At 41.7% G+C, this 144,179-nt stretch overlaps 8 protein-coding genes across 20 annotated transcripts in view; 3 read left to right on the forward strand and 5 right to left on the reverse strand.

The window, feature by feature from the left end:
• Positions 1-15,957: 15,957 nt before the first annotated feature.
• On the reverse strand, positions 15,958-17,830 carry avpr2b.1 (arginine vasopressin receptor 2b, tandem duplicate, 1). Its single transcript, XM_071529400.1, has 2 exons — positions 16,966-17,830; positions 15,958-16,265 (listed from the first exon to the last, which is right to left on the reverse strand). Exons 1-2 carry the CDS (start codon positions 17,828-17,830, stop codon positions 16,057-16,059), a joined length of 1,074 nt encoding a protein of 357 aa, XP_071385501.1. The 3' UTR covers positions 15,958-16,056.
• Positions 17,831-18,253: 423 nt separating this feature from the next.
• Positions 18,254-23,736, reverse strand: trnt1 (tRNA nucleotidyl transferase, CCA-adding, 1). Its single transcript, XM_071529520.1, has 8 exons — positions 23,656-23,736; positions 23,321-23,450; positions 22,962-23,155; positions 22,025-22,163; positions 21,753-21,879; positions 21,192-21,385; positions 19,989-20,242; positions 18,254-19,280 (listed from the first exon to the last, which is right to left on the reverse strand). The coding sequence occupies exons 2-8, from the start codon at positions 23,448-23,450 to the stop codon at positions 19,035-19,037; spliced, it is 1,284 nt and encodes a 427-aa protein (XP_071385621.1). The 5' UTR covers positions 23,656-23,736; the 3' UTR covers positions 18,254-19,034.
• Positions 23,737-23,909: 173 nt separating this feature from the next.
• Positions 23,910-27,299, forward strand: arl6ip5a (ADP-ribosylation factor-like 6 interacting protein 5a). Its single transcript, XM_071529474.1, has 3 exons — positions 23,910-24,113; positions 25,507-25,724; positions 26,164-27,299. The coding sequence occupies exons 1-3, from the start codon at positions 23,935-23,937 to the stop codon at positions 26,337-26,339; spliced, it is 573 nt and encodes a 190-aa protein (XP_071385575.1). The 5' UTR covers positions 23,910-23,934; the 3' UTR covers positions 26,340-27,299.
• A 3,256-nt stretch (positions 27,300-30,555) lies between these two features.
• On the reverse strand, positions 30,556-76,034 carry frmd4ba (FERM domain containing 4Ba). 4 transcript variants are annotated; one of them, XM_071529444.1, is made up of 23 exons: positions 75,850-76,034; positions 56,441-56,506; positions 55,617-55,711; positions 55,277-55,369; positions 54,830-54,914; positions 53,329-53,385; positions 52,953-52,975; positions 48,239-48,322; positions 47,329-47,394; positions 46,752-46,809; positions 46,020-46,106; positions 39,965-40,041; positions 39,267-39,402; positions 37,857-37,998; positions 37,610-37,743; positions 37,197-37,313; positions 36,400-36,628; positions 36,123-36,179; positions 35,874-36,009; positions 35,032-35,196; positions 33,792-34,552; positions 33,460-33,589; positions 30,556-31,735 (listed from the first exon to the last, which is right to left on the reverse strand). In XM_071529444.1, the coding sequence occupies exons 1-23, from the start codon at positions 75,964-75,966 to the stop codon at positions 31,618-31,620; spliced, it is 3,033 nt and encodes a 1,010-aa protein (XP_071385545.1). In that variant the 5' UTR covers positions 75,967-76,034; the 3' UTR covers positions 30,556-31,617. The 4 variants fall into 4 exon arrangements, with proteins under 4 accessions (XP_071385545.1, XP_071385560.1, XP_071385551.1 ...); XM_071529459.1 differs by lacking the exon at positions 75,850-76,034 and adding an exon at positions 68,963-69,028; XM_071529450.1 differs by lacking the exon at positions 75,850-76,034 and adding an exon at positions 60,083-60,244 and having other exon boundaries at positions 35,032-35,157.
• Positions 76,035-89,023: 12,989 nt separating this feature from the next.
• On the forward strand, positions 89,024-107,068 carry mitfa (melanocyte inducing transcription factor a). Of its 10 annotated transcripts, none has more exons than XM_071529309.1 (9): positions 101,080-101,112; positions 102,282-102,512; positions 102,640-102,735; positions 102,956-103,073; positions 103,402-103,485; positions 103,827-103,883; positions 104,415-104,490; positions 104,781-104,928; positions 106,673-107,068. In XM_071529309.1, the coding sequence occupies exons 1-9, from the start codon at positions 101,080-101,082 to the stop codon at positions 107,066-107,068; spliced, it is 1,239 nt and encodes a 412-aa protein (XP_071385410.1). The 10 variants fall into 10 exon arrangements, with proteins under 10 accessions (XP_071385462.1, XP_071385466.1, XP_071385410.1 ...); XM_071529316.1 differs by having other exon boundaries at positions 102,282-102,494; positions 103,393-103,485; XM_071529323.1 differs by having other exon boundaries at positions 102,282-102,494.
• A 3,884-nt stretch (positions 107,069-110,952) lies between these two features.
• eevs (2-epi-5-epi-valiolone synthase) lies at positions 110,953-114,573 on the reverse strand. Its single transcript, XM_071529377.1, has 5 exons — positions 114,431-114,573; positions 112,843-113,476; positions 112,495-112,731; positions 112,061-112,313; positions 110,953-111,050 (listed from the first exon to the last, which is right to left on the reverse strand). Exons 1-5 carry the CDS (start codon positions 114,571-114,573, stop codon positions 110,953-110,955), a joined length of 1,365 nt encoding a protein of 454 aa, XP_071385478.1.
• Positions 114,574-118,372: 3,799 nt separating this feature from the next.
• Positions 118,373-128,143, forward strand: LOC139652272 (uncharacterized). The gene is made up of 11 exons (XM_071529290.1): positions 118,373-118,499; positions 118,742-118,931; positions 119,045-119,136; positions 119,269-119,501; positions 119,805-120,041; positions 120,124-120,198; positions 120,387-120,603; positions 122,186-122,394; positions 123,755-123,827; positions 126,279-126,396; positions 127,948-128,143. Exons 1-11 carry the CDS (start codon positions 118,484-118,486, stop codon positions 128,141-128,143), a joined length of 1,656 nt encoding a protein of 551 aa, XP_071385391.1. The 5' UTR covers positions 118,373-118,483.
• Positions 128,144-143,638: 15,495 nt separating this feature from the next.
• Positions 143,639-144,179, reverse strand: part of mdfic2 (MyoD family inhibitor domain containing 2) — a 1,772-nt gene continuing 1,231 nt past the window's right edge. Inside the window, exon 2 of the mRNA XM_071529388.1 lies at positions 143,639-143,895. Within this exon, the coding sequence (XP_071385489.1) occupies positions 143,639-143,895 (257 nt within the window). The remainder of the gene's footprint in view (positions 143,896-144,179) is intronic.

Here is a 144,179-nt window from a genome sequence, read left to right on the forward strand (position 1 = left end):
CAACGCATTCTGGTTTTCTCTGGGCTGAGAGCGGGATAGTGGTGTTTTCTTCCTCAATCCTCATAATGAGCCGCCTTCCTTCATTGTGTCTCCTGTTGACTTCCAGAAGCTACTCACCAGCACAAGATTGCTGGCTTGAACGCAATCAGCCAGGGGAAAGCTGTTTGTCCATTGATTTCCCCAGCTGAGTTGGCCATGGTCCCATGCTTCCACAGTCTATCTGGACCAGGCAGACACGGGAGCCGATGACAGGCTCATTAGTCATGCTGATCCCCATTCAAATTAATCTGTGGCTATGCATATCGTCTGGATGAATTATTAATGCACTGGGCTACTTACGGTTGTTGTGTTGAAAAATTAGGAATAGCAAATAGCTTGAAGAATCTGATGGTGCTGCAAGCTCATTCACACTGATGTTCAGTAACGCTCAGAAGATAATTACTGTAGGCAACATGGTAAATGTCTTGCTTGTGTTTCATCAGAAAGATTTCATAAGAGTCAGATTGGGTTTTGCCAATTTGTTTAATGTTGGCTAACCTCTGAGTCACTAGAGGTTAACCAATACCTTCTTCCATCAACATGAGCTTTCCAGAGATTGTTTTGATTGAGGGCGACAGGTTTCTCTCCATGTGAGATTAACACAGGCTGCTGTAAGTGGCAGATGCTGTTACTGGTCAAGCATGAACAGCCTAAAGGTTATACCTTTTTATTAGATTCTAGCTCACTGATTTCTTTTGTGTTATCCTGCAGGTCAATACCTCCCATGATGCCTCCTGTCATTGCTATAGCAACAGCGTGCCAAGACATTAGGACTGTATGTCAGCTTAAATTCAGGTGTGTCTATCACTTATATGGTAAGACGAGCGTAAGATAAGCGCATCCAATCCATCTGCAGTCTACACAAACACAAGCTACAGCATCCACTCTGAATCTGATTTGAAGTACCAAATTGCTGGTTCGTACTTATATGCAATCATTCTGCAATTTGCTGAAATCAAGTGGCCCAGAAACGTTGCTTTATGGGAAACAAACCACTTTGCACCACAGCACATAAAACATATTCCTCTTCAGATACTAATTTCAATGACAGAATAATCAGAAGGAGACTGATAAGGAAATAGTTGACTATTCTGCCTTGACAGAATCAGCCATCTTGCGTATATTACGTCTTATAATGCTTTTGAACCAGAACCAGATGAACCAGGTTTGTAAATCAGGCAACATAAACATGGGGTTCAGAGTTGGTCATCTTTGGGAAAAGAAAATCATGTTGCTCTCACTTTACTAGCAATCATTCTTTGATAAAGATACGCTGAAGGCTTAGTGGGCTCACACTGTTAGGTAATTAAAGATGATGGCTGTGGTTAAGCTAATTTCTTACCCTGGTAAATAACCACAGCAGAAATGCCCTCAGCACAATCAATGTAGTTTGCATCAGATAATTATTAACATCTATTAAAAGAAACCTGTCCAGAAGTGTAAATCACTTGTTTGAAAGGTCTGACCTCTGTACTGGGTAGATGGAAATATGATTATTTTAAATGAGAAAATTGAATTGCTTTTGCTCATTTCCTGCCTAAGGTTATAAATCTGTGAGCGGGGGGTAAACAGGTTACAGAGCATCAACTAGAGGCCGGGTGTCTGACCCCGGACTGAGCAATATTATCACTGTTTGGTAAGTTGCCCCCTAAGCAATATGGACATTCAGTGATACAACCGGCTCAAAGTTAACTTTGGATGAACAGATATGATAAAACACACAGGATCAGTAATCATCGTCTAACCATACACTCTGGACAGAGCCATATTGGATTTTCAATAGAAATAAATTTGCCTTGGGCTGATGGTAGGTTGAAAAACCCATAGTTAATATAATTATACACTGCAAGCCTCTTTCAATTCCCTTTAACCGTGAGCTTTCAGCCATAGGCAACTTTTGTGAGAACTATGGAAAATGGAGGGTGAAAAAAGAAGTAGAAATTAAACTTTGATCTCCCAATTTGTGACAGTTTATGACAGTGAAATGCAATTCTCTGTGTATGATCTGCTCAGCAGCAGTTATAAAGGCTTTTGAACAGATTTGTTGAATTGATTTGGATCCTGTATTAGCTACTGGCAATTTCCTTCCCGCACTCAACTCAAAGAAATTAAATAGCAAGTGGGAAATGAGAGTTGTCATAAAAAACGCTCTAAAGCAACTTCAAGATGATCATTAGTAACAATATACCATACCTCTTATTCTTATCTCTTACTTGACTCTGAAAGCAAAGTGTCAGTAAAGTAAGGGGCTTTCAGCCGAACCTTAAGGGAAAAAAAATTGTTCAAGTAAGACAGAAAACTCAAAAACCCCTGATATGAGCCTGCATGTGTCTAACTGCTAAGGGTAAGAGGTGAGGGAGAAGAGGATAAACAATAAAATCAAAAGGTCTGAGACAGTTCCTACTAGAGCGTTATGGTGCGACTGGCTTCAAAGCTTATTGATCCATTCTGCAGTTTGAGCTGCGTTCCACTGTCAAAACTGGGTGCTGAAAACCAAGAGTGGAAGTATTTACATTTAGGCTATAGTTACTGGAATTGAGCTGCTTTTTTATGTACTTCTACTTTTTTGAGTATTTTTTAAAGTCAGTAATTTCACTTTTAATTAAGTATGTTTTTTCTGAGGTATGGTACTTCGCTACATTTTAAATCACACTCATGATGATGAGTACAGATGTTGTGGCTCATAAGCATCAGAAAATGGACAGCGAACATCAGCAGTCAGCAAAGAAGAGACTTTACTTTGTGCACTTTATTTTGAAATTTCCAAATTCTCCAATTAAAAGGATCTAGTTTGAACTCTGTCATCTCGTTCTTTTGGAATTACATGGGAAAGATAACAACTAACAATGTTCTCTTTTCTAAAAAGTAACTCAGTAACTTGTACTACTCTCTTACTTACCTCCACCTTGATTGATACAAACCCCACAGAGGAGCTGATCACAATACCTACCTTGTTGACAGTAACGTTACAGTCTCCTGTTCTACAAATTGTCCTGCTGTAGTGTGTCAGAATCGACTTATACAGAATAGACTATGATTCTGCTAGACTGTTAACCTCCTTCTGACAGACTGAGGAGGAAGAAGAGACACATATGCCTACACATCATCCGCCTAAACGCTCCCACCTGCCTCTTCTAGCTGTTTCTGTCTCAGTGGTTCGAAGGAGTTTTGACTCAGTTTCACCGTGTGTGTGTGTGTGTGTGTGTGTGTGTGTGTGTGTGTGTGGACGACACGTGACGATGCGCTGAATCCGGCACTTCTTTATATCCAGGACCACTTGGCCACAGCCAAGTCCATCTCTTTTTACCGTTTAGGCTTTCCTCTCTCTCTGTCTCTTGGTCTGGTCATGCACCATCACATCCATATTAATGAGCATGGCAGAATAGAGAGCAGAGTCCCTGTCAGTGTGGAAATCAGTGAGGAAAGTAGCACTAATGAAGCTCAGTTTCAGACATCGGCAAGTCATGAGAGAGTTTTGTTTCTCTCTGTCTCTTGTGTACACTCACACACACACACACACACACACACCTACACACACACACACACACACACACACACACACACACACAGAGACACATTAACACTGACACCTGATAATACTGTGCAATTATAATTTACTCTCATAGTCACATGTTTTTTTTTACCATCATTCAGTGGCATTTATAAAGGTATTGGATGTGTTAGCATTTTTTTTTTTTTTTTTTTTTTACAAAAAGACAAAATCAAGTCACAATCAGTAGCCTTAAATATAACAAAAGTCTCTATATACTGTATATCTATATATCTATATGAGTTCTGAGTTTAATGAGACAGTTGAAATCTGTCACTGAAAATACTGCTTCAGGCTATAGTATTTGAAAAAAACTGACAATCCTCTAAGTTAGGCGAAGCAATTCATGTGAACAGTGCAGTCTATTCCTGATCCGCAGCTTTATGAATTCATCACAAGGCTTCAAGTCAGACCAGAGCCTTTACACTGATGGTGAATGCAATGCTTTATTCATACACATGGCCTCATGCTGTTCCCTTTGATTGGCATCCTTGGTACCTGTGACAATGTTGTTGGAACACATCAAAGTATTGCCACATGTGTATCCTTTTTTTCCATGTCCAGTGTTTCCACTATCAGCCAGGCTTTCCAGCTCTCTTAAATCCTCATCCACCAGGTGCGAGTCAAGAGCTGAATCACTGATTGCTCGAGTTTTTTTTAAATTTTCTACGTTAGTTTCCTGTTCTGGGACCAGCTAGATCTACTGATGCCATGAGATCATGAGGTCAAATATGCTATAAGTACACCCATACTATTAAAAATATGAAGCAATCTTGTGCTGGTGAGTACCTCAACGTACTGGATACCAATCGAGAAATAATTTAATATTATGCAAATCAATACACTGCTGTTCTCCCAACCAGGTAGTTAGTGAAACAATGACACTACTACTGTGAAAGCCAGAAGATATTTTTTTTAGGGCTTGGCATGGTGAATTTATTTACATAGCCATTATCACATCTTTCTCAAGCTGGCATTCACATAAAACAGGCCCCCTTCCATTATATAGTGAGTTTGGTATGAATTTAAAGTGAACGTCACCCCATGAAGCTCTGCAGAAATCACAGCTTTCATGCATAAACTTGCAGGGCGCTGCTTACATCCCGGCTTGAACAGAAAAGGCCACCAGAGTTCCACTGATGGTGTCCCCTGCAGAACCATTTCTTCTCTGTCTCCTGTGTGACTGCCAGCGTTTTCCGAATAAACTCCTGTGGGAGAATGGATTTTATTCAGTAGCCATGCCAACCCTATACTTCTCCATAGGAAGGCGCTTTTGAATGCGAATGAACTAGAATAGCTGCGAAACCCCAAGAGATGGGTAATGATGTCTTGTTATCTGGCACACAACCACTCAAACACGCATTAAATATAATGCACGTGTGTGTGTGTGTGTTACAATACTTTGGCGACATAATTATAGTTTTCTGAGCTTTGATGTTTTCTGTAGTTGAGGATTCAAGCCCAGTGAAAATGGCGCCATAGAAATTTAGACACCGCTAATTTTGCTACATCTGTGGATGAAGGGAAAGCTGCTTTGACTAACTAAACCCTGTCCATGATCTTCTGTAGCCCAGTCAAACCAAACCAAAGTCCCTCAATCCTGTCAGTGTTGCCTCAGCATCTAAACAGCAGCGTGTCACACAGGGACGCTCAAACATGAACCTTGTTAGCCGAGATACGGAGACCCAATGCCGTCCTTGTTTTTAGCTTCTCATCATCACGTTATGGAAACCAGAGGTAATGAGCCCGAAAGCACCACTTCTAGGCATGAGGGGGACTTGTTCCTGAAGCTGAGGGAGGAGATTCAAGTCATGTCGTCCTATGTGAGGTCCCCAGAGGGCCGACAACAAAGTGCAAGATGTAGACAACAGGCATATTGGCCTCCCATTACTGTTGAGGGACTATTCATTAAAATGAAAAAGACTGTAAGCTTTGTGGCCTGGTAAATATTGTTTGCTACCCTGAGAGAGAAGATACTGCAATGCTTTGGCAGTTCGAACATTTTTGGGTAACGCTTTATTTTACAGCCCGCTAATTACGGTCTAACTAGTTTGTAATTATGGGGTACTAATAAAATAACAATGCTGTAGTTACAGGGTAACAAAACAAGAAGTCCAGCAATTAAGGGGTAACAATTTTGTATTAATGAGAGATTTATAAGGTAGTTATGGTGTAACTATTTTTGTAATTGCTGTATACTTAAAAATAATTACAGGGTACAGGACTTGGAGAAGGAGGCCCATGCTATGGGGAGCAGCCCACTACAAATCTAGAGAGATGTGATGAAGCATAGAGGAGCTCCTCACCAAATCAAAGTGGGATTTGACCAGTGGCTCCAACTCATCTAGGCAGCCCAGAGTAGATCCACAGGGTGAGAAGCAGTCAGACATAAATTCAGATGTGTCACAACATGGGGGGGCATAGAGATATCTCTTTCCAACTGCCTCCGGGTGGTAGTCATCGTCAAAACCATTGGAGGAGTGTTGAAGCAGCCTCAATCTGTCAATGATTTTGATGTCATCAGTCATTGGAGCCTCATGGGATGGAGCCTCAACAAGGCGGAGCAGGTTGGATTGAGCCTCAACATGCTGAGCTGGGTGGATGGATGCTCCAGCATTACCTAACACTGTCTTCAGTCATGAGAGGAGACTCTTTCTCTGTGGGAGGAAGATCTCCTTTGTCCACATGCAAGAGAAGTTTGTATGCTGATGAAGCTGTGCTGACTATTGGTTCCCATATATTGAGGCTCTAAAATCCACAAGCATCCACAAGTTTGGAGCCGAGACCAACAGCAGACTGAGGTGAAAGGTCACAGTTGAGCTCAGCAGTCACTCCAGAGAAACTAGAGGCTTCAGCATAAAGGTACTGATCCTTATTCAGGACTTTTGCAAACATGCAGTTGATGTTTCCATGGCGATCGTCATTAAGGGCATTGAGTCGAGCGACCATTTGCATGGATGCTGAAAGAAATGCAATGGCAACATCTTAATAATCAAATAACCATAAGGCCACCTGATGTAGCTTAATTCAAGGTCAACATGCTTCATCATAGCTTCATCTTATGCCTTTATCATAGTTTTGTTTCAACAACAAATCTAACTGTGTTTACAATGTAAACAAAACTAAGGAAGAACTGGACACAAATGTAAATCCTTCAACACAAACAACTAGTCTATCCTGGGCTGTCTCTTGTTTACCTCTTCAGCAAAATCCTCTACTAATCTTTTCCTGTTAAATAATAAAATGATAAATACATGTGGCTTACCAAGATGGAAATCACTCTCCATGTTTTCCTTTCTAAAAGGTAGAAGGTAGTTTCTCCAAATGAATGCAACGTGAGTTTTCTCTCCCAATGTGCAGGTGAACACCGATCAGAGATGAAACTGTGAGTCTGTGTCTGTGTTCAGGTCAGTCTGTCTTTATGACACTGACATTCTAAACTCTCTGAACTCTGCTGCATTGTGTCCAGCTGCATTATGATTCATCAGATGAAGCTCAGGCACAAGTTAACTTTGATGACAGAGATGTCCCATTTCATACATGGTTTATAAAATACATATGCTTAAACACACAATATTGGAATTTGTATTAAGATACTGTATTTTTTTATGCGGAAAACATCTATTTAACTGCTAATTCCTATTGCACTTTCACTGTTTTAAGCCACAAGTTACCTCACTCTAATGTTACTACTACCTACTACTATTACTACTATATATTGCTAATACTTATTACTACTACCTATCATATCAGTACTTACAGTAGATACTTTAGGAAAATAAAAATAAAAGTTATTCATCTTCAATTCAGCTTTTCAGGTATAGAATTACTTTTTTTTCCAGAACAACCTGTGCATCAACCCATGTAGTTAATAGAAACATGGGTAGCACTTTACAATGGCTTTGTTCCAGTGAGAGAGAGAATTTATTATATCAGGATAAACCCCTTGAGATGTATCATCTCGTTTTCAAGGGGGTCCCAAACAAATACTCACAAAACAAATGGAAAACAGAACAGTACAAGACACAATAATATATAACACAACAATGACAAAACAAACAACAAACAACCAAACAAACAAACGACAAACTAAATAACAAAAGAAAGAGAAAAAAAGAGAGTTACAACCTTAGACACAATCTGTAAAAAAGAAAAGGATCAATCTATAAATAAAGGAAATAAAGGAACAGTGATGGCATTACTGAAAACGCAATCTGTTTTAAGATGAGAAAACAAAACATTTTTAAATAAGCAAAATGATGACAGAGAACGGATATTTACAGGTAACTTATTCCAATCAGAAGGAGCCCGAAACATAAAAGCTTTTTTACCAACTTCCTTAGATACAAAGGGGACTATAAAGAGGATCTGATCAGAGTGTGTTAGTGAGTAATTTGACGTATAAGGAACAAAAAATTGTTTTAGACAATAGGGATAGTTAAAGTTAATGCATTTAAGAATAAATTAGTACCAGTGAAATTGATGTCTTATATCAAGAGGGAGCCACCTGAGTGTGTCTAACATTGTGCAATGGTGTGTAAAAAAAGAACAACCTGTAGTGTAAATCTGCAGAGTCTATATATAACATTGAGGGGACAAAGATCAGTATCAAGCATTCTGGTAAACAATGTCAGCGTAGTCCATTATTGGTAGTATAAGTTGTGAAACAAGTCTCTTTCTAACATCAAATGTAAAACAATGTCTGGAAGTCAGTGCATGAACCTTTAAGCACCAATAACATTTGTTAAGTGCCCTCTAATTACGTTATATTACCCGGTAATTATTTTTTAAATATGCAGTGATTATGAAAACAGTTACACCATTACAAAAATTACAATTACAAATTACAAAATTGTTACCCCTTAATTCCCAGACTACTTGTTTTGGTACCCTGTAACTACAGCATTGTAATTTTATTAGTACCCCATAATTACAAATTACTTACACCATAATTAGCAGGCTGTAAAATAAAGCATTACCCATTTTTGCTTTTTCGATACAGTGCAGTGGCAATCCTCTCTCACTTGTTCTAGGCCTACTGCCACACAGGTAAATTCATTTTCCACAGTACTGGAATAGCTTATGTACAATTAACAAAGAGAAAATGGATGGACTGCATATAAGAGAGTGATATGCATTCTTCTGTTTTTCACAAGACAGCGGGGTGCCAATAGAGAGCAATGAGAGATGTAAACTTTACCTTTATCTCAGTGGAAATGATAAATGAAACTGAGGCATGAATATGAATCTCATTTGGCATTCATCACCGCTTCTGTCCCATTGGTATGCCATGCCACAGCTCTGGATCTCTCTAAGTCCACAACGCACAGTATTTTTTGCCCTGCTCTCCTTGTATTGACCATATATTTTCTCTTAGGTTTCGCCAAGGTAAACATCAGTATCTTTGTGCTGTAACACACAGGACAGTTTGAGAAGTCATGCCAAATGGTATATATGAAGAGGCATAGGTGACATTTTAGCCAAAGCTGAGTATTACATATCACATTATGTATTAGGGAGATTTTCATCAAGTACCTACATAGTAATTTTGTGTACTTACAATACGTTTCCACAGGTTAAAACACTGGAATAAGGCCATTCTAAAGACTTTTTTTTTTGATAATAAACAAAATTAAAATAAAGGGGGAAAATTCAAAAGTGTGTGAAAACCCCAGATTAAAAGTGCGTAACTGCACTTAAAGGATACGGCTAGTGTTTTTAAATACATTTCTTATCGTCAACAAATCCTATGAAAATAACAAAATCAACAACGCGTTTGCTCTACTCTCGTTACTTTCCAACTTCCCACGTTCCCTTTTTAGCCTTCAACCCGGAAGTCATTGGCTCCAATTGTAAGCTAAAAAACAAATACAGCTCACAAAGACATAGTTTCAATTTAAAAAAAATCGCTAATCGTTACCATGAAAAGTCAGGCTATTGTGGTTATTACCAAATCAAATGGGAACAAATTCTTCAGTACGCTGTGGACTATTTTCGGTGCTACGGAACTACTTTCCTGAGATGGAAAATGTGTTTACGGTCGGCTTATTAAGCTGTTTGAGGAAAAAGTCGGCCGGCCTGGTGCATCGCAATGATGAAATATGTTGGCCAGAGCAACAGCATGGCTCTGTGACGTGTTTTTAATCGTTTTTTTTAATACAACAGAGTTCTATGGCTACTGAGACATGGCTTTATTGGGCATCGGCTGCATGGGCGAGACTTGTTAGCAATTGCTGATTTTATTATTTTCATAGGATTTGTTGACAGTAAGAAATGCATTAAAAAACACCAGCCTTATCCTTTAATAGCTTTGTATAGTTTATCTTATTTCTCTAATTTCTGAATATTGATCTCTGAAACGAGGAAAATATCACTCATGCCCCCTTCACTGTAAACTCTTGCCATGTGCTGTGTAGAGATGTTTATTTGTTTGTATGCACCAATAAAATAGTGCAGGGTGGACATACTCCCCCCCTCTAATTATTCTCATTCAGAAGGGTGAGTCACACAATATAGCGGTGCCCTTTCTTTATCGGAGACAATTTTCCTTCACAGTAATCGAGTTTCTTTATGTGAGGCTTGAAGCAGAGGGCGCTGAGGTTGTGATAATGGGACTTGTTTTTCATCGCTGACCCTCGTGGCTCTCGTCTGGCCTGCACCTCCGCCTCCTCTCCCCAGAGCTGCGGACACGTTCCATAACGCTCATCGCTGGCTGCAACTCAGTTAGGAAAAGTTTGATGTTGATTTCTAACACTAAAAGCATCACTGTCTTTCAGCTTTTGATGGTTAGATGATACAAAGCTTGTAGGACTGAGTGAGAGCCGAACCTTCCTCTGCAGCCAAGCATTCCTATCTTTGGGGAACAAATATCCAGTGTTGGAACTTCGGCTCCCAGCAACAATGGAGGCACAGAGATTTTGGCTAGTTTGGGAAGTAGCTGGCTGGCTGCTGTCTGACAAACTATTGGGCACCTCATTAAGTATGCATACAGTCGACCAATCGAAGCGTTCATGAAAACCTGGGTGTAGGTGACATCATTTACACCAGGAAGTAGATTGGAATTCTGAATCTGTTAAAGGGGGGGGTTTTCAAGGCGTTAGTCAAATTTCCACATTGCTGACAGTTCTGATAATTTGTGTAACTTTACATTAACAGGTCTTTAGTTCAATTATACCATGAAATTGAGAAATGCAATTCTCATTGCACCGCACCTTTAAGACACACAGCGCAAAGTTAGCCGAAACAACTGTCTGCCCTCCAACAGGTATCGGAGCTGCTGATGCATGTCCCCTGAGGTGTTAAGCTGACTTATGAGGAGTCAGGATATCAGTTTGCACCTCCTGTCCCGTAGCTTTCCCTCAAACCTCCCGATCACAAACCTAGCCGACGCACCGTGACCCTACATCTCAGCATCAGAGCTGTTCTGGGAAACGAACGCTTCCCTCGGGCCCCCGGAGATAATAAGGACTCAGACACTATTCCTGGGAAGAGCAGCCGTCACGGACTGCTTCATTTTAATTAAGCAGAGGTCAGGCGCATGAATTATACAGTGCCTTATTCATCTTGGCGCTCTCTTTAAAACTTTCATGAGATGCCCGCACGTGTAAGATATTTAAATCCCCCCCAGTGAAACATCTGGATCCTGGCAGCTTCATCTTCTCTTCCAATTTCTTGCCGGACATGTATCCTTGCCGTGAGTGATTGAGTAATCCAATATAAAATATGTAAGAAATATATATATATATTCATAGAGAAACGTCATTGAAATATGACATAGTATCTCAACACGCACATTTGCAAGATGCCTTGAGACATTTTTAAGACGGGTTTATACATGCGTCCTGCAATATTTCTGCATAAGACGAGTCTCAAAACGTCTTCACTGATGTATCTTAATCAATGCAATGTTTGTAGTAGATCTGTATGCAGTACATCTGTTCATTAATGACTGATGCAATGGGATAAAAATGCAGAGCAAAACAATAAAAAAAAAACATAGGATTCAGCTTTATGGCAGCCAGGTTAGATACCATGTGTGTATTTTTTTGGCAGCCTCAAAATCCCCAAAACAATGTGATGTTCGCAAGGCAACACACACCCTGAGGACACCCTTAGTTATGGAAATGAATAAATGATGCCTCAAAAATCAAGCCATTGCACGCAAAGAAAATATGTATGAACATGTGGAAGCATTCATGCTGATGACATCAGATCTGTACACTCAGGACCGTGTGTACGGTTGCAGTTTAGTGTGGTGTTTTTTAAAGTTTAACGATATATTTTGTTTCATATATTACATTTAACTTACGTTGTTCTGTCAAAGGTGTTTCCATTAAAGGTGTGATGTCAGGAGGCACAAGGGGATTTTGTGCATCAAGGGAAATGAATAGAGAATAGGAGTCTGTCTACTTTCCTCTGTGAGGTCAAGCAATTGTGTAACCTCCATTAACATACATGATTATTAAAGCAATTCCCATCATTTGTGTGGAAGAAGTGAGAGGATTTTTTTCAAGATTTTCCGAAAAACAAATCAATAAACACTTCCCGCCCTTGACAGCTACATAATAACCATCCCACTTTATATTGTCATATACAGGTCACGTACAGCATTTTATAATTTCCATATGAAATGGAAAAGTGAGGGTCTGTCGCTGTGAGTTGAAAAACTGCATATACAATCGGCTCATGTGGCTTGTTACATAAGAGGCCGTTTCAGACGTGCCAAACATTCCCCTGCACTGAGTCTCTTAATAGTGAGTGGATCCATTTGCACTTTGAACATGCCTCATCAAGTACCACAACAGAGGGAGACAAAGAGATGATGGTGGTGGTGGAGGAAGGGGGGGTTAACATATAAAATTGATCGCCAATTTCCCTCACTGTCTATGACGTCAATGAGACATTCAATTCCTCTTTCTGTGTACCCAAGCAATCAATCACATGATATACACTGAACAAAAATATAAACGCAACACTTGGTTTTGCTCCCATTTTTCATGAGCTGAAATAAAAGATCTAAGACTTTTTCTATGCACACAAAAGGCTTATTTCTCTCAAATTTTGTTCACGAATTTGTTTAAATCCGTCTTAGTGAGCACTTCTCCTTTGGCAAGATAATCCATCCACCTGACAGGTGTGGCATATCAAGATGCTGATTAAACAGCATGATTATTGCACAGGTGTGCCTTGGGCTGGTCACAATAAAAGGCCACTCTAAAATGTGGCCTTTTATTGTTACAGTAAGAATGGAGTGGCAGAAAACTCATTACCTAGTGTTGCCATGGACATGATACAGACAGCATCCGCTGCATTATCTGTAAAAGGCCGCACCAGCATCGTTTTCAGTCATTCCTCAGGTCATCATGCTCACATGGGAGCTTACATGAAAGCCTGGTTCACTACTGCAGAAGTACTACTACTACCTAATGGCTCCTGTTGATGCAACAGTTCAAAAAGGACTTGTCAGTTTACGCTGCAGCTGAACTGCTCCCAATTCTGATTTTTAACCTCTGTGACACAGATCTGCTGTTTTCTAATCAGTCTGAAGAGCAGAAACCTACAATGGCGTCACATTTTTTTCAACTCCGATCTGGACCATATGGATATGTGGTGCAAAATCTGATCCCAAGTCATGCAACCTACATGTGACTTGTATGTGAACGCTCAAACTGGAATTTTTCAGTGTTGCCATGACGATAAGTAGATTTTAAGTCATTCAGCTGACAAAATTGCTATAATATTTGAGCCGGTTTTATAGCATGGAGGATGAGACACAACAATGGAAAGAAAGCAAAATAGCTGAATTGATTGGTATTTGGAGAGACACTTCAATTCAGCCAAAACCTGAAGGCACATACCGAAACCAGAATGTGTTCAAAACAAGCAGGAGAAACACAGGTACAAAAACGGATGTGACGTCTTTTGTATCTGTCGTCTTTTCAGTATCACTGTCAGTTCATACTGGTATCAGATATGGATTACATCCTAAAATCGATGCAGCCATGCAAAAAAAATTGATATGAGCAGCAATTCAGAACTGAGCACTGTGGTGTGAACATAGCCTAAGAGCCTGTCTAGAGGCTTATATCTCTGTGCATGCCTGGGCATTCATTGCAATAATCTTAAAGGATAATTCCTGTTATTTTCATGTGATGTTCAAGTGGTTCTTTATTCTGAGAGTCAACTGTGAGAGGCAGCCATGACATGTTACGCAATTCTTGATCAAGTCACTTTAAACCATTTTAAATCAGCGACAACACATTGTTTTATGTTAGATGATGATAATTTTACCCAAAATTCTGGTAGTGGGAGTGTCTGGGTAGTGTTTACATTACAAAACATAAAAAAAAACATTATGTAAAAAGGAAAGTGGTTTACATTGGGAGGAAGCAGAGTTACCATCAGTTAAGGCAGACTTGGGATTTGGGTATTCAACATCAACAAGTGATGATGGATGGCTGTCACACTGACAGACAATTATATGAAAGCTTAAGCCTCTGGAGCATTTTTAGGTGTATTTTGGAGGCTTTGGTAACTACCAGGCAAGTCGATTTCAGTTAAAATTTTCTGCTGAAGCAATGGATTTCTGCTGATGGAACTATTGTCAGGTGTGGAGAGAAAGTCATTTCCAGCCAGTGGAGATGGGTAAAAAACACTCAATATCACTAACACAGACCTTTTGAAGATGTTTGTCTCAAAACCTCTCCCAGAGCGCTTGCCTATAGTTCTAGAGAGGGATTCATAATGGTTCACAAACCACTTCCTTGTTTAATTTGACTAAGTGCTTTTGAACGATTGATGGACTGCAGGAGTCCATTTAGACTGTTACGGCAAATACTGATGTTTTGTAAATGAATTCATGCACAACTTTCAATTGCAGAATAATTATGTTATTGAGTATGCATAATGTACACATAATGCACAAATCGCATTATTATCAGAAGCATCTGGAGACCTGAGGCCTCTCTCTCTCTCTCTCTCTCTCTCTCTCTCTGTCTGTCTGTCTGTCTGTCTCTGTCTGTCTCTCTCTGCTGGAGTGTTGACTGACAGTCATTCTATTAGTGTTAAAGGTCAAAGTTGAGTCCCAACCAGCTGCCAGCCAGCACTGATGAGGATGACAGCTGAAGCTTCATGTAGAAAGACTTCTGTTGGTTTGTTTTTCCAGACTTCAGAGGTCATCACCTCAATAGATTGCATTGCTAACTATTATAATAATAGTTTTAACCTCTCCTTCTTTGTTGGTGTGCTGCAGGAAAACAGAAGTCTCAAGAGTCCCAATAAATCTGTCATTTGTAAATCAAAAGGCACATGTTGACAATATCCTTGAAACTTCTTTAATTTTTACAATGACAACCATGTGCATACTGCTGGGAAGAAAAAAAAACAGACACATGAAAGATCATGATGGTTTATTTGGCAATACCTCAGTGATCATCACTCTTCGCAGAAAGAAAAAACAATCCTTGAAAAATGTAAACACATGATGAATGAATGCAACAAGTTCACCCCCATCACATGTGATGTAACATTCCTGGTGAGTATCTAGTTGCTGCATGATAACATCTAAATAAGCTTCATATGTGAAATTGAACAATGGACTATTTCAACCTACAACTATTAGATGTCTGTCATAATCATACATTAAACAAACATGGACATTAAAAGGAGGCACAACAGATGTAAAGTCGACTGACATCTACAATCATATTCAGAGAACAAGCACATTATCACATATTTACAGGATATAGCATATTGTGAGTGAATGCCTTTCAAATCACACTTATAATACTTTTTCAAAATATCTTTTATTCTGAGTTATTTTATCATCATTTAGCAACAAGATCAACAGTGACAGAAGCTTCCCTGACAAAAAAAAGCACATGCAATGAAAATATTCCATTGACATTTTTCTCTTTGTGTAGAATCATTTTATGATTCTAGTCTGTATTTACATATTTGTGTGTCTGTCTTTCTGTCGCAGTCAGACAAAGTATCTCCTGTGCAGTGGCTCCAGAAAAAAATAAAGAATACAAATTGTAGTTTAATTCACTGAAACTGACATCAGCTGCCCACTTGTCATAATGCCCTCAATGAAAAATCATTATAATATTCCTGTAATGTTCCCAGAGGGATGAACAGTGTTTCTGCAGTACTCAATAGTGATAATGACTGTGGTCTTTTATATCTCCAATGTTGACACATTGGAGAATAAATAATATTTCACTATGGACTTACAGTGTGTCTGGTACTCAATAATGAGTATATACTGACCTTACTGTACTTAATGGATTTTTTTTCTTATCTTGTATGGTATCATTATACTATTGCTACAGCAACTTTTATGTTTTTCTGTGATGTTTGTGCTGCTGCATCCTTATAAAACATATTTACTATAGTTCGTCAGTGAGGGCTTCTTCACACCGTGTTTCTTTCCTGAGGTGAGAAAAGCATCAGATGTATTTGGGCTTTTATCTGGAATCCGACAGGCTCTTGAGGCTGATGTACAGGGAGCTGACCATGGTGGCCTCCTCCTGGATGGACTCCTTCAGATCCGGCTGGCCGACGCACATCAGAGCCACCAGTCTCTTGGGCAGCTTGCCGCTGAACAGCAGGTAGATGCAGGGGTTGGCACAGCTGTTCAGGCTCGCCAGCAGCATCAGTATGGTAAAGGTGGCAGCTGAAAGTACAGATGAGGGGATGAGAAAACTTTGCAAGTGCACCTGTTTGATTTTGTTTCTGTTTAACTGGAGAGGGAAGCCAGGGAGAAACACCACCTAAACTTAGTTTGCCCACCTTTTCATTTGCAGGAACAGAGTGCAACCACCTTTTTTTAGGGCTGATATAAATCTATATTATTATTATTATATAGTTATATTTCACTGTCTGTTTTGATACACTTGTAGAACCAGACACACACCCAAGAACTTTAGGCGAGGTGCAGACTTTCTGAAAAAGGCGTCATGTCACAACTTTATTAAAATATGGGAAGATAATAGAGTGCAGCTTCTCCGTTTGTTTGTTTTTTGACAATGAGTCTGTCTTTACAAACCCATTTCACAGGAATGTATTATGAAAAAATCGTCCATGTGGTAAAAGATAATTTTGGCCAAATATTCAAAGATATCACGTTTTCCCTAAGACTCCCACTCCTTTTAGCGTTACCAGATGCTTTTAATTTTTCTTTAGAAAATACTTTTTTTTTTCTTAAATTTTAGTGGTTTGCCTCAGATCATACACCATCCTTTTTATTTGCCACATCACAGCTGATAATGAGTAGTGATAACAAAGTTTGTCATGTCACACATTCTTATTTCTAAATCCGTTTTTATTTCTAAAGTTGGGAACTGAAAGCCAGATCCAACCCCCTGCCGTCTTACTCTCAGTGGGCGCCTCGGTGTCCCAGACGGACCACAGCTGCACGGTGAAGAAAGGCGTCCAGCAGACGATGTAGGCGAGCACGATGACCACGGTCATCTTCACCGTCTTCACCCTCGCCTTGGACACCCCGGCCACGCTGCTGGCCCTGGAGGACAGCGGCTTACTGACCTCCCCTCCGACCTGGTGCATCTTCATGTGGAAGTTGACCCGCACCGTGCGGCAGATGCGCACCTGGCACGCGATCACGGTGAGAACGGGCAGGACGAATATCACCAGAGTCGTCCAGGTCACGTAGGCTTTCAGTCCCCACGGCTTGATGAAGTCCGCCCAGCAGTCGTACACGCCGGGCGCGATTTCGACCCGAGAGAAGATGAAGACTTGAGGCAGGCTGCCGACGAGGGAGACGCACCACGCGGCGCACACCGGACCGTTCCAGCGCGCTCTGCGCCTCTGGAAAGTCACCATGGGGTTGCAGATGGCCTGGTAGCGGTCTATGGTCATCACGACTATCATGTAAGTGGAGGCAAACATGCCGACCACCTGCAGGTACTTCACCGCGCGGCACACGATGTCGGGACCGACGAACCTGTCCGTTATGTCCCACATGAGTTGGGGACAAACTTGGAAGAATGTCACCACCAGATCGGCGACGCACAGGTGGAAAACGAACACGCGCATCCTCGACAGCTGCTTCCTGCGCTTCCACAGCACCAGCAGCAGCCCGAAGTTTAGGATCCCTGCAATGATGAATATTATGGACAAAAGAGCTATTTCCACTTGAGCCAAGCGCTCGTCCCGCGGCTGATCCCCAGGTATTCCACTCTCCAAACTGATATTACTGATGTTTACACTGAACCAAGCCATGGTCTGACCCCCAAAAAGACAAGTGAGTGAGTAGTTGAACACCGTTATATACCCATAACAGAGGAGTCCAGCTGAGTTGGAAAACAAAACAAAAAAAATCAAAAAATAAATCACCAAAGCAATTTATGGAGATGGAGCCTTGAACTCTGATCCCACTGATTTGAATGTGAATGTGTGATTCTTCTATGAAATCGTTGTGGGAGTTATTAGGTACATTTCCAATATGCAACAAGTGCTGTGTGGCTCCAGGGAAACTGAAGTACAGGAGTGCAGAAGGCTTTATATCTCCTCATCTCCGCAAGAGGGAGGAGCAACCTGACTCCACCACACACACAAAATGATGTTTGTTCCACACTGCCAAAGATATAGAAGTGTAGTAACATTATTTACTTTACACAAACGAAATAATGACCCTTGGTGGAGCTATAAGCTTTACTCTTGCCACACAGGCAACACAACATCCTTTCATACAAAATAAAAAGATGACACATACAAATAATAAATCACATCAGTTAATGTGGTTATTCTAATTAAACTGAAGAAGACACCTAAACAATCAAAACAAATGCTTTGTGCTAAGTCATCACTTATCTTTTAACAAACAAAATGACCCATTTTCTGGTTGAATGGAGACTGAATTGTGAATAATGAATTCTAATGACACAGCATTTCAAATCACACTCCGTTCATAACCGACTCACAACTCCCACTCCTGTCTTTATTCATCGTTACCAGTCAAACCAGTGTGTACGCGGCAAAATTGAGATTTGGATTGGCCGAGCATCAGCATAATACCAGACTGCAAATTTGAGGCCAGAAATAAACAAATGGCAGAACTGCGTAATAACGCAGATGGTGAAATCAGTTGCATTCCAAACTTTCTCATGCGGTGGCAGCTGTGACGCTGAGAGCATATTGTGCGAGATCTCTTTAAATTTGCATGGCGATGGAGATGAAATTAAAATCGCTCTGGGATCATTTAGGACAAAATTGCATTCATCAGCGCCTGTCTCGGCTCTTGTAGTTTCCTCTCTCGACGACATAACCATCAGTCTGGTTAACAGCTGTGAGTGGTACAACGAGAAGTCTGACTCCGTGATGCAAAGCACTTGTTTCAACTCAAGTCTTTCTGTAGACTCTTCGTCTCACACAAACAAAAAAAAAAAAAACAACCACATTGGCTTCCCCATGTGTTTCTGATCATTCAGGGCTTGACGTGACTGAGGAGTTCCTCTTTGTCCATCTGGTAGCGACTCTTCTTCCAGACGTCGCGGAGCTCCTGCAGGCTGGCGCCGATCTCTTTGCCCGAAGTGATGCCCAGCCTCCTCAGATCGTGGCCGCTGACGGGGAAGCGAGGGATGGACCATCTGCAGAGCTCAGCCAGCAGCTTGTCCTCCCCTTGGTACTTGAGCAGCTCGCACACTTTACTCTGGGAGTCCAATTCCCGACTCTGTAACGAAGATATGGTTTGAATTAAAAAAGGAAATCCACCCTGAGATACTCTTACGCTGTTAAATATCATCAATCTGTGATGTTCAATGCATTCCAGGAGATATTTTGTGATGAAGTGTTGTAATTTTTTTTTTCTGCATTGCATTCTGGTCTATTGAGCCTACTGTTGGTAGAGAAATTGGCATCTCTACTTCTTGTACAATGGATTTCTCTCTGGAAGACTGCTGAACGCAGCAATGTTGATGTTTTAGATAGCTGAAAACTTTCCGCTGTTAAACTCCATTGTAGCTGGGCTGGAAATATCTTGACATGACATCATGTCATCGATGTTTGGCCGGATATCCACAGGAAAAAGAAAAATATACCACCAAACACAGCAAAAGTTATTTCTTTCTTTTTTAACAGTGTAAAGTGTTGAAAGTGGGTTTTTCGTTTAATTCAAAGTAATGAAACCTCATGAAACTACTGCAGACAATGACTGGTTCCACTGGCATATAAAACAATAGATGCTATGAATAATCCTCTCCCACTAGAGCATGGGGGACACAGTGTGTGAATACTAATGCCTAAAAGCAAATAACTGCATTGTTCTGGCCAGCATCCCACTATAAATCTCTTCTGTCATTTTTTTTTTCTGTAAAACACACATTAACAATAGACAGCAGACTCACAAAACACACAGTGGCTGGAGGAGGCTCAGACTTACATCGATGATAAAGTCGGTGAAGGGCTTGAGGCTGTCTGGGTCCTCCTGGCTCTTGCGGAGCTCCCGCCTGTGTTTGACCAGGAACAGAGCCAGAGTCTTCTCCTCCCTGGACACCTTCAGCCTCACGTCCATCTTCTCCACCTCCTCGGGGCAGCGGAGCAGAGCGGCCAGGATGGTCATGGGCTTGGGAGAGTGGTCCTTAGCGCGCCGCCACACGTGCTTCATCGCCTCAACATCGCCATCTGGAGGCAAACCTGAGGAGGAGCAGGAGCAGGGACAGGCGGCATGAGCTGGACTGACATTTACTGTAGGCTACAAAAATGAAAGAAACTGGTGACTAAAAGTGTGTTTGAGAATATGCACTGTTTTTTTTCCAGATGCACAAGACAATCCTATATAATGCAGGGTGATTTGGATGTATTTTTAACAGAACTGTCAGATGAGTTGTTTTAGGTATGTGATCAAATTTGAAAATTACTGTTGGTTAAATAAAGTGCTTTTTTGTACACCTGTTGTACTTGGAAAATTAAACCAATTCTGATTCTGACAAAAGTGTCAATGAAATCAAATTTTTTTTTTTATTATGTAAAACCTGCTTATCTTGTGGGTTTTTTTTTTTCAACAGCTACTGAAAAAACACCTCACAGAATATCAATATTTGTAAAATACTGTAGCTAGTAATGATATTAGATAAATGTATTATGTTATTCTATCAGTAAGAATCACTACACTGATACCGTGATAGGCAAGTGAAAGAATGATTTTTTGGCTTGTTTAAAAGGTAGCCTATTTGCCAGAGCCAAAACAAGAAAATTAAACAAGACAAAAAAAAATAGATCTGGGCATAAAATTGTGTTTACAGGGAAGGTCTGCTGTCTTGCTTCTTGTTGCAATATGGCATTCCTTTGAGATTTAGGCAGGGACAGTTTTTCTTTCCACACACTGAATAAAAGGACAGAGGAAAATATCTTATGACTTGTATGGAGAGAGGCTGATAACTGGTTATGTGTTATATATATATATGTCGTTATTGATTTAGAATTACAATGCATTTGACTGATAGCGTTCACAGTGCCGTAGCTTTGCCTGTCTGACTGCATGTCATGTTGGTAGAGGGAACCCAATAAAGCAGACACTACTGTCCACTCAGTCATACACTCTGTATACCAAGTCAAGAGGCATCGCATCAACTCCCTCCCTCACCGATGTACTGGGCCAGTCCCAGGTTGTACATGAGCTCCAGCAGATGAGCGGCATGGCTGCCGACCACCATCTTCTTCAGTTCAACCCAGATGCGCTCTCCTGATATGGCTGCCAGGCCGCGGCCGTTCTCCCTGATGGCCTCCAGTGTGTCAGGCTCATGGTCGCCAGGCTCCAGCGCCACCCTGCCGTAGAACCTGGGTGAAAACAGAGAAAGCACAGAAAGGCATGTGGGAGATGAAGGATAAAGATGGGAGAGCAAAGAAAATATTGACTTCTGGCATAACTGTTCTTGTACTCAATAGGAGTATGTGCTGGTTGGCATTCCTGAAGTTGCTGAATAGTTAGTCATGGTCAGACTCAAAACACTTTCCATTCAACTAGATAATGAAGATTCTTTTTTTCTTTTCTGTTTTTCCATTCTGAAGGTTCTTACTTCCAGTTTATGAAGAAACTGAGAGCAGAGGCCCTGTCATTAACTGGATTGCTTTTCAGTGTATATTTTGAATTGAGTAAACTGAAAATGAGATGACCCCTACAATCTATAACAACATGTCAGCCTACCTGAAATACCGCAGTATTCTCAAGTAGTCCTCTTGTATCCGTTGCTCGGCGCTGCCAACAAACCGAACTTTACGGTTCTGCAGGTCTTCATATCCTTGGAAATAGTCATATAACATGCCATCAAGCCCTGCGAGGAAAACAAATGCACCAACAAAACATGGTGAGGAATTTTTGGCACAAGCGTGACAAACCAGGGAAATGTGACAGTGATAAATCGATAGGTAGTATCCAATTTCCATTTCATTCAGTGGACAGTAAATGCAGTGAGATACCTAAAAACATAGAGTTGATGGTGAGGTCTCTCCGCTCGGCGTCTTTCTGCCAGTCGGTGGTGAATTCAACCTCGGCGTGTCGTCCATCGGTCTGAACGTCCACTCGCAACGTGGTCACTTCAAAGTTCTCATTGTGTAGCTATGAAAGACAACAAACATATATTGCACATATTGCACTCATGACGTGACAGAAGAGGAAGCTTTCTGCTGTAATAAAATATCTAATATGCAGCCTCACCAGGCATTTATATGCTCATGAGTATACACTTGGTGGGTATTCTGTGCATTATGGCCTTTGCCCTCCTTTCTATCTGAGCCTCTTTCAGGCTGCACTTCTCGATACTGAATAAGACCAATACCAACACATACAGTATATTACCATAGCTATCCAAGATGCTGTAAGAGGCCAATAGATATATAAACAGAACCAAACTGTGAACCAAACCAGCTACCATCTGAATCATGAGCTTATAACAACAGATTATATACAGAACATACATATTGTTTTTTAAGAGGGTCATGTCATTGATTCTCTTTCAACAGTGATACTAAATAATAAAATAATAGAATACGATAGTGATTACTGATTTGTAATATGTTTTTCCTCTCTGCACACTCTTCTCCTCATCACATCATGTCAGCAAAGGAAGGAAAAACAAGTGGAAGTTTTTTAAACTGTAAAGTCAACAACATTTCTTTTAAGTTTACATTCAACAGAAAGTTAACATTCCTTCCACTTTTGTGGCACTTTTGTATTATCTGACCTTCCAAATATAATATTTAAAAAAAATAAATAAAAAAAAAGTAGTTTACTTCAGTTAGCAAAACTAGTCTTGAGGGAAACTTGGCTGTAGTTCATCCATAGTCCAGAAGCAGTGTATGGCTACATCATGCATGCTCAGCCAGGCCAGTATCACACTTGTGGGTAGCCTCTTACTCTAGCTGTAATGGTCCCGTGCTTCTCTCCTTTGTTGTTGATCATCCTGATCCCTGCAGCCTGGAAAATGCTTTTCATCTCCTCTGGTGTGGCGGTGGTGGCAAAGTCCACATCCTCTGGCCTCTTCCCAGACAGGAGGTCCCGCACAGCACCGCCCGCTATCCTCAGCTCATACTGATGCTTCTCAAACAGCTCTGGAAACATCACACACAGATTCAGTGGACTACTTTTGGTTGTTTTTCTCTGAGGATTTGGTAGCATTAGCATTAAGTTTGTATTCACTAAAACGCGAATCTGCGGACATATGACCATGTTGTGAACAAGCCATTAAGGCTAATGACGAATGTGAAAAATCTCACCTGCTAGTCCGTTCAGTCCATCCGTGAACAAGGACTGGAACTCACTGGTCTTCAACTGCATGGTAAAGAGACTTCTCCAAAACAAACCGGGTCTGCCAATCAGCTGAGGCCTCAATATTCTGCCCCACATCTATGCAAATAAAAAGGAAACCTGCTTGTTTATGTGTTTGCGTAGGTCAGTCTTTATCGGGCAAAATGTCACTGTAGTCATGCCTACGTGCCTTAGCAGCCCACATGGACCTGTCACATTGCTCACACACTGCCAGCAGAGAAGCAACATCGACAGAGCATTTCCTATCAACATATACATAACAAATATACTTCTAAGAACTGACCTGCAACAGAGTGCGAAGGTTTTAAGCCGATAAAAAGCAGCAATCACTCCATGATGTCCCTCAGTGAACTGCCATCGAGCATTGCAGGAAGTGCTATCATAACACTCAGTCATTGGCCAATAGGGTATGGATTCGTCATCGGAGGGCGGGGCTTCAGAGAGTAAGCCACTGCCTGAACGCAGTATAGGCCTACTCTATTATCGCGAGATTCCCCTCAGCTCAGTGATCTTCCGCTTTCTCTCTGCTGTCAGAGAGATTAGTAAACTGAACAGGACACAAATGGCTAAAGTAGAGTTGACGCCGCTAAGACCGTGGGACGATTTCTTCCCTGGTTCGGAAAGATTTGCCAAACCAGATTTGAAAGATTTGGCGAAATGGAACAACAGAGTGGTCAGCAACCTGCTTTATTATCAAACTAACTATTTGGCCATGGCCATCGTCGTTTTTCTTGTTGTGGGGTAAGTATGTTAGCCTTATGGTCCCACAGTAAGGCATCATTTTGTGTCCTGTCACCGAATGTTATTTAGTTTCCAAGTCGTTCGTCTGTCTTTTCTAATTTATTCACTTGTAACAGTGGTCCTCTCAGTGCAAATTCAGTATGTGGCTGTATGTATGTACTGTATGTCTGTTAAATGTTTGCATAGGAGGAGTGGCTTGCTATAAGTTACATGTTTGGTAATAAAATCAAGAGGATGTGAACTGCTCTCTATTCATGGGGAGAAGAGCTGTTTCAAGCTGTCTCTTGTCAGCATGCACCTTCATGGCAGATCATGCTAAAATAGAAAGATATTACCCCAGCTGTCACATCTGATGAGCTGTGTTGTGTTTGAGTGTGAACCTGGGAACCAAATTTAAGAAATGTAACCCCTGGGATCCCTGTGTCCCTGGGATCCAAGCAAATATAAACCTATTAGTACATCATGTGGGATGTTGGCAACACAGACTGAACAGCAGAGACAGGCCTGCAACCAATTTTGGGTCCTGACACATAGAGGTCAACATAGGCCTGAATTGATGAACCCCATTTTCAGTTTAAAGAGTTACCCTTTCATTTGGTAACTCTATACTGGGCAGATTATGCTTAGTTTAGGGGGGGAAAGATTAGCTTTCTCCTTTGGGAGGAATTCCTGGTTTAGTTGGCAGCTTTCTAAATCTTGGCCTAGTTTTCTAAAAATAGTAATGGCCAGTCATGGTCTACCACGTAGCTGTGATCACATATTGTTGCTATGGTCATGAAAGCCTCATAAGCCCGTTCTCCAGTCAGCTGCTGCATTGTAGATAGCAGACATATCAGAAAACAGCACCTTAATCAGCTGTCACTGTTCCCCTGACTAGGGGAAAGTCCAGTATAGGATATTTCCTCAAGGAGTCAATAATGACCCTAACAACAGTATTAGACTTTAACCATGGTCAACACATTCAAGGTTTGTCATGTTTCCCTATGTGGATGGACCTGCTGCATAATTACTTGGTTCATGAAAGCCTATAATGTTTCGCATCAGCATTTTCCAATATACCCGTGTCACATAGCTATATGCTAATAATTCCCTGTTGGTATTTTTCCATTGTTTACTCAGTCAAAAGCTGGAAAACAGTGTACTATTCTGGCTTTTTTGTACAGAAATGTTAATTTTGCTTACAGAGTCATTAAAGTTTTCGGACACACCAAACGATACCCATGTGGGAAGCTGCCATTTCTATACATCTGGGTCCAGTCATCTGAACGGGGGTCATGTTGTTGTAGAAACTGCATCTAACCACTAGGTGGAGGCAGTGACTATAGGAAACAAAGGACTTGTCTGGAGCAGCACTGAGCCCTGCTCTCAGCCGTCCTGTGCTGCTGCCCTGCAGGTTCCTGAACCCTCTGGGGATGTTCATGGCGATGGCCGTGGTGTCGAGCGTCTTCCTGGGTTCAGTGTGGGCCGGGGAGAACAAAGCTGCGATCAACAACTTCAAGAGGCAGAACCCCTCGGCGTTTGTGGTCGCTGTCATGGTCGCCAGCTACATGCTGATGTCTCTGCTGGGAGGCGTCATGGTCTTCATGACAGCGATCACTCTCCCTCTGGCCTGTAAGTAAGAAATGGAAATATTGAAAGGTCACATTTATATGGCACTGGGAAGAAGACTTTAATTTCCCAAATGACATATCCATCATTTGAAATGAGTTGATAGCTATTCCTACAGTATATTTCTGGCATAAAAGTCATCATAGAATACAGTTGAAGTTATTATCTGGCTAAAGACCCTTGCTTGCATAATAACATTTTTCAGACTGTAATCATCTGTGCATTTGAAGTATTGTGAAATGTACTTCAGGCAATGTAGTTCTTCCCAAATGAATGAAACATGTTCTGGAACGAAACCCCTTCAGATTCTCAAACAGTGATGTTCTCCTAGTTTGACTCTTGACAAGGCTGTACGGCTTTAATTTTGCACTTTCAGATTGCCAGATGAAGAGATTCAAAACAGCAATAACAATCGCTTCCCCCATCTGTCTCTGCGTTTCAGTGATATCTGCGCACGCTTCGTTCCGCCTCCGCAACATGAAGAACAAACTGGAGAACAAGATGGAGAGCGCCGGGCTGAAGAGGTCACCTATGGGCCTTCTGCTGGAAGCGCTGGGGCAGCAGGAAGAGAACTTGCAAAAGATCCAGAGCTTCCTGGAGGGAAAACTAAAGGAGTGATGGGAAAGACACACACACACAGATGCACCCATGGCCCCATCTTTTGTTTTCTTTTTAGGTGTTACAGACTTCACTTGAATGATGAGGAGCAGTACTTGTAGTTAGTCATTTTAAACCTCTTAAAGTATATTATACATGCAGTGTTTTCACATGTGTGTGTGTGTGAGTGACAAGTGTGTCATCCGAAGGGCTTTATCTTTTCCTCAGGGTATTTGTCACTCCACCCCAGAACCTGTCGGGGCACTTCTGTGAAAACGTGATGAGGACATCTTGCTGCCTCACATCACTGCTATGCAATGTGTCAGTGTCCCTGTGCAACGTAACTGGAGAAACCTTCCCGCATGAAATGACTTACTGACAACATGTTTGTACTTTTTATGACTATTTGTATCGACCTGAAAATATGAAGCGCAGCCACGACTCCAAAGATGAAGGTCACTTGATTTTAAAAGAGCTGCACGACTTAAAGTCAATGCTGCACGGAGGAATGAGCAATTATGCTCTTATTTAAAGAGTACTCAGCTTTAAAATGTTTTGTATGCTTACTCTGGAATGTACAGATGCACACCGACAACATAATGTGAAAATGATGTTTCATTGGGAAAGCAGGGTTACTGTATATTCCGAGCGTCTCATTATAAGGGCAGGCGTGCTGTTTGTGTATTCAAATTAGCTGGGTTCCACAAAACCTAAAGGTGTTTAATCTGCATCTCAGAAACAGTCATCAGTCTTGCCAGTGTTATGCTGAACTGAAGTCGTGAAACCAATGCGAGCTTTGTTTTCGGCAAAGATTAAAAAAGTGCACACTCGACACACATCACTGCCAAGATGCTTTTAAAGGCTCTAAAGTGTTTCAAGTTTGCCCTTTTGGATAATATGTTTCTCCTCGTAAAATGTAACAGTTTGCTTAACTGCGTAATTGAATACAAAGCAGCCAACCTTTTCTAAATGTGAATAAAAAGACCCAAACAAAAGAGAGCGGGCCTTGCTTTGTCCTGATGTATGAAATAAGATGCATGGCTTAACATTCTGAGGCGGACCGCTGTGTAAATGTTTGAAGGGGGACTTCAAAGGAGTGTGAGGTCTTAACCCGTGTCCATCAGTATTCCCCCTGCACCTCTGAGTGTGTTATCTCGACAGTGGCCCCCCTGGGTGATGGATTGGCTAACTTTGCTTCCCTCTCCACTTGTCCCAATGCTAATCAATGGGCTGCAGTAGATTATAGTGGGGGAAAGCTGAGCGCTGCACAGTGACGGAGCGGATTCATCTGCAGTCAGTCACCTCCAAACCCGAGTTAGTCGCTGTGTCAGCTGCCTCTGTTTTTTTTTTTTTTTTTTTATACTGGATTCCATTTGAAATTGACTGCAGATAACGAGAATGCATCTGGAAGATAATACTCTGTTATTCGGCTTTAAGTGGCAGCATGTGGGGAGAGGGGACAAGATGACTTTAAGAATGACGGTCAGTTAAAAGAGCAGCACTCGTAAAATCATTGCTTTAATCAAAATAAACACATTATTCACATTTTAAACCTTTGCTTGCAACATTACAAAAAGCCATCTGTGCTTTTGAAAAATTGCTTTTCAGGTAGCATCTTTTCTGAAAGGCACGCATGGCATTTTGGAATGACCCCCCCCCCCCCCCTTCAAATAGAGTGGTTGTGAGAGAGAGAAAGCAAAGCCACGCTCCCTGATGACCTCTGCATACTCAGGTGTAATAGTATGCCAGGGGCTCTCTCTCTCTCTCTCTCTCTCTCTCTCTCTCTGTTTAAAGTTGGTCTTGAGCTGCAGGGCTTTTCTCTCTGTGCTGCAGAGGTGTGATTTATGCCCTATCCCGCCGTGCCTCCTCCTCACCCACATTGTGCAACCTGCTGGAGCGTACACAACAAGCACTGCTGGTGATAAACTCAAGTAAAGTCACGTCTGCAAGGGCACAGAGGAGGCCCTTGTTCTCGCTCCTCCTCGCAGCTGCTGTGGAAGGATCCTCACCAGCAAAACACGTGTCACCCCAACAGGTGTGCGTGTGTGTGTGTGTGTGTGTGCCTTTGGTGTTTCTCCTTCTCCGCAAACAACACGCATGTAATCCTGCAAGAGGAAACGGTTTTACAGTGTTCAAAACAACACTTATCCTTTTGAGGTGTGCTTTTTTTCTGAGTGAATCATCAATATGCAACGACGCACTTGTAATTTGGGGACGACCATAATTGCTCCAAATCGTAGTGCGCTGTGAGGCAGCAGAAGTGAGCGCAACACAGAAAAACACACTGCTGGTTTTGCGCAAGCCGCTCTCTCTCTGTGTGTGTGCAGGGTTTTGAACTGCAACATCTGCCTCTTGTTTTCATTGTTTCGACAGCACCATCGGCATGAAATGGGGATTAATCTAGCACAGGGCAATATGCAAGTCTGCTCAGTCAGGCACACTTCAACGGCAGGCTGCCTGTGTGTTGATCCATCACCCCCCTCCCTGCCCCACGCTCCTCCTCCTCCTCCCCACTCCCAAGCACTCTTGGCTTGCCTGAGAGGCTTTGGCTGGCTAAGCTGGTTAGCTAGCCTCATCACTCAAACAGTCTGTCATCCAGCAGATCCGGCTGCTTGGACCTACACTACAGCTGATCATGTAACACATTAATGATGACCCACCACGACCTTAGCGGTCTGTTGTAGCCTCATCAGAGCACTTCAACCCTCTCTGCTGGCCGGATGGACCCCTGCATTGCTTTTTTTTTTTTTTTTTGCTCCTTGAGGGAAGGTTATCCATATTATCCCATGAACAAGGCTCAAGTGCATGTGACTGGCCCGCTAATCCCCCCCCTCACAATTTGTCAGAGTCATTACTCCCTGGCTAGAGGTAGAATGTGCTGATCCCAGGGAAGCTATGTGGCCCACTAACATGATTTATTGTTGCTTTAACCTGAGCTAGGTTGAGCTGCGAGGGGGTGGGGTGGGGGGTTAGCTGTTCATGTTTGACACCTATCTGCTCTCGACATCAGGGGGGTTTTGTTTGTGGCGTGTAGACGCAGGGAAAGTACATAGGAGCCCATTGTTTATGTTGCCGAGTGTCAGCTGGAACAGCCTCCCCTGATGTCTGGCTGCAGCTGGTGTAGAGCAAAGAGGCAGGGAGACAGAGGGAGACAGCTGGATACAAAACACTCTCTCTCTCTGTCTCTCTCTCTCTGCCTGGGGTAAACTCAAGGAGCTGGAACCCTGCGAGACCCCCCCTGAGCTCACTCAAGTCAAGAAGCAGAACACGGAGCAGCACTACTAGCCAAGTAAAGCTGGTGAACTGTGGCCTTTATAAGAGGCACCCGGTGCTGGATGAAGTGGTAGGATGCACTTGGGGAGGGAAGGGAAACGAGGTGAAGGGTCGTAGGCTGATCTACAGGGGAGCGGAGGCCCAATACATGTGTGCAACAGACTAACTACATGGACGCCTACGGAGCGGGCTTAGTGCTGTAAACACTGGCTTGTCATTCACGGGGAGGACAGAAGAAGAAGTTATTGCCACTAGTGGGTGTGTCAGGTTTTAAAGACTGGTTGGGTTGGTTTATGGCTTAAGCAGACAGAAAACCAGCCTGACAACACAGCGGTGGGAAAAGAGAGCAACATGACAGAGCTGAGTGTTTCAAGAAGCAGGATTAGACAGAACAATTAAAAACATCATGAACATCTAAGTTTTGGTTCATAAGTAGCTCTCATCATGACTGATTGCCATTCCATAACATAATATTCAAGTTAATTTACAGACTCGAAACAAAATCATCAAAATGTAGCCAATTCTTCAGTTATCTTGCTAACTGTATAATCCTGCTTCCTTGAATGCACCCCAGATAAATTGTTTACAAACCATTTATATTTGGAAAATGCAATTATGCATTTCAGTTGACCAAGACCACCATCCTTAGACAACGTGACAAAGCATTTTCTTCAGAGCCATCAAATTTAAATGGGACTTGAAGCTATTCAAGCATTTTCCTAAGCCCTGTAAGTGGGGAAAATCATTGTACTTTCTTCAAACCCCATTTCACTAATTGAATTGGCTGAGCAGACATTAAATTAATTACCTAATTTAATGGATTTGGGTTTAAATCCTGTTTTTTCCTGAACTCAGTGGGATGGGATTTTTCCCGTAGATTAAATTTCCCTTGGATGCTTCAAAGGCTCTCGTAAAACAAATATAAGCAACAAACCAACAAATTTATTCAAATGCTGATTTTTTTTTAATTCAAACAAATGCAATTATACAAATTACTAAGAACCAGCTTAACAAAAATTGTGTACTATATATTACATGCTTTTTCAAATACATAAAAAGGCTCCAAAAAAAATGACAAAACCAATGTATTTACAATACCAACATGTACATACAGCTTCTCTGGAGAGAAATTGGGAGCACCAGTCCATGGTTTCCAGCATGGATACAATAAGCTTAAAAAAACTGTAATTTCTGTCTTTCTGCAATGACCAATGAGATGTGGCTTTAATGTATTAAAAAAATCTGTAATATCAAAGATGGTGAAATACTCAAATGGTGTCACAAAAGTATTTGGCTGAACTGTATTATAATTACTGAGACTGAGAAAAGTCCAATACTTAATAAATGACTGCTGCAAATTTGAATGACAAACAATAGTACACAAAGCAGTGCATTAGTTACAAGCAATGCTACGACATAATTGGATCTGCCAACTGGAGAACGTTTCAGCAGGTAGCCATCTTTGGACCCATTTTTAATGAGTCCAATCCTTCATTTCAATGACGTCCTATGAATCCTCGACAGATCCTTCATAGTTACAGTGTTCGTACATGTGTATATGTGGCAGAAGAGGATGAGTCATTCTCGTTTGTTCGGCTCAGTATCCTACTTTAGGGACGGTCCTAGTCCTTGGCTTTGCAAAGTCAGTATCTGTACAGAGCAACACTGAGCAAGTTTAGGAGCTGAGAGTCCCCATTCCCTTTGGCTATATCACACAGTCACAGCAGCTCTTCCCTGGAACAAGTTCAGTGCACAACACAAGTGCCATCACCACACACACTCGCAATCTAGCAATCCGGCACGTGTAGATGCCCTGTGGGGTTTCTTTAGGATTCACACGAGGATCCAGGTCAGTTTGGCAGCTGCGTCGAAGAGAACCCAAAATGCAAAGACGGGCTGAATTCCACAGAAGTAGTTCCTTGATTCTTTGGATCCCCCTTTCCAGAAAAACAGGTAAGTGCAGTCTAAGGCACAATGACAACTTCTCAAAGTGAAAATGTCACACGTTATGATGGCAGGTTGGCAGCTAAACTATTGTTCCTGGTTTTGAGTTCTCGTGCCAGTAAATCTGTTCCTCTGGATCCAAGTTACTGTCCGTTGGGCTGCTGATGTGTGAGTCCATTTGGTTGACATCTATGTAGGATCTGTAATGAACACACAGGATTCAAACACATTAGACGGGTGGCAAACAGAATGTAGCTGCTGACTCACTGAACAAGAGGTTAGAATGAATTAACCCTGGGCTGTCAAATACAATGCCTCTTCCATCTTGAGATATTGTGACCCTAGGTCAGGAGCTGAACTCAATAGAGAAAGTAAAAAACATTCATGTACTGCTCCGTGTGTTTCAGGCAGGTTCATGTTAATCACAGTTGTGGTAAAAATGTTAAGGAGCAGTTGACCTCTCTCAGATGAGGGTAGACCCAGGGTCAAAACATTCTCACCTAACAGAACAGAGCAGATGCACACACACACACACGCACACAGCGTTCATATACTAAAATGTTCAGGGGTCACATTTTCCCTCTGCCACAGAAGTGCTCTCCCACCACCACAGGACACCCGGAGAAATTAAGCAAAAATCAGAAAGGAAAGAAAATTGGAAATTAAATGATTTTGAGCTTTCTTTCAACCCCTGCGACATACAAAAGGACACATCACCATCACCATCGTATCCATGTGGGGTAATTTCATGTTTTGGTCTCTCACCCTTTCTTTTGTGCTGTGCCTTTGATTATTGGGGGGGAGGAGGGGGTTAATTGTTCTGGTCAGTAGCATAGGCAACAGCACCACACCTCTCTAATGGCCCTGCAGGGTGCGCCATCCTATCACAGCTCCGCCACTCAAACTCTGGGGGACATCTGTGCATGAGAGGGGCAAAGGTCAAGGGTGAATGGCAGCACATGGGCGGGGTGCCTCTAAAAGGGCCAAGGAAAAAGGCAGGCAGCAAAGGAAAACAAATAATCTCAGTGGTAAAGGCACACTGTAGAGAAATGTGACCGCTGGATGATAATATGGCAGTTGGAAGGAGAAATAGGGCAGCCATGATGTGCAACAGTTGTAACAAGCCATGCAGTTACCTGATCATACATGACGAGGAACGATCAGACAAAGAGCGCAAAGTGCAGAGCTCACTTCAAAACATCAGCAAGCAGGCTATGAAGTCACGCTGCGGACAAACTGGCAAGAGCAAACCCACAGGCTCTGGCCATTGCCGTTTACTTACTATGGCGGGCTACCCTTAGCAAAGGACACCTTACTGAGCCTGTGCCCTCTGGAGGGTTGCGGCTGCCCGGGGCCGGAGGCCACCCGCCTGGCTCGACAGCCAGGGGAGGAGGAAGAGGAGGGAAAGGAGGAGGAGAGCAGGGAGGAGGTGGAGGAGGAAGCGGAGGAGGAAGAACTAGCAGGGAAAAAGGCACAGCGCCTCTGGCCATCAGGGCTGTACCAGGAGCCCTTAAAAAGCTGGGAGGCGCCGTATCTATAAGAGAGCAGGGGCCGGTGGACAGTTAAGGAGGAGAGGAGAACCACACTTAAGCTCTGTGGAAGAACTGAGTGTTGGCTGCACAGATCCTATAATCCCTATGCTGAACCAGGCAGCCATGTTAAGTAGGTGGAGAGCAGACTCAGACTCCACAAACATCCATTTCATAACTTAAAGGGCAAAGCAATAGAAAAGATAACATTGGCTACACATTAGTCCAAAGTATTGCTGTGTGTAGGGATAACACAACCAAAGAGCAGCTTATATTTTCTGCAACCATTCATTCTAGGTAATTAAAAACTAGCGCTTAACTCTGGGGATAAGGAGGATCAGGGAGTGGCTAATTGGATAAGGTGCTGAGTTGAGGCCAAGTTTTTTTTTTCTCACCTGTTGTGGGCAGGGTGGCTGTATTGAGCTGTATTGTAAGAGTAGGACTGCGGCGCATGCATTGGCATGTCGTATTCTACCATACCACCGCCCGTGTGGCCGTGCCAGTTCCCAGTAGAGGCTGAGGATACTGAAAAAAACGAAAAGCAGAAAAAAAAGATTCAGGGCTTAACAATTGACCCACTTGTATGTAAAACTAGCATATTCCATTCTGAACAGATGTAGTACAAAATACCACACTATGGCTTTCAAAGTCAACTGCATGAACTGGAACACCAGCAGTTAGGCATTCAGCAGAGAATTGACTGTAATACACAGTGCAGTAGGCTAACCTGATGAGTAGGAGACGGTCCTGTTGTTGTGGCAGTAGGGCGCAGGCAAGGTCTGATAGCCTAAGCTCTGCTGGGAGCCTCTGTCGTAGTCGTAGTCGTACGCTCCCTGCTTGTGCCCAGTGTTGCGGTGGTACCAGCCTCTCAAGTGTTCGGCCACTAAAGCCTTCTGGATGTTCTTGGTCACCTGCTCGTTGCTTCGGGGCACCGGACGGTTCCTGGGTGGCCGCAGCGTGGCGTACGGGTTCTGCGACATGCTGTCCATCTCGTCATTACCGTAGCGGCCGTACATATCCTGGCTGTGATAGGCCGTCGGTGTCGGGTGGTAGGACGGGTTGACGTTATAGTGTCCCTCCATCTCGTTGTCGTACATGTAGACTCCGTTGGCGTAAGGCTCCGGTTCCGTGTAGCTGGGATAGCCCGTCACATAGTAGGCCGTCGTGGTGGGCCGGGCCCGAGGCTGGTAGGCGTAGCAGCGGGCGTCCGGCTGGGCCAGGTTGGGCATGCTACCCGTGTTGGCGTACATGTCCTTCCTGTGGCGGCCACGGGCTCTGCGTCGGTGGGTGTGGTTACCGGGGGCGCTGTACTCCACGCTGGATTGGCTCGTGTAGGAAGAGCCGTCGTCAAGGACTTCTGTGCTGTTGCTGCGTCGAGCTGGGGAGAGGGGGAAGGCCGGTGCAGGGGGTTCGGTCTCCGTCAGGAACTGAGACTGGGACTCCAGGCTCCCGCTCCGCTGGCGGAAATGTTGTGGGCCATCCTCTGACCTGTAAGTGGAAAACACCATTACTATATCAGTCCGTCACTGCCATCAGTGGCATGTTATATATTAAATAAGAAACTAAATACCAAAATGAAAACACTTATTTATAGAATAGTTGGGTTTTAATTCAGATGTATCAGCAAAACACACACACACACACACACACACATTTGGTGTTAATTTCAACAAATCTGTGTGTAGTAGTGTACTAGTTTGGGACAACACACCTACTTTTCAACAAAACATGTTAATTACATCATGTGTTGCCTCAACATGCTTTGTTATTAACATAGCTTGTGTTGAAAAGTAACAGCAATGTGTGTTTTCCCAAACTAGAGCTTTGTAAGAGAGCACAGTCGAGTTTTGAACAGCACAATGGGTGTTTAATTGGCTCTCAGAGCTGGTGACGAGGCAGATGTTCAAGTGTGTGTGTGTGTGTGTGTGTAAACAAACATGCAGATGGGTCAATCTCTGAGGCTGTACCTGAGCTGGGTGCTGCTGTAGGCGTTGCGGGTGAGGAGGGGGGTGGGGGGCATGCTGCGTGCGTCACGTGGCTGACGGGAGGCCGGTTTGTATGGGCTGCTGTGGCTCGATAAGGCGTTGCGGTGATTGTAGTGGAGCGATTCCTGGACTTGGCCATAATTTAATCTGGAACACAGATAAGAACAATGCTTTCAGAGCGTTCACTTCTTCAGGGTAGAGCCTTTCATCAAGATAAACACCACTCCCCTCTTCCCCTCTCCTCGCCTGCTCTCGCAAATGCAGAAAAGAAAAACATAACAAGCCTCTGTTTTCCTTGCATGCAGCATTCTAGTCATTGCTTACACCTGAATGACTGAATGTCATTTCATAGCTCATTGATCTTTCTCTTCATGCAACAGCAAACAAATATCATTACAGCAACCCTGACTGTTTAAAATGAGTTTAAATCCCTGCATCACAGGGCAACATATCACCCATATAATTTTGTAAACATTCATGCCGTAGTTGCCATTTAAACAAAGTTTCCAGAGCAACTTTCCTGTTTCCCTTTTTCTCCCCCCCTCCTCGGCTTGGGATTGTTGTCTGCTCCTTAACAGGCAGCAACATGCTCGTTCCCATCTATTTTTAAAGCCGGCGCGTTTGGGCTGATAAGAGGGAGATTGTGGGGAGGCAGGAGAAAGAGGGAGGAGGTGACTGGCAGGAATGTAGCCCTGGTTCTCCTCTACAGGTCTGTACTAGTTACTTGCTCTGGGCCTCCCCCAACAAAAAAACAACAGTCAGAATTCACATTGGGAATTAAAAAGTATTGACATGTTCCATGGGTGTCTGAGCCCACTGCCTACCTGCTGTCTGTGTTCTGGTCATTGGCAGAGGCCCGTCTGTCATGATGGTAGTGGATGTCCAGAGTGTCTGCATGGTGGGGTCTGGGGGAGTACTGGACTGACCGCGACCGCTGCCTCTGGGAACTGAGCTCATCGTCTGTGGGAAAAAGCCATGGCTCAGTTAAAACTAATTCTGTAATGCAGATATGGGGAGGAGGGAGTAAACACATGCATGGAGCGTGAGTACTCCTGAGACTCTGCAGCACTCACCATCATCCAGCGTGAGGCTGTCAGACAGAGAGCTGAGCTCTGAAGGGTTGACATCATCTGATAACAGAGGAGAGAAACTGGTGTGACACAAGTGACACTGGCTATTTACTCAATTTACACTTGATAAGAATTCATGTCCTGAGGTTTTCCCTTTGACTTTCAGACCAGCACAGATAAGATGCTGCAGGAATACAGGCATTGATTCCTCTGAAAGCTAAGTGTAGCTCAAATCATGTTTTCTCTGTAGTTGTTTGTGTGCTGAAAAGGCTCCTTGTACCTGCTATGATCAGTGAGGCTCTTTGCGTGGGTTTCTTCCCTGTCTTGATCCTATAGGCGTTGATCTCCTCCTCAATCTCCTGCAGCTTCCTCATTGCATCCAGACAGTTGTTTCTCCTCTTTTTTTTGACCGTCTTACAGAGGTCGCCCTCGCCGGCTAGCTTCATAGCTGCCTCCACGATCTTCTGCTGCAGGGCAAACCTGCTCTCCAGGTTTCTCAGGTGGGGGTCCTGAAGAGAAATGCACAACACATACAGTTAACGGGGGATTTTCCTGAGGCAAGAACTGACCCTGGCAATGGCAGCAAACCATAACAACTTCCAAGTTAAAAAACAGAATCTGGAATTTATTTGACCAACTCAAGAATATGTGAATATATATATCTATATATCTAATAATATATCTTGAAGTAATTGACTTACAGATAGAAAACACAAATTTGAAAACTTTCAGAACCAATCATAACCACAAAAAAATACAATAAAATAAAAAAAAGTCTGTTTTACTCTAATGTATGCAAACATTATGCATTATAAGCAAACTTTTGCCAGCCTCAGAATACATGTAAAACTCAACTGTCACATATTTTAATCCTCATTTGAAAAAGGTAAAAAATGATCTTCAATGCAATAACTCTATGCAAACAAATGCAGTAGTGTGGGAACAGTGTTGCGACATGCTACAATTACATAATTACATATTGGGCCTTTGTTATTGAAAATTATATATCATAGAAATATAGCACAATAAAATAAACAACTAAAATCAGGCCAAGCACCCTGTAACAGCTACACTAACCTTGTCATAAGGGAAAAGGTCGTCCAGCTTGAAGGCTGTTCCCATACGCCGTCGTACATGTGGGGCCTTTTCACCCGTGGCCAAGGGATACTCTTTAGGCAACCTGCCTGTAAGCTCCTGCAAACAAGAACAAATGAAGGGTTTCATTCAAAAATGCTGTATGTCCATTTTGGAAAAGCGTTGCTTCCTGAAATTCATCAAGTAATATTTGATATTTCTGTCCTCAAAAAATTTATACTAAACCATTATGTGCCTAACTTTCATGCCAGCAGCCAATATGGGAGAGTGGGTGTCATTTTTTAAAAATGGTGGCTATCTCATTTTGGAACGAAACTCTTCAAATAGTCAACTGAGATTTTGCACGCCTTCAAATTTCATTTCAAAACAATGGAAAGTCAGTCAGGGGCACTCACGGCTTCTCTCATGCAGATTTTCTTCAGTTCTTCCAGTTTCTGAGTCAGTGTGTCTTGAAGATCCTTCTCTTTCTTTTTCAGCTCAGCAATCTTTTCTTTCTTCTGCTCCTCACTGACTTCGGAGTCAGCAGAACCTGTAATAGCCACACATCTGATTAACTACAAATTACAGCAATAAATCAGCACTCATCAAGACGTAGCACAGAACAGAAGCCATTAGGGGCTGGTTTGTTAACTCTTTGCATACCGGCTGAGATGAGGCTCCCGTTGCTGGCCATGATGAGTTGGTCTTTGCCCTCAATGCTGGACAGTTTACTGATCCGTGGGGCACCGATCTCTGTGAGGTCCATGGCGATGTCTCCTGAACTCCTGGTTGTGGAAATCTTTGACTGAATGGGAGGAGATGGAGGGAAAGGATGAGGAAACAGAGAGGAGGAGGAGGAGGGAAAAAAGGAACGAAGAAGGCAATGTCAGTATTTCATCTTAATGATAGCGCAGTGCGATAGTGGCGGCTCCATTTGCATGCTCGGGACTCCAAGCTCAGTGCTCTCTCATCAATCAGTGCGAGCTCTATTCCTGGATGAACACTGACACACCATCTGCTTCTGAGAGAGACAGAGGCTGAATAACCTCATCTGACTGCAGCCCCACACACACTCATCCATCCCCACCATGAAATGCTCATCACACACCACTCGTACTGTATAATAGCCCTGATGCTCAGCAAATATGTGCCATAAATACAAACACATGAATCAAAAGTGCGTCCCGTACCTTGAAGGCACTGAGGACAAGATTTGACACCCGAATTTCATGATTAAGAAACGAGAAGGACTTGTGGCCCTGATTACATAGGACACTTTTTTGAACGTTCTGCGCCTTTTTATCAATTTGTTTTCAATGGTTGGGTCACAAAAAGCATGTCTCTCGTACAAACTATTCATCTTGCATTTTGGATGTGGCACATTTTGGGGCACTCCCCTGGGCACTCAAAGATGAGCATGTTTCAACTTACACTGCGCATGTCAATTTCAGCGATTATCGCTAACTATCTGTTGTATGTTTTTATTTACAACAACGGTATCCCCTTTGTTACCTCAGGTTAGCTAGCTGACTCTAATTAGATTACAAGTTGTTGTCAAACTTTGTGTTGCATAGGAACAAGAATGATGTAACGCTCCTTACGCCCTTTGAGCTATTCTCTTACTAGCAACGCTCAAAGCTGTGCTTTGCATTTGAGCATTAGAAAAAAGTGTCTTATGTAAGTATAGACAAATGTAAGTATAGACAGAGCAGAGAGACAGTAGTGAGATTGTGTCTGGTGAGCCATCATAAGAAAACTTTGTGTGGGAGAGGACCAGGAAGCCGACAGAACATACAAAGAGACTCCCGCACACTGTCTATACTTGCAATTAAAACATTTTATTGAAAAATAGCGATGTTTCAGTTCTGAGACCTTTGTCAGGCCGTCATTTGCCTGACGAAGGTCTCAGAACTGAAACGATGCTATTTTTCACTAAAATATTTTAATTGCAAGTACAGACAGTGCGCGGGAGTCTCTTTGTATGAGCCTTCATAAGAAACAGTATTAGCCCCAGTTGTTGGGGTTGGGGAGTCAGTGGAGGTGGAGATGAGAGGAGGGTGCAGACACACTCACTTTGCTCTGCTTCCTGTCCAGGTAGAACTGATGTTGACTGATGGCCATCACCCAGATGGTTTTAATCAGAGAGTGGCTGGCATACCATGTGTGGATAACCAGGCCAGTCTGCCCGAAAGTACGCTTGGTCACTGTCCTGCAGAACACAAATAGAGACACACTCATATTATTTGTGCTATTGCAAGGAGCAATTAAGTGGCTGCATACAAAAAATGAAATACCTTGATAACACATCCACAAGGCTATTACTATCACAAGGCTATTACATCAAAGAAGCCATGAGATTAGAAAACAATTCTTATTAAATCCAAATAAACTCTTTGGTGTGACACAACATATTCATGAGGAGCGGAGCAGTGACAGCAGCTCACTTTGGATCAATGGGATTTAATTACAGCTTTGTTGGCTTGTGGTGCCATGTTAAACCTGTGTGAAGAGCAGAGGGAAGTCCTGCAATAACCTTAGAATAATACAGTGGTCCTTTAATAGCAGGAAAGCACTCGTTTGACAGACAGGTAACGGCTATTAACATAGTGCCCTAAATGGGCCAGAGGCTGCAGATGCCCTTCACGTTGTCCGAGGTGTAGGATAAGGACATCTGTAGCAAGAGAGCGGTAGCTAAAATGGGAACACTTGAAGAACAGGAGCAGACCTACTGAGATCAGTTAAGATAAATTAAGTGGTTTGCCTTCTCTGACCTGTGTGGGTCGTTCACTTCGACTGCAAATTTCTTCTCACGGAAATACAAATTCTCCAACTGCTTCCACTGAAACAACTGCAGAGAGAAAGAGAGAGAGAGAGAGAGAGAGAGAGAGAGAGAGAGAGAGAGAGAGAGAGAGAGAGAGAGAGAGAGAGAGAGAGAGAGAGAGAGAGAGAGAGAGAGAGAGAGAGAGAGAGAGAGAGAGAATAGGAACAAGACACACCACTGAGTACACAAGCCAACACAGGACTATTGATTTGAGTGTGGATCTACTGTATATAGAAATGTGGTTTGATAGACATTGCTGTAAAACAAACATTCACATCCATTTACTCAGAAATGCTTGAAGGTTCTTATGCAACAGAGGCGATCCATCTTACCAAAAGACAACGCAACAGGGAGAGGGGCATTAAACACCTAGCTTTGTTCCAGCCACAGCAGCCAGCCTATTGGCACAGCTTTCCAAAACTCTTAGTCAACTTACAACATTAGCAGAAACAACAACATAACAGCTGAAGCTGTGAACGGGGCTCAGTCGGCCAGCCAGTCAAGTGTAAGGTCAGGCTAACAGAGGAGCAATTATAACGCTGCTGCAACTGCAGGGAGCAAAGTCTTGCCGGGCCAGGTTTTTCATTTCATTCTGCCCTGGAGGAAGAGCATTGAAAACAGGGCAGGGAGTTCTCCAAGTCAGGATGAAACATTTGCTTCAGTGACACCGGGCTCACTAAAGAGAGATTTGGAGCCGCTTGCCTGTGACCCTTCCCTGCTCTCATTTTGTGAGAAAGACACTGCACAATAGTGTGGCTGAGATTTATGTAGGAGGAGATTCATAACCACCGTTTACCTGATAGCAGCCCAGAAGGTTGTACTCTAAATTACTCTGAACTACAAAGGGATGTAATACATCTTCCCTTGGGTGAGAAATCACAATAAGCTGACACATCTCTATACATTAGAATGGATTTTTGGCCCTATTCCCCAAACATGATTTTAATTTAACAGACCTACTATACTGCACTACATATCTTCCATTACAAAACTATGGCTCATACAATGACAGAGTGCCTGTGTCTAGACCACACCAAGCAGGCAAAACACCCCACTGAAGAGAGAATCTGGAGAAACACACTGAAGAAAAAAAAAATTAAAACCCACTGACTTTCTTCAAACAATCTGACAGGTAAATAGTGGACAAAATGGAGGGGCTTACCGGGGAGTGTTTCTTTTGCGCTTATCAAATCCCTGGTGAATTCTCTGGGTTTGTATTGAATCCTCTGGCTTTGAGTTTCCCACAGGGCTAGAGCTTCCTCGAACAATACTCTCTCTTGTCTGCTCTCAGGAAGCCAGATAGGTGTTGCAAGAGTTTCAGCTGAGCTGGCCACACCCCTTTAACCCCCCTCCCTCTGACATCACAGACACCTCATGCTGCCTTCACAGCTTTGTACTGCTCTGCACCGCTCTCTCCTCTCCTATCTCATTTATTCTCTTTAACTCTCTCTCTCTCACTCTGTCTCATTTTCTCTCTCTCTTTCTCTCTCTCTCTCTCTCTCTCTCTCTCATTCTCTCTCACACACACCATGCCATGCTCTCTCTGATTCTTTTCCCTCTACCTGACTCACTTCCTTTTCGGTCAAACCAGATGAACAGGTTGCACACACAAGCATATTCTAGGTCCTGTCTTCCCTTGTTGGAAGACACCATTTAACCTCTAGTTTAGTCTGCTTCCCTCAGCAGCAGATCAGCGATTAAAGGTGGCCGTATACTCACTGTGGAAATGAATTTCAGCAGGTTTGTACAAAATAAAAGGCCATGTTTGCGGAAAAACGAAGCGCTGCATGGGCTTCAGACTACGCAGTGTGCGCAGGCTTGCTGGCCAAACTAGTCAAATTTTTCGCACACCAGCCCCCACTGTGTGACCATCTGTGATTGGTCAAAAATATCACGACTGGTTGTGTTGCCTCTTCTGGTTCATTGCTTACATCTTTTTTCAGCACTAGATAGAGTAAAACAGCTTCTAAAACCTCAATTTCCCTCAGCTGTCTCTGTTGTTTTTTCACCGCAGCCATCGTTGCTGTTCTCTAAAGCTATGTTCACACAGACAGTGCAAATCCAATTTTTTGGCATAGAAACTGCCAACCTAAGGCCGGAATCAAAACGGGTGAAAACATGGCTATCTTGCTGCTGCCTGTTGCATTCAGAGGGCGACATTAAAACATATCACTATTCTGCGTAAGTCCGCCTGCATTGTTACAGTGACAACCAACATAGATATGGCTGCAAAGATTTGCGCTGCTAGAACACACAATGTGGACAGTGGGGCTAAAATATCAGATTTGAAAAACAAATCAGAACATAGCTTAAGTTTTGGTCACCGCTTCCTTCTGGGTAATCCTCCTCCACTTTTCGTAGTGTCAATGCCACACAAAGCCATGTTGTTTATTGAGTACAATCCACCCCCCCCGCTCCTCTAAGGCAAACATGTAAGGAATCTGTTACTTTGGTCTAATCATTAATAGCGGGGCCCCTGTGGCAAGGCCCCTCTTCGCCTCCATGTGAAGACAGGCCAGTATCTGTCAGGCCGATGCAGCACAGCCCTACCTGACCAGGAAAAATCTCTCACTGCCCTTCTAAAGGTGGTATTAACACTAACCAACCAGCATGAAACACTAAGGGATAGCTACAACATAAGAGATAACATACTGCGACCTTAGTTTTTGTCAGGAATGAGACCATCTATTTTTTATGGATTCTGGCCATTTGTAATTTGATGAGTGTGATACTTCTGTGAGTCATAGTCATTTTATCCTTTCTGATTCATGAAAACACTGCATAGTAGCATTTTACAAGTCTTGTACTCCCAGTTACGACATACATTTTCCAATAAAGGCTCATGTAATGTAAAACTATGATCAATAATGTATGGTTTCTAGTGAACCTATAAAAACATTTCCTTTGGGATACTGGGCATGGCGGAGCGCTCCACATGCTGTTTCAGATGATACTGCGGTCCTAATCAATTACATAGCCAGTCTGCCAGTGAAACGAAGAGCATGGTAATTAATGAACAATGGGAATCAGCAGGCACTATGATTCCCACAAGCTCATCCCATTGTGGAGGGACAGCCCACTCTAATTCACACCCCTTGGTCACTATCGCTTAGCATCATTTACATTGTAATGACAGATAACGTGTAACGCACACTTTAACTGGGTCATTCACCCTATTACAGAAACTCAACACTTGTGGCCCAACACATGCATGAAACTATTAGTGAACTCTCCTGTGGCTGCTGATGAAGCCACTGCCAAAATATGTCAAGGATGTGACACACCTTAAACTCTTAAAAACTGTTCAACCTTTGCACACAAGCTAACAGCGAGCTAATATACTTTTGATCTATGTGAAAAACTGAGTCATTAAATGATTCCCATGCAGCTAGGGGAAATAAAAGTAACCACGTTCTTCAAATGTGCTCACAAACACAGCTTAACAGTCACACATGTGATTCAAGTAAATGTACAGAATTTCCCTATTTTCAGTATTTACATCTCCCTTGTTTTCACCAGACTTCTCATTAGAGGTGGGTGGAAGTGTGCCAGAAATGCCTGTGGTTTCAGATGGGCTCAGGATGTTCAGATCCAGACCCAACCCATAACCAAAGGACCCCCAGGGCTGAGAGTCTAAGAAAATCATACATAGATAAATATGTGTCAAAGGCCCTGACTCACACGCCTGTACAGGATCAGGTCTGCCCCACCCTCCTCATACCACGTCACAGCTCTGTATATTTCCACACTAAACATGATGCATTGCTGTAAGCCATGTAGACTTGACAACAAACAAGACACAGGAATCTTATCTTGTTTAAACTCATGATAGACTGAGTACACGCAAAATGAAAGCAAGTTAGTGGGGAGTAGATCTGTTGAGTTTTCATTTCAGTGACATTTTGGAATATTTAAGAAGAATCTCACTTCTCCGTGGAGAGAACAGATATTTTATGTCATGACACTATTACCCAAAAGCTGAAAGTATGTCATCCATAGTAAACTGAAGATTTATTTTGGGTCTGCTGGCTCATCATATATGTGGACCAGCATGTGGTCGTAAAGAGTGTCCCGTTACCCGCTGGGAGAGAGTGCAAGGGTGACAGGGAGGAGAGAGAGAGAGACAGAAAAGTCTCATGGTTTAATTCAAGCAAGAATAAAGTCTTGGCATGCCGTCTTAGAAACACACTTCTCTAGTCTAGGTACTGTTGCTGTGGTGCTCTAGTTGTATTCCTCATATTTAACAGTGTGTATTGAACTTCCTAGATAAAACTGTACTTCTTTTGGTATCTCCTCTTTCCTCTCGTTCTCCTCCAAATCTCTGGTATACATCATCTATGCCTTTTACCTATATAGACTGTGCCCACATACATTGCATGGACACATAATGAAAATGACAGGGTATTCAGATTACTAAAAGTGCCACCTTCTCTTAAACACAGCAGGGAGAGCGGGCTTTTGAGTTTCAGCCCATTCATTAAGGAGTGATGAAACTGACATGCATGCAGAGAAAATAATGAGAGGTTAAGCTATTAGAGCTGCTTTCAGTGAATGTCACTGAACTCCAGGACAAGCACATTTTGGAGAAAAATTTGGACAAAAAAAAACTAAAACAAAAACCCTTCTATCCTGATGGGTCAAAATGCATCCCTGCACAACTGCAGACCTCCCTCCAACGCCGCCCCTCAACCCAGCCCCAAAGCCTCTCTCCAGCCCCCCTACCAAGGTGATTGTGTTTTATTGCTTGATCAATTGTGTGCCCTCCAAGAGACACACACACACAATGACAGGCAGCTTCGCATAATGAGTGCTGCATGCTGAGAGAGGGGCTGGATAGGGGGCAAGGGGGGGTGGACTGGGCTGAATACAAAGACTACCAGCCAAGACAGGAAGCACTATCAATATTCGCCAGATGACAGAGGTCCCCCTTCTAGGAACAAGTAAAGGAGTTGTGTACTCTCAAACAGCAAGAGAAACAAAAAAAGCTAATTAAAAAAGCCACCATTTCCCCCCCGGAGGGGAACTGTTGTGGGGTTTTAGCGTGGGTGCCCCCTCCTTGTGTGGAGGAGTTGGAGAAGGCAGAGTGGAGTTTTTGCCTGATGAACCCCCCAACACCCCAACAACCCCTTCCCTGTCCCCCAAATCCAACTACGCACCCGCCCACCCACCCACCCGGCCTAGGCTGGCAGAGTGCCAACCCCAGCCCCAGAGGCCTGCTGCTCCCCACAGAGCACCATAATTACACCTTCCACTGGGAGGCCTGGGGAGAGAGAGAGAGGCACTGTGGCCATGCCTATTAATGCCTCGGTATTCAATGTAACAGCACACCCTGCTAAGTCAACAGGCTTCTACCATATACAACAGCTATGAGGACGGTAATGAAAGAGGCTGGGGAGGAATGTGTGTCTGGGTTGTTACTAAATAATATCTCTCAAACAAAGGGGAGGGTAATCACAGACACAAGTTGTTATTTGTGTATTTCCGCCTCCACACTTTGTCTGACCAGCTGTTTTATAATCCCTATGACAATTCATTCCACTGTTGCTATCCCAGTATTGGTTATAATTTGCTCTTACAACTGTAACCTTGAATGCACACCACCCATACTGATACCCAAACTTTTCTCCCTCTATCTTCCTTTAACTTTCTCCTAACTCTGGCTTGGGAAACACGCTTTTTATTACAACTATTGACAGTTTGGTGGATCATTAACCAGCTAAGAAGAGGTGGGTGATGAATAGAGGGTATGTGACTGGCAAATGAAGGGTCCAATTTCAAAGCATTACATACAGTATATATCCATTTTGTAAAAACAAAACATTCACAAAGCATTATTTTGTAAACAAATGTAATATGACAGCTAATAACGTCCTGCATGTAGAGTTTTAATTAAATCACATAGTAAGAAAATGTGTCTCAAGTGGTGGAAAATTGTGTTTTGTAATAAAACTCTTCTAATAGAAACAAAGTCACAATACAGTAGCTAGAGAACGAGATTGACCTACCTTTCTTGGTTTCAGCTTGTCCTGTAAATCGTACTGGCCAATGCCTTTGTAACTGACTCCCAGCCACCACGGTATTCCCTGCTTGTCCTGCATGAAAGCACACACACCACACCACTCATTAGAGGCAGCTTTATTGGTTAGGAGTTTGAAAAGAAAGGCCTGTTACCAAAGCAATTACCCCATTAGGCTTGCAGCAATAGCAACACAAGAAGAGATCAAATACATTAAGAGAGCCTTAAAAACTCTGCAAGCCTGACTGAGTCATTTTAACACCACTGTTTGATCTCGTCAGACACACTGATTTAATGAGTTTAGGTAGGAAAAGTCAGTACATGTGGCTAAGAGCAAGGAATGGAGGAGGGATCGCTTCAGTTTTGCTAAACTAAACATGTTGTGTTGCACTGCTTAACTGGATTCTTCCCTTGATTCTTGTGTATTCTAATTTAAGGTGAGATTTTGTATTAAGCCCATTTGTGTTTTCTCGTATCTGAACTGAAGTAGCACAGAGTATAAATGTTTCCTGTGGCAGAGATACAGGTGTTCCTGCTTTAGCTGTAGCACAAACTTCAAATAGGAAAAGGCCTCAAGTTTGTTGCATCTGGGAAAATGTTATAAAATGAAGTGAATATAGGTTGAATGAATTAGATTATATGTAGACAAGGAAGTGAAGACAGCATGCTGACAGAAGCATGTTCAAAGGTTAAGCTACTGTATGACGCAGGGCGTTTTTACCTTCACTGGGTAATAATGGACTCCATATGTCGGCAGGGACTCCACTAGGGCCAGATACCTTCAGAGAGAGTGGAACAGGTTAACAGCAACTCAGCCACTTACACTTCATCATTGTCAACTGGTGGTTGTTCTACAGCAGACAGAGTGGGATTTAAGCTATAGTCATTGAGAAGCCACAGTGGCAAGCCGATCGATTTGTTTCAGGGCCGTGACAGAGGGAGGGGGAGTCCATTGATCAACTCAAGGGCACAAATCATCCAAGTGTAAATGACCCAGGGTTTCTCTGAGTTACAGTGCAGAGGAAAACTCAGTGGAGGACTGTCACCCTCCCATGGCTGGCTGGCTGCCTACTCTAAGAGCACCTCCCCTAATTAATGACACATTCTGGCATGGTGACAGCCACCTCCTTAAACAACCACAACAGGGCAGACAGAAGAAGCTGAAGAGGAAGGGCGGTTGTGGGTGTTGGAGAAAGGGAACTGTGGAATTAGAGGGAGTCATGCACTCGGGACGCAGAAGTTCACTTGCCAAACTCAACTCATTTTACCCCAGAAAGGCATTTGATTCCATAACTTACTGCACAATGGCTTGTCCTCTGCTCAGTGCCTTCAGTTTCTTGTAATGCTCGATCACTCTGTCCTCACTGCAATGGAAAGATAAAACATTTAATGAATAATCCATCAAGTGTTACACATCCCAACCACAGAGGGATTGTGAGAGGCCCATTTCTCTGACACACATTCTGCCTGGTCATGCAGAAAATTCAGTCTGGCCTACTGGCCTGCCGATGGCTCTCATCTCCCTCTTCTGCAAATGCATCCAATCAAGCTCCCACTGTAATCATCAGCTTTAACAGGGTGGTGAGATTGCAGACTCACTGTGGCTTAAGAGCCAGAGAGACAGAAAGAGAGACAGAGAGGGGGACAGACACATACATGTGTGCACCCATGCACCAAATGACTGTATTTTTAATTTGGGCATTGATCTGAACCTAACTGCTGATCATTGTGGGCTGCAGCAGCCTCAGACGACCGTTAGACCAGAAGGAGAAGGGCTGGCAGAGGGGCAGAAACAGCAGCGTGAATTGAAGAGACAGACAGCAACGTTTTAGACAGTCGGTGGCTGGCAGAGCCTCTGTCAGCACCTCCCTGTGCTCTCTCAGGGCTAATGGGCAAACGTAATTAATACAACCCAGGCATTAATTAGTCGCCCCATCAGAGACAAAACAGTCTGCCTAGTGCCCAGGCAGGGCTGTGTGCACCTTACCGCCCATCTCATCTGGGGAAATAATTGCTTTGTGCAACCAGGTGTTACTGACCGCTGAGGCCATTTGACGGCTGGAGTATAGGGGTACGTGGTGGAGGAGGGGGTTGTAGTATTGGCTGAACTGTGAGTATCTATGGGGCTGTGTAAACCCCAGGGATTAACCCCCTACGCCCCCATGCATTTTGTGGTTTTCAGAGCCCCTAATAGCTCAGATAGCTTACCAGTAAGCCAGAGATGGGTGCTCCCTCAGGACTCGGGTGGGCAGAACTGGGAGCTGCTTCAGGTCTGATCTGGCAGTCTCAGCACTGGGGGAATAAAAGGAAAATTTCATATAGGAACAAATAATGCATTCACAATAGAGTCCTTTCTACAGCTGTTTTGACTGAGGAAAAGAGGAACTCATCTCTCCTATAGAGCTGGGAGGGACACAGTAAGGCACCAAAATTACACTGTTGATTGATCAAAGACCTGTTATTACTGACTAATTACTAGCTCTCCTATACATGAGAATCTCTGTGTTCATAAATCTCAAGTGTCTTGTTATGACCTTAACACGAGCGCTACAGAGCAGCATGTGGACCGTATGAAAAGTTAAGGTAAATATTTACACAAGAATCTCAACTGAAATGCTAAGATAGCGTGGAGAGCCGCTCTCCATGTGTTTGTGCTTTCACAGTGTGGTTTGAATTTCTATGTCTTAACACATGACAGCGGTAACTCACGCTCACAAACCAAAGGAAAAGGTGCACTGTCAGGATATTTTTTTCATTTCTTATCTATAAGAGCACCGATGCTTGCCAAGACTAGGCTTGATCCTCACTCATGTCTTGCCAGAGTTCATTTATAGAAGCACATGGGGGCCCTTTTAAGTCATAGGGTGCCTTTTAAGGGGATTTGAAAGAAATTTCAAAAGAATGTCAAAACCTTTCATGCAGGTTCTCAGATGTACTTCAATGTTATCTTATAAACCATATTATGTTGATTTACAGACATAGATTTGCCAATGATCATGCCATGATGCAACAGGTAGCTCTCGCCCACGACGACTGATGAGAGTGTTAAGCAGAAGCTGAAAGTGATCTAATAAACACAGCAATTGGCTGTGTTATCTGTGCAGACAAACTGTGGTGTATGTCACTGTCAAGGTCTATGATAGTGAACTATGAGTCACTCCAACATCATGTAGGGGGGAGCACTTGCTCTACAATTACTGCGGGACAAAGAGAGCTACGGCTTGGCGGGCCAGTCCACTGGAGTCCTGAACAAAAGCCATTCACCACCACTTGGCAGACTCTGCCTGTGTTGAAAGGTACTGTATGAGTCCCAGTGCTGTTCCAAAACAGGGTCTGGCCTCTCAGACAGGACTCAAACCTGCAGGACCATAGACCATACGTCATATAAACTATTAGGACGTCCTTGAAACGGTTAGATCCACTTCCATTATACCAGCTGAGCGTATAAAAATAACCTCGACATAAAAATAAAGACATGTGATCTTGTTAGGCCGATAGCCATTTGACCTCAACTTGACTTTTATGAACATCAGCTTTACTCTTCCTCTGAGATCCTGAAAGATTAATGGAATTTAACAACCGCTGACATGGTAGGGCAGAACCATAATGATCCAGTTATGTGAACCAGCTTACTAAACAAAAGCAAAGGTGAACCGCTCCAAAGGCAGCGCTACTTGAATCACCCCTCCCCATAGCTACCTCTCCTAGGTTGACTGGGTTTTGCTGCCATGGCAGTTCACTGGGAGTTTGATGGCATACATTTTATGGGGCGCTGGGGCCTGGCGTTGTCGGGGTGATCTACTCCGCAGCCACACTGCCCTGTCAGCAATCTGGAATTCATTACTATGTCTGTTATCTCCCTGCAGCGTGGGGGCAATTCCTACACCCAGTACGGCCCAGCCCAGCGCAGCCTACCCAGTGTGGGAGAGATAATACTCATGTGTCAGCTATTCCAGTGGGCCAGAGACGTGGTGACTGTTGAGGAAGCACAATGAGAGAGCCTGTTGCTGTGAATGAACCACTAACTACAGGCTACACCTGCAAATAGAACTGAGGGCTAAAACTGTCCGGGGTGTAATACTGGCTCATGTGTGGTACACTTGGAAAACAAAAGACATTGTATTAATCAAAATCAAAGTAATAATCTGCAACATTCATATAAATAAATGCCAATTTTACTACTCTCTGTGGCCGATTGATACCATACAATAGTGATTCAACCTATAGCCAGTTCCTGAAAGCTTTTACATTTGCTGCTCTAAACACCTATGAGGTATCCCATTTGAATTAGCCTGCCCAAGGTTTCTTCCATGTTTTCACTGAGGGTCTAAGGTGGTGGTGCCGGTTAGGCTAGGCAGGTTAGATAGGCTTATTTCCAACATGCTATTTTGTTTCCTGTGCTTTGTTTTGTTTCCTTGTGTTATATTTTGTTGCGTACTGTATTGCATGAAGGGCTACATAAATAAACTTGACTTAGCTTGACTTGACAGGGTCCCTCTTTCCCTGGAAAAATCCTCTGGCGCAGAGGAAGTGGTGTGTTCTACGTTTACGGAAGCCACAACAGTGTTTTGTTTTTTTAATAAATAGAAGAAGAACTGAGCAGCAATAGCATGAGCAGTGATAGCCACTATGGCTGTACAGATAAAAGAAAGAGCACCACCTACACTGGGTAGAGGTTGAATCACTATTGTTTTGTATCAATCGGCAACAGAGAGTAGCAGAACAGACATTTATTTACATGAAAATGCCACAGATTATTACTTTAATGGTGGAACACAACGTATTTTTGTTTTAGCAAAAAGTAATTCTGACATAAGCACAAATTCAATCCCGATGGTGTAGATTAATTCAGTGCTTGGCAGGGGGTTGGCCCAGACCACCGTAATAGCATCACTATGGTGAGGTCTCCAGACGCCAAGTCGTCTACCATTGGGCATCGGATCTGACTCATCCCTCTTAAGGCAGGCTGGTTGTAGGAGGAGAAGGTCTTCCTGACTCCTCCACAACTAATCTCACTGCTCCAGGGCCCTTTGCTGATACTGTCTAGAGGAGACACATTTATATGATATGCTTTACGAGGGGATTTACTGGCCCTCCTCTCTCACAGAGGTGGAAATGAAAGGCATCACAGACAGAAATGAGACATATTACCATAAAACACCTGGGGATGCACCAATACAATAATAGTATCAGATATCGGGCCAATACCATGCTCAAGTACAGTATCGTATTGAAAGAATTCCCAAACACTAGACTCCAATACCAACAGCCAAGTGAAATATGTCAGAAATTAAAGGCAAGCAACTTTATTTTTGTCTCATTTTTGTCCAATGACCCCCAACTGATGGTCTAAGTCTACAGTGTTAAAAAAAATGAACTCGATTGCAACTTCAAATCTAGCTATTTGAATCGGTATGAGCAGGGAAAACAGTGGTATTTGTGCAGAGAAAGAGAAAGTAGGCTTCACTTGGATACATTCCCATCCACACTGATTCTAACAGACTTGTTGGCAGGTTCTCTTTTATTGTGCTTTCACAGTCAGGACAAAGTACAGCCCATCCCCACACCCACATGAGCTGAAAAAGTTGGGACTAACTCAAGCAGACTACACTTCAGGGAGAAGCAGTATTAAATCAAAATCCTCAGGCAGAAATGTGCATTTAACATCAGTGGGCAAATTGTAATACATAATCACCGTAGGCTCAGTCATGCTTGTAAATAATAGGGTGGTTAACGGACACAAATAGATAGAGAGAACAAAGACGGCGGTTTGACAAGGGCTCAAACTGCATTTTCAGCATTATATATATGTCACCATTCAAACCATGCACATACAATTCCTTACGGAGCACAAAGCTTTGTATTCAGATAATGCACAGAGGCCTTTAGGGGCGCCGTGCTGGGACAAACACACAGGTTCTGCTGCTACAACCTGCTCAGCCACTCACTCAGACAGACCAGTGTTTACTGATCGCAGCCAATGCCCTTCATTCCTACAGATGGCAAAAAACAACAAACCTTATCAGCAGGTCGAGCCTCGTGAGAACGAGACCTTCTACACAAACGTTATCTCCACCAGTGAGGTGATTATGGATGTTTTGTGCAGAATCTTCCAACAGTGTAACTGTACACAATGTCCAGGGAATGTGACATTTAGTAAGAGGTGATGCATGTCAGATTGAACAGCCTTTTACAAAGTATCCCCCCATGGTGGAAACTACAGCATTTAAACATTGCATCTGCTTTCACAGGCAACAGTTTGACAGCAAAACACAAGTGTGTTGATTTCCAAGGAAAGGCAATGTTTAGAGTATGTGGATGGCAACAAGCCAGCTTGGGTTCAGTTCAATGTCACAAGAGTAACACCAAGGCAATTATTAACTGAGGGAAGTCCAACATAAAATAAAAATCTGAGCCAGTGAGGTTGAATATTAACTGACTACACAGCCACCATTCACACACTGAGCATTGACCAAATAACTTAGCAAACCAAAGCCTACTTCCTTGTCAGAGTATGGCAACAAACACCTCATAGGCTGCTTATTGTTTGCAATCAACTGCAGATTCTAGGATTATAAAGTTTATCCGTGTCTGTATATACCCAAACTGCAAAAACGTCAACATAGGTTTAGAGATATGTTTCAAAATATCAAAAATTTACTAAAAATTGCATGTGTGCATATGTGAGATTGACATTCATTCTACATTCTCTTCCCATGCATATTCCTGTTGACAACATTTACAAATGAAAGTATAAGGTCGCTCAAAATATATTTCGAATGAATGTCATATTCATGTACAAAAACATTGTGGCCATCTTTGGCATACTTTAAAACATATCTCTGACCATATTATTCACATGTGAGATGCTTTTATTCACATTAAGTTTTAATAGCATTTAACAGTGATAGTAGCTCCTTACCTGGTGTATTCTCCCTTGGCCTCCTTAAAAAAAAAATAGAAAAAAGTGCTACCATGAGAAAAGCAGAATAAGAAAATGGATACTGAAGTTACACAGTGCGCTACCTGCACAATGCACAAACCTGCACAATTAAACATGAATACAGTGGCTGCATCTTACTGTCTTTACCGAGTTAGCATAAAATCTCCCTCATAGCAAAATCTCTTTCTTCTCTTTATAGTAGGAAAGAGTGGCCAATTCCTGAACAATAGCTGCAACTAAACCATCCTCAAGAGACAACTGTTTTCAAATGTTACAGGCACCGACCGTTTTGAATCACATTTCTGGAGTCACAAAATTTCAGTATGAAAAGCTTGCGACAAACTCTTGCTCTTACCTGCAATGCGAATGCGGCTAACTTGAAAACATTTTCACTCTCCACTTCGATGGACTCCTGTTGTAGAAATGGCGAAAATTAATGGGGTTGGAAGAAAAAAATATAAGCAAAGTGCAGCCCGTCCGAAACACTTGACTTGACTTGAGTGCAAATCTTCTCAGTCCCGTACCTCCTCGTCCCACCGTTACCGACTGAACCACTGCCGCAGAGAAAATACGGTGTTTGAAACTGACTGAGAAGTCTTTTTAACACAGTTTCTTAAAAATGCAAAGGCCGCGAGAATTTATGAAAAACAACCAAAAACCACAAGGGTGAGTAAAAAAGCCTGGATACGCGTTTTGTTTCAGGCTACCACCCCTTAGTGCAGTGGTACGGTCCGAAAGCAGGTTCAACAGTCTCCGTCTCCCATGGTGACCGGTCTGCCCTCCCCGCGAAAAAAACACTGCACTGCAACATTGGATCGCATGCTGCCTTCATGTGTTCCTCGTAAGTTCCTGTGTCCGCGATGTCCGTGCACTCGTGAATTCACATGAATGCATAAAACAGATCCTGTAACCAGGGGCGTGAATTTATCAAATTCAAAGATATGGTAAAGTCCCTGCGTCCTTATAATTTGTCATCAAAACTTCACAAACCCGCTTATATCGACTTCTTGCAGTGGCATAATGTGAATGAGAAAATGCACATCAGACATGTAACTTAGGCTAATTTATGTTTCAATTCATGTATTAGCCAAAAGCTGTTGGATGCTAAGCAATAGACTATAATAATAAAATGCATCATCAGTTGTTGACATGGCTTCCATGGTCTCCACCCCCTAAACATCACTTCACAGCACCTCAGATAGGTCGTTCATGAGCGCTCCTACTCGTAAAAACGATATTTCCAATAGCATATGAAGGCAGCAACAGACTACAGGGATCACAGAAGTAATAAAGAGCAGGTTGTAAAGTGCAGTCTTGATAGAAAAAAGATTTCCCTGGCAAGGAGCAATTCTGAATAACTGTGGCTTCTATAAAATGTAACAATCAGTGTAAATCAAAATAATGTTACAAAGTGCAACCTGTGAAGGCAGCATTTCAAGGGCAGATTTGTCTAGTAACTCTTTGTGATGAATGGGCAATGTGTAATAATCGGTAGGTTAATTATAAAAATATTATAGCTACACCTTTGCAAATGTTTCATAAACAACAACATGTCTGCAATATATTGATAAGGTAATATTTTCCCATCAACTCCCTCCTCCCATCTTAGCCTCTCAGCTGGATGAAATCTGTTGCTTATAAATCTATTTGTGGGATTACCCATCAAAAATGATGACAGATCAATAATTGGATTATAGGCTTCATTTTATGAAACCATTGTGTGCAGTGATCTGGATACTGAAGGGCAGGCCAAATTTAGTTACTCATTTTTGAGGTCACATTAATGAAATTACGAGAAGATATTTAACAAAAACAACATTTTCAAAAGAAACTTGCAATAAAGAATATACACTTACATTAAACACTGAAGATTTAGCGTTCAGAAAGAACAGCTCCACTGTTGTGTTCTCTTTCAAGAATGTGATCCTCTCAATGTAAAACCTGCAAAGAGTTGATTCTGGGTCACACAACTGTACTTGAAGTGTCAGTGCAATTTGCCAGTGCTTCAACATGATCATGTCCAATGGTGATATTATTGCAGCGGTCATATAGCAGAACTCCAACTATGTTCAATCAGCACCACCTGCTGGTTATGACCAGCCCTACACTATGTGACTTCTAAGGAGGCCATGGAGCCACTGCACAGCTCTCAATACACTGACCTGAAATGTCAAACTGAGCTTCAAAGTTGGCCTCACATATGTAAAAAATATCATGACAGGCAAGGCTCAATATTGGCTGATGCTCTGGAAAGCATCTTCGTATTCCACTTTTTGGCGAGCTCTTGCACTAAGAACACTCACCTCACCAGGAACCTGAGCTCCAGAGAGCCACTCTTCTTGGAGAAGTCATGATCAAGGACCCTGCGATCCAACTGCAGCCAGTTACTCTGACCGCTGAGGAGGGATGAAAGCATGAATCATATGTATGAATGTGACTTTCATATTTTTTCCCTCCCTATTCCCTTCCCCTTCCCCTTGAAAGGCATTTTGCCTTCTGCCCTCAATAAGAATTTGATCTTAATCAAGCCGCCTCGTTAAATTAAATAAAATGAGTTAAATCCAGAGTAAATAGACAAATGCACACACACACACACACACAAACACACACGCACACTAGGCAGTAGTTTGGGAATGTACTTACGTGTCATCGATGAAGCACAACCCAAAGTACTCTTTCTCCTTCAGGTTAAAATGTGAAGACACCAAATCTAACAGATCACGAGACAGCAGCTTGGGCTGGAAAGAGTAACGGGAAAAATTTGAATGTTCAAATGTAGCATTAAGACAATAATCTGAACAGGTTTAGTTCATTTGCACAGCGATAAAAGACAAAAGTGACATGCTAGGAACAGCGAAAACACAATGATAAAACACAGAAAGAAGAGGAAAAACACGTATTTGTTTGTTTAAGACCCAAGGGGCTTGCAACACATCTGACTGAAAGGCTAACGAATGAAACAAGCAAACAAAAACTCATGGAAAAGCAGTGAAAGAAAAAATTGGACAAGGGAAACTAAAATGACAACAAAAGTTAACAAAGATGAAAACAATACAATAAGAACGAAATGTATAACTGACAGGTAAGGGAGATAAAATAAATGAAAACAATACAGATTTGATTCTGATCTTTTTCTTCTACTGTTTCTATTTGTTGTTGGTATATTTATATACTGTTTTATATATATATACTGGTTTTTTTTGTTTTTGTTTTTTACAGTTTTTATTGGTTTATATTGTGTTTTATTCTTTTACCAAAGTACACAAGCAACCACTAAGCTAAATTCCTTGTATGTGCAAATATACTTGGCCAATAAAAGGATTCCGATTCTGATTCTTCTGACTCTGATGAAGACTCTTTGATTGTAATTACCTACACACAACAACAAATCCTGCAAAAATTCCAGTGCATCACCATCATTCTCAAAAGTGTCCTGACTAAGGGGGTGAGGTGGAAGTGTGCCGTACCTGAACCAGCAGCTCCAGCTTCCGGTCATCCAGCAGGTGAACCTGGCAGAGACGGCCCTCTGTCATCTGGAGGAAGAGAACCGACATGAGACACGAGACGCAAGACAACTCTCTGTTACTTCCCCCACCTTGGCCTCGAATGGCTGCCTCTCTGCTGCGAGCTGAACAGCGGCTCACTGCACCTTTATGTTTGTCCTGGTGGTGGGGGAATAGGTAAGCAGAGCCACTAGGCAATAGTCTGCATGGGGAAGGAGATTAAAGTCGTCACAAGATTGTAATCCTTAGTTTGTTTATTGTGCATACAAAGTGCAGAGTGCGGCGGACATTTTGGCATAGTAAACTTCAAAATAAGGAAGACTTTGATTTTCTTTTGCCATGCAGGTCCCATACAGACTGTTGCCTGTCTTTTGTACCCACATGTCCTTCCTCTGCATCAGCGCAAATCACTCAAATGTCATCATCCAGGCTTCTCCTCTCCTGCAAGGAAACCATCTAAAGACAATGAAGTCGTTGAATAGTTTAATTGCATTCCCCCTCCATTGTTCAAATGAATGTATTTAAGAATTCATTCTGCTGCAGTCAGCAGAACTGTCGTTCAGAGAAGAGAACACATATTCAAAGTATTGTGTGGAGATGGATGATATAATCAAGTGAAATTTCACCGTCCATAGATTCAGTCACCACCAGCATCCGGGCTCTTATTCAGATTTTTTTGGAATATTTTTTTAATTCCTTTGTATATATTTTGATAACATACTGTAAATATAATCTATTTTTTTTGGAATGCATAACTGACGCAGCATTGTGGATCATGATGCTAATAGTTTTCCTGCATTCAGGGTTGTAATTTTCAAGTTTACATGTTTTTTTTTTATAAGGATAGACTCTTTAGGGACAAAAATAAGTTAATCATAAATAAATGAATAATACATTTGTTTTTTTCTGAATGTATAATCACCATTTGTTGATATTGGTGGTTGTGATGCCTTATGATGACCACCAACTGGAGGTCACAGTTCGCCGACCTATTGATTTACCATGACATCACTGGTTATGGTCCAACAATTCACAACACAGACCAGGTCAAAGTCTCTATGAATGATAACCATAGGCCTAGAATCATTCATAATATCAGAGACTAAATCAGCATCGTTAATATGTTAAAAGTATGATTTTTAGACTAGGCTGTAAAAAAATGAGTGCTATTGCTGCTTTAATTCTTATTCCGAGAGAGATTATTTTTTTGTTCGGGATTCATTCATCTTCCCAGTAATATGTGGGAAGAGCCTCCCTGGCCCGTGTGCGTGTTCGCGTTGCCTCTCCAAAAAAGCTGTCTGCAGCCCAGGAATGCGGCCAGGACGACATTTATTTCGGTGACTAAGTGAACAACATGTGGCATCCAACTGCTTGAGCTTGGCCTCTGCGGTGGAAAGTGAGGGTCACGTTGACGTCCAGTATGACCGCGGGGCGGGAAGGCGGCTTCTGGCCCCCGCCGTTAAACCTCCGTCTACCAGGACACATTGTTCCCTCCGCCACAACAGAGCTGTCATTTCACTTTTACACAAGCGACTCTCCGCTTTGTTTTTCCAACGCCCCAAAACCTCACTGAGATTTATTGTTCTGTGGGCAAAGCTGTGCGTCTGAACAAAGTGTTTCCCTTGCAGTCACGCTAGCTCGCGATTAGGCTAACTTTCTCTCTGACATACTGTATTTCAACACCTACTCACTGTGTCCAAGTATGATGTGAGTTGCATGTGAGCTGGAATTTTGTTAAGCCCCATATCTCAGTGATTCAGAAGGATACGGAACCTTCATCACCGATACACAGGTTAAAAATCGATAAAATAACAGTGCTGGAGCGAACCTCATCGAAACAACAGAATTCTATGTGATTTTCCTTGATAGAGAGAATTATTGTGGCTGTTAATTACACAAGCTCCATTGTCTAAGAAGGGATTAGTCACTATAGTAACCCTTTCGAGGATTGGTGTGGCTGTCCAGTGCACAATCCTTATCGGGGTACATCTATCAATGCTGCATTGTGGCAGGCCAGTGACATCAAAACATCGAGAAACGGACAAAGGCCTTCAGTTAACGCTCCCAGCCGGCTACAGCCACCGAATTTCAGATTCACCTTCAAAATCTTGTCCATGACTTATGGTTCAGTGTGATTCCCAATCCCTAAGTCCATTTCAAAAGGATTCATAAAACACTGAGGAAATGCTTAAAAACAGACACCGTAGTTTATCCATTTATGTGGAATATTCACAATCGCATTACTTTCCTCCACAGCAGCACTGGCAAAACTTTTCAAAGACGTTTTTTTTTAAAGGCTGAAAAGGATCAGTGGCCTCAGTCCTGCTGAAGAGAGGAGCAGTGCTTTGGAGGGAGGTTTCCCCGTGATAAAAAAGGAAGGTCAGATGATGTGTCATGACCGTGACAGGGAGGTCATCCCCCTGAAGCCCTGCCATTATGGGCGGGGAGCCCCGATGGTGCTCTCTTCACACGACCCCCAGCCACTGACCTGCCCAGGCTTAGCAGGGCCCACCCTGCAGCTCGGACCAGGTCTGAAAACCTCCACCCTCCCCTCCCACCTCTTTAACCCTTTGGAACCATGAGCACGGAATACTTGTAACTGCGTCACATACTCTAAATACAAAAAAAAAGTAACTATACTTCAATACGTTGCAGAGAAAAATGTATTCTGATTACAGTCACAGTGAAAGCGTGAAACACAGAAGGCCATTTAAACAGTGGCAGGTGTTCAACATCCTTATATAATGTGGTACAGAAAAAAAAATTGTGTTTGTTTGCAAACCTGAAATACATTTCCTGAACTTTGTCATTTTACACTTTTTCCTATGTGTACATTTGTACATACAAATGGAAAAGCAGTCTGAAAGTAACTGAAAGTAATCAGAGCAGTGAGTTTGATGATGAGGTAACAAGGTAACTAGTAACTGTACTGGAATACATTTTTTAAAGTATACCTACCAAACCCTAACCATAAGTGACATCCAATACAAAATCACAAATCGGTAACAAGACATTTTCACATCACAATATTCCGGTTTGATGTGAAAATGGGAAACCTGCACTTTCAAGGAAACCCAGAGTTCACAAACACAAACCAGGCATTAGAGGATGTTTAGTGTGCTGCCCACACAGACGGCATTCAGGTGTTCCAGCAACAATGAGCAGCATTTCAAACACACAACTCTGAAAGTTCTCCGCTTCAGCCAGAGATCAAATGGCTGGTCATGCTGCTTTCTAATGACTGCCATATGTGCTATGAGACAGACCCTTGTTAAAAACAGGCTCTGTGACTCACCGAGCAGCAGCCTGTGTCTCCTCACATCCACACAAACAAACACATATACAAATGAGCCACTAGAGACTCAGCACTGAATCACTTTACCTGGGGTTTGGAGGAAAGTGGAAGGGATATAAAATAACTAGTTAACTATTATAACATAAAGCATAAAAAATGAAACAACCCATCTGGCACTGAGTAATTACCAACATAATGTGTCAATAAAGCAAACAATAAAACCCGCCACTCATTGCCAGTATGTACAACCTCTTCCTCATTTGCACAGAAATCAATTAGTCAGTCAGCTCCAGCTCCAGCAGTTAGCATACCTGGTAGCATTCCCCGATCCTGAGCCAGGTCTGCAGGAAGCGTCGGCACGGCATCAGCCCCTGGTTGTACCACCTCCTCAAGGTCTGGTGTGCCAGGCCCCAGACAAACTGGCTGCCCGACGCCACCAGCTCCTCCACGCCACATACGATGCGCACAGCCATGGCTGGCAGCACTTTCTCCTTGGCGGCCAGTTTAGCCCCTTCTAACTGACAAAGCCTCGCAGGTTTAGAACCAGTAGAAGAGGATCGGCCGCTGTCCCTGCTCTGCTGTCAGAGAGCGACAGTCCTAGAGGAGCATCTACAGCACACACACACACACAAACTCTACTATGTCTTTCAGCTGATGTAATGTCAGTGAGAGTCGGCGCTGTGGAGAGGCTGGAGTGGAGCGGCGTGCCTCAGGCTTGGTCCTGGGCCCCGGTCCAAAACACTGCCTCATAGAGCGCAGGGGAGGGCAGGACAGAGCCGGAGAGCCCCTGCCTTCCCCTCCAGATAAACACACTTGTATACAAACACAGGCTACACTGAAACAAAGTCCGGCCGACCACTCGACCCCCCTGCTCTCTCCTCATAAATACTTTTCTCTGTCACTCACAGTACAATGGTCATCCACCCTTGGATTTTTTTTTTTTCTTATGGCTGTTTACTTTGTTTTGTTTTGTTAGGAGATTTCCTCTTCTGTGAGGTGAAGATCACATGGTAACTTTGTAGAATTCAGGTTCTGTAGCTCTCACACACAATGGAAGTAAGCTGTATCAAAACATGCGCCTTATGCGAATGACATCACCTAATATTTCATTGCTATATCACAGTATGATAATATATTTCAATTTCATTGTCTCCAGATGGGCGTGGGAATGTCAGTCATTTTGCCTGGAAGGTGGGGGCAATTTCCTGAGGACACCAGACATCCCCACCCATCACATTCTGCAGGAAAACTAAAAATAATTGGTGGTATTTAGATCAGCAGGGATGGTAGAACTGAAAACTAAAACTGAGACAGTTTTACTATGGAAAAAAACAAGCGAGGAAGCGAGGAAAAACACTCGTGTGAACAAAGTCACTACCAGGCCTCTACCTCTTCCTGTGTGTAGCTGCAATTAATAAGAAAATATTGCTCACAGCCCAAACACTTGACTTCAAACGCATTATTGAGTCAAATCAACAAATCAACAAAGTGTTACGTGAATACTGAGAAAGGCGAGACAAAGGAACAGAGAAGAGGGGAACAGCTCCCAGGGTCGATGTGCTGCAGTTCATCTGGAAACAATATCCTGCTGTTTGTTTATGTGACCCCAGTTTTCCAAGAATGCTTAAGTGTCCACAGTCAACACATCGAGAACATGGTGCGTTCCCACTGAGCATGACCTGAGAGGCTAGACGAGCTGTAAATACTGCATCTGCAGCAATCTCGCAGGAGAAGTAGCCAGACGAAAGGTTACAGAAGCAGACCTGCGGCTGAGAGTTTGCCAATTCAAATTCCCCCAAAAAACCTGGCAGGGGAAGCGGATGAGTGATGCTCTTCTCTGCCTCATCAGCTATTATTGAAGAGGCCAGTGGAGCTGTGGAGCAGCAGTAGAGGACTGGGGTTGTAATGGTTTGTAATGTAACAGAGCTTTCCTGTAAAAAAAAAAAATAAAAATCAGGCATGCTCACTCAACTGACTGAACTGGATAAACAAACAATAAAAAAAAAAATCCTAACACCTTTCAAGATTAGTCACGCACCTCGTTGCTTTAACGCGCGCAGCAATGCATGTAAGGTGTAAATCCACTCCGAGGCACACATGTTGCTGAATGAACATATCAATTACCGCGCTCGTGCAGGCACTGAACTGGCTGTATTGAACGGTGGCAGCTGTGATGCCGGGGCTATAGGCAATGGGATTATAAGCGAGTCTCAATGAGGAATGTAATCTTACGCATTCATCCATGCGCAGACTAATCTGCACTATTCAACCCGTGGAAAATCAATCCAATGCCCTCTGTGGTCTGCGTTCTGTTTCCTGAGACACAGTTTATTCTTTTATATTATATGCATTTCACTATTTAGCTTCTTGACATATACTGGAGGCTGTATGGAAATGATTAAAATAAACATGAATGACACTGTTACTATACTGAATACCAAGCCACAGGAACTACTTCATTCTTCATTCTAGACATGACAACTGCCATCATTTCCAAACATTCAATTTGTATAATAGCTACATAACACAACGATATGACATAGTATCAATGTTATAAGCATAGCAAGAACTGGATGGATCTATTTCTGGAGGGCAGAATTAATCAGAGAAGTTATTCTTAGAGCGATAGAGGGAATGGAGGGAGTGTATCTAACTAACCATGATAAACACGGACAGGCACATGTGCGAGGCCACAGCTGCCTCCAGCGACAACAGGCGCGTCAGCCACACATGTGGCGGACACAAGCCGCTCTTTATCAAACCAAGCTTGTAAAGGGGAGCAGCGTGCTTGTGTCCACATTGGGTTATACATATTGAAAGTAGTGTTGTCCTCTCCCAGTATTGACACCTCAAGTGGTCAAAATAGAGGCTGCAAAACTGGGTCAGTACACTTCAAAAAAACAGTCATCTTAACAAGTCATTTAGTCTTATATTCAGTTGTTGAAAGCTTATTTTTCTTGAAACAAGTGACAAATTCTGCCAACATGAGTGAGATAATTCCACTTGTTTCCAATGCAGTTTCACTTTCAGGAATTTTCCATAGAATCAAGGACATCTTAAAACAATAAGGCAGATTTTCACTCCACTAGGATCAAGAAAATGTTGCTTTCGTGAAACAATTTGACCCCATTGGCAGATTTTTTTTTCCCACTTGTTTTTAAGAAAAATACAATTTTTAAGACTCCAAAATAGATGAAAAGACTTGTTAAGATGGATATTTTTAAAATGCTTTTTGCAGCGTAGTCAGACGACTCCTTCCAGAGTAAGAAAATACTAAGAGTGTTTTCACAACACTGGAGCATGCAGGCGTCGTCTCCATTGAGAGTTACGCACATGTACACACGTACACACACACACACACACACAGACACAAACACAAAAATGCCCGCAGGCAGCAGATAATCCCAGCTGATATCCATGCTCTATAATAGGGTTTCGGTGAGGTGAAGATGTAGGTGGGGAGAGAGAGACACACAGAGGGAGAGACAGAGAGAGAGACAGAGAGAGACAGAGAGACAGAGAGAGAGAGAGGGCGTCCCGGGGCAAAGTGAGAATTGCCTGTCTGCACTAACTCTTAAAGAAGTAAGCAGTCTATCCATGTCTCAGTAGTCCGACTGAAAAGACACAACTCCAGCTGTCCAGAGCCAGGGTGGAAAATCCCCCACATCAATTCCAATAAATTACTTCATCTTGTTATTATCTTGTTGCCTTTAAAGGTGCATTTCAAAAATACATGTATATAAATCCTCTATATCCTCTATATGAATCAATCTCAAATAACCTCAAAACTGTATTTTTCATACAGTAACCCCCACATTTGTCACATGGACAATTCCACACTCAAAAACTTCCAACTCTCAAGCCAAAAGAGCTGTGTTTTCAATTTTGGGATATATGAATAAAATATGTCAGCTTGTTTTGTGGGGTGAAATGCTCCTTCAGGTGATGTTTTTTGTTTTTTTTCACAGGCATCTTCCATTGGCTGGGTAAGTGTCATATATCAATCCTCCTCTCCCTGTCTCCAGCCTGGCACCACGACCGTAAACAGCATGACCTCACACCGGCAGCCCCCCCCCCCCCCCCCCCCCCCCCCCCGATGTCACTCCAGTAAACATTTCACTACCCGAGTCATATGCTGCGCACAAGACTCTGCTTATTTCAAGGCTCCTTTTTTTCTTCACGACTCCAGCAGCCCACTTGTCAAGGTATTCTTGTGCTTTCTTTCGCTTCAGGCGGAGTACAATCAATTGTCGTGCAAGAGCAACGGTGGCTGACACCGTTTTAGAGTTCACGCTGCAATGCCCCTTTATAGCCAGCAGATGGGGAAATACCAGTCGACCGCCACGCCACCCTTGGGGACCAAAAGAGGAAATACATTTAGTGCTGGAAATTGTGTGGTAAATTATGCCCTAGCCAGAGGGCCTCGCTATTACCTATACGCCAATGCCGTGCCTTTCCTCCTAATGTGAGGCTCTCATTTAACTCGCAATGCTGGGGACTGAAAGTTAAATGAGAATAAGGACTGGCTGCCTGTTACAATTTAGCCCCGTCCTCTGTTCAGTCCCAGAAGTTCAGTATTAATAGGCCTGGCTCTGTTGAGAATACAAGGCGGGGCATGACAGGGGCGGCCGCGCTGCCAAGATCATCACGGCTCCCCGTCCCAGGCTCATTTCAATGGGATGGCAATTACCATGTACAGTAAGTGGTAGATTAATTGTCTAAAAGGGGAAGGCCTCCCACTGAACGTAGCAGAGCCCGAGCAGGGCAGGGAAGCAGCTGTCATCCACACCGGCCTACAGCTGACGAAGCCACATACAGAGACTGCAGCTGACAGGCCGAGCAGAACACATACTGTACAGTACACACACACACACACACACACACACACACGCCGGATGGCCCAGCGCTCACACTCTTCTCCCAGTTCTACTGCCCTTGCCTCACACCTTGCCCTCCCTTATCCAGCTACAGCTCCCTGGCTGTCACCTCTGCTTAGAAGTGGAGCAGGTGGACGAGGCTGTCAGGAATCATGAAACTCAATAGGAGCGTGATTTGTCATCATAAATCATACATGAATGGATTCAAATATCGTCTCATAAAACATGAAAGTGAATCGTCTCCGGTCATGCATAGCGTATGTGTGCTGCCTTCGCGCGGGCTTTGCCGCTGCCTGCCTCATGTGTACGAGTGTCTACAAAAATGAAATATCACGTATTCCCTATGATCTGGCTTTGTTGAGTGTCCCGCTACACAGACTGGTGGCACGTCCTTCACTGCCAGCATTAAATCAACAGAAAAGCAGCTCCGGATTTGAAACCATGTCTATCCTCGAGGCCTACAAATTTAACAACCGTGTCCGTAGCGCGAGAGCTCCCCATTATACATCTCGACTGAAATTGTCGCCGCATCTGTTGAAGACCACCAGACATCTCAACTACACCCAATTAAAAGCCACGTGATAAAGCTCCAGTTGGCGAATGAATGGGGAGAAAGAAAAGGTTTTTTGTGTGTGTTTCGGCGGTACAGTCAGGTCCCGGCTTTGTGTGGCCCGGCGGGAGGGGCGGAGAGAGAGAAAAGGAGCGGAGGAGTGAAGCGACGGCCCCGGGGGCTTCAGTCTGCCACCATCGGCCCGTTGGCTCGTCTTGTTTTTCGGGCCGGGGATTCGGAGCCAGCTCCTCTCGCTGTACGGGACGGCGCTCGGGGGGGGGGGGGGGGGGGGGGTTGCACATGGGAGCCCGCGGGCCGTGACAAAACCATGTGTGTGTATAACCCAGATGCTATGAAGACAAGGAGGTCAGAGGGGGATGTGGAAGGGGGGGTGGGGGGGAGGCATGACGGGGACAGAGGCCGCGGTGTCAGCCAGCAGCCGCACGCTGTCAAAATTTTGCCCCCAGGGGATTATGGGTGCCCGGATTTGGCCGAGGCAATTCTTAGAGGGGAGAGCATAAAGAGCCCAAGTCACTGGTTTTCAATATCATGCTCGAGAAGATGGAGGATATGAATGGCCTCTCTCTTAACATCTCCACAGGCGTCCAGACAGAGACAAAGAGAAGGCAATAGAGATGAAGCAGGGGAGGGGGGAGGGGAGGGGAGGGGACACCAGAGAGGGGCTGTAATGAGCCTCGAGGCGGATGAGGGGATTGAAATTATCACAGGGAGAGAGAGAAAAAAAAAATCAGAGCATGATTTCAACATGTACGGTTTCTGACGATGTGTCTAAGACTTGTCATGTACTGGTTATTTGGCTGAAACAAGTGATAAATGTGTGAAAGAAGTGGGTTGCAGATGTACCAACGAGGAGCCAAGCATCAGATGTTTACAGAGCGTCAGCATGTTTCCCGTTTTCATTCATCTTTTATGAATTCTGTGAATCATCTGGACAACAAACCGTCAAGAGTTCACATGTGCTTCAGAGCACCTTCGCATGCGCTTCCTCTCTTGTGAGCAGAGCCGTGTGGAGAGGCATTAGCACATTCTGTGCCACGCACGTCCCTTGACAAACAAGTGTGTGCCCTTTCCATTCGGAGCGATGTTGGGAAATTACATTGTCCTTGCTCTGTAAATTCAGATGAATTACAACCCTGGACAAACATAAACGAATTACCACCATCATGTGCCCAATTTCCATCTATTATTTGAACGGTGCCCATGGGAGGGTGTGCGGGGAGCCAGAAAAAAAAGGTCACTGTTCATGTCAAACTGCCCAGTACACAAGCTCACATGCCATTTTTTCACTGCGGAAATTGAACCTGATACTAAACTTTAAGCATCAGCCAATATCATAATACCAAACAGCAATCGGCTCCATTACTTTCACGGATCAAAGTAGAATTAGACCACTAGTGTGGGCGCATTGGAAAAAAAACATGATCCATTTTGCTTCACCAGAGAGTTTTAACATCGTATCTGTGAAAAACAGCAGAAATCAATTAACTTTGTTTTGATTTCTCTCCCTCTTGATTTTAGCACTGAGGGAATTCTTTGACACCAATACACTAGTTTAACCTGATTTTATCCAATACCAGTAACTGTGTCTGTACATACATACTGTATGTAGAGTCATGAATACTAAAAACCCCTAGAAGGGTTACAGTTCCCTTCAGTTAAACCGTGTCATTTACTCAGACATGCTGAAGTGTCTGAATCCATTTTGGAGATAAGATCACCAATTAGAGGAATTTTGGTGTTTGATAGCCACTGTTGTATGATGTAATGAGACACTCTGGCTTATCGCTGTCAATCCAATTTACTAAACTACATAATCAGATCAGTTACATGGCTTTATCTGGGCAGACGAAACACACAAGGAATCCCGTCGGATCCAGAAGTATGTTGAAAACTGCACTTTACCAGTCACTCTGCTGCAAAGACACATTGCAGAACCTGTGGCACAAGTAGACAGCACTTGCAGACACAGAGAGCGGTCTCAGAGGATTACTTGCCACTGCCCTGTCAGTATTAAGCCACCAATATGGCAGAAAACCTCTATTTTTGTCCCACTGTAGGAAATACAAAGTCTCTCCCGGCGGGCTGAAAGCTCTCTCAGGTTCCAGCTCTGTCAGAGCAATTTCAAGAGGTGCAATGATCTGAAGGAAGGTGAGTTCACAGGGAGTCAAATGGGGATTTATAACTGTGTATCAGAGAGCAAAGGGACTCAGAGTGCAGCATCTGTTCCTGCTTTACTACAGCTAGAACTTCTAATTCAATACTTTGACTGTTTACACATTTCTGTCCCGCAAGAGTACAGAAATGAAATCTCTCCTCCCTGGTTTGAACCATGCATCTGCTATACAGTGGATGGAAAACATATCTCAAAGTTATTCAGTATTTTATTGCCAAAGGTACCAAATGTGAACAAATAGACACAGATTGGAGTCTTAGTCATGCAAACATTTCAGAGCTGCTCTGCAGGCAGAAATAGTCTCATTGGTTAAATTAAGCCTCAGTGGGCGGAGCCAAAGAACCACAGTTTTACATTTAACTGAAACCCATGGCATGCAGTAAAAAGGCAAGAGGTAAGAGAGGAGGAAACTAATATTATGAAGCCTAGTTAGCTAGTTAGCCTAGCTTACCTTCCAGGTTCAAACTAGCCATGCTAGCCTCATAGGTAAGCTAGTTGGCTATCCTGCTGATCTTCTACGGTCATGAATGAATGAAAAAAATTTGTTCCGATTTTTTAATATATTACATATTATTATATATACAGTATATATATTTATATTTTTTACCAGAGTTTCTTCTTTTTCCATGCAACTCGCAGCACAAACCACAATTGTTGCAAGCATGTATGGGCTCCATGTTTGTTTTGGTACGAACATATTGCAGAAAAATTAATTCTCGTGAGAGAACTGCATCTGCTTATTCTCAGTCTTTTTATATGGTCTATGGTCTTTAGATTTGTGCTCCTCAAAGCCAGCTGTTGTTGTGTGTGTGCATCAAGTAGGCTACCACAGAAGAGACAATCTGCAAATTTCAGTTGTTAAATGTGCGCTGCTCAATCTTTTCATTGTGGCTTGTGGTTCTTTGGCTCTGCCCCTTGAGGTTCAACTCAACCAATACACCAGCCTGGCACATACAGGTATTTTAGACATGCATCACATCCCTGCCTCTTTTGGGGGTAAACAAACGATAAGCACCGTAGATCACAATATTAAATGTTGCCGTCAATACAGCCAGATTAGTCTGCATATTGAAACTTTAGAGTATGGCATGAGGTCATTTAATTTCACAACCCTGCCTGCCATTAAGTGTTTCCATTATTCAAAAGCTCAAATGAATCCATCTCTAAGCATGTCCCTTCAGTCTCCTGCCAGAGAACTGGTGCAGTGACTTTACTAAGCAGCCAGATTTTCTCCCTACACATTTACTCTTGTCAGACTGGATCTCCAACTAGCACTATCAGCTGAATTACCATACCTGACATCTACTGTCAGTGAAATGCTTCACTTCATTTCACAGTGTTGGCTGCTGTCCATTTACCAATGCTGCTTGCTAATGTTGGCACTCTTATAGTAGTTTTACCCTGTCAGTATTCAGAGCATTGTTACCTAAATGGACTGTAAAGCATAAAGCCCAAGGATGTCAGTAATTAGATTTTACCCACGCACACTGGTAATTTCAGTCAGTCAGTCAGATGTTTAAAAAAAATCGTGGGGACTGTGGTAATCCAGTGCCACGCTACACAACCTCACCCACGATACAGCAAAACAGGCAAAACTCTCTTCATGTGGCTCCATATGGTTTTCATTTTCATCCAATACAAATTCACATAGCCACCAAGATGAAAAATGACTGATCTCTGGAATCCCACAAATTCTTCACCAATCTCTTTATGCAAAATGCTGTTGAGTTGAGGCTCTGGTGAGTTGAGGCTAGACAGACTCCAGTCTTAGCGATTTAGCGCCTACGAAGTATAAGGAAATGCATTTGTTTTCCCCCCAGAGCGGGTGTGGAAATGGTCGGCTTCTTTTTATGACGCGTTACACCGGTCTGATGTATGAAATGATTCCTCCAGAGCAGCTCGGGTTTGTAGAACTAAACCTCCAATCTGTCAAATAGACATATCTGAGCAGCATCGGGCTGGAAGTCAAATCCTCAGGTGTTCAAGCAAGTCATTTCTCCAATACTAACAAGGCCATTAATTTTCCTCACGGTAAGCCCCATTTTCTATTGCCTTGCCCTGGGGACAATGAGTATTACCTTCCCACACAGAGTGGCTGACACCTGTTACAACTCTGCTTATACTACACCCACCTTGCTTATAGGAACCCTGCACACACTGCCACCATATCAGCTTTCTCCCCATGTCCAGGTCACATTATCACCGACTGCACTCAACACTGGCCTGACTGACATCATTCATTTGCCCTGCTAGCCGATGCCATTGATTGATTGTGACTAAAGGGTAACATCATACGAGGTAACAGGCTGTGGCGATGGAGCTGTGAGGGACTAATGTTGCTGATGGACACCTTTACTTATTGTCTTTATAAATGCTGACACGAGGGGGCCCCGCTACTGTGAACAGTCCGGCTATTTGAGCCGTGTGTGCCGCTGCTACAATAGAGTATAGTAGGTGAAAGGGTATACCTACAGTCATGCTCATAGGATATCCCTTGTATTAATCCAACAGGAAGAGGCCGAGCCTCTTAACAGCACAATGCAACATAGACAAGACCTCCAGATCAAAAGAAAGCCCTTTTCTATTGAATTAGAGGGTTTTGTCAGACAGAGTTTCCTTCTCATTGTATCACCAAAGCCAGACAGCTTCATTTTTCCTCTGTATCGCTGTGCTCTCTGTTCATTGGTAAGGTGCGGTCTTTTTCGATAGCCCTCTGTCCCTGTGACACATCTCAGATCGGAGCAGCAGGGTGCTTGGTTCTGGTCCACAGGGCAGGTGATAATGACTTCCCTCCTCCTCCTCCTCCACCTCTTCTTCCTCCTCTTAGGCTGCAGTGGTGAAGGTGACTGCAGCTGGATGACTGCTTTCTAAAACTACAGGGGATCTGAGTGGGGTGGTGAGTGGTGTCTGGGTGCCACTCTGTGTGTGTGTGTGTGTGTGTGTGTGTGTCTGTGTCTGTGTCTGTGTGTGTGTCTGTGCATGTGTGCGAGTATCTTTAAGTGTTGGTGGGGGATGGGGGTCTCCAGTATTAACCCAGCAAAAGAAGGGGCTCACATAACACTCCATTAATGATGAATGCTAAGCTCTAATGGGAGAGCACCTATAACCGCGCCACTGTCTGCCACATAACACCCGACTGACACCTGCACAGTAAATCTACCAGCAGCATTAGCGACCAAAATTTGCACTCCAAGGCTCGAAGCGAGAATAATAATCTTGCGCTCCGACTCAATAAAAACAGCCAGGAAATCACTTTAGGCTTGAGATGAGAGATCGGGGGAAGGGGGGGTTTGTTTAGACTCCTGGTATATCACATATTCACATAGAGGTCTCTGGTGCGTCTCTTCACCATGCCTCTGTTCAGCAGCCCTCTGGCACTAAACGTGTGAAGCGCTCACATGGGGTTTTTAACCGCCGAGCAGTATTGATCACTGTGGATGCGAGGCTGCGGGGCTCGTCTGCTCCGGGAGCACGGCTGCTTCCCTCTCCACACTCGACACCATGTACCTCTCTATATTTGCGCCTGGGAGGGAAATAATAGCAGCTCGGGCCCTTTCAGTTCAACCCCCCCCCCGCCCCCACCCTTTCCCCCCCTTGTGTAGGGAGTCTCTTATTGGTCATGATCATTCAGGCTTTCAAACATCCCCTCTAAATAATCACCTCACAGCACTCCTGGTGTGTGTGTGTGTGTGTGTGTGTGTGCCTTTGCGGTGTGTGTTTGACAGGAAAATAGCAAGAAATGGAGGGTGATTACAAGAGAGAGAGAGAGAGATGGATGGATAGAGAGAAGCACACAGGCAGCATAATTACAGGGAGATTCACCGCCCCCCCTTCTTCCCTCCTCAACAACTACAACAGTAGCATCTCCGCAGCCAGCCACATGGAAAAGGTGGTAGGAAGGGCTTTGCTTTGTTGTTATTTTCATTTTCTCAGCCTCACAGCAATTCCACCCCGTGTCTGAGAGACACGGAGGAGGAGTACCAGCGTAAACAAAAGGAAGGGATGCACCGCTCCGGAGTGCAACGCTGCCGCTGCTGTTAGATCTGTATGGGGAATTACGGCCCGTGGTTCACGTCTCCCTCCACAACAACAGCGCTGCCCGCGGTAATGAACCCACCAGGAGGCGGGCTTGGAAGTGCCGTGCCAATCCTGCTGGATGCAGATAGAGCCATCTCCCCCTCCCTGGGCCCCACAAACCAGATCCACTTTTCACCTTCTCACCTGCGCCATAACACACAGCAGCGCCTGAATTAATTTTGGCCGCGATGTTGGGAGTCTTATGAACAGTGTTGTCATGGTAAATAAAAAGGTGGGTAAACTAGGACCTCCAGTCAGCCATTATAAACAAAAATCAGTTTTCATAAATGCATTTATCTGTTTTTTTCCTTAAAAAAAAAACCTATCCTCCTATACTGTAACTTTTAGCCATCAGTTTAACACCACTTACTATGAGGTACACTCTGAATTTATGTCATAAAGATTTATGTCAGTCTAACATCCCTACTTAAGAAGCTCTAACATGAACATATTTGGTACTGCTGGGAAGATAAACATTACTGGTAAGGGGCATCGGTATCAATGACAGAAGGTCGAGGAACTTACCTTCAACTTCCTATCTCATCTATTTTACCTATTGTCATAATCATGTACATTTCTGGGTTTGTTGTAACCAATAGGGAAGTCACAAACAAAAAAGCTTCCAATTGGAAATCCAGCATCCTACCACTACAAAGCATGTGTGTGTGAAGATTTCACTGGTTTTCATTTTCACTGTTGTCAAGATTCTGTCACAAACCATTTATCAATAGTGTCATCATAATTTGCTGAATATTATCCAAGGTCATTTGAAAGAGCGAAGAAGATAATCCTTATGGTTAAAATATTAACAACGTCCAGGTATCATAAAACAGGGATGAAGACTGCTGATCGAGTATGAAACATAAATTACTAAATAATAATTTAATTATTAATTAATTGCTTTCTATCCATCTTTTCCATAAACAGCTGTCTTCACGATGGGTAAATGCTGATGTATTGTCCAGTTTCTGCAGGTTTTTGTACCCTGCACTGTTGGAATTGTGACCAATATTCCCCTAATATTCCCCTGGGAAACAGGGCATTTACTGTGAAGTGCCCCAGTCAATGGCCACTGCTACAGATGGGTAATCTATAAATCCATCCGCGTGTCCATCCTCTAAATAATTCATACGGAAAGGATTGCATTTTGAGGGGAATTTGTCCATAAACTGCCAAGCCTCTCTCCTTAAACAGATTGGAGCTTGTCTTAATGCAGTCTCTTTCATCTAAATGATATGGAAACTGGCTCCCAGAGGAACTGGCAACCAGCTGAGAGTCTCTCTCCGGGCTTGATGCGACTGTTTTCTGCATTATTCTGAAGGGAAACAAACAGGCCAACACTGAGCGGGAGGTATATATGCCGCTAAACGTCATTATTCAAACCAGACCCACATCAAACAAAAAGCACAGCCACTCAGAAAGCAAACAAAAGAAAAAAGTATCTTTGTCTAGTAAAACTCTTTGTATTCGTGTTATTTTTCGTAAAACTCATGCATGGCAATCGTAAATCTTTGAGCATACAGCGACTGTGGGATGTTCCACGTCGCCTGTGTTTTGCATGTGAAAATGGGACCCAGACTGTTTGTTTTACACAGGATGTCCTGTCTGTGGGGACAAAAGCAGACATGAAACAAGGAAAAAGGGCAAAGACATGTATTGCCTGTGCACTTCTGTGTTGGTTCACCGCCAATGAGGAACAGATTCCTGTTGACACGACTGACGGTGTGAACCATGTCTGCAGCGGTTGCGTTACTGGGAACACTGAGGTCATAAATACTGCTGTCTAACAAACAGAACAAATAGGACTAAATCTTATATTCTCTTAAACCTCCACCACAAACACACCGCTGACACATCCATCAAACTGGGCCTCTTCTTAATTCTTTACCACCACTTCTTACCTCAGATGTCCCCTCTGGATGGGGATCTGAATTGATTTCCACTGCTAAGCCTATAGATTACTGTTGACCCACAAACACACATTGACTAGAAACGCTCTGATGCTCGAACCTACAGTACATTAGGTCTCATAGCAATTAACTCGAGCAGCAAGGGTAGCGGGCCTGTTTACATATATTACAGTGGTAATCCGCGATATCTGTGTTTTTCTGGTGACATCTTTGGAGGTTAGGTGTCTCTGCACTGCTCTTCCCAGAGATCACCTGTCAATCAAACAGTGTGACCAGTACTGTGACTTTGCCCTTTTCCTTGGATTTTCTGTTGATGGAGTTTCTGTAGGTGTCGCTCTTTTCTTTGTCTGTTCAGTCATGGTGGCTATCACTGCTCACGCTAACTACCCAGTTCTGCTTCTAATTATGCCAAACAAAACCACTGTTGTTGCTGCAGGAAACATAAAAAGCATCACTTCCTGTGTAGCAGAGGATTTTTCCCGGGAAAAAGCTACCAGGCACCAGGTGTTTAGAACAGTAAATGAATATGAAACTGTTGTGGATTATTACTTTAAAGCAAAACTGCAAGTAAACTGATACTACAACCTGCTACAAAAAGTAGAATGCATTGAATTAACTTACTGGAACTTCCTACAGCAGACACTCTTTTTTTTCTATTTTCTATCATTGCTATTAATTTTCATTTCCATTCTCGCCTGGCAAAAGTATTTGTGTTCAATCAAGAGTTTGATGTATTGTCTGTGGTGAGGAAATCACTTGTCAGAACCTGTTTAGCAGGAAAACTTGTTTCTGGCAGAGGAATTGAACGGTATGAACCTGCGTGACCACAGTATCACATAACTGCCAATCCTCTCGTTCGAACGTACATAAAGAACGTTAACATGAAGACGTGTGGGAAAAACACCAAAACTGCTGATGAACAATTTTAAAGACAAAACAGGGGCTTTGAGGAGAGGTGGGAAAATGCCATTAGCACCGTTCACAGTCCCAGGCTGGCTGGATGTGGCGTCACCTCTGCAAGGCTCCGCAGTTTGCTTTCCTGGACAGAGAGAGTCCTGTGTCTAATCCTGTTTACCCTTTCAGAGACTGCTGCGTATGGACGAGGACGTTAATGTACCCTGATTGGCAAATAACTCCTATCTGCGCTGGCCGAGCCGCAGCGTTGGAATCTTCTGTGACAGTTAATAGCTTTATTGAATTGGAAGCGCTGACCCCATTAAAAGCAACTGAACATCCTAGACCAAAGTCAACACAATGCCGCGCTGCCTTTGCAGTTTGTGTGTCTGTGTACTTTTGGAGGCCACGAGGCTGTACTGTGTGTGTGTGTGTGTGAGTGTGTGTGTGTGTGAGAGAGAGATAGAGAGAGAGATAGAGAGAGAGAGAGAGAGCACATGTTGCTCTCATGAGGCCCAAATTCAATATTGTCCCCTTTACAAACCAGTCCTGTGCTTTTGTTCTATATCAGTGACAAACTTAATGCCACTGGCTTTCCTCAAGCCAGACCCGCTGTGTCATCCACCGGCTGCAAATGAGCCATGACATATGGACCTTATGAGTGGATGACTTGCCACTGAAAAAGGTACAGCAGAAGACTTCTCACTTTGTCAAATCACATTACTGTTATGTGTAATATATGTTTTTTATTTTTCCATCCAGGACTTTGCAACTCCCTCTGAAACTATTCATTGCATTCTGTTTTGTTTCATGCTAGTACCACCTACAATCCAGTTTTAATGGTCGGGGGTGACACAAGACCCATGCAGGATATCACATGCTTGCTCTCTCCCATTGTTTGTGTAGCCCAGGAAACAGGATATTCACACAGAGTAGAGCTGTCTAGCTGACTAAGGCCAGAAAAGAAAGAAAGAGTGATCTTTGAAAAGTAGAGGGTGTCATAAAAACATCCATCACAAGTATATTATTTGAAGTGTTGACATGCTCATTTCATTGCACTTGGACTGTGCAAATAATCATTAACAACTTGAGCACATGTTTCTCACCAGCAACAACATTCATATTGACATGTCAACAATTCAACAACCAGCTGACATCACTCAGCAGTCTCAAGAGAGATTCTAAAAAGCCTATACATGTAGGCTTATGGTAGGCTTGGGAATATGAGAGAGTAATGAGCAATGTCTTGGTTTAATTAGTAGAAATAAAATAAATGATGCTGAATGGCATTCTCATTTTGCAGGTCTGTACAGTACTCTTTATTCACCATTCAAAACACAGTCGTGTTTAAAAGTACCAAATGAGCACAAAGTGTGCCGGTTAAGATAATAGACATAATGCAACAGTTAAATGCAAGATAACAAAGTCCAAAAGGGCAGGGAAAATGCGCCCTATAGCAAAGGGAGCTGGAAATAATACGCTGCAGGTGATTACTAAACCTTATTGTTTTATGTTAAAATACATGTCAAGTGCGTCCATATAGGCTACGTTTGAATGACAATCAAACAATTCTCACCTTAGTCCTTTTGTTGTGATCGGGCTGAACTCCACTTATTGTTTGTGAGCAGAGGGTCTCGGCCGGCACCGGGTTAATCAAATAAATCCACTTCTCTCCTTTAAAGACGAAAGTCATGAAAGAGAGATGTTAGATTGAAGGCTGAGCTCCGGGCTCACAGATCGGGCTGGAAGTCCGGGAAGGGAAGCTGCCGAGGCGGCAGAATAACCTTGTCTCACACCACAGTCCCATCTATTCACACACCCCGCCTCCTCTCTGCTACCTTCCACCAATTCATGGGACAGATGAATTTCCCTCTGCCCCTGCCCGAGCTGAGCACGCAGCAGCTGGCCAATGGAGAGCGCTCTCTGCTGCGTACACACACACACACACACACACACACACACACACACACACACACACACACACACACACACACACACACACTACTGCCGGCAGGGTGTAGTGTTTTGTGCTAAATAAAATAATATCAAATAAGATAAAATATAACAAAACTAACAGAAACAACAACAACAATAACTATATTATTATTATTATTCTTATTCTTCTTCTTCTTATTATTATAGTTATTCTTATTGTTGTTATTATTATTATTATTATTATTATCATCGTCGTCGTTGTTGTTGTTGTTGTTGCTGCTGCTGCTGCTGTTGTTGTTATATTGTTACTATTGTTACTATTGTTGTACTGATGTACTACTATTGATGTACTACTTCAGCTACTACCATTACCACTATTACTACCAGTAATAATAGTACTAATAATTATAATAGTAGTAGTAAAAAGTTAATATTTGTTTTATTTTAATAAGTTTAATTTATTGCAATAATCAATTCATCATTGAATAGTACTACTACTACTATGACTACTACTCATAATAATAATAATAATAATAATAATAATAATAATAATAATAATAATAACAATAATAGTAATCTGTCTTTATTAAAATTCTTCATCCTTGGGGTTATCCACTTACTTTATGGATCAGGCATGGTCACTCAGCCATTTATGAGAAAGTAGTACAGTTGGCCAAGTCTGGATCACCAATAGAACTGACTTGAGGCCCCTAGTGGGAAAATACGGCCATGCAGTTGGTACAGACAAAATACACACCAGCATTTTCTATTTGTTTAATCAGATATCGTCTGTTTTCCCTCTCTGAATTAGCATGCTGTTAATTTCACTGTGTGAGATGGTGTAGGGTGATATAAGGGCACAATATCAGCCACATCCAGACCTCTGATTTCACGGCTGGCTGGGCCTGTGAAAGGAAGCTGAGGCCGCTCTGTGTTACACATTCATCATGAACTCAAAAGGTTCATCAGTTCTCTGGCACCTCTCTGGTGAAAAGTTACACTTTGAACTGAGACTGAAACCGCTTGAGAGAATCAGAGAATATACATTATAGAGATGGGCTTATACAAGTTTGTCAGTAGGGCTACATTTTATGTAACATTTTGGACACACTGCAGATTTTCCAGTGACTACACTGTAAGGGGAAGGAAAGGAGTGCCACATTGTTGTGGAGTCATGGCAAGCTGAACAATGGAAACACCCGCTAATCCATAGAAACTGCAGGCGTGAGGAAATGGGAGGGATAAAACTGTCCAGTTCACTGTGAGCTAGTTGAACCAAGTGGCAGCTAAAAGGTGACAATCCCACAGCTATCTCAGCCTTGCATACGCATGGAGGAGAGGAGAAAGCAGAACACAAAAGATGATCCTTTGTGTCTAGGCAAAGGACTGGTGTGTTACTGGAGCAAAATGCTTTCTTCAAAGCCTAAATGAGTCACCCCAGGGACGGCCCCCATCCCCCATTTGTGAGGATTTCTGCTAGCCCGTGATTAGGCTCACCCCAGTGCCATGTGTGCACCAAGTACCCCCCCCCCCCCCACACACACACACACACACACACTCACACACACCCTCCTCAAATCTCTACTTGGCCTCAGCTCCCATTGAGATTAGCCCACTAGCTATTGTCATCATGACACTTCCTATATACACACATTATGGTAAATATGGTAATACGGAGACAGCATATCCATTCATTCTCCTGTAGGATAAAAACATGTAAGTATTCTTAGGGAATTGTGTTGTATAATGCAAACAAAACATATAGAAGACGGGAGGGAAAAATTGCCTATATTGACGGCAAGAAATATTCCAGGCCTAATGAGGGAAATAATTTTAATGACATCACATGATGCCCCTCCATGTGTTTTTTTCATTTTGTAAATTGATGAATCACAAAAAGACAAAAGGCAGCCAGTGTCTCATTAAGTCAACAACACATAACTGTAGTCAATCTTAAACAAACGAGCAGAGGGTGCAGACAGCCTAAGCGAGGAAGCCGTTGTTTGCACAGAGGGAGAAAACTATGAATTTTAACTACAGGGGGATTAGGTTCTGCTCATGGAACAGCTGTTAACATGGAGAGGTCGAACCTCCTGAGAGCGGCCCCCGACTGACACACTGTCCCCGTCTCATTGGCCCATTGTCAATGTGCATCCTGTCTTCTCAGTCTTAGTTGCATACCCCCCCCCCCCCCCCCCCTCTCTCTCTCCCCCAGGCCAGATTAACTCACCCCCCCCACCATCAGCGTTGACCTTGATTGACTGGTAATGTCATCCTCTTTTATGCGCTGACTGACATTAACTCTTGTTAACTTTCATGCTCGCGAAGTTCCTATTAAAAGCAAACTTCATGCGTTCCTGAATCGCTGCCTTAACAAAGGGGCGGAGGACAATGAAGTTGCACTAAGTGAGCGCCGTGTTCATGGTGTCCTTCATGGGTATTTATTCACTGACCCCCTCCGTCCCAGCTCATCCCTTTGTGGGACCTGGAAGCGGGTCGGCCCTCATGCCACCAGCCCTCATCCTCCTTGATGGCTTGGTCATTTCGGTGATTCTTTAGTATTTTCCAGGTCATGGTGAATGGATTGAGTGGCGGAAGGTCCTTCACAGTGCGTGACCCCCCTCCCCCTCCTCTTGTTGTAACAATTTTTTTTTTTAAAGTGGGGGCTGGAGTAGGGGGATATGTAAAACAATATTCTGATTCCTCCCACCCCTCATGTGCATTAGACATCTACTTAATCAATGTGTAATTGTGTGAATCATCAGTCCAAAATCAGTCCTTTACCTATATTCATGCTTATAATTTTTGTAATCATAATCTGTGTAACACTGTACAAGATAGCAATAAAATATGTTGATTGTATCTATGATTGTATAACCCCACATCATCATATAACCATGACACTGAAACCATTATAGCCTTCAGTAGTCCTGGTCTATTCTGAGATACAGTATATTGTGCCTGACTCCTTTTTACACTGTCAGACAGATTGAAAACAGCCCTTGCCCTGAACTATTTAATAAGGCCCATTGGCAAATACTAATTCTTCTGTGTGTTTTGTAATTTGGCAGGTTGAAAAAATCCTTTATGTAATTTATAACAAGATACTTCTGACGAGAGGGTTTTAAAATTACCAAAATTACTTTTTGGGGTAGATATAAAACGTTATATTAAGAAACAAAAATTTGCAACCTTACATTGAATAAAGCAAACATTAGGAGCCACAAAGTAGAATGACCAGATACCATGTACCCTTTCCTCACATGACCATGTTTTGTACATTAAATGTATTTCCCCATGTAAACCTATATGAAAATGATAGAAAAGAAAAGCATTAAACAATCAGTTGTTCATGGCTCGAAGTAGATGTGTGTCACCTCCTATCTTCCATGCTGTTTTCTTTGTCATTTAGCTGCTGAGAGGACACTGAGTCCCTGTCCTGAAGTGTCTGGGATCCTCATGTTACCTTGGAATAATTACATTATCAAGCAGTGGGACTTGAAGGGCAGCTTGCACCCGGTGTGGGTTATTATTAGGATGTGTACCTTCTAACCGATCCAGTCCCATGACTTTGACTTTCCCTTTGGCTGCATGCCCCAAAACAAAACGTGACCACGCTGTGACAGAATCCAAACCTTTAAAACTAAGTTTTGTGTCAGGACAAAACTGAGGAGATACGACACCAGGAAGCTGAGTAAAGATGTGACTCACACATCCCATACAAACAGATCAACCACATGGACACTAATATACTTGACAAAATACTTGGCATTCTGGACTCATGCCTTTTCAGTTTTATGCACTTATGTTTTTTTAACATTGCATATGACAGCAGGATTTACTCTGTCCATGAACCTCACTGTTTCAAAGAAGTATTTTATTAGGAACATGTATACTGCCACTGGTATAATATAATATAGTATAATATTTTATACAATAATTGACATTTCCATGCAATATATCACAACCTTTGCTGACTTTATTTCACTTACAAGAGCATTAAGGTCACTTGTCACTAGTGAGTGAATCTGCCTTTACAAGATGTTACAGTACCACCATGTGGAGCTGTAGAGTCGTTGTGCAACCATGAGCCACATTATGGAGAGCTTCTGCCAAAATGAGCACAACACCTAACAGCTATTGCCAATAATATTAAAAAACATTTAGCCTGTTGTTATTTTTGGCAGTATTTAATAATATTCTTTTAATTAACAAATACCTAAAGTCTAGGCTTACAGTTTTTGAGTTTAAGTTCTGTAACCCAATAGGAGACAAACAACAGCAATATTTACTTCAAATCATTTCTAATTATGAAAAGCAGAATTGCTGTTTATCTTCTGTGTTATGAAGTCAACTGACACCAAAGAGGCTGAAAGAAAACTCCCACAGAGCTTGACCATCATTTGCTTTCCCACTTGACTTTGGCGCCATCTGGCTAACATTGTCAACTACAGCAACATCCAGTGGAAAAACTCACCTTGGAAAAATCACATGTAGATTGTTGATCATTTTATTGAAGAACATAGTCAGCTGAACACCTGATAAAAGTGAACATGAAACTATTGTGTCATTATGTGATTATTATCAGTATATCCTCACTTAAGCAAACAATCCCTCTCAGCTCCAGGGCTGCTGCTCTGTAGCGCAGTCTGTGCTTTGACTGTGGCAGGGGGGGCAAGAGAAAAGAGAATTTCCCTACGCAGATCAATTAAATATCCCATCCCGGGGTGGCAGGATGGGATGGCCTAGTAGTTAGGGAGGTCGTCCATCAACTGAAGAGCTGGGGTTATCCTTGAGCAAGATGCTTAACCCCTGTGGGCTCCCGAGGCGCCGCAATCTGGCTGACCCCAACCAGAGGAAGAAGACAGAAGATCTGCCTTTGAGGAATGAATAGAGTATGTCAGAAAAAGGAATAGTATTACCCTGGGTCATCTTGGTTATGTTTGTGTGTGAACGCATGTAAATTTATGTTCCTTTCTTCTGCTATCTCTGCTCTCCATCAAGGCTGCAGCTGTTTTAGACCTCGTCAGGCGGAAGCCCTGAAGTGCTGTCCGGCTGTCCAGATCTGTTCTTATCTAGTAGTGTCTGTTTGTCTGTATGTGTGTGTGTGTGTGTGTCTATAGGAGTGGCGACATGTGACAAATGAACCATATAACCCCAGGAATAAAGACTGTGTCAAAATACTACTGCTATGCCATAAACAAGTTCATGCTCATTCAGAAGACAAACAGCACTCCACAACATTTTTTTTCTTCCCTCATAGAAAGTTGTGCAGATTGAGAGGCTACAACATGGAAAACAACGACAAGCAAAAAAACCCTGGCATCTTTGACTTGACGTCACATATTTTTAATTATACTCAAACCTGAGCTTCCTCTGAAGTCATAGAGTCATTAGAAAACGGCTGGGGAGTTTTCAGCCAGTGGCAGTATTGCAGTAAATCTGGTCCCATTGTCATCATATTCATCCATACTAAACAGTGAGGAGAAATCTATAAGGTATCCTCACAGACTCTACTTTGATTCAAGCAATGTTTGTGCTGCACAAATATGGACAATACACTTGTCTGCATCCAGCACATTCTCCCTGGTGGGACAACTTCTACACGGCGTAAGAGAGACTCTGAGTGTCTCCCTCATGGCACTGAAACCAACCTATTTTTAACTCTCGGCGGGTGGTACTGTGCATTCTTTGACCACACATCGCTGGATTAGTTAATTCGGAAAGGGAGGCATTATCTGTACCGTTCTGCATTAGCTCCTATGAATAACTCATTATCCCGGGGAGAGAACACAAGATGTTGCTTTGAATTGTCTCTTTGTGAGCAGAGAACTGGCCTTGTAACAAGTCGCATCCTTGCCCATCATCCAGCCAAATGAATTTGCACACTTGGGGGGGGGGAGGGGGGGGGGGACTGTCTTTCCAGTGAGTCTCACATGAAGCAAAACAGATCTGACAAGCAAACTGTCTTACACCAGACAGTCTGCGCTGCCAAATATGTGCTAAATGGTGATTTTTTTTGTACTGTTGGTGAGAGATTGAGTCTTAGTTCATTACTTGAAATATTGAAGAATGAATCCACAATTGTAACTCCACAGTAAAGAATCAAATCATTCGGATGGTGAACATGACGGAGCTACTGAGACAAGACGAGCCTAACTGTTTACAGGAAGATTAGTTCGTTTAGCAGGAGGTCAGACCTCCCAAACGGCTTGACAAGTTGAAAGATTATGTTCAAAAATAGGTATTCCACCGCGGCGGTGTTGTGAAATGCTTTGTGAAGGTATTCAGCAGTGGTCCTCGATCTCATCTCACGCAATTAGAGGAAGGTGAAGAAACCGTCTGGAATAGAAAGCACCAATTTTAGAGGCAGTTTCAGCATGGAAATGGTTGAATCACAGCCCATGCTTCCTGTTTTTCAGTGGCTGCTCGCCGTGCTACATTTACAGCCGTGGAAACTTTAAGCTTCTAAAGGAAAACTGAGGTTAGATGTTAGTCATATTTATCAATATGTTCCATGTTATTGTACACCTGTATGTACTCTTTTAATGCAGCCAGTGAACTAGCTGGACAGTAACAGCAACAGCATCTCACCCTGACAGAATTTGCTATATATGAATGATATAATAAATAGACACATTTCAGATATGATTACCACATTCTATAAAGTAGGAGCGCTTTTGAGCTTAAAAAGTAGAGGCCACCAAGTTTAAGGAAGTTGAAACATTCCTTGATGAGTACTTTTGAGAGAAAAATACGAACAGTATATTTGAAACATCATGAAGTCTCTGGTTAGTTTTTATTTGTATTTTGTATGTTTGTACATCTCCCAGAGAGGGCACTATTCTATTACAGGATCTTGGATAGTTTTATGATGCTGACTACCCGCTTAATATCTAACATGAAAGAAAAAAAACTATGCTCTTAATGAAAGATTAATTAACTGAAATATATTTATTAAAGCTAAAATTCCAAGTCTAAACTGAATTCACATATGTCATTCTTATAACTCCGATCTCATTCAGTGTACATATATAAACATGAAGTCTTTCTTAAAACTTGAAACAGTGGAGACAAGACTGTCTATTGACAGTGAATAGGAAACTGGCCTTGTGGACACTGTAACATTGCCCAATTAAATTTTGTGGTTTGTTTTGTGGTTGAGAACTGGCATCACCACTATGAAATGAAGCTGTGTGCAAAAGCTCAAAAGACACTCAAATTAATTCATTACATTTATTATGCACACTTTAGCTGTCCAAGATTTTTAGAATAATACATTCTTTTTTAGGGTGGGTTTTAATTTATTTGTATATCAGAGGAAAAAGACACAGAAAGAGATTGAAATTCGTATGTGTTTGATTTGGTTTTCAGATGGTTCAGTAAACATGGACTGGAAAGAGTAAAAAGTGACACTGCAGCAAAGCAAAATCTGAGATCAAACCCCTGCAAGCTCAGAACAGGGAGTGAGTTTGTCTGCTTGCAGCTCCTCATTGAACCCAATGTGCTGTGAAGTCACTTCAATGAGAGAAGATCATCTAAATGGTCTTGATAATAATACAATTCTACTTATTTAAATCATGAATTCTAAATGTGGTTTCAAAAGGAAAAAAAAAACCCAAACAAGCAGCACAACGGTACAGACACACACTCTGAGCCTTAAAAATCTGCTGGAAGAAAATGCAATAAAGAAGAAGAATCCTGGTATTATAAATCACATTTTTAATTCATAAAAACACACCAAGTGAGAAAGATAAGTATGTCAAAACACCAAATGGATTTCAATCATCAAAATTCAAGATTATCAGGCTTGTTTGAGTGAGACTGAGTGGCATTTTAAATCACACCTGCAATTAGGCCTACCTTCATTTCCCATGCAAACACTAATTTTCAACTTGATTGCACTGCTTTTTCCTGTTTGGTGTTTTGAGCCACTCTCCTAAAATGCACCTCAAAGCAACTAATGAATAGAAAGCAGCTTGTCTGTTTTTTTTTTGTGTGGACCAGCTCACACTTTTCCCCAAAACCCAATTGGACACAGCCATGGACATGGAGACAAGGAGATAGTGTCTAGACTTTATTAACATCTCATAGATAAATAATCCACTGTTTCTCTTCAGTTCATGTAGTTCAGCAGGCCCCCGGTGCTAGATAACTGCTCCCACTGCTAAACTGAATGTAAACATAATGCATCCAGGCCTGTCCTTGGCTGACTTTAAAAAACTCCCCACTACAACTACAACCAGATCTTACATGGTGCTGCTGCAAACAGACACTGCAGCATGTTCAGTGCAAACAACTGTAAATGTAAAGCACTCATCTTTAGCAGTGCAGCATTCAAGACATTTCAAGACAGTTTCATCTGGGATTGTGTCAACTGGAAAGTGAGACATTATTGTGTCACACAGGAAGTCCTGCCATCCTAAAGTGCTTTAAAAAGGAGCTAATTCCTCAAACCACAGCAATAGTGAAGTGCACACCCTGGTATCTCTGTCTGACATGAAAATAAAAAGGTAAGAACCCTCTTTATCCTCTGGTAATGTAATGCTTTCTTTTTTGTTTTGTAGAATATGTATGCTTTCTTGAGTGCGATTAAGGCCACTATGCCTTCCCCTTGTTCCCATATGCCTTTTCCCATGTTTAATTGGTGGGTATTTATTAGGGACTTGATAAGTGTGATCTGCTTGAGCTTGTCATTACCGCAACCTAACGATTGCAACACATCAGCTGTGTGTCTGAGCCACACACGTACAGTAATCAATTACGACGGCCTCTGTTAAATGCCGACTGTAGATAATTGGGTTATTGCGGTTTTAACAGAATCAACAGTGAACTCGGTAGAACTGTGCTCGGAGACAGCAAGGTCAAGCTTCCTTCTGCTGGCAAAAGTTATTAGGGCTTATGTTGCTGTAGCAGAGGTTTACACACTGTATGGACTCATTCAGAACACAGCATTTAAACACGCAGCAGCCTTGTAGAGAGGTGAATATGGTAATGTTACTCTTGGGTGACAGTGCTGCTGCTTGGTCAAGGGTTGTCACTCGGATGCGATAAATGCATCCTGCGTGTTCCGAGGAAGCACAAGGAGCATAACAGTCAACTGTCAACAGTCAACTGTGCTTTGCTGAGTCACGGGTTGTGTAGTGCAGTTTGTTAGTCTGCTCATTGGTCATACATTAAAATGACAACATTTAGTCCAGATAGATAATTTCAAGTGACTGATATATTTCATAATGCAGAGAAACAGATGTGAAGACCAAGCTAACTGCTATGGGTATTGATAGAATTTGACTCCTCTGCTGATTTTTGTTTGTTTTCAGCCAATTTGCGTCAAAAATATAGGGTGTTTCAAAAGTAGGTATACATTTTTATGTATATTTTTAAGTCAATGTATTAGTATCTATTTTTCCTGTTGCCAGGTACACCTATTATTTATGGACAATTGTTTACTTATTTTGTTTAAATTACTAAATATGTTACTAAATGACTCAAATTATACAGCTTTGTTTTTCATTAATTAATTTAATTTAATTTAATTCATTTTATAAAATTCATTTAATTCAATTTATATAAAAATGTATACCTACTTTTGATACACTCAGTATTTGATGATCATGCAAATTAAAAAACACATTATGTGAAATAACAAGTAACACTGGAGTCAGTGCATTGCTTTGTATGAATTGGATCATTTCATTCATTTTCATTTTTGAAATTCAGACCCAAACAAAATCCTTTAATTCATTTTTGAAATTCAAGTTGCAGAGTGAAAAGTGAAATGAGCTTTTGCTGATTTACAGTGTCGATGAGATGGTAAGAGTTATTTTTTCTCAATACTTCTGGATATTTTGCATTAACCAATAAATTATCCACACATTCTTTTGAAAGGCATTTGCTCCGGTGTGACCTACTTAGTATGACATGCACTAACTATTAGTACAAGTCTCTGCCTCTGAAATTTAAGGTTTAAAGTTTGGCCTTACTGCCCTCCATGGATCATAGCCTTGACCAATGCTGCACGGTCAGCTGGACATGCCTCACCACTTTTCCTTTTTCTACGTTTTCCTTTAGGCAAATACGACCCAGTTGGAGATTTTACATATATTCATTGTCCAGCAAAAAACATACATGAAAAATAATAAAACAATTGATCAAAATGGATAATTTTCCCATTGATGGAAATAAAAATGTTGACATTTTAAAATACATTCTCAATAATATGGTTTCATCCCAGGTCAGACGTATTTTAAAATCTGGAAATTAAAGCTGGAAATGAATTAATCTAATGCCAATCTGTGATGGTTTACCAATGTACATACTGGAGCCTCTACACTCATGAATGTACGTTGACCCCAATAAAGTCATCCTGGACACTCTCAGTTACATTTTCTCTTGTCATTATCATGTCAGGGCAACTTCCTCTGTCTTGTTCCTGGCTATGGAGACAGTGGCAAATGTCTGCTGACATACCAAAATGTTTTGATGAAAACACATTTCAAAGCTAAAATCAATCACTATTTCCACATGACGCGCAAAACCTAGCACAAGTAATAAACAACCACACACAATTAATAATCATTTTCATATAAATACATTTATGTTCTGCTACTCTATCTCCAATTTCTATAACACAATATGATTCAATGTGATTCAACCTATAGCCAGCTCATGAAAGCTTTTGAATTTGCTGTTCTTTGTCTGGTAGGTCTTTCAAGGCAAATATCATCTGGTGCACAGGAAGTGATGTGCTTTATATTTCCAGTTTGTTTGGAATAAACAGAAGAAGAACTGGGTAGTTAGCATGAGCAGTGATAGCCACCATGGCTGAACAGACAAAGAAAAGAGCGCCACCTACAGAAACTCAAACTGCATCAACAGAAAATCCAAGGAAAAATACGTCATAGTACTGTATGGAAGAGGATTAGGGCCACATGTGAAACATGTATTTGAGTTCTGAATTTGAAGTCAGAATTCTGACTTTAAACTCAGAACTCAAACTCACATGTAGCCCTAATCCTCTTCCATAGTACTGGACACAGTACTGATTGATTGACAGAAGTGCAGTGCAGAAACACCACAGATTTGAATGCTTAGCACTAAAGATGTCACCAAAATAACAAAAAATAAATAAACAAAAGATGGTACATCACCACTTTAAATAACCTAATATCTCTTGCATTTCCTTATTTGTCACTTTGTGTCAATAAAACATACTTTGACCACTGGCTCTGGGAATGTACAGGCTCTAATTTAAAGGGGTTTACTCAGCAACAAGAGATGGAAGAAAGGTTTATGCTGGTTTATGTGAATAATTAGGACAACTAGATATTTTAGGGCGAAGAATAAGATCATGGAGCGTCTCTGCTGGTTCTGAAGCACGGCCACTGGTGATGTTTAAGCGATAGCTGCAGACCAAGGCTGGATTTGACATGTCGGCCTAATTAGTGCGATTATCACACAGCTGTACAGGCTGAGAGGCTTTGAGGTGGTTTTATCAAAAGGATCATTTACCCAGGGAATGCCTCATCCTGACAGTTTATGCACTGCCAGATCCATTTAGGTTTGGGATGGGGAGGCTCTGTCCTCTGAAATATGCCGTAGATTTGACGGGGTCAGTTGAGAGTGGACTGGAGAGTAATGGTAAGGAGAGCAATGAGTTATTGCTCATTGTATTATTGCACATGAGTAAAGCTCTGAGACTTGATTAGGTGCATCGTGTTTTCCAGAGGGCACAGGCCCGCCTCAGACGTCACAACAGACCACTTGTTGGTAATCCACAGCAGCTTACCCCCAAATCATACTCTGAGCTGGCATTACGTGTAGGAGGGCATAATCTAAATTTAGGCCTAAGATTCTTACCAAACTTATTTGGCCACTGATGGTGGGCTAATACAGAATTAGAATTGATTTCATGTCTGAATTCAGCTTGGGATTTCGTGATCTTAGAATTATAAGGGTCTATCTGACTTCAGGATAGTTCTTCTGAGATATTGAGCTTTGAAGTTTTAGCATCCATTGAGTTAAATGGAGATGGGGCCTTTTGTTTTAGAAATGACACACTCAAAAATCATTTTCTTTTAAAACAATAACAGATGTTATATAGGTTTATGTGACTAACTCTGTTTTGACAAAGTCAGATAGAAACTAATAATTCCATGGTCCCGTTCCTTCCCTTCAATAGTGTATGTTAGTTAATGTATGACAGTGAAATCATGACTTAAAGAGACACATTAATGGATTTTTTTTTTATCATGTAAGCTACAAATGGATGTAGAAAGCAATGTTAACACCACTTCCAATGGTCTAAACGTGCAGGAACACATGTATACAAAAGACCTAATGTCTTATAACCTCCCTGAAATATATGTGTATCCCTCACCCTCATCAGAACAGAACAATAACATACTCTCAGTCGAAGAATCTCTGGCTTCCCTCTCACTCAATCATCATATTGTACTCTACTACAATACCTCATATTGCTCATTGACTCAGGATGGCTCAGAAAAATGCCTGTGTGTGTGTCTGCGTGCACACGAGTATGTTATTTAGTCTGGACTGTGTCTGTTCAACTCCTCCCTCTTCTCCTTGCCCTTGGGTGGGCTGGGGTCTTCAGTGATCCCCCGGACCTGCGCGGCCTCCCCAAGCGCCTCCAGAGTTCACACCGACCGCCGGCCATGACGTCACGGGTCCAGCTCCGACTGCAGCCGGCGTTTGCCCCTCACCGGGGGCAGGAGCAGAGGGAAGACCGAGAGAGGAGGACCAGGAACCTCCCGCACCGCGGCACCCAACACACCCCCCCAGACGTCCGTGTCACGCCACCCCCCAGCCGGCCCGCTGCGACCCAGCCGCCCAGGGAAGTTCTCAAGGTAAGGACCGACACCAGACTGGTAAACGTGTACGGGTGGCAGTCCTGCAGAGAAAGGGTGATAGGGTTTTGTAGGACGCATGGAGTTGGATGCTCTCCTGTGGAACTGACTATAGCGCTGTTTGGACCCTTGATTAAAAGTGTTAAAAAACTGGATTATAAATTTTCTATTCTGTTTAGATCGCTAATTAACCGTGATTATGGACTTTCACTTGAGAAATTCCTCTGACTGTGTCACCTTCTGAGAGACAAATACAGTTCTTTGAGAGTGGACTGTGTTAAATCCATAGGGGGGATTATCTCCTGACAGAATTCCTCTGTTTCCAGACATTTGGCATTCAACATGCTTAATCCTATTTGCTCCACTACATTGACGTATTTTCGTTGCTTTGATTCCTGGTATGTCCAAGTGGACCCTAAAAACATGAGGATATACGGATAGGAATATGTTTTCATGAGACAAAGGACCGTGCGCACATCCTGGAGATAAATGGGCTCAAAAACCCTTAGTAGGAATCAGGAGGTAAGCGGAAGCATTCTAATTTAAAAATATGTTTTAGGAGAACACAAGATTAATGTGTCCTAAATAGACAAACTCTGTGTATTTCGAGGGCATACGAGATCAGGACCTGATAGCAATTTTCACCTCCCTAGGCATTTCACTGTGTTGATGTTTGTCCAACCCAGCTGGGAGAGAAATTCCCACTGTCGGGCACTGGGCATGTATTTGTCTGCACTGGGTTCAGTGATTTTCTCTGCTTATTAGTTAGAAACGTATCTTCTAGCATTTCCGCCTTTCATCACAGATATGCATGTGGTAGAATTATGTCCAGTATGTTCTGCAAGTTACTAAATGGCTTTGACCTCTGTACAGCTGAACGATGGAAAGATTCTTTAAGGTCATGAATGACATCAATTGCAGAGTTGTGTGAAGTAGTCTTTTGGTCTTTGACGCATGACTGTTTATTGATAGCGGAGTATCATAATCCTTTAGCACTATAACACTTAAAGTTATTTCAGCATGAAATTTGAATCCCGCCACAGTGTAACTTGGCATGTGGCTCTCCATGCTTTTATGTCTACGTGCAAAAAGCAAAATCATTTTAGTTTTTCCTGCGAATAATATTACGAGGTCATGAGGTGGTTTAACTAGGCTTTTGATGGGAATATGTTGTAGTACCTGCCTGTTGTTCGGTGGGTTGGTGTACATATTGCTGCGATATTAAAGCAGGACAAATCTGGAGGAACTTTCACATAAAGAAATTATACAGAATGTGATCCCAGTTTCCCGGGCAAACACTTTTTGACAGTTTGAACTTGACCTGTCTGTGGATTATCAAAGACCCTCCAAAGCCTTGCAGGCAAGGCAAAATTAGCTTAGAGGTACCAGGCAGAGCTGCTGGACCATGAAAGTGAAAACATGAAGCTCAGATGAGTTTGTCCAAAGGCTGAGGGGGACCCTTAATTAGCCAAGTTACCTCTGACCCCTGCGGGAATCAAGTAAGAAACCAGTGCAGGGATCAAGACAAAGGCAAGCACAGTTTTACCACACACTCAACACTAAGTCAGCAAAGAATGCTCATAATTAGGCCCAATCCCAAGCAAAAAAAACCTTCATTGAGATACTGTAGGATGATCCAAAATGGTCAAAATCAGCCTAAACAATGGCAAAAGTATAATAAAGATTTGTTTCAATCCATGGCACATAGCATACAAACAATTTCTTAATTATTCTGCATAACTTATTCATATAACCCACTTACCCACTTAATTCCCACCAGCTTCCCATCGGCTCACAATGCCAAGCTTCATGTTTGAGTTAGACATGTTCAGACGTGTCTACTGAATTGCCAGTACACAACCATGCACACACCAATTCTTTATCACTGTCATGTATTTTAGGCATGTGCGTGCTCCACAAAGTTAAAAACAGTGCAGTGCAAAAGACAAGAGAATGCTACACGGTTCAAGATCAGTAGACAGCATACAACATTGGATTCACTCAAGCGTGAATGAGGTGAAATGAATCAGAACTCAACTGAAACACAGTATTGGTGACTTTCTACATACTGTAGATAATGAAGAACTTACAGGGAACAACAAACTATTCGTCAGGGTTGAGTATAGATGTTGGGTAGTATACCATATTCAAAAGGATCTTCTTGGTGCTTCACAAGCACACCACAGCTGAATTGTTGCCTCTGTGCTGCAGCTGTTCTCCTAATGAGTTCTGCTTACATGTGTGCTTTCTCTTACTTAAGCAGTACTACTGTAGAAAGGTGTACAACTTCCCCAGTGGCATTGCTTTTAGCATTGCATAGGATAAATTGCATAGGATAAATCGTCTAATGTGTCCACAAAGGAAATAGGAAAGGAAATGATCATCTCAGTTTGACATCAGTAACATCTGTGGTGCTCAAGGAGCTTTAAGGAGAAGTTTGACAATTTTGGACCTATATATAATTTGTCTCTTACATACCTGTAGACCCACAGACAATAGCGGCTCCAGAGTCAGCTGTCAGTTGAAATGGTGAGCTCCCTTGCTAGGCGTCTTGCTGCTAACAATGAGTCCAAACGGGGTATAAAGAATTTTGAAGTGGTCCCAACTTTAAATTAGTTGAGGGTGTATTGGAAAATGAATGGAAATACATTTGAAACATTTTATTGTTTGTATTACACAATACAAAATACCTGTTCTGAACTTCTACCATTATACCTTTAAAAAACCTTAAAAAAAAAACAAAACTACTAAAACTGGAACTGAAATTAAAATAAATACTAAACTAAAACTAAATATTTATTTAAAAAAATACAAATTAACTAAAACTCAACCTTTGTAAAAAAAAAAAAAAACAAAAAAACAAAAAAACAAAAACAAAATAAACAAAAAACTAAAATTGAAGTAAAAATTGAAAACTGTATAAAAATAAAAAATAATGAAAAATCCTAAACTATAATATCCCTGGTGTCACTTATGTTGATAATTCCCATAAAACATGATTAGCCACATTGTGTCTACCTTTGTGGCAACCAGGGAGCTAGTTAGAAATCTTTCTTTTCTCCTTTTCTATTCTTGTCTATGCACAATATTAAAGCCATGATGCCGTTTACTGTTATTACTAGTACTACTTAGTATTGTCATGTACCTGACAGTATGTGGCAGCTTAACATGGATTTTAAATGTATTCATGTATTTTGAAGCTATAAACATTTTATTTATGTTCATATTCCAGCCCAGAGCAAAATTAGGAAACAAGTACTAGTGTATAGAATTGATGTACACAAAAAATCCTTCCTGAATTAAGGATGGCATCAAAGACAGTTACACATTATTTTCTGTGAAACCTAGGCCTGAAGAGCCTTGACTTTTAAATACCATCAGATTTAACTCCACGTGCAGAGTTTGGTGGTTAGCAGTGACCTTTTCTCAAAACTCCAGGCACATAGAGCTGAATAATGCTTCCTCTTTGTGCTCTTCCTTTTTCGGGGTAGACCCAGCAATGAGAAGGCTTTTTGTTTATTTCACCCAATAGACTAAACCTAAAGCTCCAATCTGGAGTTCATATATACAGTAGATTATTCAAGGAGAGCAGTAAAGATGTATTAGTGAAGAGCAGGACACGCCAATGGAAAATGATTTCTTCAGAACTTTAAGAATCCACCATGACTGAAAATTCTGATGTATTTGGGTCCACTCTTTCTAAACAATACAAACATAATAAAAATCCAAATGTTGATACTCAGCTTGCTATCAAATGACTAAAATGTGCCACTAAAATGTCGACTGACTTTCAAGTGATACTCATAATTGTATGAAAAGCAGTCTATAGATATTCCATATCTAGGCTAGGGATAATCATAGGGTTGGGGTTAATGTTAGAATTATGGTTAGGCTAGGGTCAGGTAAGGATAGAGTGGCAGGTTAGGATTAGGGTTATCAAATATTTTTTAATATAATGAAATAATGTAATGAAATAAATTTCACTACAAGAAGGAGTATGTTCTCCCCATATTCACATAGGTTTCCTCCCACAGTCCCTATATGCAGGCCAGGTGGATTGGAGACTCTATTGCCCATAGACGTGAATGTGAGCCTTTCCCTTCAGTCTACATCATTATTGGCTTGTTTTATTGTTATCTCCACCAAGGAGGTTATGTTTTCGGTGCCGTTTGTTTGTCTGTTTGTCTGGCCCGATTTTCATGAAACTTCGTGGAAGGGTGTAGCATGGGCCAAGGAAGAACCCATTAATTTTTGGAGCGGATCCGGATCCAATTCACGAACAAGCAATAATAGCACGAACCTTGGCGGAGGTCTGCGCTCTCCGAGTGCCTTTCTAGTTTATTTTGTATTTTAGTTATTTTTGCTTGATATAATCTATGGGCCTATATTGACCAAATTTTAACAAGGCCAACCCAAAGTGAAAAGCCATCTGCATGTATGTGCCTGATATCCTGAAATTTCATGTAAGCAATTGCTTTCAACTCTGATGATCTGTGTTTGATTCCCAGCACATCCTAAGAAGATTTCTACCAAATTTTTAGCTAAAATTCTTCATATTTAACCATGACCAAAGAGTTTCACTAACCTTAACCAAAGTTCTTTTAGTTGCCAAACCTTAACCGTTAGTGGTGAAAATGGCGTGTCCAATTCACACTATTGTCACATAATCCAATTTGCACAATTGTCATGTAATCCAATTTACGGTGGAAGAACGTAATCTTGACATATTTTATGTCCACAGCACATAGTGTGCGCTTCAGAGTTTGTGCTCATTTCACAAAATTTAAAGAGATCTGGTTGGCCTCACAAGTGAACAAGTTAATTGTTGTAGGTGCCAACCAGATGTCAGGACCCTCTGCAGTCCTCTGGGCCCTGCCTTGCCGGTATAATGCTCTTCCAAGCGCCCAGCAGGGTTCTAATCAGGGAAGTGGTTTTAAGATCTAAAGAGATGCAGACAACGCTATAAGACATTGCCAAGGCAGTCCTCTAAACAAACCAACATTTAACTGCAATAAGTACAGTGTTGCAGAGAATAGCAGAAAAATAAAATGTGTGCCACAATTAAATGTTTATTTACATTTATTTTAATGCATAGGTAAGTTGAAATGATGATAGTAATACTCAGTATCAAACATTTTGCTTACCAGTGAGCCAGCCATCCAAAATAGCTTCCAGTTTTGAAAAATAAAGTTGATATGTGACGCAGATTACAGGCTGTCACACATCAACTGAACATTAATGAAGTGATATCCCTTCCTATTCAAGTACGTGAAGGTGTTGGTTGAAGGAGCTTGAACGTGTGCAAATGAATAAGCCACACATCATCCTCGGCAAGAGAGGCAACAGTCAGCCCTGTCCCTGAAAATGCGTTCTCACCTGAGCAACCACAGCAAACCTTCCAGAAGTGCACTGCAGCGTTGCAGCCCTTAAATAATCTCTCTAATTACAGAATTAAAGATTGATGAATCATTGATGAATCATTATTTAAAATATGTAAAATTTTAAATTATTTAAAAATTGATAGTTTCTTTAAAATATTGCTTTTAAAGAAATGTATAATTATATAATTTTAAAGAAATAATTTATTTAATAATTTGAGGTAAAAGTAGATGCACATTCAAAGCAGCCTATTTAATGACTGTGCAGTTTCATCAGACAAGCTGCAGTCTTTACAAACACTTACGTGTGACCTTTGAACATACTAACAATTTGGACGTACGGAAACTTCAATAAATCCCGATTTTCATGTGTAAACGAGAAAAAATATTTTCACTTGCTGTAACTGCACTCCTGTGAAGCAGTTTTTTTTTGTGTGTATTACTGCTGTTATTAATCAATAACTATCTGAATTTTACCTTAGTTTACTTAACTAAGGTACTATGTTAAAATATGTAGAGCTCTGCTGCATTGCTTATGTGATGACAGTGCTGGATTTTGTGCCCCTTGCCCTCACAGCAAGTTGCGAACTGTTGTAGCCAGCTTGGCTGAGAGATAGCATAGCCCCACATTAGGCATGATAACCAAGCTCTGTGGGTTTATATAGCTGCTAAATTAAGATCTATTGTGTGTCATTTAAGCAAGTGCATGTTCCTAATCCCACATAGACTGGACAATGTTTCCCATTCTTGGAAGAGAAGGTTACATTCTTGCCAAAGTTTCTATAGCCACAGGGTAAGGAGCAGAGAAGACGTCTCTTTGTCTCGAGCTCCTCCTCTTGATGAAATGGCCAGTCATTGCAGTAGCTGCTATTTGCTGTAAAGTTAGAGAATTGTTACTAAGGGCATCAGGCAAGAGAGCAAAACCTACTTCCTTGTGGCTATGATAGAACCCATCACATACAGTAGCAGTCATTTAACTCAAGATCCCTCTTCACAACACTCAGTGTTTTCTGTGGTGTCAAGGATTTAAACAATTTGAAAAATAAGTGTATGGCTAAAGAAGATCATCCACTCCACTTACGGCTACCACACTAAATGATAAAAGCCATGATTTTGCAATTGCAGGCAAATTTGAATGGACTCCTCCATACTTCTAGGTCAAAGGCTAGATCAGTGATTGAAGGGTGAATTTTTCACCCTTTGTCACTTTTTGTTTCGTTAATGCAGCCAATTGTGCCAGAGAGTTATTCACCTTTTCGCACTAAATTCTCCAAAAACAGCTTAGCATTTGTTAGCCATGGTTAGCCAGTTAGCATTTTAGTGATTTAAGATGCATGGATTTTAATGGCCATGTATTTGTTTATTGAAAATAACAACAAGGTTATGTGACAAGACAAAGATGTTGTATTTATGGTCATAATAGAGGAAAAGCTATGGTAGCTTCAGAGAGAACAGACAGAAAATGTAAATTTTAACATTGATATTAGTGGGGAGTGTTGTCTGCCTTCCCCTTCTTTCTATTAACTTGTATGGAGAAAAGTAACAAGCAAAATACTTGTATATTCTGACTTGTGAAATGCAATTAAACTAGGTGAAGCAAAGCTTGTTAATTTGCCTGCATGGTCATCATCGGTTATCATAGTCATTTGCTTGATCCTATCAACTCTTATTTCATGTTGTATTTTATAAAATACTAGCCATTGCTTTGTAAATAGAACCCTTAATTTAATTTTAATTATATTGTCATACACACATGCATAACTTATAACACTAACAATTTGCACTTGTACTTGTGGATCACATTTTCTGTCCTCTCAGTTGGAAATTGTGTCTCACATTGATTAGGAGTTGTATTATAACAGAAGTTCAACGTAAATACACAACTTCAACAGCAATGCTACCAAAAAGTGTTAGGTGTGTAAGTTTGCCAGTGCTTGTCTCAGATTAGTCCATAATTAGTCCATCATGGGCTGGAAATGAAAGGGCCCGTCACACATGGTGGCCAGTGAATGCCTCTTGTGCATCAACGGCCCCTTCTCCTCCCCCAGTAGTCTGTTTTCTAAGGCCACGGCCACACTGATCCGTTGTGTCTGTCCATCTCCGTTCATTTCAATTCATTTTCAATGAGAGCTGTCCGTTCATCCCAGTTCAACCCAGTTGAACTTTTTCTTGACGGATGGATTCGTCACCGTCCGTTTAGCAAATACGAGATGTTCCTACTGTTTTTTTAAATCGGCGAACACGTTGACGTTCCAAAACAGCCCAACGGACAGAAATCTATCCGTCAATAATTCTCTTCTCTTAATACGTCCACCTGACGTCTGGCAGCGGTACTGACATCAGGGTTCACGTCTGCTAGCCCGCCACTCTACACTCCAGGCCCTCGGGGCCTCTGGAAAGGGGGCTTCAGGACAAACAGCTGACCCGTCTCGCTTGTGTCTCCCTGAGCATGTGCATGCAAATTTTCAGTGTGCTGAGGCAACTGCATGAGTAGTTAAGCCAACAGAGCACCATTAGAGGAAGAAGCCTGTGTGAAATAGGGCAAGAGAGATGTGATGTTGCAAAAGAAGGAAAAGGTGACGATGTCTGATAGTGATGAAATTCCATTATGATTTTGCAGTCGTTGGGTTTGGAATTGATCCACTGGAACTGACACAGATAAGCATAACTTGCTTAGATAGTTTGGTACAAAAGTTCAGACCACCATTATTAGAATTCACAAATTCTATTTCTCATTCATTGTAGATGCAATAGCTCCAGGATGTACATTTTCATAATGAGCCTCAGCATAATAATGTGAACTCTTAATTTTTGTGGTATTCCCTTCTAAATCTGTAAATGAGTAATGCCACACAGAGTTTAGTCTTCTTATAAATATTATCATTGAACCCTATCTTTAGCTTTGATTTTATTGATTGATAACAGAGTTTCTTTCATCTGTACACTAAGGAAACAAACTGCAAGGCCTATTTGACCTGCACTCACATCATAGGAAGTCTCGATATTTCTATATGACTTTTGACCGCTCTAATAAAACTTAACCTTCTCATTAGTCAGTTGTCCTAAACTAATGTGCATGTTAGTTTAGGAGTCAGTCACAAACTGTGAAGCTCACATGCTTGGTGACCCCCTGAAGACCCAGTGGCACCAGAAGTCTTTGGGACACGTTTTTTTCATGGTCATTCATTTTTTCATGCCTATTTTTTGCGACAGGAAAACATAATTAACTTGGAAGTAAGTGCGTCCAGTAAGGATGTCTCCTCAACTGATGAACAAACCGCCAACCATTTTAAATGAAAGTTTACTAATGCAGATATTAATGGTTAACTGCTATGTTAAGTAGCTCACCAAGAATGATGAGGAACCATGGAAGTAAGTGGAGTTAGTTAAGCGGCATGAATGGATCTGTTTCTTTTCAGAGGTCAAGGAGTGATGGCTAGCTCTCGAAATGTTAGTAGTCCTCAAGGCATACGTCTAAAAAGACCCATGTGCTGTCCTTGGGAAGGTGATAAACCTCTGTCTCACAAAGAGTCTATGAATAAAGCCAGAGCTAGTGTTGCTGTAGGGAGCAGAGAAATACAGCTGCTCTTAATGGTTGCCTCTTAACCCAAAGGTTTGGCTGAAGGAAAAGGCTACAGTGCAGAGGGGAGACAAAGAAACGCTCTACTATGAGAGCACAAAGGATGCTTTCTCTGGGTTATCGATGAAGGCCCTGTCAAGCCAAGGGGCACTTCCCTTGCATTTGTGTTCACCTCTCCATCTCCCAGTCAGTTTCCAATAATCCACACAAAGACACCATGCTCTGTACTCTAGCGGTGTTACACGAGATGGTTGGCAGACATTTTCAGTAGTTAATCAAGTCATTGATATTGCTTCATCTCACATGAGGATCGTAATATATAACTTGTTGCGTGATTCTCGCTCCCTTCTGGGGATAGGTTGCTCTTCAGGACCTGAAAGTGTCTTAAACTGAGCTTTCATTGCGATGCATTTACTTTTACTATTTTGTGTGCTCTTCTGCTTCTATTAGCAGATTTACAACATCACACTTTCTTTTCAGTAATTGTGCTTATGCATTCATTGGCAAAATATAAGAGGAAATATATAAGTGATGTTTCAGTATCTCGAGGAACAAAACATATATACTCTCATCTGGGTCCTCTGACAATGGGGAAATAAATGAGCAATACTATGGTAATATGCTTAACAATTTAATTATGGAACCTAAATTGGAACAGGATTTGGTGTGACATTGATGTTATCAGTCTTTATAGAATATTAACCTAGTATGTGGTTGAGAGACTTGGAACAAACAAATCATTATGATCAAAACGTCCAGGATCTTGTGAAACATTTTTTAGAGTATTTATATTAGGGTGCGTTTTATGATCTGTTTTCGATAACTTATAGCCAAATGAGCTTTCACTCTCTTTCACTCTTAAATGCAGGCTTTATTGGAAAGTAATTTGAGTTTATACATTCCATGCCATACCCAAAACTATATTAGCATGCACTCCAGAACCTTCATCATGGGCATATACGATTAAGTTAACAGAAGACTTTAACAGTAAACCTTTTGTATTTGTAGATAGAAACACGTGACACACTGTGCTTGAAAATATTTAACTGTAGATCTGAAATGACTGGACAAATGCTTTGGTACATTTCTGGAAAATATGTCATCTCTTGCCTAGAAAAGAGAGATTCCTTCAAGGACCTTGATGAGTCATATCCTGAAAGGAATACGTTGACATTTTGAATTTTAGTCTGCTATTTTAAGACTTATAAACATTTGAGAACTTTGATGTAAAACATTTTTTTTCAAGGCAGATGGACCAAATGATAAACATTATGGTATAATAGGGTCATAAAGCGAGAAGGTACACTACATGGTGCTGAAATTATCTACAATTAATCTGTTAATCTGAGTTGGCAGGGTAGATAAGTGGTGAGAGCTGAACCCATCACCGACAGTCCACAGGTTTGATCCCTGCAACAGCCAATGTGTCCATCAACAGCTATGTGTCTTGACACTGAATTCCTGCATGCTCACATTGGAAGTCACTCTGAAAAAGACAGTGAGCTAAATGCCTTCCATCCCCTCTAACAAGAGAGGGCATTCTCTACAGTGTTTTATTTTTCCATGTTTCTTAACCAGTCTCGTTCCAGCATTTATTAAATTTTCATTTCACCGTTTAGTCCCATTGAGAGAATCTCTTATGCAAGGGACAAATGACCAAGAAAGCAGCAATACAACATCCTCCACATCCTCCGTAACAGATTAGCGTAGCACTGCATCCACCACAACTTCAGTGTGCTGTCCACTCCACCAAAAAGAGTCACTGCAAGCTGCTACGTATCAAGGACTGAACCATGCAAGAATCAGTAAGCATGCAGGACAGATAGTTAATGCTGCCCTACTTGTTCCACAGAGTCTTAAATAATGCAGCAAATTAAAGGTCCATGGTTGTGATTTGTATGGAGAAAATGTGGTGCTGGTATGTGTGCATGTGGCACATAAAACAAACAGCAAACAATGTGTGAGAAATAGCTTCACAACACAACTCTTCATAGCTAAACCCCCCAAAATGGGATTTTTTTTGGCTCAATAAATGAGCACACTGTTCCACTGCTATTTCACAAATGACCTGGATTTCTTAACAGTTACATGTGCCATGTAACTGTTAAGAAGCTCTTGTTCATGTGGTTTGGATGAGTTATAAACCAGAGTTCATGTAAAGTGTTACCATGCATTTTAAGAATGTGCAGGATTTGCCAAAAGTTCTCTGAACAAGAGCATAAATGACTTCTCCCTTGAAAACAACCTTGGATAATATCTCCTTTTTCACCTTTTACCACTTGATTCTGAATAGATATAAAATTGAGTGACATCTCAGTTTTGCAAGTGGGATCAACTCCCCTTTATCTCTTCTGCTTTCTGAATACAAGAATTATATCAAATGTTTACTATTGCAAAGTGAGTTGACCTAGGGTAAACGAAAGCCATATCTGAAAGCTGTTAGAATAGGTTTCTTGTAACCCACAAGATTGAAACTACTTTCCCTCTGGAATCAAGTCATTAACCTAATTCCCCCCTGAAGATTTGACTACGTAACAATTGAGGGTTAATCATAATTAACCCTTCAAAATGCAAGTATAATAAATAGGTGGGGGTTGGTAAACACCCGGTGCATTTTTTAATATGGCTGGTTCGTAATGGAACAGTGATGTCAATTGTATCCATGGTGCTCAGAACAAATAATGTTTTATACTAGATGAGCAGAACTAAAGATGAAACGTTAGTTAGCCTTAAGCAAGTTTTAGTTCGCAGACTACTGGCCAACCAGTAGAAAGAGTTCTTTGTGAGACAGAGGTGGTGACGTCAAATGAACTCTATAAAGACATAAATTCATAGTTTAGCTGGAACACAACAGTGGGAGGACGAGTCTCTGTCCTCCTCCTATTTCTTAACTTGCATAACTAATGAGCCTTAAGCCCTTGATAAATAAAGCGAGACTAGTGACTCCTCTCTTACTTGCACATGCTAGTTTGTTGTCCACTAGACTCACCAGACAAAGGGATTTTCTTCTGTATGTAGATTATTTTTTATCAATTACTACAATTAAAATGTTGGAGATGCTTGAATACAACCATTATCAGGTGAGATGAATCACTATATCCTATATTTTCTTCTCTAATTTTATTGCGAATAACAACCATGGGCAGACATTTGGACTGAAATCGAGCTCAATATTAAGATAACCTTTTTTTCTCTTTTGTGGTTGCATTGGTATTAGTCTATATACTGTTATTTACTGCATCACTATCCCTCCCAGACCATTATCTAGGCTCAGATTAAATACTCAGTCTGCAACTATTACAAGGATGATGCTCATGGGAAATAAAGCAGTAACATAGAAATATGAATGGACACAAAATAGCTTTTATACCGCTGCGTGAGCCGTTGAGCTACCGCGTGAACTTTAACTGGCTATCGCTCATGTGGCCCAGCTACTGCTCCTCAGCATCCCTTGTGAGTGGAGTTTTAGTTTCAAGTAAACACAAACTCAGCTAGTTGTGGGGTGAGCGCTGCTGCCATCAAAAAATGGAAGGCACCTTTAAGATGGGTCCTTTTTTTCTCTCGTAAGGAACTCGTAAACATCACTATCAAGTTAAGATAGTGGTGTTTAAAACAAGTTTAAGCAGCTAAAAGGTAATAGCAAAGGAGACACATCCGCCAAAACAAGCCTGCCATTAGGTGGGAAAATTTTCAAAATGGTATATTCCAGACTATTAATCTTTTGGGTAAAATTGTCTATTGGATTACTACAAACTGTGGTACAGCTTGATTTCTTTTAGTTATTTTCGGAATACTTTGCATCCAAAAATCTATAGAACATGGAGCTAAATTAACAATTTCTTTCAATTTACAGGCTTTGACTTACTAGAATTGTATTGTTGTAGAATTAAGCATTATTTCAACGTGTAAAATTATGCTAGAGTCTATAATCTCAAAATCGAACTGCCTCTTTTCTTAAATGTTTCCTTTAATTATAATTGAACAGATCATGACCTATTTCTCAAAAGGATCTGTTATTTGATTAGTCTTTTTTCCTTTATGAATTAGCCATCGTTTTTGATCCGATTACTCTAACCCTGTTGCATGTAATCCATTATTCACTTGTCTACAATACGAAAAGCATATACTCAACTATATCATACACTAGACTGTATCAAAGAGTGGATTTAAGATCATGGATCATGATGCATCCATCAGAGCTGAAAACATTTTGGTTCATCTTTGCTTAATTTCCCTCTTGCTCATGCAGGTGCAGTCCCACCTGGAGAACCCCACCAAGTACCACATCCAGCAGACTCAGCGGCAACAGGTGAGGCAGTACCTGTCCACCACCCTGGGGGGGAAAGCGGGTAGCCAATGCCCCAGCCAGCCCCCGGAGCACGGCATGCCCCCCGGCCCGGGCAGCAGCGCCCCCAACAGCCCCATGGCCCTGCTCACCCTCAGCTCCAACTGTGAGAAAGAGGTACAGCAGGCCTGCCGAGTAGCAAACACTCAGGGGTTTGGATCTGGTTCCATTTGGGCACTCGTGTGTAAACCTTGATAAACTGTGATCAAAATTTGGTGGTATATTAGACACAAAATTAAATGCTACGTGTTTTGTGTTACAGATGGATGATGTCATTGACGATATTATTAGCTTGGAATCAAGTTATAATGAAGATATTCTCGGACTTATGGACCCAGGACTCCAAATTACAAACACGGTAATTTACCAAGACACTCTACTCTTCTAAAGAGTAGAATTTGTTCATATCTCTTTGTACTTTGTACTTTGACAAGACACATAGCTGTTGATGACTATATATATATATATATATATATAATTCTGTTACTGTATTTGAGTTGAATTCAAATTCAAGACACAATTCTTCTTTTTACCACACATTACTATGACACTTATTAATTGGTTTCTCTACTCTATAGCTCCCTGTGTCTGGTAACCTTCTTGACATGTACGGCAGCCAAGGACTTCCACCTCCGGGCCTCGCTATCAGCAACTCCTGTCCTTCCAGTCTATCCAACATTAAAAGGGAATATACAGGTAATCTATTGAAAACAATATTTCCACGTACTTAGCAGACTTAGGATAAATAGTATTATACTTTTGTTGTTGGTTTTAGAATACTTAGGTGCCATTTGGATGGGGTAATATGATGAGTGCTGTACATTCAGGAAAGCATTTGAAAGTCCATTTTGTACACTTGTTCAGTCAATTTTGTATACTTTTTTCGTGATTGATATCTTACCTGACACTATCTGAATTGTCTTGATGCAGTAAATCACACCCATCTAGTCCTGTCGATATTGTGTGCAATTTTGTAATGCACAAGATACTATTAAATGAATTTTTTGCCAAATAGTTACTCCAGCTCCTGGCATGATGCACGTACTGGACAAGCCTGGATCCTGTGGCCAGTATGAAACCTATCAAAGGCCACAGGGCTTTCCAGTGGGTAAGCAAAGCAAAGCAAAACAAACAAAAAACATGTATTCATACATTGATTCATACTGATTTAGAATTTTTATGTTAAGTATTTTGTGTACAATGAAAAAATTGCACACGATATGAATCAATAGTAATTATAGCTAATTGAGAAGCTATTTGGAATTTCCTACTGCAATCCACAGAATATGTAACTGCTTTCCTAATCTCTGTGTTTTTGGAACATAACATGGTAAAATGACAGATTGTCACAACAATTTATCAACGTATGAAATTTATATTCATGTAATTGCATACATTGTGTGAAATTTTATTGAAACATAGTCATGCAAATTCCACTTCTCTTCACAGAGGCTGAGGTTCGAGCCCTTGCTAAGGAGAGGCAAAAGAAGGACAACCACAACCTCAGTGAGTCTCAAGAAATGTTTTTTTTTTTTTTTTTTATAACTTATCCTCCTGCGGGTGGCATTGATGTTTATTAATATAGTTATTTGGCATGTTACCTGTGGGAGGGGGGGGCAGTAATGTCGGATGAAAAGACAAACATGTCAAACATTAATTATTGCTGGGACAATTATATTACTTATAGCTTATGGACCATTTTACATTTTGAGATTCCTACTATCAAACACAGAAATAGAATTGATTGCCTGAGGGAAGTGAATATCTGTGTGTACATTGTTATTTGACATTTTCACCCTCTCTTTCTTAAAGCATTTAAAGCTCTTCAAAAAATGTCATTTTGTGGTTGTACACGTATCTCTTTGTTCTCGCATTTTACACCACGCCAGAAATTTGCAACATTAAAGGCAGGGAAATTCAAAAAGTCCATTTGTCCATTTGAAAATTCTTTATTTATTTTATCACTTCTAATTTCAAAGACTGTGGTTTATCAGGCTGCTATACTTATATTCTCTATTTATATTTAACATTTTTTAGTTGAACGAAGGCGGCGGTTCAATATCAACGATCGCATCAAAGAACTGGGAACCTTGATTCCTAAGTCAAATGATCCGTAAGTATTTTGTTATGTACGTATGTACGTATGTACGTATGTATGAATGTATCTAACTATATGTCTGCCTATATATCTATCTATTTATTTAATCATTCATTCATTCACTTATCTATTCATTCATTAATTGATTCACTCTATTTTTAACATTTTCCTCTCCAGGTTTATGCCTACAAATCCTTAAAATGTAATAGCGTATTTGCTCCGAGGGGCCGTTAAGAATCCTGTGCTGTCATGGTCAGCTGCTCAGCTGACTCTGACTGTAGACTTTTGTCTCCTGTATACCCTAGGGATATGCGCTGGAATAAGGGCACCATTCTGAAAGCCTCAGTAGACTACATCAGGAAGCTGCAGCGGGAGCAGCAGAGGGCCAAGGAGCTGGAGTGCAGACAGAGGAGGCTGGAGCATGCTAACCGCCACCTGATGCTTCGTATACAGGTGGGTCAATCTAAAGTGGAAGAGAGACCAGCTCAAGAGAGCAACCCCAGCAACCCATGCACAGTACCTGCTGATACAGAGGCTGTATGCATCAAATCTTCCTCCAACCACATCTAGCACCATCATGGAGGTCCAGTAGAGAACTGACTATGCACAAATAATACATATAGGCCTATGACAACCAGGCAAGGAAAAGAGAGATAAATGAAACTGTCTTGTCTTAGAGGAAAAATCCACCCTCATACAATCTTACACTATTATATATGTCATCAACCTGTGATGTTCAATACATTCCAGGAGATGTGTTGAAGTGTTGTAATTAACTTTTTTGGTGTACCCACTCTCCCTCAACTTGCCCTGTCTACTTCTACTTCAGTTAGTGGTTTCCCAAAACGCCTGAAAACCCCCAGAGAATGTGTCTGAACTTGTTCCATTCAGTGGGTTAGGTTAGGGTTCTGGTGCATGTGTTTTTTTTGGGGGGCAATGTTTTTCCCCATCACATTTGGCTGTGATCAACCAATCTCAATTGGGATTGGCCAGCATGCATCGTGATTGGCTGTCAATCGAACAATCTTGATTGGGACTGCCTGTGTTGTAGGCAAATGGATTGTTGTTGTTGACTGTTTGAGAGATGAGAGGGAATAAGACACGTGCATGGTTGCCATGTGTACTTCTGATAGGTGACTTTGGACTCTGATAATCACTTTAAAATATGGGCAGCAGCCAAATTGCTACATATGGTATTTTTTAGGGTCTATGGTATACACACACACAAACTAGCCATAGCTGTAGCTGTGTTAGTTTCCCACTCCTCTGCCCCACAGAAGTGTCATCCTTTTTGGGGCCATGCTGATAGCCATTTATAGTGACACACTACTGTGGGTTGCAACTTGCAACTTAGCTGTAACCTAGTTTTCACTTGTTTAACAGTGTTAGAAGTCACACTGTAATAAAAAATAACTTTTTCGCCTTTGTAGCTCATTCTAACTATCATACCATACACCTATTTACAATTTATGCCAAAAATTTATATTTAATTTATAATAATTTTAATGTATTATTATATCAAAACCCCATCTTCCTGGAAAACAGAAAATCTTTAATGGTGACTTCATCGTGTACCAGGAGGCAACATAAAAATTCCAATAAAAACCAATAAAACAATTACATCATCATTTTTGAACAATCTTACCCCTTTTTAGGACACAGTTTTGTATTTCACACTTAGTTCTGATTCATCACTTCCTGTGGGTGGTCAAATTTGACTATGAATTGACTGAAATTAGTCAAATTTCACTGAAAGGTGAATATTAATGATAAAATGTAAATAGTATTGACATATGAAACAAGGGTACAATGAACGGACAATGTGTTCTAAACTGATAGATTCCATCCAGAAATTGATTCATAACATGCAGTCTTTCCGTTATTCAGTTTCTTGAAAAATTATAGTTTGTGTTCTATTGAGTCTTGCCTTTTATTTGAATATTGAAATTTGTCGTGACAGCCTTATTGGGTGGAGAAGTGTCCATACCTGACACAAGAATTTCATTGGGCAAATAAGGCAAATCTACAGTGTCTCAAGATGGGACGCTCTTCTCTGTTGCAGCCCCACTTTGTGATTTAGGCTGATAAGACGTGAACTTTTACCAACATCTTTCCTAGTGTACCTTTAAATTTGTTGAATAGATTTTGTTGGCGATATTATGTACATCATGTTTTGTTTATTTGTGTGTTGATCTAGGAGCTGGAGATGCAGGCACGTGCTCATGGTCTTGCAGTGGTGTTATCCCCATCAGTGTGCACTTCAGAGTTGATGGCTCGAGCCATTAAACAGGAGCCTGTCCTTGGCGAATGCCCCTCAGACCACTACCAGCACACGTCAGCTGCTGATATGTCCCCTCCAACCACACTGGACCTCAACAATGGCACCATCACCTTCGACCAGATTCCTGGAGATGCTGGGGACCCTTACGGTAACTCCAAGAGCTGTAAAATGAAGGAATTGGTAAGGGACAGTGCCCTGTCGCCGATTGCCTCCAATGATCCCCTGCTGTCCTCCGTGTCCCCAGATGCCTCCAACAGCAGCAGCCGCCGCAGTTCCAGCTCTAGCATGGACGAGAAAGAGCATGGCTGTTAGCATTGTCCAATGCCACAAGCCACTCTGACCCTTTCTGTAGCATTCCTATGAGGCAACTGCCATGAAGTGACTTGTAATCTTACATTTAAAGGTATCCGCACAACTAAGTGGATATAGGAACATTCTCAGAATTTTCTTTTTTTTTTTTATTGGTACCAAGCTGTTTTTTGTTTTCGTTTTTTTTTTCATTTTTTGCTCATTTACCACTGAATTTTAGCCTTCAGCTATGTTACTATGACCTGAGACAGTTTGGTTTGTCTTATTCCCCTATTGTACACAGTATTTATCCAGTCTCTTAAAATGTGATGCTATATAGATGGACAGGTCCATTGAGAAACAAATTACAAAGAACAGGTGACTGACAGTAGGCATCATCATGTTTTTACTGGATAAGAGTATGTTTGTGGTTAAAAAAAAAAAAAAAAGTATGTCTTCAATCTGTCAGTAGCTCCAATCTGTACATCTTGTCATCTTGGTGACATTACATTTTAACTTTTGATCAAAGTTGTTCATGTTCCCAAATAGAGACTGAACTGTCCTAGGTTAAAGGGATAACATATGTGAAATGTTATTGGTAATATATAGAGCAAAAGGTTTACTGAAGTTATTGTTCAAACTTGCAAGGAAATACACAAAATATTAATTGGTATTTAGAATGTTTAAGTATTGCATATCATTCATACTTTTTACTTAGCAATATATTTCAGATTAAATTATTTTTTAGTCCAGATTCTTTATCTAATCTGTAAAGATTTATTAATCAAATTCTTGACCTCAATAGAAGAAATGGTTTCAAGCTGCCGCATTAGTTTTTTTTTTTTAATTCAATGATAGCTAATTTTGTATCATATTTATACTTCACAAAGATTTTTGATTTTCTCTTATGCATTTTCTTATTTATTACAGCCCATTAACCATACTGTATAATTCATCTTCTCTTATTTTAATGTGATCTCAGAGGTCAGAACTTTAACTTACTGCAGTTACATACATACTAGCCTTGACAAGACAGCATCACACACAGGCAAATAAATACACAGATGAAAATAGCAGTTTATGGCCCACTAGAGCCATCACAGTGTACTCCAGCATTTCTTAAACTGTGGACTAGATCCCAAAATAAGACGGGTCTGTTTTGGGTCCACAAATGCCAAAAGAGCTTGTATGCTTTAATGAGGCTGGGCCCCTGGCTGAGACAAATTTTACTCAATTTGGGTCCTGGGTGATAAAAGTTTAAGAATCTCTGACATGATATATCATTATGCTCCAATTACAATGAAAAGTAAACAAAAATTCAATGAAAAAAATAAATTGAATGGAAATTGAAACCTTAAGATTGCTCATAAAGGCTCCCAACAGCCTTTGTGCCAGATTCATTTATTCATTTGTGGGTAATCAGCAATTATTGCCCTATTATTGCACCTTTAGATATTGCATGGTAGAGCTGTGTAAATGGCGTACATGTACATAGTCCCTTCGTGACAGAAGCTCGTGACCAGGGCAATGTTTGTTTAGAGGCAGTTGACATATCAACTACTGATGACTGTACACTGTAAACTGGATGAAACCAAATGTGACACTTGTTAATGTATGCCAGTTATCTCCGACTAATATTGCAAAAGAAAACACTTGAGATGCTGAGATATTGTATATAGTCCCTTTTTTTTTCCAGAAAGAACAAATGACAGTGTTTTAGAGTTCTTGTGTCAAAACTGGGGTACATCTATTGATCTGCTTATTGTGTCAGATGAATATTTCACTTCATATACTGTGGGGCGAGATGTACTTAGTGAGACTGTTGTGAGATTGAAGGAACCACTTCAAACAATGAATCAAATGATTGTAGCGGTTACTGACATGTATTTGCTAAACTTAATTTTGAAATATTGTAAAAAAAATATTAAATGTATTGTTCTTAAACGTGCATATCATACATACATATTTCTTTGAGAAACCACACACAAGTTCCTAACATTAAATTTTTATTTTGATATTCAAGAAACATTCAAAGGAAAAACAAAATAAAAATCATATAACATAAATGGCATCAGCTGTTGATTAATAGGTTTTCTTTGTTTTCTGTTTGTCTTTGTTTTCAAAATTACATGCAAATATCCGTCAACCTAACAAAATGCTAAATAGACTTCAGTAATAAGGTTTAAATATCTTTAAAAATCTTAAAAATCTTGTAGGAGTATTATTTAAAGTATTTGTATAGATTTTGACACAGATTCTCCAGCCATCAGACTCATAGGTATTTTAATTTTAGCGATAGCCACCATATTACACAACAGAGAACTCTGGGAGATCAGAAAATGATACTCAAGGTTGCTGTAATGATCCTCAGTTACAAATGTTTCAACTTTGTTAGTGTGAAATCTTGTTTTTTCTGTTGCTTCCATGTTTCAAACGGCTCCAAACACTACAATATCAATGACCCTTAGAGGCCGTTACTATGGTGATAGCACAACTTGTGCAGTGGGTGTAATCAGCGATTTGGTAGATGTATCCAGCACATAGACATAGAATTATAAAACATATGCATGTTTTTCGCATAATGTAAACAAATCTTCAATATAGTGTCATGTCATTTCCAAGAAAAGTGGTAGAATGAAGTGTAATTGTGCAATGGTTGCAATTGGGTACAAAACACTGGACCAGGTTCTTCTTGTCTTAATGTAGAAACCTTAATTCTATCTTGTATGACTAGCTCTGATATACTTTGTCTCTCCCACCTCACAAGATGACAGAGCGACAAAGTTGTAATTGGGGGACTTCGATGGTGCAGTTCTTTCTGGGATGAGTAGTTTATTTACCCCCTAATCCCCATTTGTACACAGCCTTGCACCTTAGCCTTTTTTTCCATGTATGCTAGTTTTTTCAACGCAGCTCTTTTGTTTGAGCTAATTGTATGGGTAGTGGTTCTAGGTCATTCATCTTTTGTAACACTCTGAATGGCGTGTCACGTGACAATGTGTATGTGAAAAAGAATGGGGCTGTTGCTTCCGGAACTTGAAAATAGTCTCAACTTCTATTAAGTAGCCTACTCTAAGACCTCTAGAGGACCAGAAGGAATTGCAGCAACATTGATAGAACTTTTTTCCTCATACACAAGTCTCTGGCACAGCCCCCACACCCTTCCCTGTCTCCTTGTATAGTGACACAAATGATGAAGTCACATTTTCACAATAGAAGAATTAAGCTAGCTAATTAGAGCAGAGATCCAACAGAAACATCTAGTTAAGAGGTAATATCTAATTGCAAAATACTGTAATAATAATACTGCTTTGTCATTTTTCATTTTGACTTGAGAACAATGTTTTTTAGCTTTCGGAGCTAAAATGTATTGCTTGCTCATAGCACCATCATCCATCATTGAGCACTTCAAAATGTGAGCAAGTGGCAGGGAGGAGATTGGGAGATGCCAATGGGTGGGGAGTTTTTGTTTCAAAAAGATTGTTTTTCGGCCATTTTTGCCTTTATTTGAAAATCGACAGTGGAGATGAACAGGAAAGATTATAAAGGTCCCAGCCAGGCCGGATTCAAAGCCAGGACATCACAGTTACATGTTATGCATGCACCTTACCCAACTGAGCCAGTAGGAGGCCCTTCATTTGCCTTTAAGCTTTCCCAAAATAGCATGGCGCTAGCATTATTAGAATTCTTCGTTACAGTAGCTAGCCACTAGCAGCTCCCTGCTAGTGCTGGCTTGCCTGCTTTCAATGACGAATGCTAACAAGTAATATGCCATGTAAAGGAAACTAAAGGATAGATTTACAGTGCAAACTTTTTTCAATAATATGAAAAATAGCTAGCTAGCTAAAGCTCATGTTGTATTCCCTTAACCATTTATAGTAAACCTATGCTGCTATGGTATGTGCAGTTTAAGAGTCACCGCTGCTGTCTGAAGACGTACTCAGCTCATCACACCATTTTTCGTAAGCTCTGTACAGGATTTCATCAGATGTGTCATTGAAAATCTCTGCATTAAAAAGAGAGGAGAACAAAGAGAGAACATGCATTAGCTTTCATATGTACAATACATTTTGATATGTGGTTAAAATATGACATATATAAAGCTGTAATTCAGGGCCTTCCAATGGCTTTATTTGGTCAATTTTAGTGTAATTTTCTTGTAGGCCCCTATCTGAGATTTAATTTTGGGAAAACCGGTTTATCACAAGTGATCATAACAGAGCATCTTAATGGCACAATACCTTAAAAAGTATCTGGAAATGGTGATATGAAATGATATCACCAATTATATCACCACTTATACCTATGTAGAGTTGAAAGTATGAACATCAAAATAATTAATTTTACTTTTATTTTCGTCTACCTTGCAAAGAACAAAGTATACAGTATATCTACTAAGAATTCATTTGGGAGAATCTATTTTTTTTTTTGGAAAAAACATGTTATAACCAGGGGGTCTCTAGTTCGATCCCTGCAACAGCCAATGTGTCCATCAACAGCCATGTGTCCTATGAAGTGTCCTTGAGCAACACACTGAACTCCTTCCTGCTCAGTTATTGTAGTTCTTTTTATTCTCACTAAATGTCCTCATTAATGTCACATTTTGATCGCATCTTGCTTTTGCATCTTGCAATTGTAATTTCTGGCTGAAACAGCATGTTGGGGCGGGACATAATGTGGGGAGGGATCACTGAAACATGTAAACCAATGGAATATCCGATAGGGAGAGAAAGGCAGTTTTAGTTGATGGGAGAGGCAGAGGGACGGATTGTTCAAAAATCTGTGATGTATTATTGATTAGAATTTTTATGTACGCCTACTAGAATGCCATGAGGTAACCATGTCACACCCTTTCCCAGGAAATAAAATTAATATCATTTTGATATAAAAATAGAAGAAAATAAAAGTTTAACATTTTTGGGGACTATTTATTGTTAAATAGGTGTGTATTATGACATGGAAAATAAAAAAGAGGGAAAAGACATTTATATTTCATTGTGACTTTAAGTTCTTTACCTGCTTGCCCGAGGCCAATGGGCAGAGGCATTCTGACAAGGCCACCGGAGTGCTTCAGCCTGTTGCGAAGAGACTGCTTCACCAGTTCCATGGTACAGTCTTGGTGCCAGACAGGCAGCTCCAAGCCCACCATACACCTGATGATCCTTATTTTCTCCTCCTCTGTCAGTAGCCCACTCTCCCGGGACACGAACACCATGTAAGACATATCAATGTTCACAGCCTCGCCATGCAGCAGAGATGGGAGAACTTTCTGCATGGAAAAGAGAAAAAAGAGAGAATGTGATTATGTTGTTTGATTAGGACTGGTATATTTATGAACTACTTAACAAATTAAAAATTAATCACATCTGCGTACAATATGTAGCTCATATCAACAAATGATTTAAATACAACTACATATTTAGTGACGTGTGCTATGAAGAATCAGTTACCATTTCCAACTCTGGACTGATAAGGTGGCCAAAGTCCACAAGTCTGTTTAGGTCATCCTCCCAAAGGTTAGGGGCGAGCTCCTCCAGCATGGTCTCAATGGCTATACGTGTCGATAGTGATGCAGCTTCTGAGCGGTTGCACTCTATGCTGTTGTCAGACTGGAACCTAGAGTCCAACAGGAACTGACCATGTGCCTCAAGAAGTTCAAAGAGCCCTCTGTGTTTCATCAAGGCCATCTGCAGAGAACCGAAAAAAAGGCATAGAAAACTTCAAGTAGTTCAAAAAAGAAAAAAGATGTATTGAAAAAATGTATAATCCATTAACTATTTGGGTGTCAGCTAACATACCTTTAACATCTCTGCCAGCCCATTGGAGATGTGTCGCCGAGGAACGCTTTGCATGAAGGAACGGTCGAGGAAAGCAGCTACAGGTGGAATGTAGGTACCCAGCTTGTTCTTACAGTTAGCAAAGTTGACGCCTGTTTTTGCCCCCACACTGGCATCGATGTAGGAGAGCAGCGTGGTTGGGACCCTGATGTAAGGCGTGCGTCTCCTGTAGAGTGAGGCAGCCAGGCCCACTATGTCCAGGCATACCCCTCCTCCAATGGCAATGATGGGCTCTGTGCGGCGATCAAGGGAGAACTTGTGGACCTCCTCTAGGATCTTCATGGCCAGTTCCATGGACTTCTTCTCCTCAGTGGTGGGCAAAGGCAAGATCTGGTACAAGACGTTGCGGGCCTTGAAATATTCAGTTAGCTTGGAGCCGTAGATTTTGAAGACCACCTGGTCCATGACCACAAAGCGCTTGAGGGGCTTGGTGTTTTTTTTTATATCCTCCAGCTGCTGCGGGTCTGTGATGTGGCCCAGCAACAGTGTGTCGTTGCTTGGGTCCAGCAGGCCCTGGGTCTCACTTACCTTGTAGGTAAAGACGATGGGGCTGACCACTGTCCAGGAAGTGCCCTTCTCTGTGATGCTCTCATAGCTGCCATACAAGACACATTAAACAATACTGATTATTGTTGCATGGGTAAAATAGGTGTTTTATAGTATCATGCCAACTTTTATAAAGGTTGTGATACACTGGACAACTTCTTGGGCAAGGATGTAAGGACACATTGTCCTAAAAGTCTCAACACTTGTATTTTCAAAATAAATATTTATGAAGAAGAATGGTAGCCACGTGGACTGATCTAAATTCCTGCTTATTGCAAAATTAAAATCTGTGAACAGAAGATGTAAGTTACTTTACTGTCCAGAGGGTGTTGCTATTTGGTTGGGATGTTCGTTCAACTTTTTTGCCTAATAGCTTCTCAGTTTTGTCTTGGTTCAAAACCTTGTTTTACATGTTTTGATTCTCTCAGAGCATGGTTCTATTCTATTATTTCTCTTTTAGCTTTATTCAATCAGGCAAGCTGACTGAGAACCCATTATTGTTTTCAGTTACTGCTAGGAAGGCTACACATATTTAGGTTCAAGGGCGCTTTGGTGAGGTTGTTCTGGGAGGGGGGAGGGTTCTACAGTGCCATCCAAGAACCAGGCTATTGCTGAAAATCAGTATGTGTGCTCTGTCAATCTTCCCTGGGTTATTATTATTATAATTATTATTATTGCATCATTATGCTCACTCACATGCTCACACAGTCCTGCTTGGGCCATTAATTTTGGAAATGCCCTTTTCCCTACTAAAAATTTTGATTAAATAAAAAACAAAATACTGACGTCATAAGTATCTTACATCATCATATTTCATACCTGACAAATACAAAGAAAAAAATAAATACATATTTTCAACAAATCTAACAGAAATACTACCCATCTGTTTCCAAGAACTTTGCCCTGTAATGTTGCCATAAATTCACCACCCAGGTGTATCGCAGCCTTAAAGTAGGTTTATTTTAAATTCCTACTGCACTATGATGAACTTTGTTATACTCACATTTTTGCGGCAGACACACAGTCCATTGTGTTCTTGTTCAGGTTCTTCCCCAGTTTGCGCTTCCATGTACTTTTTATCTTTACTAAGCTAAACTCAGTCATCTTTTCTTTATTATTTGTGTCTCCCAGATGAGTCTTCCCCATTTTAGTGTTAAATTTCAGCTGTTACGGCAAGTCTAACCAATGGCAGTCACACAGTTAAGAAAAGGGGCATCAGTTAAGTGGGTAAGCGCTACATCAATATATACAGGAGACCCATGAGGCAAGGGAGGAGCATTTTCCTCCTGTGTGCTTCACATGTCATTGCAAGTGGCTATCACTTACACAATTTATTTAACTGTGATGTAAGGCTAGTTTTGCTAACTGCAAATACAGTATTAATGTTATATGTTACATACTTCTATTAAATCACATCCTTTTGAGAGAAAAAAACCCCTCCAGAAATATTGAACCTGAAACTGGATAAATGCCAATAGCTTCAAGAGCACAAACTGCATCTTACTTTTTTATGTGTTTGTGGGAAATCCATCCATCCAGGTGTGATTACATGGCTTCACAATATACTTGTATGATGCAATGCGCTTTAAGAATCTGTTACCCATGAAGTCAGGGATAAAAGAATATTTATTAAAGTGGAAATTGACAAATTTACATCTGATATCATATGCATTATCAGCAGTATTTCTACTACAATATTTTAAATAGTGTTGCTGTCCGATGAAAACATTTTAATTTGATGACAATATATTTTTGACATTTTACAATGGTTTTCAAAGGGTTTCATAAGCCGCAGAGTTCGGAGAATTTGCTCAACCCATAGAGAACCATGTAATCCTTCAATTAAAGAAGGAAAAAAACATGGAAATCATGCTGATGAAACCATCAAATAATTAAAACAACCAACCACAATATAGTCCTTCATCAGGCTTCAGCAGCAGGACAAACAGCTTAAAATCAATGAGACTCAAAAGGCATAACTAATGTTACTCAAATGGTGGATATGGCTCAAGATATTTAACTTTCTACAACTGAGCATGTGACTTTTCCTGCATTCCCAACAGCACAAGGGCAATGTTTGACCTTCTAGGAATTTATGCTCTAAAACAGAAAAACAGAAAAACAAAACTAAGCTTAACCTACTTATTTGCCCATTTTCACTTGTGTTAATCCACAGATGAAGAACATATTGGTGATCAGACTTGGCTGGGTCAAATGTGAAATTAATTTCAGGACTATCTCCTCTGTGCTTAATTTCTAGACACTTATCAGCAGTTTTGACTCAGCCTCTTCCCCTGTTGATCCATTTGTTCCAACCCATGTCTGAGTGCCCCATGTGAAGGACGGTTACCAGTCATAGCTAGTAGAGTCCAGTCATAACTATGACTTGTTTGTGGTTGTCTCTGTATCGCCTGTCCCTGTGCTGAAGGCAGCCACCATAGGAATCAAGTTCCAACTCACTGTCAATTTACTAAACCCTAACATATGTCCCTGCATCTGATATCATTAGCCAAAACTTCAAAAAAGCTTCCAAATCTGCAAATATCGACAAAATTTCAGGTGACGAAACGGAACAATGACTGATTATAACTCATTATGACTCATTATAATGATAACTATAAGATCAAATTTGGATTCAGTTAGGCAAAGGTATGATGAGTGCCACATCTTGCCACACCCAACTGACGCCCATGCTTCATCTGCCTAGTCTGTTGACAGGTTCCTCCTAATATAGGTGGGTTACTTGCTAATTTGCTTCTTGTTGTTTCTTATTAGGATCCCCATTAGCTGTGCATAATGCAACATCTACTCTTCCTGGGGTCCACACAAAACATAAAAACAAGAGAAAAAACTGTACATTTCACATTGCTTAGACTTTGAGTTAGTCTAGAACAGTCAGTGCAGTCCACAGAGAACGGAGAGAGGGGACAAAGGGAAAATTACAATATCACAATTGACAAAAGGTGAAATTAAAAAAGAAAAAAGAAAAAACAATAGTGTCATTATTATTTTGATTATCATGAGTGGCATGTCTAGTGGGATATGTGTATGGTAGAGCTATATGTGAATTGATTGTAAAGGTACGTTGGGGTCTTTGACATGATGATGCACCTTATGAAGATGAGGACTGAGGCATTCAATCAATCAATAATTAGTTCAATCAAAGTGTCTCCCAGAAGTTTAGTTTCCTCTTTTTTGTTCGAATGGGGTGTCTTTACTGATCAGACCCAGATGTGGTTTTGTGCTTAGTGAAAAATATGTACCAAATACAATGGTTTTTGTTTGTAATATTTAATTTATATTATATTAAGCACAAAATTATTGCTATTCACCCAACTGATCACATTCTGCAACTCTTTGTTCAGAGTCACAGTGAGTCCATTGACTGTAGATGCATACATATATAATCATGTGTAAAATAGCATTGTATTTGATCAAATATGGTTTTCCATACGTTTGCTGAGAGCAGGCAGCAGGCCAATTGGACGACTGTTTTTAGGCAGTGGAATAACTTTTGCTTCTCTCCAGGCTTGTGGGAAAAAGTAATTCTTCAGGCTGATGTTAAATATATGGCAAATGGGACAAGCAATGTGCTCTGCTGCCATTTTTAAACGTTTACCATCTTGTCAGTGCCTGGTTGTTTAGCATTTTTGATGGGCATTAACAATTTTTTCTGCACCTGCAGAAATCAAAGTAACATTATTTATCCTTTATAATTTGATTTTTCATGTTGAAAAACTGATTAATCTGATTCATATTTCCTCCCTGACTTTGGCGTATCAAGCCTCAGTTTGTTTACTCTATGAAGTAGTCATTAAAGTGGCTAGCAATGTCAAATGGTTTTGTGATAAATGTCCCTTCAGACTCAATAACATGACATGAATAGGGGTTTCTTCCCATGTTACTGTTCAGTGTACTCCAGTTTTTTTCCATCATTCTTTATGTCCTTTATCTTTGACTCATAGTACAGTTTCTTTTTCCTTTTGTTAAGTTTAGTCACTTACTTTCTTTCTCAGTTTACAATAGTTTATTCTATCCATTTTACAGCCAGATTTGTTTGCCACTTCCTTTGTTTCATTTCTCTGAGCCATATAATTTTTCAGTTCTTCTTCAGTGATTTGACAGTTTTAACAGTAAATTTCTTGACTGGAGCATGTTTATCATATCTAAGAATACACAAAATCCACACAAATCGGTGTGAGGACATGTCACACTATGCAACCAGCTTTTGTTAGCTGTGATTAGCATTAGTATTTTGGTGCTTTAGTAGATTTTAATATGCATTTGTTTTTCAAAAATAACAACAAAATATGACAAAGGACAAATCTTGTTGAAATACAAGAAAATCAAGAATTTTAGCACTGACGTTAATGGTGTTCTCATATGGTGTCTGCCTCCCCCTTTGAATTCTTGTCTATTTTCGTGAGTCATGGGCACTACTATAAATAGCAAACGAAATTGCAGGCACTAACCCAGCCAATGGGCTTGGGGTGAATTAAGTCAAAAACTCTACAGGAGAGGGGTTCGCAAACATTTAGATGTCAAGGCTCCCAGAATAGACACACATTAGGCCTGGCAACCCCATTTAACCCACTGTATCAGGTCAAGCCCTCTACTTACTGACTTACTTCCTGTCATGCTCTTGTGAGGTCTGTCTCTCTCTCTCTCTCTCTCTCTCTCTCTCTCTCTCTCTCTCTCTCTGTCTCAGTGTCTATCTCCACATGCCTCTGTTTGTTTCTCTATATCTCTCTTTCTCCTTCTTTCGGTGTCTACTCTCTCTGTCTCGCTTTCTCTCTGTCTATCTCCACTATTACGAAAGATACTGACCAGGTCATAGATACGCGAGGGGCGCACGTGCCGGATTGTTGGATTTTTTTTTTCTTCGTCTGTTGTAAGCTGGTTGTAAGCTGGTTGTAAGCTGTCAGTCGGTCACTCCTCTTATAGGAGAATTTGCATACCTGCTGTAGCAACTCACAATATAACGGTATCATAATATTAACAGCTACGCGTAGTTGAAAATCGTCAATTTCGTCACGCGTGTGAAAACTGCACCATCATGCAGCATGTAAAAGGTAAGGTTGTTACCTAATTTTTTATGCCTGTGATAGGGTCAGAGTACAATCAGATAGACTTCACACATACACTAGCCTACACGACTGACCAGGCAAACTGCAGAGTGAATGAGTCCAGTGTGCATAGTGGTTAGCTACTCATATTTCAGACACCCAAAAATAAAGTTTTTGTACGACAGATGGAGGCAGCAGCCTAAAAAAAAGTTTGTGTGCTTATTGAAACTGATATTTTATTCCCCCAGTTTCTGACACCCCAATGGAACTCCTTGTGGATTCCTTAAGAAAAGCGAAGGAGATAGCTGAAGGAAGTGGTAGCATCCCAGAGGAGTTGAAAGGTTACTTGCAGGAGGCTCTGGACATAGCCAGCGGCCTGGATGACTACCTTGAGAGAATGACCACTCAGGAAAGTGAACCTCTGGCTGAACTGAATAAGTAGGCCTTGGTTTCAAGTCATTGTAGTCCAAATAATTAGTAGCCCATTGTAGTCCCAATAATTGCTGCATGAAATAAGTGTTGTTGACATTTTTATGCATACTTATTCGTAGAAAAACTGTGTCTCATGACTGGGATCAAGTGCACAAGGAGGGCAAGACTATGTTCCGGCTTCCCAAGGAGTGCATCACTGGACACGTGGAAGGTTGGATGCTTACATCTGTGCACTGCTCAGTGGATGCTGTTGTATTCACTGCTTGTTCAAGGTTTCTGTAACAATAGCAGGAACCGTTTTTACCATGATACGTTAATGTGCTCTATGGTGTCATTTTGTAAGGCCAGACCCTGAAGATGCTGGTCCACATGAGTCAAGCCAAGAGGGTCCTAGAGATAGGGATGTTCACCGGCTATGGAGCGCTCTCCATGGCTGAGGGCCTTCCTGAGGATGGATCCCTGGTTGCCTGCGAGTTAGAGCCGTACCTCAAAGAGTTTGCTCAGCCCATTTTTGATAAGTCTCCACACGGCAAGAAGATTCATGTCAAGATTGGCTCTGCCATGGACACCCTAAAGGTGAATGAAAAACAAAAAAGCATATTCAGACTGAATGGTTCAATTGATCGGGATGTGAAGATGCAGTTGACTTAAGTCGTCATATTGTTCTTGTTATATTACAAACTAATACAACACGTGTTTTTCTCTTTTTCCCTTTCACTAATATCTACAGTTGTAGTTTGTGTGTGTTATGTCATGTGCTTTATATAGCCAGAGCAAACAAATGTTAACATTGATTCTTCTTCTTTAGTGTTAATCAGTAAAAAAAAAAAAACTGTGAGGCACATGGCTAGTTCTCTGATAGTGGTCTGACCCATCTAGGAACTGGCTGCTGCAGGTGAGCAGTTTGACATGGTCTTCATTGATGCCGACAAGAATAACTACATCAACTACTACAACTATATCCTGGACAACAATCTCCTGAGGCTGCGAGGGGTGATATGTGTAGATAACTCACTGTTCAAGGCTAAGGTTTATCTCAAGGACACCACGGATGCGAATGGACTGGCGCTACGAGAGTTCAACCGGTTTGTCTCCAGTGACCCGCGTGTGGAGCAGGTCAGTTTCAATTCATTAGAACGTGTCTGACGTGTTCTTGTTTCTTTTTTTTTATGTTGATGATGCTTTCATTGTTTTAAAGGTTATTGTCCCCCTTAGAGATGGCATCAGTATCATCCGGCGAGTACCTGTGGCCTCTGTGTGCGCAAGGACACAGGTACTGTAAGACAGCTCCAGTGATCAGAGCTCAATGAGGCTAAATGAGGCTACAGCAGAGCAAATACAGAGACTAAATCAAACACTGGCCATCATGCCTGTACTGACGATTTGAGTTTGTTCCAGTGTCTCTCATCAGTACTACCATGCTCACTGATCATGTTTGCTTGTCTTGTTTCTCTGTGTTAGAGTAAAATAACAGATGACGAGGTTTTCCGGGGTGTCAAGGGGCACCCCATCCTCGATCGAATGCGCCTCGATGGCAAGGTGGCCTATGTGACGGGTGCCGGGCAGGGCATAGGCAGAGCGTTTGCTCATGCCCTGGGCGAGGCTGGTGCAAATGTGGCCGTGGTGGACTTGGACCAGGTTAAGGCTGAGGCTGTAGCAGAGGAGCTCTCTCTCAAAGGTCAGGGGTGATTGTGTTAACGAGAACACGTAACCAAAACAAGATAAGAAGTAGACTTAAGCATGAGCTGGATAGGATATGCTGTTCCCACCAGTTCCTCCTCCCAGTTGGTATTATCTTGTACCTATAGGTGTTTTCCTGTTCCTAAATTACACTTTACAATTATGTAAAGACAAAAAATGCAGATGGTTAATATTGATACAGGAACATGACTGACAATAAAATTTTCCTTCAGCTGCCTCAGGCAATGCAGTTCGATGATGGCATATTGCATTTTCGTTTATCTAGAGAGCTAATACCTAAAAGCTCATAATAACTGAACAAACATCTTGGAGGAAAATGTCTCAACATCATATGTTAATGTCTAATTTCCATCATAGAAGTGTTACAGCACTTTTCCCACCCACTGTTTTGACAACTCTGTTAAACGAGATGAGCAAGATCTCTGTTAACTTTTCTGACAGTTATTCATTTTAAGAGCACCTCAATAACAGCTGGGCTCTGTGAGTTTGTCAGGAGGATGTACCACAGGATTAGCCCCAATGAGACACTAGATGGCGCTGAGATTGAATATGGGAGCTTGTGTATATTTACTGTTGCTCAAAGTCACTCCTATATTGCATACCCTAGTACCTAAAAGTACCTAAAAAGTTCAAAATAATTTTACATTGACATTACATTAACATATTGAATCAGTTAAGCACCAAGAAGAAATAATTTTTCCTTAGTATTAAAGAGGTAATTGTTATACAAATTCTCTTTTTATTGGCCACCCCCGGCATCTCGTGTTCTGGCCTAAATAGTGCTCTATAAAAGGCACTTTAGATGGGACAATAACCACAGAGACCAGACCACAACAAATATCCAAATGGCATATATCCGAAGGGTATCCAAAGGGTAGCAAAACTTCATAACTCATGACTTCTGAGGCGAAATGAGACAAACAGTATTACAAAAAATCTGTCGGGACCCGTGTCGTACAATTATGCAGTCCTCTAATTCGGAGGAAGTGAAACTGGTCAATCTAGGATTTAGGATGACAGACAAATCAAATTCCATAGTAATGAATGATCTTCTCAGTGCTCATGGCTCGATTGGTAGCAAGCCTGGATATCTGGATCCACTAAATTAATAAATTAGAGTATAATTTGTGCACTTGAATTGGTATTATAACTTACTATAACTGGAAAAAAACTGAACACCCTACACTATAACAGGGCAATCTGGTTTTTGGCCAGCAGATGGCAGCATACTAAAGGATAAAATACCCTGTGCCTGGCCAAACATGTTCTTCCTAACCTTGTGTGTGATTCTGCCTCTATTTCTGCTTTACAGAATGAAATGTGCTAAAGTAAAAATCTAAGTAAAATGCTCCTTTATTGTATTTTCATGACTTTATATGAGATTTGAGATTATATGAGATTTTTTTATATATATTTTTAACATCAAAGTAGTTCAGCAATAGTTCAGCATTTGTTAAACTTCAAATATGTGGAAAGGATAGAATTAGTTTACTTCATGCACAACGCTTTTGAGTAAACTAGGTGCATAAAATCATAACAAACATCTTTTTTTGATACAGGAATCAATGCAATTTCCATTGTAGCTGACATCAGCAAATCGGAAGATGTCCAGAGGATGATTGACAGCATTGTCTCCAAATGGGAAGCGATCCACATTGCCTGCAACAACGCCGGCATCAACATGAACTCAGCTAGTGAGGACACCAGTCTAGAGGAGTGGGACCAAACCTTTAATGTCAACCTGAGGGGGACTTTTATGTGCTGTCAGGTGTGTATGCCATGCTGTTAAATCCATGTGACTGAGGTGTGTGTGTGTGTGTGTGTGTGTGTGTGTGTGTGTGTGTGTGTGTGTGTGTGAGACTGTGGCTGTCCACTTCATAGACAATTTATTTGCTCCAATATATTGTAGTATAGTGTCATCTGCAGACAAACATTAAAATAAACATTCAAACACTGAATATTATATTCAATTCAGTTTCCATTTCCATTCAAAGTAACAGCTCAAGTTAAAAGATGGTACCTTTTAGAATTGTTTCATTCAAATGTCACTGTGAAATGAATTGCAATGACAAATTCTAGTCCTAACAATACAAATGCTTGACATTGGCTCCCACAAACAGCAGCTAGAAAAAAACATCTTTTTCTTTGACTCTTAGTAAACTGAGGAGAGAAAATAGAGTACACAGATAAAAAGCTCATGGGGTCATGAAATGCAGCACCAATGCTTGGTGACACAGTTCACTAAGCAATGATGTACTTAGTTAAAATCCTGCATGGGTTACCTTTAATGTGCAAGCATTCTTTGTTTATTTACTGACTTTGGGAAACTGGAATAATGGTATTTATCATAGACTAATGCTTACAGTTTTAACAGAAAGTAAGCAAAACAAAACAAAAAACTGAAACAGAGATACAATGAGGTAGACTTTAAATGAAAACTTCTGTTTTTTAGCTTTAACCAGTCAAATTATTTCGATTGCTGAGTATTGAATTATGCATTACTGAAACATATTAGCTACAATGGAACCATAAGTAGCAACCAAATATTTGCACAAGCCTATATGGAGACCAACGGCAAATGTAAATGAAACAAAGTCACAGACTGCAACAGAAAAGCATGAGTATTCCTACACTCAACATGATTTTCAGTAATTGTATGTCATGTTGCAACTTCATAATCAGAGGCTTCATTTACCAATTTGAAATATTTTGGCAACTATGATGCCAAGTGGCTGGTGCCACTCAGCAAGCACATGCAAGTGATCACCATGCTGAAAGAACTCAATTGATTCTTGATTAGCTTCTCCTTCAGTAATGGCTTCCTGTCCAAGCTAGTTAGAATATGACCTAATTACTGATGGTGCAACCAACTTTAGCTACTCTGTAGTTACTAAATTTGGTTCCAAATTATCTAGTTGCTGTCAAGTGTCTAGATAGGACTTAACGCCCTACCACCCTTATGCACAGCTTTTACAATCCAGTAACAGTGCACAAAATGTTATTTCAATAATATTTCTGTCTCCAAGGACAGCATGTTTTTCTGTTGATCTGTGTAGATGCCATTGGTAATACATCAGTGGAATAATAAGCTGTTTAATGTGTCCGTTTCCCCTGAATCCTTGCCTTAGGCAGCAGGTCAGGTGATGCTGAAGCAAGGATACGGCAAGATTATCAACACAGCCTCTATGGCCAGTCTAATAGGTGAGTGATGATTCTATTCCCCCACCTTCTCTCTGGAGCTCCTCCATGTCTGCTTTTAATCTCTCCATTTGGCATGGAGAGTCAGGCAGAGAGGAGGAGGGGGAAGAAGAGAGCAGTGAATATATTTCTACCATATTTCTGGGGTACACATCACAACAGAGATGTTTTTTTTTATCATCAGACAGAAAGTGTATTGTGAATCTGCTGTGGGTTAAAAAAAAAAAAAATGTCAGCCGTAAGTAGGTCTTGCAATGTCCGTGTCTACTGGCAGACTCAAGGTGAACTTGTAGAAAACATTCAAATTGGGATTACAGAGCTTTTCTCCCTTGCAACTTTTACCCTAGTTAAACTATTCTATAGTGATGCATCCACCCCCGCATACTGTATAGCAGGAAATACAAAGTGTTGTGATTGCGTCTCGCCAAGGCGGTTTTGCATCATAATAAACATCCCCTCTCTGTGGAGCTGTCTGGAGGATGTGGAAGGCAACCTGAGGTCCAACATGGGAAGGGAGGGTTCCTGTGCATCGGCAAAACCCCAGCCTGTGCCAGCGGCCTTGTTTGAACAGCGGAAGACGCTTTTAGAGTTTACTGAGAGCCTAGTAAAAGCCTTGTAATTCGCGGCCCGGTGTAATGTTCCTCCTCCAACAGGTTCCTCCAGAGGAACAGCAACACTTCATCAGCAGTATAGTCAAATCGCCAGTAAACCGCTGTGCCATATGGGCCCCAGTCCCAACTGCAGGGGCAATCTGTAAAACAGGAGCATGCTGGTAAATAGAGGCCGGCATAAAAAAAGTGATCAATTACTCACATTACGTACAGTCCTTCAGGAATTTACTTTATTGGTCTGGACATCTGTTATAATATTGTCATAATGTGTAATCAGATGGGACCTGTTCTAGCCAAGTGGAGGCCCAAAAAGCAGCCGCAAATGCCCAATTAAAATGCACAATGACAGCTTTTTGTCCATCTGCTCAATAGAATGCGTGTGTCCACTACCTCCTCCCCATCCACTACTTTTTTTCTGAATGATGGTCAGCAACTCCATGACACATGGACAGGAAATATCCAAGTTGATATGGTCACAGTTTTCATTCTGTTTGTCTGTGGTTGCAAGATGACCTTAGTAAAGATAGAGGGATTTGTGAGTCTCACAGTCAGACTTATACCTGCACATCTCTGCTGCATATTAATGGACATTACAACAGACTGCTCAGCGCCTCCTTTCTGGAATAAGAGTGTATCATTTGAACTCTTTATCTGCCCAGAAGAATTCAAAATGTATAGGCGTGCCTGATAAAGAGCATGTTTTCTCCCACTTAAAATGGGCAATAAGAAGCGGGGTGAATGTTAAAGAGGGCTTTGGAGGATGCTCTCTCTCTACCTCCTTTTCCCTTCTCTGAGGATTACTGCTCTTAAAGACGGAGAAAACATCAATGCAGGTTTATTTGAAGGATGAAGGCATTTTCTGAATGGTATTTTGGAGCCGTATCATCAGGTCTTGAGCGAGGATTAGTGCTGTTAGGCATTTTGAGCTGTGTTTCCTGTCCTGATAAGTCGGATTTCACCTTCAATCTGCGTGTAAGCCCTGGGCTCTGCTCCTCCTCGCCTGCTCCTCTGAGGCCCTAGCCTACCCTTATCCAACCCAGCCCAGCCCAGCCTTACCTTCCACCGCATCCACCAGAAATTCACCCTCTGCTATCTCGCCCTACGCTAACACAATCCTCCTCAACCATATTCTCAGCTACGATGCGCCAGTCCCACCCTGTACCTTTTAATTCTTTAGTAATCTCCAACTCATTCCCCTGTCCTGTACATTAGCCGTTTTCTCCTTTTTATGGGAGCGCTATATGCAGGATGCTCCAGCCTGCCTCCCTAGGACCAGTCCCTGCCTCTCTGCAGCTGGCCGGTATTTATCATCCCAGTCTCACACTGAAGCCATTTGGCAGTCAGATCGCCGGGTGATGAGGTTAACTACTAAAGTTGTATGTAACTTGGAGCCTTCCTCACGATGATTAATCAACCGGCAGAAAATGAGCCCCTGTCCCGGCATCCCATGCAGTGTGCAGCATCTGTGATGGTCAAGGCAAACAAATGGCTCCCCGCCTTTGTTGCTGAGGATGGAGCATAACTGGACATTATAAGCAATTAATTTTACATGGCTTCATCCGCAGAGTCCCCAGCAGCTAATGGAAGAGCTTTTATGGAGTATCCACAAGAAACCGCAAGAGCTGTAATATAAAACATGTTTGTTGCTAGACTTTCTCTAATAATGGAAATATCTCAGTTTTTGCTGCCTAAAAGAATAATTCCGAAGAAATAAAACTGGTTTCTTGAACAAGGTGGAATGATGACATGAGAAATTCTAAAGCAAACATCAATGATGTGTTATAATGAAATGTTGTGTTGTGATCTAGGGTAACTCCTTTTCCACGTATCCTTTTGTATGCAGTACCCCATCCCCAGAAGCAGCTTTCCTATAACACTTCCAAGGCTGGAGTGGTCAAACTGACTCAGACTCTGGGAACTGAATGGATCGACAGAGGAGTGCGTGTCAACTGCATCTCTCCGTAAGTGTTGCCTGCTCTTGGCCTTACTGTCGGTCTCCTCTGCTTGTGCCAAAACACACCAGTCCACCTTTGAGTGTCGTAATGGATTGAGCTGCCAAAGGAAGTGGTGATTAGTGTGTTTGCTTTCATATGAAGAGCCCCATTTGAGAATGATGCACTAATTTAAGTCCTCAAACAATGCATCAGTGCTTAATTAGATGACGTCTTGAGGGATGAATCAACCAAACACTTGCTCTAATTGTTCTATTCAATTAGGGAATCAAATTAGCATCCTCACTCCAAGTGTCGCCACAACAATAGCGCCTTGTTTGTATCTTTTTGTCTGTGAAGCTGAGCAGCGGGAAGAAAAGAGAAGAACAGAGGAAGGGCTATGTGTGTGTGTGTTAAGTGGAGCATCCCTTAGCCCCAGCCATCCCTGAGCAAATCCGTCCGGTGGCGCCGGGCGAGCCGGGCCCAGTCACAGCCCCAGAACAAAGCTCTCGCTCACGCGCCGCGCTCAGCTTTATTTATCGCCAGCTTGTTTGCTAATTTTAATTTGCAAAGAAGCAATTCTCTTTCCCCTCGCTAACTGGGTGTCTCAATGGGCCGCTGATTTCTTTGAAGTGACAGTCGGTAAATATGCATAAAAAAGGGACACAATTAGCGCTCGCGAGGTTGACTGCAGCCTGATTCCATTGGCAACTTTAGCCGCAGCGGTGATAAGCTGCATTATCTAGAAAATTGGCTGAGGGAAAACAGCACCTCTGATTGCCAGGAAAGGTTCCAGATAACAGGGCAGCTGAAGAGAAATATAATTGAGGTGGAATATGTTAACCAAGGTGTCACACGCTCCTTGGAAGTGCTAATTTAGCCAAATGTTGGAATTCCATATCAAGGCACAGGAATACATCGGTGAACGGTGATTCAGGCCTCACAGCTTTTAGTCACTGTCACGTCGATTGTGTGAAGAGTCAGAAGTCGTCTCGCATTAGACACAGGCGTGTTGACATGTTTATTCAAATGCAAGGTCTGTGATACATTTACTGGATGAAGTGGAGAGAACAGCATTGGTTATGATTGACTAATGGTGTCGCGGGGCTGTGCTGCCAGGGCTTGAAAGCGGCTAGCTACCGTAGCTCAGAGGGAGACGGTACCAAAAGCACCACAACTGTTTTCATATAAATTCCATTCAAGTGCTGTGTCTCAGCATCAAAGTAGTTCAAGCACATATCAATCAGAAATCAGAGCAGGAACGTCAGGGAGGAACATAATAAGTGCTTAACCATGGGCTCTGAGCAAATTATGCCAGACGTCTCCTCATAGCCATTGGCACTTCCTGAGACGTGCCAGTCATTAAAGTGCCACCAGTCCCACAGTAAATATCATCAGAGATGCCACGCCATGCCCTTTCTTCAAAGGATAATTGGGTTTATTTTTGTCACCAAAGTGGTGGCTCTGAAACAACGCTGTCACTCCTGGCTCTGAAGTGTGATGCCTTCTGATTTCATTGTGTTGTGGTTTTTTTTTTTTTGCTCTCTCTCTCTCTCTCTCTCTTTCTGTCTTTCTTTTCAGGGGGATTGTTGACACCCCTCTCATCCACTCGGAGAGTCTGAGGCCTCTGGTGCAGCGCTGGCTGTCAGATATCCCTGCTGGTAGACTGGCTCAAGTGACAGACCTGCAAGCCGCAGTGGTCTACTTGGCATCTGACGCCTCCGACTACATGACAGGGCATAACTTAGTCATAGAGGGTGGGCAAAGTCTGTGGTAGAGAAGGGGGTAGATGGAGAGAAGAAACTTTTCTCCCCTCCCGCTCTCCTGGGATTACTCTTGGGAATAGGTAGCACCCATACTATCTCCCTCCCTCCAATACATTCACATGGGAATATTGGATCAACTCCTACTGTGTGAAAGGAATGTGATAACTTTTTGTCAGACCATCTCTGTGATCAACTTGCCATGGTGCGATGAGAAGATTGGCAGCAGTTTGACCTCTATGTGTCCAGTGTGTATTTAGTTTGCTGTGGTGTATGCTATCTCTTCGGCACAATGAGAACGTTGAGTGGAAAACCCTGAAAAGAGGTGCAACTATGACCAATCTTCTTGTCACACAACGGAAAGTTTATTGCCGACTTAAGTGACAAAACCTCTGTAGTCCTTTAAGAGAGAAAGGGAAAACAGTCAAGTGTGCCTTTTAAACGGGTCCAATTCATTTAGTCCAGATTGTGCCTTTACATCTTCTGCATGTTTTCTTGACATTTTTTACACGATGAGTGCTGTTTTTTTTCTAAACCACAATTACTCTGCCGAATGTAGCTGGTAGCGGCCCTCCTAAACGGCACTAAAAGAATCAGGCCTTTTTTTATCGTATCTATTTCAAAAGTGCAGAGTGTACTTGAAAAGGAATGACTGTTCGGTACTGTGATGCACTAAGTGGAGGCTCATGTGTGACTTTACATAACTAAATAAACTGGCTCATCTAAGCAGTGATATTGTGATTACATTCACACTGGAATGGGATACCACATTGACTTACCCATCTCTCTTGTGTATCATATCTAGGGTTACAGTATCCCAGTCACCCTCTCTCTCCAGCTCTTCCTTCCCAATTGGTCCTCCCAAGTGGTGCTTGTGAACGCCATCTTAATTGCTCCATTAACTGTTTGTGTGCTGAGAAACAATACTTAAAAGAGAGGTTAGGCGAGGACATGACCCCGGCCGCTGCAATTATATGAAAGGAGTGGCCAATTAGCGCTCTCTGTGCGACGCGACACTGTTGGTGTTTATGTGAGCAACTTCAACTTCTCACTGTTGGTGACTGTACTCTGATTTACATAATTGGGGATTGGTCATTAATGGGAATGGCGAGTGAGAGGATCCCATTAAGATATGGAGAGAGATCTGATCATCTCCTCTGCTCGGTGCTATTTATCTCCAGCTACGGAAACACAGCAAATAAACTTTTGCTGCAGTAGAAATTATTAGGATTCTTATCCCTATATTTTATGGTGAAATATCAAACTTTTCCACAGTGTGAGCATGCAAGATTTTACTGAATTAGTTGAAAAAGCCAATGTGACATTTGTAGGGTATTTCCCTGTATTACCACTGAGGGGCAGTCTAAAGACAGGCAGCTACAGCACTGACACTAAGGACACAAAGTTACAACAAGAGGTTATCACATTATTTGCTATTATATGAAGGCAATAACAATGGGCTCTGCTTTATGGAGAGATTATGATAAAAAAAAAAAAAGAACACCTCTCCAATTCCAGTATGCAAACAGCTGGACATGAGAGATGATCAGGATGAATTCATAAAGAAATAATGAATAAATACAAATGTACTTTCAATTAAATGTGGTTTGATAGTGGACAGTTACATTTCCAATGTATGAAAAATGTAATTGTGTCCATCTGTTGTCACTGCTTGCCAAGAGGTGATTGGAATAATTGTTTAAGTTGAGAGTCATTGAAATGCAAATATGAATAAAGTGCAATATCCATTTGCATCTACAGACCAAATCTTTACTTAAGACAAACACAGTCAGGTCTTCTATTAACCTCAGCTTTTTTTCACCCATCTTTTTCTAAGTTGAATAAAGGTGAAGTTTAGGCACACACTATGAGTCTTTTAACTCACTATAGTGCAGATGCATTCTTGGCTGGATTGAACGTGAAAGTGTACTAACAGGAATGCAAACTGGCCATCACAACATCATCACACACTGATATCAAATAAGAGCAAAGGATAGGCTCTTTTACCCAGAGTGCATTTCTGTTGCTAATCCCTCAAATGAGCCAACAGTGCACTCATAGCATCATTTAGTGGCAGTGGCTAAACTGCTGTTTTGCTGTCATAATGTTTTGTAGCACACTAAACCGTTTCAAAGCCCTCTTGGAAAGGTCTTGTTTTCCTTTACAATTGCAGCCAGAAGAGCCAAATCTATATTTTGAGCTGCAAAAACGTGATCTCCCCCTCAAATGCTATGGCTTGCTTCATGAGGTGTAAGTGATCTTGAATCCATTATTTATGACCTCCTTTTGCTGCAATTACACTCAAGAGTGAGGCCCTGTGTACTGTACATACCACTGTTGTGCGAAACAATTCTCCAGCAGAAAAAGGCACTTGTGCCCTCACACTCCAGATCAACTCTGATTAATGTCCAGGCCTGTCATGGCATGCAACATTTTACAGCAGCAGCCATTCGGAGTCAGCCCTCGGTCAGCGCCGAACAACAGGATGAGGCAATATGTGGTGCAGAGCAGGCCGTGTCTGGGTGACAGGGGACCCAAGGGTTTATGGATGACATATTAACATTTGACAATATCAATACACTTTTATTGATGGATTATGGCGTCCCGTTGCATACCCACTCAGTGAGACGTTTGAGGATAAAATGTTACCCCTTATAAATTGAGTTGAGCTCTCTGATGCTATCATCAGAGGTACGACTGTGCAACAGCAAAAGGAAAATGTCAACATTTATCTTCCAATAATGGTTAGTATTGCTGTGTGAACTTCAAACTTAATGACCCGAAGCAGGATTTTATTTGACTAATTACCTGATGGAAAATAGTCTCTTTGCAACTTTCAGATCTAACTGCAACTCAAAACAAAGGTCCATTTTTCTCTGATGTTTACAAGCTTTACTGCATAATAAAATCATGCTTCAAAATGTATGTAAAACATGTATTTTGTTGTCATCTTCAATCAGCCTTTGTCTCAGTGGCTCAATTTCAGTTTGAGAAAATGTCTTCAAACTAGTGAAATTAACAAAGCCAAGTAAGTATCTTGTGGTAGCTGGACAAAATAAATAGATGCCTATATGAACCTTCACAAACTGTAGACTGATTGACATTTTGGAGTCCTTGATTCAAACTTGAATAACTGTGAATAACAGTGCTTATAATTATATGCATGTTTAAATGAGCCGTTATCGACAATGCATACTGTATTTGCTAAAGCCCAAAGGGGTAGAAATGACCATCAAGACAAAATAATTCATTATCCAAAGTTCATGTATATGTATTTAAATTGATTTTCTTTGAGAAAAGCATTGACGCCAACTATTGAATGGGGTTTCATTGTGACCATGAGGGGTTGCATCAAGTCAGTGATTTGCCTAGTGTGTGTGCATGTGTGCATATGTGCACATGTGATGTATGTGATGCATGTGTGTTGCTTTGGTCACTTGACTTGCTGAAGGTACTGTATGGAGCAGGGATCATTGCCTACCACTGTTTGTCATCTCATGTGTTATTCATTGAAAGCCTGTTTTGCTGTTTGCTCTCCTCATGCTACCTGCTGACTTCACATGGGCTAATTTCAACTAGCTGCCGTGTGTACTCAGAAAGATGGATTGCCAACAAATAAAAGTGTGAGGACTTTGTCAACCTGCGTTATTATATTGTATTACGTTTGAATGCAAGCGAGGTGACAAACCAGTGACTTGCACAATCATGCATTATTAAGAGCTTTTTAGGAGAGCCATGTTTCACATACTTTAGTTTTGCTTCAGTGTCTTGGCCTTAAACCACAGGATTTTCCATAATCAAATAAACTCAGGAATTTCATAACCAAATCAAAGCCAGTGATACCTGACGTATTCTTCTTTCATTGTTTGCCATGACTGAAATAATACAGATGTGTTCCTTATCAATTGCAGAACTGGATTAGCACTGTAGGTTTAAGTTGCAATTTTGTCTTTACTTCACTCTACATAGCCTATGATTAAGTTTAATACCATTGCATTTAACAACATAAGGAATGATTTTTTTTTTTTTTCAAAGATGCCTCCTGTGACATCTCAAGAGGTGTCTGAAAACCAATTCAAATGTCCACAGCCTGTATCCATACCGTAAATTTATAAGGCTTTTATTCAACATTAATACTGAGCCAGGGAAACATTGCACTCCAAGTTCTCTAATTACAATGCAGCTAATGTATTATTTCCTCCCCATGTGGGATTACTTTCATCTTTCCCATTAAGATGCACATTTTGTTTGGATACTCAAATTACAAACCCCATATTAAATCTGACTGTGCAAAAGGCATTGATCATAACCCCGATAGCTGCACTCCAACTTTGATTTAATTTGCACTTCCATTAATATCTATGAGACGTCCGATTGTCGTCTTGGGCATATTGATGGTATTGTAAGCCCTGCCTTCATATAATGTTCCCCAGCGGCAATGAGGAAATGTTACAGAGAATTAGGCCGAGAAGCAGGCTCAGTGGAACTGGCACTGCACTCGGAAATTCATTACCCTAATAAATAGAGGGAAATAAGCGAGAATCTTAAGAGAAATTTCTCTCTCTCTCTCTCTCTCTCTCTCTCTCTCTCTCACACTCTCACTCTCACTCTCTCGCCACAAAAACACATAAAGCCCTGACTTTGGCCTGAGTGGACGACTGAAACTTATGCACTTCTCATTATTGCCGCCTGTGCACCCAAGGGTCTTCTTGGGACCCTGAGAAGCTGTTCAAAAGGGCCTGATGATTCAATAGAAAAGCAGTCACTTACCACCTGTCCATCATATGGCTTTATGCCTGCTGAACTATTTGGATATACATGGCTGCATCTCTGAAGTGCCCTCTTTTATTATTACATTAATGAGAATACACTCTAAATCTCATTAAAATCGGCCTTAGAACAGAATAGGATGGAACAGACATCATTAAAATAGAATACAATGCAATACAATTGATCTCACTCTAGTAGTAGATTCAGTCCAAGCTAGATAAGTATCAAGGTAGATAAGATGCTGATTTCTTATGTTGATTAATGAAGTGCCAACTGAGTATATGTACTGTTCCCATCCTTTGTTGAAGCCTTGACACATTGTTTTCTATAGGGAAAACACTAGTGGAGCCAAGAGACATGAGTTATGCTGTAATTAATGCAATCATGAAGATGAAAATAGCTGTTGTTGCGTCTAGAAAACGACGATGAACAGCGTGTGAACAGAGGAGTAAAGATTCATTGTTAGGTAACTTCACACACCGCAGGCATCAGAAGAGGCTGCGTCGCTCTCTGAGGCCCTCTCTGAGGCTCGACAGTGTATCTTTCAGCAAGCAACATCTCTGAAACAAATACATTTTATTGCATTCCTCAGTTCCTGTAGCACAGCTTTTATTCTAGACATCTGCAAGCTTTTCAGTGGATGGTACAATTTCCCTCTTTTGTTTTCAAGGGGAGGGAGGTGTGTGTATGTGTGTATGTGTGTGTGTGTGTGTGGGGGGGGGGGTCCATTTCTCTTACGATTCTGCCAGAATGATTCATTTGCAGGTCATTAAAAAACTCGTCTTTTGAAAGCGTTAGGCTGCTCAGGTGGCGAAGCCTGTGCAGGGAGACACGTCGTAAATAAAGCCAGCTACATTTCAAATGCCATAAATAGGGGACACCTAAGGACCTTGCATGATTGCAGACATCTAATCATTTAATTTATGCGTGTCTAAAGGAGCCCTCATTAACATTCAAGTAGCACTCATCTGTCTAGCGGGATCATTCCAAAGGCTGCATCAGTCTCAGATGGAACGTATCTATTTGGGCAACACAGCATGGCTACACACTCAGCGAGCACCCTCTCCCTCCCTCAATGTCATGCGAGACACAGCATGTAACTCTCATAACTTACAGTATGTGATTTGTGATCCAGTGATTGTGTTGCTGTTAATGTGGAGAACCTTTGACAAAGTTAAAGTCATATTCTCTAGGTCACAATACAGTATTGGGACTGACACATCTGACTGTGTTACAGCAAAACAATTAACCTCGCTCACGCCGGCCTTGATAAAAGATGAATGTTGCGCTGTATTTACGGACGATCATCAAATAAATCGGACTCGGCTAGCCTTTTGATGAAGACAACCGAAGCCTGTGATGTTTATTTGCGAAGACTTTCTGAAGGCTTTGTTACTGCTGTGATATTGTAACACACACCTCACTATCTGCAGAGCAGATGCATGCATGACAGAAACTCAATAATAATTGGCGTGGATTGCTTTTGACACGTGCTGGTTGCTGACAGCTGCTTTGTTCTATGGTCAGATTTCATATTTAACACATCAAAGAGTTGGGGTACTTCACACTCCACCAAGGACTGATAGCAAGTCTGACACTTTGCCGTTAAGAGAGGGAGAGATGGTCTTTCTCTGCTGGGGAATAAAGTCAAGTTGCATTCAATGTTTTTTTTTCACTTTCTTCCTTTATGCTCCTCATAATAACAGTCTCAACTTTGACATTAGACATTAGACAAACTCATGAACGACATCCTAAATTAAAGTTAAATAGTTGCAATCCTTTACTGTTTACAGTGAAACTGAAAGAATTATTTAGGGGAAATTCCTGCACCATGAAAGCACATTTAAAACTGTCCCTTGGGTGAGGAATGTGTGAGCTTGTGGATTTCGTAACCAGGTGACACCGTGCAAGTGTATAGTAAGAATGACTTGCAGTTCAATGATTTACAGCCGGTGAGAGAGGGGAAGAGTTGCCCATCATCGACACAAGCCTCGAAAACAGAAGGGGAGACCGATCCTCAGCTAATGCAGCTCTTATTAGTTTGTAGTGTAAACTCACAGGCCCTGGAGGAAGCTGCTGTGAGGACAGTGTGATAAGTCCCCACGTCAGCCCAGAGGACCTGCACACCCCCCCCCCCCCGCTTTCCAAGGTAGGGACCTTTTTTTTAATGACTCTGAGTTAAACACCGCATTTAAATGGACGCGCAAGGAGAGAGAGAGAGAGAGGCACGCTCTTTTCTATAGGCGGTATCCAGCATTTTGATGTCTCTAACAAGAACACAATAAATTGTTCCTCATTATTCAGTAATTAACTCCAATGCGCCGGGTCCCCATCCCCCTGCGCCACGCTCTAAATCACCCCCCCCCTCCTTTCGCCTCCCCTCTTCTCCTCCTCCTGCTACACAGCTCTTTAATTTCCTCTATCCTGCTGGGGGGGGGGGGGAGGGCGGCGGGGGCCAAGAGAGGGGTGGAGGGGGTGGCGGGGGGGGGGGCACAGAGCTCGATGCACTCCATCATCCCCCTTGCCACATTTGCCACCCTCTTGTCACCCTCCCACCCCTAACCAAGCCAACACCCCCCCCCTCCCACACACACACACACACGCACACACACACACACACCTTCCCCCCCACCCCACCATCCACATGCCAGCCATGTGTGCTCTCCCTATAGGACGCCGCACCCGGTGAAGGAGGGAGAGGTCACCTAAGTCGGGACGACAGACTCCAGTCACGTTCGGCGGGATGAGATAACGAGACGGTGGCGTCTTCTACTATCAAGGCATCACACACACACACACACACACACACTCTGATCGCTGTCTTTACGCGGGGCTTTCCCCTTCCTCCTCTGCTCTTAATTGTTAAAATGAGGTCATTAATTGGTAGGCTGAGTCAAATCACCTGTCATTTCAGCTGGGAATCGCCTGCTGATTGAAAGGTATCATAAAAACCTGCCCAGGGCCTGGTGAGCAGTGCCTGCTGGGAGCTCCCTTTGTGCCTTGACAATCTCCGCCCATGGGCACACAACTCACTTCACTTTCTCCAGCGGAGATTAGCCGGGTAGTCTTGAGTGACACACATCCACGCGCGTGGCCCAAATATAGATTCAAGGGAGTCAGTAGTGTCAGGCTCAATTCCTGGAGGATGTTGTGGGGAGTGTTAGTTTCCACTGTACTATTAATGCCCCTGACCTAATTGAGGATGATGCTCACACACCACTTCCCTATATGAGAGTAAGGTCAAGTTCATTTGAGGGGGTAATTGTGAAATCGGCATGTAAACTAGGACAATAGAACAAATGGCAAAAAAATGGGGACAGATGACAAAAATGCGTGATAGACTTTTAATGGGTTTAGACATGTCCTGCTGACATAGTCTGCGCTCACAGTTGTACTTCACTGTGTTGAGGCTCTGTGTTTTGAAATGTTTATCATATTCGAATGTCATCATTTGGTGGGGTTGGAAAATGTTATTTTCTCAGACATCACAGCATTTTGGCATAACAATGAGTGTACACTACTCGGTATCATGGGTGTGACTCGAAGAAGGGAGTATCGAGGCTTATGAGAAACACATGCATTGAATATTTGAAGTGACGTCAACTTAAATGCACCCAAACATTCTTCACCGCGTGACAGCTACACTGCACGCCGCGAGGTACCGAAAGCAGTACTCTCCGCCACTTAAAAATGCTCCATTTACTTAAGAAAATCACAGTGAAAATGTTGGCAATATTAACACAGAAAGACCATTAGAAAAACAGGCCTAAATTATTCTGAAGGCACAATGCTACATAAAGCATCGGGACCCCATTTCCACATGGACTTAATCTTGAGGAACACTACATAAGATGCTGACAAACCCGCTGTTTGAAATAAAAACCCTCTAAACACATGGCATTAATATTTAATGGTGCTGCTTCCTCGGGAGGCCACTCTGGGCTGCAGCACTGTGTCTGAAGGGAGATGGTATTAGTGCTGTGTGCTCTGGAGGAAGAGCTGCTTCACACTAATGAAGCGATCAGGGCCTGAACTCTAAAGAAACCTCATATCCGATTAGTGAGCAGAGATGCATGTAAACATGGCGACGCAGGACGCGATAAGATCACTTTGTTAAGTGCGAGTCTTCCACCGCAAAACGCAAACCGTGGCGCGGCGTTTTGAAGTGTCGCGCCCCGTAACAACACATTTTATGTTTAATCATTTCAATATTACCGTTTCTTTTTTGCCCGCCACGCAAGTGTTTTGAATTAAGATGTAGAACAGAGGAGTAGTATGCAAGCTAATGGGTTAACACTATCCTCTGAGCAACCATTAGGGAGCATGCATGTGTTGTGCAGCAGTGAAAACCACCTGACCTTGTCCGTCCCCGCTGGGCCGGGATGGGACAGCATTTGAACCTGGCCAGTAAAGGACAGGCCATTTGGATGTTATTAAAAAACATTAGAGTTCCTGAAGCCTGTGCTACTCCCAGAGCCATCAGGTAATTTGAAAGAGATCCAGCGAATTTAAGATGTGCAGATGTTTTCGCTTTAAAACTGGCATCTGTTTATGCAGACACACTTTATGTTCGAAAAACCACAAAGGACCTCCAATAGGTTTTATGGAGCAGTATTAGCCAGAGCAGTCAGCTTTGTAATTGTGCCGCACCAGGTAATGAGAAAATTGGTCACAAGCAGCGTTCCCTGTAGATGTAACCCGAAACATACAATTTTGCACAGCATGCTCAGTATCTACAGTATTTAGTTGTCTGTGCAGCGCTGCCTGAGCTCCTGTGCTGCTTTCAGTAGGTCGAATGACAAATCCCAATCTAAAAATATAGTTTTAAGACCACAGTTTCCATTCAACAACATAGCACAGCTGTAAAAGTAGTGTGTAGTAGTGTGTGTGTATATATATATATATATATATATATATATATGTATATAGGTAGCATGCTAGTATACAGTGCTGAAGAACAAAAATGGACTCAGTAATAGCATGGGAATGTCTTTAGACTGCCAATAGAAGTATGTAAACGGTCGCATTTAACTAACAGTATTATGTAAATTAGTAAACAATGTGTAAACCCTCTGTATTAACGACTCTCTATTTTTTTCTTTCAAAGCAAATAAATTCAAGACGAGGTTGAAAGAAAATAACATTGTCAAAATATCTAAGTCTGGTTTTCATAAAAGTCATAGGACTGAGACTGGCAGACTGTCTCTGAATTACTGATGATGATTTCCCGATGAATGCAGAGTAATCCCTGTTAGTGCTGCTTGACCTAAGTGCAGCTTTCAACACAATTGACCAAGGTATTATAATTAAAAGATGGAGGATTTGGGTCATTATCTCTGGGACTGCTGTGGACTGGTTCTAATCTTACCTGTTAAACAATTTTCAGTCTCTAATGGTGAATATACAATATGTCTTAATATTATGTGGTGTGTCTCAAAGCTAAATTTTTGGACCAATCTAATATATTGCTATATTTACAGTCAGTGGACAAAATAATGGAGACCTCTACCACTATATGAATATCATAATTAGGAGTAGGGCCACTATTTGCCTTCAGAACAGCTTCAATCCTTCTTGTCCTGCTGTCATGCTGCATCCTGAACTGTGTGCAGTGGGATATTGGGCCTTTCTTAAAGGAAAGCCTCCAGCTGTTTGAGGGTTAAAGGGAGTGGAAATCTATTTCTCATAATGTTCAATAATGTTTACATCTGGTGACTGGGACCATGGAAGTTGGACTTCATGCTGCTGTCCATGAAATCACTCTTGAATTAGATTAGCAGTGTGTGTATGGGGGCATTATGATCTTGAAATATGGGAACATCATGAGGGAACAGCATTGTACAAACAATTGTGGTTTGACAACTGTAATGCCTTGTTCTCTTATCTCAATACAAAAAAAAGCCATAGATCCAGATTGTGCAGAATTGGACTAAATACACGTTTTCTTACCCCTAGCTCCTGGTTGCCTGCTAGTTTTATAAGCGATTTTAAGATTTTATTGATTACTTTTAGCTTTAAGCTTGGCTAGCTACATCTCAGATCTTTCTGTGATCTGGAGAGCAGCTTGAGATCCTCAATCAGGCCCCCTGGCTATTCTGAAGTTTAAGCTTAAGACCAAAGGTGATTGGGCCTTTGTTGTTCAGGCCCCAAGGCTTTGGAGGCTCTGGCAAAATCAGTGTCATTTTTAAAATCACCTCTTAAAAGACATATGTATAGACAGGATTTTATTTAATTTGTTTTTACCTGTTTTATTCCCATATTTCCCTGTTTTGAACTAATTCATATCTGGCATATTTATTTTTGTTTGTTGTTCGTAAAGCATTTTGTTTTCTGTATGGAAAATTGTATGATGATGATGATGATGATGATGACGATGGTGATTAGGGGTCCAAGCACCACAGGAACCGCAGAGCTGAGAATCAAATTTTGTTTTTTCCTCATATTTCTTGTCTCAAGGCGAACCCACTACACATACTGGTTTTCATTTCCACCATGATATTTCCTCCATTTTGAATTTCATGCAAAATAGCTAACTGCAGACGAGAGGTAAGCTATCGTCATTTCATTTAGTTTACCGCTTGGTGTTTCCTTGCTTGTATGCACGGATGTATGGATGTATTAATGTATGGATGACATCAAGGTTCATAGTTTATATAGCAGCAGCCCATGCACAAGTGCACTCGCGCATTCAAGTTTGTTGGCACCAGCTTGAGCTCCTGTTTTTGCCGCATTTGAAATGCGAAATGGGTTGTTTATTTGTGTATTCTGAGCACCACAATCCATTTTCCATGCCACATTTTCTGCCACAGCACAGCAGCTGTTTTAGGCCACAGGGCGTTGCCCAAGAGCCTGAAAATGTTGCCCTACGTGTCATTGACTTTCAATAGGAAGTATCTTCTGGAACCTACATGAAAAGAGGGTCCTGTACCATACTTAATTGGTTTGGCATGGGGGCCCGAACTTGGCTTTGTCCATGTTGTGACCCCAAAGTATTTAACAAGGTAGCAAGAAAGATTTTTATTAGAAAAAAAGATCAACAAAGAAAACAAGTAGGCCAAGGCCAAATAGCAGTTACCCTACTTATTGGAAAACTGAAATGGTCTTCATAGACTTCAAGATTCAAAACTACTTCCATAAAACACAAACCCCCTTAAGTTCCCCTCCTTAACATACTCTATATTAATCAATTTTAGTGTCCAGCAGATATCTCACAGAATTTATTGTCTGTGTGTGAAATTGCTAGAGGATCAGTTCAAGTGCTCCACTGATGCTTGTTTTCATTTGACTGAATAAGCTCTTCTGACCTCAGCTTTCACCTAAAGCATTAACAGACACTCAAATTAAAGATGAGATGTTTTTATTTCCAACAATATACCAAATAGATACATTTTGGACCTTCGTAAGGGCTCTACCATCATGTTGTTGAAGTGTGTTTAGTGAATAGCACATATCAGTAATCCTATCTGAGCGGCCCTGCAAGCCATTTCTGGGTCAAGACCAGTTGAGAAAACACAAGTGGAGCATGACCAGGATTATCACGTTCGGTCTGCCACACAGCTTCTGGCCACAATCTCAACGTCTCCTTCAACCTCATAGCTCTCTGCACAGTGAGATTTCTACTTTTTAAATTCAACTTTAAAGTTAGAAAATCTGTAATTCTACCTGTGTGAATGACATGCATCTTATTTATGCTTAAGGAATCTGTAGATTGAGGTATTACATCTACATAGATCATCATATACATCTACATATATAGTTTGACTGTACAGTATAAGCCACTCTTTAATAGAAAAGACTCTTTGAGGTGAACTGAATCTCCAGGTACCAAATTACTAATGCTTTCTGTAGGGATTCTGGTCCAATACTACCCCCCACCACCTTGTACTCCCCTCAACATATAATACTTTAGATATTGAGGACTTGGAGGGTTTACAAAGGCACAAGGGTTTACGTGACATCTTGAGTGTGGTTGAGTTTTAAAAATCGAATTCAAACTGTTGATGAAATTTATCTTGTGCCCAAAAGCAATTTCAGATCCACTCCCAGAACTTTAATCTGTCTCAGAACTGTATTAGAAAGCATTACCGCTACCAACAAACAGTGGGCAACTGCAACTACAGGAGATGGCGTTGCCTCTGATAACTGGACTGTAATAGCCCCCTTGTTTGGAGAGCAATATTACTCTCTTGGTCTTCACATCTAATAGCAGAAAACAAATGTTTAGTAAGTGGAGATAATACAAGAACACTATGTTGTACGCCTCCTCACTCAGACTGACCTCCCAGGGAAGCAGACGATGCTGGGGAACAATGTTGTCCTGTGTACCATTCTCACACTGACATACCAGACATGCTCCTGTGTCCATTTCCCATTATGTGACAAGGACCTATTTCAGATTGAAGTGATCCAAACAGTGATCTGCCACTTGAGAGAACTGTCTTTGAGAACAGAGGTCGAGGGGAGCCGCAAGGACGAGTGTCCTACAGATGCCATATCCAACTGCTCCTATGTTTCCAATGGCACTTGAACTGAAATAGGCACGCTCAACAGGGGACAGGCTTCAAGATTCTTTTTTTTTTTTTTTTTTTTTTGTCTCATGCTTCAGAAAAACTATCATGTCAAAGCTGGAGTGCCTGTTGGTGTGTCGGTGCGTGTGTCAACAGAGCAGCGATGGAATTCACAACCCTCAAGGCCGCTGATGTTGGTGATGCTCCCCTGTTGCATAGTGATTTGTTATACAGTTCAAATTCAGGACGCTACATTTAGTCAGGATGCTCATGTGCATGTCATATCTAAATGATGATTGTGTGGTATGAAACGACTTGTCTAGCCACAGCATGAGTTTTTGTAACAATCCAGTCGTAGGAGGTCATGGTCAGAAATAAGGAATCATTTATTTATCAGGGCAGTATGCGATGCATACTCTCAACAATCAATTATCAACTATCATTCCTTCAAGTATGCAACTTTTTGCCTTGAGGCTGCGCTGTACATTGTTAGTCCTGCCCTCCTCCCCCTCAGTTGGGCATTCCTGCCCCAACACTTGCCACTTATAGCCTGAGGCTGAACCAGCATCCATAAAGCCTCCACAGGTGTTGAAGAAGCAGACAGCGAACACATTCAATCCACAATTAAAAAAAAACATAACGCTGATGTTCACCATGTTTTTGAACATTTGGCTTAAATGTTCTTACTTTTCTTACTAAATAACAGGCAAGGAAACAAGGATAAAATGAGTAAAAGCCAAAGATCAGAACAGAAAGGCCGTATGATAAAAGTACGTTTTAAGAAGTGATTTAAAAGATGATACTGACTCTGCCGGCCTGAGGTCCTCAGGAAAGTGGTTCTAAAGTCTAGGAGCCCTGACGGTCACCTTTTGTCTTTAGCCTGGACACAGGAACAGTCAAAAGGTGCCTTGAGGATCTAGGGCTGCACGCAGACTCACAAGAGATCAAAAGTTCAGAAAGATAACAAAGGGTCAGTAAAATCTTAAAATCAATTCTAAAATGAACAGGCAACCAGTGTAGAGACACTAAAATGGGGAGATAGTGTATGGGCCCATCTCTTAGTTTTGGTTTAAAGCCTTGCTGCAGCATTTTGAACACACTGGAGCCGTTCTCTACCTCTTTTTAGTTCAGGCAGGTAAACAGGGCATTGCAGTAGTCAAGGCAAGATTAAATAAAAGCATGTATAATCCTCTCTGTATCGCTGAAATTCAAGACAGATCTAATTTTTGCAATGTTCCTGAAATGAAGAAAGCATGACTGAGCCAGCTTTTTACTATGTTGCTCAAAATGAAGGGTCTAATACAACTCCTACGTTCTTGGAGGCAGGCTTAATGTGTTGACTTAGTGCAGTGGTTCTCAAACTTGGGTCCGGGATCCCCCAGGGGGTCGCAGGATAATTTTGGGGGTTGCCGAGATGATTTATGGCATAGGAAAAAACATATTTCTACTATACACATTCATTATCATGTGTCATTTTTCTGATTTTTCAGCCTCTAGGCCTCCTCTGATAATCAAATGAAACAATCTGAAAAGGGAAAATCATTCTTTGGATGAACTGTTCACCACTCTGCATATGCAGCCAGTGATGGAGGTTATAAGCCAAAAAGGTTGAGAAGTACTGATTTAGAGGACCAAGGGCATGCCAAATTTGGCTGGATGTGCACTCAGGCCTGATAACAAGGACTTCAGTTTTGTCCAAATTTAGCTGTGAAAACTTCTTCTGTTAAACTGTTAAACTATGCAGAGAGGCCAACTTATTTAGGTCACTCGGCTTGACTGAGAGGTATAGCTGGGTATCATGGGCATAGCAATGGAAGAAGATGCTATGCTGCCTAATTAAGTGACCTAGAGGGAACATATACAGGGAGATCAATATTGGTCCTAGAATTGAACCTTGTGGCACACCACTGCGCCCGCAGCTAATGTTATATGCCCCAAAACTTCTCTAACATCATTGAAAAGCCAGTGTCAGGGAAAGAGGGGGATAGACTTGTACACACAGGGTCACAGACAGACACAAATTGATAATGTATAATATATCCTATGTATTTATTGTTATTTTAATGTCCAAAAAGTTGCATATTGCGGCTTTAATTCTACACTGGCTCATAGTCCTTTGAACTACAGCTCTCTTCTTAACTAGACAGAAAGCCTTCACTCTACATTGGACAGTTTGGCTTTTGATTATCACAACCAGTTTCTTATACTGATTTTAAGCGCAATGATTTTCCACTAGTGATAGCATATTTCAGAAATCTCCATAGCCAGCTCCAGGCAGTCACTTGCGTCATGGCAGGAATTGAGCAGACCACAGTCAAAGTCCATGCAAGAGTCGTCATCATCGCTGGGCATAGACTCCACTGTGGTGACGACCTGTTTGTAGTTGGGGCAGCAGTGATTGGCAGCTCTCCCACAGGAGCCGGGCACCATGAGGATCATATCATAGAACCTGCAGAAGAGGCAATTCAGGACGATCCCTGCACAGTCAACTGAGGGAGAGACACACAGACAAGAAACAAATACAAAATGCAGCTCCCTTTATCTATCCAGTATTCTGTTTATTTTTTTGCTCCACTGTTGGTCTTTCACAAAGACAGATACAACGCTTGCAACCCCGTCAGACCATTGCAGTGATCCCCTTGAAAGTCTGATCTGTAATGAATACTTAAATATGTTCAAACCATACCTTGGGATTTTATCTTTTAAGACATAGATCATCTGTGTTACTATAAGAGCTGCTGGTGTCTGTCTTCACTTATGTCTTATAACATTT

The sequence above is a fragment of the Centroberyx affinis genome, unplaced genomic scaffold (genome assembly GCF_046629955.1).
Source record: "Centroberyx affinis isolate AG114_WGS23_722 - 3 ecotype Tasmania unplaced genomic scaffold, CSIRO-AGI_Caff_v1 ptg000126l_1, whole genome shotgun sequence".
Classification (NCBI taxonomy): domain Eukaryota; kingdom Metazoa; phylum Chordata; class Actinopteri; order Beryciformes; family Berycidae; genus Centroberyx; species Centroberyx affinis.

Excerpts from the sequence above, each read along its gene's own strand:
- frmd4ba (XM_071529436.1), bottom strand. The coding sequence starts at position 60,244 with ATGGCTGTGCGCATCGTATGTGGCGTGGAGGAGCTGGTGGCGTCGGGC. Across the intron at positions 56,507-60,082 it reads GGATCGGGGAATGCTACCAG|ATGACAGAGGGCCGTCTCTG; the intron begins GTATGCTAACTG and ends CTCTTCCTCCAG. Across the intron at positions 33,590-33,791 it reads GACCGTCTCCTACTCATCAG|TATCCTCAGCCTCTACTGGG; the intron begins GTTAGCCTACTG and ends CGTTTTTTTCAG.
- mitfa (XM_071529300.1), top strand. The coding sequence starts at position 101,080 with ATGTTGGAGATGCTTGAATACAACCATTATCAG. Across the intron at positions 102,736-102,955 it reads GACTCCAAATTACAAACACG|CTCCCTGTGTCTGGTAACCT; the intron begins GTAATTTACCAA and ends TCTACTCTATAG. Across the intron at positions 104,491-104,780 it reads ATTCCTAAGTCAAATGATCC|GGATATGCGCTGGAATAAGG; the intron begins GTAAGTATTTTG and ends TGTATACCCTAG.
- LOC139652272 (XM_071529290.1), top strand. Across the intron at positions 120,042-120,123 it reads GTGACCCGCGTGTGGAGCAG|GTTATTGTCCCCCTTAGAGA; the intron begins GTCAGTTTCAAT and ends ATTGTTTTAAAG. Across the intron at positions 122,395-123,754 it reads GGACTTTTATGTGCTGTCAG|GCAGCAGGTCAGGTGATGCT; the intron begins GTGTGTATGCCA and ends TCCTTGCCTTAG.
- arl6ip5a (XM_071529474.1), top strand. The coding sequence starts at position 23,935 with ATGGCTAAAGTAGAGTTGACGCCGCTAAGACCGTGGGACGATTTCTTC. Across the intron at positions 24,114-25,506 it reads GTCGTTTTTCTTGTTGTGGG|GTTCCTGAACCCTCTGGGGA; the intron begins GTAAGTATGTTA and ends GCTGCCCTGCAG. Across the intron at positions 25,725-26,163 it reads GATCACTCTCCCTCTGGCCT|TGATATCTGCGCACGCTTCG; the intron begins GTAAGTAAGAAA and ends TCTGCGTTTCAG.
- eevs (XM_071529377.1), bottom strand. The coding sequence starts at position 114,573 with ATGGGGAAGACTCATCTGGGAGACACAAATAATAAAGAAAAGATGACT. Across the intron at positions 113,477-114,430 it reads TGTGTGTCTGCCGCAAAAAT|CTATGAGAGCATCACAGAGA; the intron begins GTGAGTATAACA and ends CTTGTATGGCAG. Across the intron at positions 112,314-112,494 it reads TCAGTCCAGAGTTGGAAATG|AAAGTTCTCCCATCTCTGCT; the intron begins GTAACTGATTCT and ends TTTTCCATGCAG.
- trnt1 (XM_071529520.1), bottom strand. The coding sequence starts at position 23,450 with ATGTGGGGCAGAATATTGAGGCCTCAGCTGATTGGCAGACCCGGTTTG. Across the intron at positions 20,243-21,191 it reads GGGACTGGCCCAGTACATCG|GTTTGCCTCCAGATGGCGAT; the intron begins GTGAGGGAGGGA and ends GCTCCTCCTCAG. Across the intron at positions 19,281-19,988 it reads TCACCGACTTTATCATCGAT|AGTCGGGAATTGGACTCCCA; the intron begins GTAAGTCTGAGC and ends TCTTCGTTACAG.
- avpr2b.1 (XM_071529400.1), bottom strand. The coding sequence starts at position 17,830 with ATGGCTTGGTTCAGTGTAAACATCAGTAATATCAGTTTGGAGAGTGGA. Across the intron at positions 16,266-16,965 it reads CACCGAGGCGCCCACTGAGA|CTGCCACCTTTACCATACTG; the intron begins GTAAGACGGCAG and ends CTGTACTTTCAG.